Source organism: Mytilus californianus, unplaced genomic scaffold (genome assembly GCF_021869535.1).
Source record: "Mytilus californianus isolate M0D057914Y unplaced genomic scaffold, xbMytCali1.0.p SCAF_7, whole genome shotgun sequence".
NCBI classification, from domain to species: Eukaryota; Metazoa; Mollusca; class Bivalvia; order Mytilida; family Mytilidae; genus Mytilus; species Mytilus californianus.
The window spans coordinates 4103747-4240156 of NW_026262723.1; the positions used below are offsets into that span (position 1 = coordinate 4103747).

At 32.0% G+C, this 136410-nt stretch overlaps 1 long non-coding RNA gene across 2 annotated transcripts; it reads right to left on the reverse strand.

Moving 5' to 3' along the window:
• Positions 1-27688: 27688 nt before the first annotated feature.
• Positions 27689-111888, reverse strand: LOC127708254 (uncharacterized). Of its 2 annotated transcripts, none has more exons than XR_007985217.1 (4): positions 111869-111888; positions 66486-66722; positions 30477-30713; positions 27689-27892 (listed from the first exon to the last, which is right to left on the reverse strand). It is a non-coding gene; the product is annotated as an uncharacterized LOC127708254 (long non-coding RNA). The 2 variants fall into 2 exon arrangements; XR_007985216.1 differs by lacking the exon at positions 111869-111888 and adding an exon at positions 72950-73033.
• Between the last annotated feature and the right edge of the window lie 24522 nt (positions 111889-136410).

The window sequence follows — 136410 nt, forward strand, 5'->3', positions numbered from 1 at the left end:
TAAAGATAATCTTAAACATTTGTTAAACAATGTTGAATGGAGATTAGTATTTCTAAGTCTAAACAATTTTGATTTTAGAAAATTAATTTGAGAAACACCTTTTCATTAGAAAAAGGCAGGCATTGTGGAAGTTTGCATTATATTAGAAGATGAGATTCATTTATTCTTCACTTGCCAAAAAATACATGTAAAAATAACTTAAATTGAGAAAAATATTTAAAAGGTATAACAGCAAAACAAACAGTCACGGCAGTATAAGCTATATATAAAAACTGAAGTCATGAGACAATTTAAAAAAAAAAAAAAAAAATTTAAAGTTATATGTTCAACTAGTTTTATTATTTTATTTTATTTTTGAATTTTCTTCTCATAATCACAGTAATTAAATTTGACAAACACATATATTTTACCTGAGACACTTGACCTGTAAGTTATATAATTTTATCACTTAAATGCAATCATTTCCCTTTATCCTTGACTAGTTTTTGATTAATACCTTGTGTATTTATTAAGCAACAGGGGGTATAATGATGGACATATAGGGCCATCATGGTGGACATAGTTTTTATGGTCACCATAAATAAGAGAATGTCACAGGTAGTGCTGTACATTAGATCAAACCATTGTTTCAGATTATTGAAATAAATAAATACATGTACATGCGCAACGAATGTAACGAGTTCTGTAAACAATCAATATTCTATTAAATGCTTTCAACTATCTATTGGACTGTTAAATGCTTTGTGTCAAGTTTCCATTAAAAAAAAATAAAAAGTTTTACTTCAACGTCAATTTTGTGAAGAAATAGACAAAGTTCATTTATTGACATTTATAAATGCACTCAGTCATACTATTTTGACAAAACTTTTGTCATATAATGATGCCCAAAATACTATATGTTCACTAATATAGCGTTTTGATGACGACGGATATATTCCAATTGTCGTAACTATAATCTCTTCCCTTTTCCTTGAATGTGACGTGTTACATCCAAAATTAAATTATTTTTATTTAAAGCAGACGACAATATTTAAGTTTTTATATCGGATTGCACTGCGTTTAATATTTTCTTCAAGCACTTTGAGAATGCAGACTCTTTTTCCAAGACTGAAACACAAAATCAGTACGCCCCCAAACTGATCGATATATATTTCCATGGCCTGTACAGTTTTAATGGTTATAATTTAAATCATTAGACTAGATCATTTTTTTTTTATAACTATTATGATGGTAACTAATTATGAAATCAATATAACAAGTTTTCAGCAAACTGAATTATTTACGAGTAACTAAATATTATAATTCAAAAAATAGAAATCGGATATTTGTCTTCGATTTAGCAGTTAATAGATTCATCAATTGCGAACAATTAAAATGTCGAATAGCGAGTAATGTGATATATGGTTTAAGTCACCATTATGTAAATACTTTTTTTATTTCGAAGTTGTTTGAAGGTAAACTTCAGATTTTCACGCAGAATCGAGACCTTTTACAGATCTCGCCCCTTTATGGCATTTATTGACCCGCATTGGAATATATCCAGGGGGTGTTCCGGGGGTTGAAATTATCCCCCCTATTTTTTCGATTTTATTTTATGATGTGTTTGTTTTGTTATAATTATATGAACGTGTCTTGGTGGAATTCCCCTTTTTCAAAATAGCTGGATTCGCGCCTGTCCCGTATATATTGTATAAGTTCACTATTACACTGTAACTAACAATATCTAAAATGTTCGACACCACTAAAATATGATAATTCAGATACACTTATAGACATCTTTCAAACATACGTTTTAACCGGTCGATTGAGAACGTGTTTGTAATATAAATAAAGGTTACCAACTCCCCTTCCCTTCGTTCTCGCTTTTCTTTCCATGCAAAGTATTTGAATATAAAAAAAAATGAAGAACTTACTAACTTTTGAGAAAGACCTTTATGAATGGTTGAACCTCTTTGAATAATAAAATGGAAATCCGACAATACATCCAATATCTTTCTTCCTTTGAAATGAACCCTTTTCCAACCCAAATGCAGAATATATACAAACAAAATTTTGTTTTAACTAGCAATAAAAAAATCCCGCCATTCAATATGGTTTACCCGCTTTGTCAATCTACAAAATGATTTACTTGTTTAATTTATTCCCATCCTGAATGTTTATGACATACATTTTGTACTTGGTACCAACTTCCAAGCAAGGACCAAAGCTCATAAACTCGGCAATTAAACGCACGACTTCGATCGGAAAAGTTCGGAGAGCCGACAACCTTGTTTCGGAAGTTGACTTGGTACTAGATATAGAACATAAATCACTGAATCGCACAATTTGGAACGAGAATTTTCATTGGACGTTGACAAATATGTTGAAGGGTTAGAGTCCACATTCTTCCAGTCAGTAACTAATGATATCCACCATTTTGAAATCCGATTATTTTTTTTTGGTATGTAATTTCTCAAAAAATAAACCAAAAAATCACATTTTGTGCCTCAAGATCTTCTTTTTGTCAATATGTAAACCATTGAGAAGCGTACCAAAAATGATGTTTGACATCGGGAGTATACCTAAGATGATAAAGACGATGTAACAGTTTCGCGGACTTTTATTCATTTACGGCATTTTAAAGCCAAAGTATTTACTAAAATGGAATTTATTTTAATATGTTGCAATAGAATGGAGATAACTGTATTGCGCGTCGCTAGGTAAACTCAATTTTGGTAGTAAAATCTACGTTTTACAAAGGCCAAGCTTCAAATACCACACAGGTATCTCCTTATTCAGTCTACAATTATTCTCTAGAAACACACTCAAAACCACGACATTAGAACTTACCAATTACTGGTCCATTTTGTATAGCGTTTCATGTAAAAATTTCTAAATAAAGGTATTTTTTATTGGACACTAGCTGTCAAATTCATGTTCACCGATTTGACTCAAATTCTCATATTTGATTTATAACAATGTAAAACATTTGTCCAAACTATTAAAAGTCTAAAATAAACAATTTACAGGGCATGGGCTCGATAATATGTAGCTTCGTTTCGTGTATATTTTAGTCTAGACGCCATCTAATTAACTATCGAGTTGACCTCCGAAGTCGTCCGATAACCATATAAGCGATGTAAACATAAAAATAGATATAAATAGATTAAGCGAACTCGTGATATGGGATTTTTCTATGTCTTTTTATTTTCGTATTATAGATTAAAAATATATGTTTATCATCGTTTTTACCTTTATAAGAATGATTTTCGTGGATTGAATCAGTCAATCAAATGATTTACTTTTGTTTCACTTTCAATGTTGACATTCTTTTCCTTTAAATAACTTTACACGAACAATTCATGCGTTATCCATCTCTAGCTAAGGGGTTAAATTGAAGTTCTCCTGAATACGGTGTCAATGAGGTCGAATTATTCACTTGCAAGTGAATAATTCGTCATCAATGTTTCTTAGCTTATTTTGACAAAATTGAACCATACTGGCTGCTAAAAGCGAATATTTATTTCACTATTTCACTTTCATTAATGATTGAACAAAAAAAAAAAATCCTATTTTAGATTTTTTATATATCTCGTAGCTAGTGCCCCTTTAAATTTGAAGTTAATTTGGTTACTAGTATTTTAAGTGCTTTTGGAATGAATGTTTTTATAATTTGTGTTGTTGTCCCTGAAGTAAAATTGGTTTTTTTTTATTATTGATGCAAATCATTTATTTCATTTCATGTTATTTGTAGTTAATGAGAAATAAAATCCATTCATTTGCATAAAAACGAGAATTATACATTGTAATCTTGTTAGAATCTATATTAACCCAACCATAACGTTATTTTATGTATTTTCCTTTTAAAAGCTTTTAAAATGGCAATTGCTAGCATAGATTCATACATGTGATACATTTTGTCTAGAGAGTCAAAAACTATATTAATAATAAAATGTTAATGTTCTATTTTGTAATACACAGAGCAATAGGGTATTAATTATGTATTACTGTGTAGGCAAGCCAATCAAGTCTTTGAAATATCATAATCATAAAAAGTACTAGATGAAATTCAAACCTCGATAAGCGATTCAATTTCAGATAACTGTTGGCTTTCATCGCAATTATAATTCAATGAAGCAGCTGTCTAAAAATATATAATTCCTTATATTCTTTTCATGAATGATTAAAAGATTGTCGGTGTTTAACGCCACTTTCAGCACTGTTGGTTATTTAATGGCAACCAGATTACACGGAGAGAACCGTCGACCTTCGGCAGGAAACCCGCAATCCTATATTGAATAATAGGACTGTAAATTCAAAAATAAGAAGATGTGGTATGATTGCTGATGAGACAACACTCCACCAGAGACCAAAATGACAGAGAGGTTAACAACTATAGGTCACCGTACGTCCTTCAACAGTAAGCAAAACCAAACCGCATTGTAAGCTGTACTGTTTTATACCCGTATGTTAAGGAAGAGAAGTAGTCTATGTATTTGAAATGATTTATAGTTTATGACCAAACTCAGTAAAGAACCGTCAAAATTCCATTTAATTGATAAATTCAACAACACTCACCGTACTCTTGCGGTTATTTTCTCGTTAATTAATCAAGAATTAATCTAATATACTGCCGAAATTTACCCAAAGGAACTTATTTTACATAAATCAAAAAAATATATTAACAGCAATAGCTGTCCCTTCCTAGATTTAGATATTTCAGTTTTGCACGAGAAACTCTACAGTAAAATTTACAACAAAAAGGACGATTTTCTTTCCCTATATATTGTAAATTTTCCTTGTTTGGGCGGTGATGTTCCTTTAGCACCGTCTAACGGTGTTTTTTTTTATTCCCAACTCGTTCGCTATGTCCGTGTCTGTAGTGACGTTTTGCATTTCATTGAACGTAATATATGTATTAATCATGGTGAATTATTAAGTCAGGGATTTCGTTACCACAAATTACTTAAAACCTTTACTAAATTCTTCGATAGATACAAAGATTTGGTTTTCAAGTTTGACTGTACCTCTTGAAAAATTTATTTCAAACGGAATAGCACATCCTAATTTTTGCGGTTATATTGTTAACCGAGCCCGGAAATTTAGATAGGATCCGGGTAAACTTATCAATCCTTTAAATAAACTTATTCTAAAAGGTTACCAATTTAACACTGTAATTAGATCTTTGAAGTTTTTTATTGGTACAAATATGCAGTTTGTTATCAGTAAATTAAAACCATACTAAATATGATTGATATACACATATCCACATTCACGGTACTACAATATGTCGATACATCAGACTCAAGCTGGCAGCCACTTTTAGTAGTCAATCAAGATAGCAGCCACTTTTTTCCAGCAGCCAATTTTCTTGGTATGTCTAAAAACCAAATAACTGTATAAGACACAAAAGTTCCAAAAATCTCAAGATCTTAGTTTAATATAATTTGACTGTGGAATTCGACATTTTCACGGCTTGTCGTGATTCTCAAAAGATGACAGTCCGTTTTAACTACCAATGATGATAGCAGCCATTTTTTTCGGAGGACACTGTTTGTTTAATAAAAACATGTAAAATTCAAAATTGTGTTTTCCGTTCCTTTTTTCGTTTTTTGATTCCTTTTGATAAGAAGGTACAGAAACAATGTAGGAATAGAAAATAAAAAAAAAAATAAAAGCAAAACTACCATTGTTACTTATTGTTTTTACTCAGTTCTTATTATTATTATTATTATTATTCCCACTTCCCACTTCCCTCTTACCTCTTGCTAGTCAAATTTACCTAAAGTTTCACAATATGTTAGACTAACATGTCTTGTGGTGCAATCAGGGTTTCGTTTGTGCATTGGGGTCTAAAAAGGGGTACTTTGAGGAGCCAACAGAAGGGAGGGGTTTACTGTAGAACCCTATGGGGTTTTAGTTTTTTTAATTTTCAAATGATTATAACTTGAAAACTGTTAGTGATAAACACAATCTTTATAATTGAAAATGATCTACGTGATAAAGCACATCAAATGAAAAAAAGGGTTAGTCCTAAGGGGTCACCCCCACCCCCTCCCATTAGACAAAGTTCTAATATCTTGTAAGTGGTCAAGATCCCCACCCCTATACCATATATATTCTGGTTAGTCATGAGACAGCACATTAAATGAAGTAAATTATTATTACCCAGGGGTCACCCCACCCCTCGCCATTTGAGAAAGTTCTAATATCTTGTAAATTGTCGAGATCCCCGACCCTAAACCGTATATATTCTTGTTTGTCATGATACAGGCCTTCAAATGAAATAAAGGATTAATCCCAAGGGGTCACCCCCTCCCCCTGCCGTTTGGTAAAGTTCTAATATCTTGTAAATGTTCGAGATCCCCACCCCTAAACCATATATATTCTGGTTAGTCATGATACAGCACATCAAATGAAATAAAGTATTAGTCCCCAGGGGTCATCCCCACCCCCTGCCATTTGAGAAAGTTATAATATCTTGTAAATGTTCAAGATCCCCTCCGCTAAACCATATATATTCTGGTTAGTCATGATACAGCACATTAAATGAAGTAAAGTATTAGTCCACAGGGGTCACCCCACCCCCTGCCATTTGAGAAAGTTCTAATATCTTTTAAATGGTCGAGATCCCTTACCCTAAACCCTATATATTCCTGTTCGTCATGTCACAAAGATTCGAATGATATATAAGGTCAGTCCCCAGGGGTCCCCCACCCCCAATGATCTAATATATTGTAAATGGTCGAGATCCCCACCCCTAAACCATATATATTCCTATTCGTCATGTCAAAAAGATTTGATCGATATATAGGGTCAGTCCCCAGGGATCACCCCCGTCTCCTGCCATTTGAGAAAGTTCTAATATCTTGTAAATGGTTGAGATCCTCACCCCTAAACCATATATATTACTGTTCATCATGTCACAAAGATTTGAAAGATATATAGAGTCAGTCCCCCAGGGGTCCCCCACCCCAATGATATAATATCTTGTAAATGGTCGAGATCCCCACCCCTAAACCATATATCTTCCTATTCGTCATGTCAAGAAGATTTGAATGATATATAGGGTCAGTCCCCAAGGGTCCCCCTCCCCAAATGATCTAATATCTTGTAAATAGTCAAGATCCCCACCCCGAAACCATATATAGTCCTATTCGGCATGTCAAGAAGATTTGAATGATATACAGGGTCAGTCCCCAGGCATCACTAATGCATATAACTTTACTGGACCAAACAAATTTTCACTGGACTTTGTGATGTCAGGCGACCATGGGAATGACAAATTATGGGAGCTTCGTTTGGGAGACTTCGTTACAGCATCCTGTTACAATCATTTCTTGTTAATAATGGATTTATGTAAGTTGTGAGGAATCGTGTTAAATATATAATTCCAATTTGAACTGAATAAAAAAGATGCAATGTACGATAGAAAAATTACATACATGCTTTCCATACACTCGGCATCCTCAAATATCAAGTATTTCGGTTGAAACCATTTTCAATATCTATTTCTATATATATGATATGAAAACATTTCGATATTTTTGTAATGTTTATCTCTTTTTTTAATTTGAACAAGTATTTTCTATAAAAATCCTACGTGAACTATTTTGTACGGCATGCAACATTACCAATTCATTAATTTAAAACTGAAAATTTCCTTGTCAAATAAGCCAGTACAAATAATTGACATATAACTAAAACTGTGGTGGCCAGACGGGCCTTGATACCAGAAAATATTTAAGTGGCGAATAGCCTCGGTCAACACCTTTGAAATGAGCTAGGTCTGGTTCGAAGCTTTGCCGTAGGGACTTGCCGAGGAGTACCGAAAGAATGTGTGGTTAATATGAAAAGTACGTTAAGGGACAACTTCGAACCCCTGTGGTGGCCAGACGGGCCCGGATCACAGAAAAATATTTAAGCGGGGAATTGCCGGGGTCAATACCTTTGAAAAAAAGCTAGGTCCGGTTCGGAACTTTGCTGTAGGGATAAGCCGAGGAGTACCAAATGTGTAGTTGGTATGGAAAATACGCTAAGGGGCAACTTTGAACCTCTGTGGTGGCCAGACGCGCCCGGATCCCAGACAAATATTTAAGTGGCGAATAGCCTCGGTTAACGGTTCAAAGTTGCCCTTTAGCGTATTTTCCATACCAACCACACTTTCGGTACTCCTCAGCATATCTCTACGGCAAAGTTCCGAACCAGACCTAGCTTATTTCAAAGGTATTGACCCAGACCATTCGCCACTTAAATATTTTTTTCTGGGATCCGGGCCCGTCTGACCACCACAGGGGTTCAAAGTTGTCACTTTACGTACTTTTCATATTAACCACACATTCTTTCGGTACTCCTCGGTAAGTCCCTATGGTAAAGTTCCGAACCGGACCTAGCTCATTTCAAAGGTGTTGACCGAGGCTATTTTTTTGTCGTACATTGCATCTTTTATATTCAAATCATGGAAGTATATAATATATATCACGATTTCTCACAACTTACATAAATCCATTATTAACAATGATAGTTATTCTTTGATTATTTTTATTTTCTGTGTCTACATTGTTTCTGTGCCTCCTAATCATAAGGAATCAAAAAACGAGAAAAAGAACGGAAACAAAACGATTTTAAATTGTACATCTTTTTATTAAACAAACAGTGTCCTTCGAAAAAAGTGTCTGCTATCATCATTGGTATTTAAAACGGACTGTCATCTTTTGAAAATCACAACAAGCCGTGAAAATGTCGAATTCAGCTGTCAAGTTATACTTAATTAAGATTTTGAGATATTTGGAACGTTTGAGTCTGATACAGTTTTTTGGTTTTTAGACAGATCATCAAAATTGGCTGCTGGAAAAAAGTGGCTGCTATCTTGATTGGCTACTAAAGTGGCTGCTAGCTTGAGTCTGGTTGTCGATACCTATATTTTGGCATTACACATGTCATGTTTTTTTCTCTGACTGTTAATGACGTCCTAATACTAAATCCATTGAATGTTGGATGTGTACTGATTGATATTTTAGTCTTAGACGCATGATTTTTTTATTAGTTCTTATTGGCTTTGAACTAGCTGTCAGATCTCTACTCTATGTCTTCTTCGTCATTAGGGATGTATAAATACCCTGCCACGTCCAGTCTGTGTTTTTGTTAGATGTTTTTCTATTTTGTATCGATCGAATAATTTAAGCCCTTTTCAACCAAGTTTTATAGTTTTTTTTTATGTTGTACTGTTACACTACTGTCCCAGGTTAGGTGGAGGGTTGGCGCCTTCAAACATGTTTACCCCCCCCCCCCCCCCCCCCCCCCCCCCACACACACACACATTCTAAATGTAAATGTCCCAAGTCAGGAGCCTGTAGTTCAGTGGTTGTCGTTGGTTCATGTCTGTCATAATTGTTTTTCGGTAATTGTTTTGTTAGAATTAGGCCATTAGTTTTCTCAATTGAATTGTTTTATATTTTTATATGTCGGGGCCTTTTATAGCCGACTATACGGTATGGGTTGTTCTCCTTATTGAAAGCCGAACAGTTGCCTATAATTGCTTATATCCACTTCATTTAAACTTTGGTGGATAGTTGTCTCATTGGCAATCATACCACATCTCCTTATTTTTCTATGGAACAATACAGTTTTACGACAAATCCTTTCAAAAATTAACATAATTAATATTAGATGGCAATAACAAATCACTTGGTAATCTTCTACTGTCTTACAGTTACCAGACAGAAGATCACAAGACATGTTGACCAGTGAAATGACCACAACAATCATTGACAAGTGAGATTATCGCAAGACTTATTGACTAGTTAAATGACCCTAAGACAAATGACCAGAGAGATGACCGCAAGATATATTGACCAGTGAAATAACGATAAGATATATTGCCAAGTAAGATGACCGCAAGATATATTGACCAGTGAAATAACGATAAGATATATTGACAAGTAAGATGACCGCAAGATATATTGACCAGTTAGATGATCGCAAGATAATTTGTACGACTTTGCCCCCAGCAGAGCTATAGAAAAACAGTACATTAACAGGTGTTACACGGACACTTTTTAGTTGATACACGGATACTTTTTGGTTGTTACACGGACACTTTTTATGAATAGAATCACTCGTGCATGATCAGTGAGTTCATGGGCACTTTATTTCAATTATATTTGAACCTTTTTTGTTTCACCGTCATTTTTCCTGTCTTTTTGAATTGACTACAAGTGCAGAAAAACTATACGGCAGGTTGTTTCCGGCCTGTTTTTTTGTTACTTTTGTTTTGTATCTGACTTGTACGACGTTTCAAGAAAGTAATAAAACATTTTGCAAGACTAAACATTTGAGAAACTTAGATAGCCATAAAGCGGAAATGTAAGTTATAGTATAAACACATTTTTTTTTCATTTCCCTTCAACCAAGAGTTTTTTCAAGAAAAAAATCAGGAATCTAATAATTTGATAAAAAAGAACCATTTCAAGTAAAAGATGAATGTTGTACACATTTAAGACTTTTTTAAAATGCAACTTCGTAAAAAAGTAATATATTAAAGAAATATTTTATTGGTAAGTAAGCTAACGTTTGATTTTTATGGATAAAACGGAAAGCGGAGGAGGGGCCTAATTTAATTTAAAATAAACAGGCTGTGATCTTTATTTTGATGAAAAAATGCAGAATGTGCCATTCCATCCCCCCATTCCCCCTTTAAACAAATCGTAAAAATCGCACGTTTGTTGCCAAATACATTAATTCAATATTCAGTGGTGGGCGTCCCGGGGGTTGGAACACCCCTTTTTTGGACGATCAATACATTTAAATGGGAACATATAGTTGGAACCCCCCTGTTTTGTCCTGGATTGGGAACCACCTTTTTTAAAATGGCTGGATCCGCAACTGATATATATGCATATATAAATTCAATAACAATATAAATGTATCAAAAGAATGAATTTCCTACTTCATTAGTGAATGAAATGTTATGAAAAAATGGATTTTGTCTTATTATATATATTCAGGCATATACTTTGATATTTTTTTAAACTCATACTCGTCTCTAGATCTGCAAGTGTTGATCGGGATTAAACACGTGTTACTATATGATCCAATCGCAGCTTACCGTCCAAAATTGATGACATAAGTTGAATGATTTTTTTCTAGATTTGCTGCTTATTTGGATGTGTATTACACGAACACTTTTTATTTATAGGATCAATCGTGCATTGGTGAGTTGATAGGGATTTTATCTTTTGATAAGATTTGATTTTTAATTACTTATTTTCTGTCTTTTTTATTGAAATATAAACGTCGGTATCATCATTTCTTTACTTTCAGCATTGTCCAAAATACTATTCATGTCCATATATTGAAGAAAACATTTATTGACCGATTATTTTGCTTCATAAATGGGGCGGTATGTTCTTTTCTGAGTATATTAACTATTTACTTTTCAACGCCATCACCCAAATATTTTTGTTTAAATTAGCACTATACGGTATTCGGAAAATCAGGAATCATGCAGAACATTAATTTGTCATCTGCTTGACCATAGTAAATTTTTTCTCAAAAAATTTGGGATCAAAATATCTTTTTTTAGGAGAAAACCATTACCCCCCCCCCCCCCCCCCCACCTTTTTTTTAAGTTAAATGTCTAATCCCTTAGTGTACTGATATGAGTAGTGTTTTACTGAAAATGTTTGAGACGTTGCGCACGATGTTGGTACTACTTAGCGTTTCACGACGTTCCTCAAAATAAGGCGATTTCGACGATTTCAAAGAAAGTTTCAGGCGTTCAAGCATATTATTGATGATGTCAATTTACTGTTGTGAATTTGGTAACCGATTTCGGTTTGTCTGAAAAAATGCATAAATTTACAAATAAAACTCAAAGTGGTCGTATAGATATTTTTTTAATGAAATTCATTTACAGGAGTTGTCAGTTGGACATTACGTTTTTGCGTAAAAATGGGATAATTAAGTGTTATAATTCCTGGTATTTTAAATTTCGGTTCCTTTTTTTCTTTAATTTCAAGTCTAATGGAATGAATTCAATCAGAAATTACTATATTTTTATCGAACTGACCAGTCTACGTATTTATTTTTATGCTAATCTATAGCAAAATGGAATTGGTACCAACATCGTGCGCAACGTCTTGAAAAAAGATATTGATGCCTACAAAAATATTTTGTTTAATAAAAAGATAGGAAATATGTCGGTGAACCAAAAAGTTCAAATCTAATTGAAAGTTAAAGTGCCCATGAACTCACTGATCATGCACGAGTGAATCTATTCATAAAAAGTGTCCGTGTAACAACTGAAAAGAGTCCGTGTATCATCTAAAAAGAGTCCGTGTAACACCCGTTCTCCTGGCATAAACCACCCATCAATGTAGACATAAAACCAATACATGTACCAAATATCCAAGTATATATAAATACTCTGAATATACACGCCATAAAAAGGCTATAATAAATACCAAAGACTTAGTAAAGTGGATAGTCGCACGACAACGCCGATGCTCTATATTTAATATGAAATAAACATTATTCATACATATATCTACACATATAATATATAATTCAAACATCAGTATCAAGTAAAAAACTTTTTAAAATATAAAGCTGAATAAACTTTAACCAGAAGTAAAATTAACCAAGAAAATTCGACTGTTCAGATTGACGGTGTCGTGCTGAATGATTACATAGGCAATAAAATACCGCGAAAATAATTTTGAAGCGGGAAAACCTAACGCCCTCTATGCTACATATGGTGAAAACACCCAGGAGAAATTAATTTCATTCTAATGCACTGCCCGTTTAAACGAATGAAATTACAATTCTCCTGGTATAAACCACCCATCAATGTAGACATAAAACCAATACTTGTACCAAATATCCAAGTATATATAAATACTCTGAATATACACGCCATAAAAGGCTATAATAAATACCAAAGACTTAAATTAGTAAAGTGGATAGTCGCACGACAACGCCGATGCTGAACCCAAAGAACGGGAAGCTATTTATTACTATTTATTGAAAATTTAATAGTCCAAATGTAAATAAAACAAAAACGATATTTATTAAATTCCCAAATTCTGAGAAACGATCATACGTTCTGATAAATCGTCTTTCACATAGCCATCCTTTGAAGTGTCCGACTTCCAACGTCCATGACGTTTAAAAAGTCTGTCTGAAACACCAAACCTCGCTGCGGCTGTAGCACCACCAGATCGTAAACTATGTAATCCGTATGATTTTATATCGGGAACAAATGGAGAAAAAGCATCAATGAAAATTTCTTTGTATAGCTTAAAGGCTTATTAGTTGAACGAAAAACAAAATTTCCTTTCACTTGCGATAAATTCCTGAATAAATACAAATTTGAATCAGATTGAATGCCACTCCATTGCATATATAATTCCAAATTTCGAACTGGACACAACGTTGCCCCGGTCTTCGCAATAATCAACCAGTTTCCATCTCTGTAAATATCCGTCTTGCTTTTTTCGATGAAAATTAAAATGTGTGATGATTTGAAATTAATCATAATAACGCAAATTTAACAATTCTGATACACGCATAAAACCTGCATATCCCAATATACACGCACAAATGGTACGTTGTGAAAAAAGATTATCTACACAAAATAACTTATTATACATAGCCTGTAATAACCCAGGAGTTATCGGCTCTTTCTTCCTGACTTGTGAGCCTAATTTCCTTTTAGCACCTTCAAAAACACATTTCACTAATTGAGACTCTGTTGGAGAATCTGCACCAATAATCGAGTGCGCTTATTTTATACTATAATATGCATCACATACGGGACCAGACGTAGCAGAAAATTGCACTAAAGAAGCTAAATATAAAGCTATAAATAACGGTTTTGTCGGTAAAATATCGACATCAGAAATGTGGTTGATTTCCGCCCACTTTTTCCATCGCAAAAAACCATAGTAGTATTTCTTCACTGTGTTTTCCGATTTACTTTGCGCTAACAAATCAGGAATAATAGCTAAATAACTGTCAAGATCATTTGGTAACTCTGCAATATCGTTTCTGAACACCTGGAAAAACATATTTAATAACATAATTTTAAATAAATATGTAGTTCCTTCCAAGTTTTGACATAGTTCATCAATACAATACATAATACACCAATAAAATGAAAAATACAATATAGAATCTGCAATAAAAATGTCAACCAATACATGAAAAACTACCACCAAGTTAATACTAATTGTTAATTTAATGTCGCCCTAAAGTCCATTCTAAGAGCCAACACCTTAAATGGTAAATCAATATTACCAAAAACCGATTTATAACCTCTACCAGGTAAAAAGTTAGCTTTGTTAGTAGGTAGGTAATGGAAACCCAACACCTGATCAATAAATCTATCACCTTTGGGACACAAAAACGGCCAGTAATTCGCCGATCTCCACAAAGGTAAAATAACAGTACCATATGCGTTGCACTGCTGCATGTACATAAGGACTTTCAATAATAGGCAAACTGGGGGAACAAACCACCCATTGATACCTTGCCAATTGACAGTGAACGCATCAATACCCATTGAATGTACATTCCAATACCTGGAGTAAAATACAGGTAATCGATGGCTATGGTCCCTAGCAAACCAGTCAATTTCATGAGGACCCCACAGGGAATCCAAATATTCAAAAACATGTACTGCAATACCCCAGTCATCAGTGTCTATGATACGACTAATATAGTCTGCAATTTCATTCTGAGCCCTTGGTATCCATTCAACCTCTAGGGACACGTTGCACTTTAAACAAGTCACAAAAATGTCATATGCAATATCTTGCAAATAAGGCTTCATACTGCCTTTATCAACAATAGAAACAACGTTTTGGTTATCCGTAAACCATTTAATGCGTTTATCTCTCATAAAATCTATCAAAGAATGCAATACACATTTAACAGCCGTAAGTTCTTTCCAAGTAGAACTGTGGTGTAAATCGTTTTCATGCCACATACCATGAGCAATATTCTTAGGATTTTCTACGGTATATCCACCATATCCAGTGCCACTAGCATCACTATAAACAATAGTGTGACACGAAAAATTAGTTACAAAATGTTTGAAATTAACACATTTAAGATTTTTCCGCCAGAATATAAGCTGCTCTTTACTTTGAACCGAAAGTTCATTATAAGATTTCCAAGAACAAGCTGACATAACATCAATACTTAGATATTTAGTCATAATATAAGCCACATTTCCTATGACATACGACATGGATATAATCTGACCAATAACGGAAGCTACAGTTCTCACATAAACTTTACCTAAATTTTCTAAAGATAGTTCAACTTGTACTATGGTATCAAATAGTTTTGACAGTCTCTCAACTGGTATGCTCAGGATTGCTTTGTCTGTATCAATAAAATAACCTAAATATTTCAATGATTTACTGGGAGACCACATGGATTTTTCAACCTTAGGTACAAAACCACTATCAACAAGATCTTGTTTGACTTGTGCGGCAATATCTTTACACGTGTTAATATCAGAATGGGTGCCAAATCCATCGTCTAAATACATAAGAATTTGTTTACCCTCACCTCTTTATTTTTTAATTAGTGGCCTGGTAACTTTAGTAAATATATAACAGGCAGAACTTAATCCAAAAGGGAGAACGAGAAATTTAAAATATTTTGTACTTTCACCATATGTCCAGGAAAAACCAAGGTAATCAGTATGCGGCTCGTATATGTCTATATGGTGATAAGCTGAATGTATGTCAGACTTAAAACAATAAAAATCTTGTTTGATAAATTGCATAGCTACACGGATATCTTCAAATTTCACAGATGTCTTCCACAGATGTAAATTGACATGACGTAGATCTAAAATTAAACGTTTTTTACCATTGTTTTGAACAGAGACAGTAAGTGGATTTACAACCAATGGTTTATTATTAGTACATTCAATAATAAGTCCTCTAATCAAAAGATCTTCAATAGCTTCTAAAACAAAATCAGTGTGTGTAATAGCAGAACGATTGTTTTGTAAACAAACGGAAGGCGGTGTAGTATAAAAATATATTTTATATCCGTGTAAAATAGTATCAATAATGAAATCATAACAACCAATGCTATACCAAAAATCAATATGTCTCTTTAATCTACCTTTGACGATAATTTTAGCCTGACCTTGTTCATATTCAAAATAGTTGTGTGTAAGATAGTGTGCACTCGATTGACTATCAATAGAAATATTTAAATACTCATCTTTTATGAAATCATTACGTTTTTGGCTTGCCGACTGCTTTTGGATTGAATGGGCATCTATTCCTCCAGTGTTGGTTAGATCCACAGCCATAGCAGGCTCCTTGCTGAAATTTAGGCTGACTTCCGCTCGTGCTGGGCATGTTTGAATATAACGGGAAACCGGCATACCAACCGGGATGAGGTTCCCGAAAGGGCTGCTGTTGGAATTTTGCTGGAATATTAGGTACATTCTGAGCAGAATTATTTACATAATTAGTAGAAGTTTTAACCTTTTTTGACGCCTTGAATTAAAGCTTTTTAATAGCTCTATTTTCTGCTTTGGTGATTTTGTTTTCATCCTCGGTATCACTTGCAACCGGGTTTATCTCATACTGCCTAACAGTATCCCAACCATCCTCACTGCTATCAGCAATCTTGATTAATTTGTTGCGTTTTTTAAGCTTGTCAATAACCGCAACAACAGTTTCACGTGCGTAGTCTGATTTACAATGTTCAATTGCCCAAATTACTTGATTAAGGTCTTCTACAAATTCAGAATTAAGTGTATGCTGCACTTTATTACCCTCATATTTCCAATGGTATTCATTATCAACTTTGAGTTTTTTAACCTGCGAAGCTACAGCTAAAGTAGACCCCTGAACCTCATTTTTTAAATCAATGAACTCCTGACGGAGTTTAGAGTTAATGTCACCTTGTTGTTTAACAGCTCTGAAAATGTCCTGTAATGAAACATCAGGAGAATCTTCAAATGGTGTTGGATTCTCTGGATCCATGGCCAAATTCAAGATGAAAATTAACCAAGAAAATTCGACTGTTCAGATTGACGGTGTCGTGCTGAATGATTACATAGGCAATAAAATACCGCGAAAATAATTTTGAAGCGGGAAAACCTAACGCCCTCTATGCTACATATGATGAAAACACCCAGGAGAAATAAATTTCATTCTAATGCACTGCCCGTTTAAACGAATGAAATTACAATTAATGTACTGTTTTTCTATAGCTCTGCGGGGGGCAAAGTCGTACAAATATTGTGGTCAAGCAGATGAAAAAATAATGTTCTGATTACTGATTTTCCGAATACCGTATATAATAGTGCTAATTTTGAAAAAAATATTTGGTGATAGCGTTGAAAAACTAAATAATTTTCTTACTCAGAAAAAACCATACCCCCCTTTTGAAGCTAAATGGTCGGTCCGTAAATGTTTTTTTTTTCTTCAATATATGGACATGAATAGTATTCTGGACAATGATGAAAGTAAAGAAATGCTGGTACCGACGTTTATATTTCAATAAAAAAGACAGGAAATATATATAAAAAAATCAAATCTAATCAAAACATAAAATCCCTATCAACTCACCAATGCGCGATTGATCCTATATATAAAAAGTGTCCGTGTAATACATGTGCAAATAGACAGCAAATCTTGAAGAAATTCATTCAACTTATGTCACCAATTTTGGACGATAAGCTGTGATTCGATTATAATGTGACACGTGTTTAATCCTGATCAACAATTTTAGAGATATATAAAAACCTATAAGCATGAAAATTTTTTAAAAATCCAAAAAATATGCCTACATAAATCTAATAACAAGACAGAATCCATTTTTTCATAACATTTCATTCATTAATGAAATAGGAAATTCATTCTTTTTATGCATTTGTAGTGTTATTGAATTTATATATATTGAATTCATAAATTTGGGAGTAAACGTACGATTTGTATTATTTTTTTAATGGGGGAATTGGGGAATGGAATGGCACATCCTGCATATTTTCAAAAAAAAAGGATCAAGCCTGTTTATTTTAAATTTATTTTAACCACCCTCCTCTCTTTTCGTTTTCCCCCAAATAAAAATCAAATGTTAGCTTGCTTACCTCTGAAATCTTTTTCGTACATTATTAATAATTACTTGCGAAGTTGCATTTTAAAAAGTCTTTAATGTGTACGATATTCATCTTTTACTTGACATGGTTCTTTTTTTATAAAATTATTAGATTCTTGAATTATTTGAAGAAGAAAAACTCTCGGCTGAAAGGAAGTGAAAAAAAAAGTTTGTTTAAACTGTAACTTACATTAACTGGTATATGGCCATTTAAGTTTCTAATCTGTTTAATTATGCTACCTCTTCTAAATGCAAAATGTATATGACTTCTTTCTTGAAACGTCGTACAAGTCAGATACAAAACAAAGGTAACAAAAAAACAGGCCGGAAACAACCTGCCATATAGTTCTTCTGCACTTGTAGTCAGGTCAAGGTCCTCAGCTATCGCCTCGAACCTTGACCTGACTACTCGTGTAGAAAAACTATCCGGCACCGGTTGTAACCGGCCTGTTTCTTTGTTACTTTTGTATTGTATCTAATACATATTGACCAGTGATCGACGTGACCGCAATATATATATATATTGATCGGTGAGATGACGGCAAGGCATTTTATTTTTGGAAAGGCAAATAAGATGTTTTTATTAATAACCAATCAGCTGCTTCAAATCAATAAGTAAACTGATTGTGTCGTTTGCAGTGTTAAGGGGGTACCCAACACTTTGACTAAAATAGAATTTGGCGCGTTTAATTTTCTCAAGTTTTGACAAAATATTTAATTTGACCTGGGAACAAAAATATAAAAATTGAAAAAAAATTAACCACACAATTTACAGGAATATTTTCATTAGATATATAGCAATTTGACAAACACTAATATTGTTCATTGTGAAGCTTAATTTCTTTTTACTAATAGACTGTGATTAAAACGTTCAGCTGATTTTTAAAGAGTTAACTCCATTATGTGTTCTGTTAATCCTTAATTAGGGACCGTGCAAAATTTATCAGGCAAGTGGGACCGGTGCAAATCATAGTAGATTGAACACATTTTTCATCCACTTCATACATAGGGTCTGAACTTATTTCACCTTTGGTGACCATAGGACATGAAGATTTATTCAAACTATTGCTATCAAACAAACAAAAATTATTAACTAAATATCCAAACAAAACATTTTCACAATCAATATAATAGTTTATATTATAACAAAAAACAAGGTAAACGTATGTGTATTTGTTATATTTAAAAGTATAGTTTGTTTGTTAAAATATATTAAATTAAAAATATAAACTGCTAAACTTTTTTTCTCAGTATACATGTGCTTTATAATAGGAAACACACTTAAATGATATTTACTAAAGTAATTGTTTGATTGGCAAATTTTATTAATGTTCATTTTTATACATGTATATAGCTTCATAATTAACAAATGAAATCAAATATTCATGACAATAAATTACAACAAAAAGAGGCTAATAAATTGGAGCACATACAAAATTCAAACTCTTCTATTCTTCATATTTAACATGTGTGAAAGTGTATATTTCTTTAAAGGGAGTTAATACATGTTTTCTTCAATTTGCATTTTTGCAAGTTTAACATCACATCTGAAGTAGGGAAATAATTCAAACCACAACGTAGAATTTCAGTGCCAGATAGATATAGAGACTATTTAGCTTTTTAAGGATGAACTTAGGTCAGGTTTTGGAAATTTTCCTATGATACAGGGTAAAATGTTTTGCCACCATATCACCCACTTTTCTTTCATAGAAGACTTCAATAAGTCATAAAAGTCATTTGACAAAGTTAAAGCAGATTCTAGATTTCTTTTCTTATGATTTGAATCCCCAAATAATGCCAATGCCAAGTATAAAGTAAAAGTCCAAGAAAGCTTTTCTACCCATTTTTTAAACATCAAATATCTCCATATCCTATCAACATTTTAAGCTTACCGTATCTGTTCCTTATAAACTTATGCTGTTCTGATTTATAGTATCAATTTTAAATTCAAGATTTTTTTATAGATTTCACTTAAGTACAACAATCTTAAATGTCTTTGTTATTGTATTATTGATCATGTGCATACATGTACTTGAACTACGATATTCAAAAACAGTTTTCACTTATTACTACAGGAAAAAACAACCATCACTAAGGACATCCTATCACTTAGTGCCAGATAAATTCAGATAAAGTTTATAGGACACACACGCCCAAATCAGTATAGGACCTTCACTTTGTTTTGGACATAACCAAAATTTGCTCAGGTACCACCTGCCTGTTAAATATTGCACGGTCCCTAATGTAAATATATCATGGTGATAAGGGCGATAATCATACCAAGTTGCTGTATTAAAAAATCAATCGTGAACGGCCTAGAACGTCATAAATTTGAATGACTAAATTATTGTCCACGTAACAGTTCTAATACTTTTTATCAGGTCCAGTTTACATATACAGATATTGTTTTTTTTTTATCCTGTAATTTAAATCTTTTGTTAAAATCCTAAATAGTTGTCCCTGATTTTTCAAACAAATCGACATAGTCTAAACGCGGACCGCGGAGAGGACCCCAAAACACTGATTTGGTCAATATGGAAGCGAAGAAACAGGAGTATTTCTAGCTTCATGATATATATGATAAGGTCCAGAAATTAAGATGGAACATACAACAAGGTTTCTGGTTAAATCGTTAGTAACTGAAACTAATCAGATGTCACTTTTGGGATTTATTGCGATTTATCTTCGAAATCAGCACTGTGACATATACTTTTTAGGCACTGGCTACGGTTACATTGAAATATAACAATAATAAAAAAGTTATTGTTACATTGAAGACTAATTGCCAAAATGCAGGGTTGGGTAAGGAACCGATTAATTACCAATGTAACAATAGCATTTGTGTCTACGGTTTCGTTGTGTTATTGTTACATTAATGCACCTCAATGTATGCTGGGACTAGTAATATGTATTAAAATAAAACTTAAAAATTTTTATTTATATTTTACAATATTCCATACAATTTTAAAAATTTTTATTTACAATGGCAGTTTCTACACATCCAGTATGTTGATTTGGAAGCATGTTGCATTCCGACGCGTTTTTGGTGAAACCGCTCTAGGCAGCCATCACAAACGAGTGATGCAGCAATGTGCACGTCGGCTTTGCAGACAATACAATTCCACTCTGCAATATCCCTTTTTGGAGTTATAGAAACTTTCAATGTCTGCCATGCTTCAGGTTAGAAATATTTTTTTACTCTTGCGATGTTTATATTTTCGACCTATATTTTTGTTCGAACCTTGTGAGGTTGTTTTATGTTGTCTTTTAACATAATTTCATTGCCGTCCAACTTTGCTTTTGATGGATCAATGTTTCTAGAACTGCGTTTGTATAACTGTATATTAAAATTTTGAGTCTTGATATTGTTTTAGTTTCGATTCAAACGCATCCCAAGTTTTAAATTTTTCACCCAAATCAAATTTGGTAATACATTGGCGTAGCTTACGTTGAGGCAACCGAGGCAGTTGCCTCGGTAGCCTCGTTAAAAAAAATAAAAAAAAATAATAAAAACTTTTCTTTTAAACAATTTTCACAGCAGCAGACTCGCTACTAAACGTTTAAGTACCGACTTGTATCGTCTTGTTACCGTTATTGAGTCATACCCTTTGCAAGTTCAAGACTTATGGAAACATTTTCCTCCTCTTATTGAAAATCCCGATCCCCAGTAATCTAAATATGTCGAAGTCAAAGAAATTGACACAATTGAAGCTGGTATATCTGTATAATCTTACCTAAGCAAAATCAGTAGAATAGATGATTACTCAACTTACTAGCCTGGAAGTTCCCCGATCGAATCACTTGACCATTCAGGTATAAATTATTAATTTTTTGCAAGAATAATTTCTAGTATATGAGGGTCTGGGTGAGGTTTACAGAATACAGACAAATATCCCGAAATTGATTTAAACTTAAAAGAATAGAGATTTGAATGGTGATAAATATAAAAGAAAGGAAAATCACATTATGGACAAAAAGAATTAAAAATAAATATTTGAGGACACCAATACCAATCCTCATATATAATTAGTAACGCTTGTGATTTTTACAATGGGAAAAAGTTCAAAACCGTATAAGAATTTGAAGACCTTAAAAAAAATATTAGGACAAAACACAACCAATAAAAGTGCCGTGGTGCATTTTACATGTAGGATGTGTTAATTTCCTAGTTTATTAAGAAATGCTGCAAGCTTGATGTCTGGTAATGTTTCTGGCATTAAAACCCACTTACAGCAAATCCAATCAAGAGCATATATCTGCATTGCAAAGCGCACTTTTTGAATCTTATTCTTGTGTCATATACATATACGTACTTGTGTCCACTTGTAAAGCGCTAGCTGAGATCCGGATTTTTTTTTATTCTGTAAGTCAGTTGATATGGTTTCTTTGAGGATTCTCAGCTGTATTGTTGACTTGCTGTGTCATTTAAATAAACCCCATACCAATATCCTTTTATTCGATTTTAAAATCTGAGACGTTCACTGGAAGGATTCAATTTGAAAAAAGTGGTAAATGTTATTGAGAACATTTATGTATTCATCCGAACATTGAAAATGATGTAGGTACCAGTAATCAACTCAAATATCTGTAGTATAACTTAGTGTAAGGCATATTAACATTATTATGATGAAGTAAAATAAAACAACTGCTATTATTTTTAATAGATCCTTTTTTTTTCAAATTGCGCCCCCAGACCCCCTGCCTCGGTTATAACAGAAAGCAAGCTACGCCACTGTAATAGAAATCACTTCATCGATTGTTCAAAGTATAATGACAGTAATAAGGGTAGGTGTGCAGTTAAATACATGGAAGTGAACACTTTTCTTCTTAACATCGAACCATTGAACTATATTTTTCGCCTTTGGCACTATTAAACTGTAGAACATTGAAGAACTTTAAAACAATTAATATTTAAAACTATTTAAACACTATTTGTTGAATAATAATAATAATAATAATAATAATAATAATAATAATAATAATAATACTAATAATAATTATTATTATTATAATGATAGTATCAAGTACATATCGAAGAATTAAGAAACAAAACTATAGAAGGTTAAAGTTTAATAAATCTAACGTAACAATAACACAACGTAACCGTAGGCACGAACATTCGTAATTTATCAGTTCCTTACCCAACCCTGCATTCCAGCAATTAGTTTCCAATGTAACAATAACTTTTTTATTATTGTTACATTTCAATGTAACCGTAGCCAATGTCTACTTTTTATTTGCTAGTTTGAGAAAGCATGACAAAAGGCAGTTAATGTAGAAAAAATGACATTGTAAGAACCGCACGATATCCGCATTTCAATGTTTAAAAAAATTGTACTTTGAGCATCTTATTTTTGATTTCAAACTTGGCTTGAATAATAAACTTAGTATTCTTATGTGTATTTATTTTTCTTTTATTGTCACATATCACGGCACGGCTTGAAATATAATCCAATCTAACTAATTTATGACAAATAATACCTACTCTAAAATTTGCTTAACTTTTTTTTACAAAAGTGCAAAAATCCATAGTTTGCAGCCTTAATTTACTCGAAAACTAGCAGGGTGACCTATATGCCATTTGATGATTGTTTAACAACTTTCCTAACTTGCCTACAACATATTTAAAAAAAAATAAATAGACAATAACTGTTTAGTGTCTTTAAATATCAGCTGTATTTGTACGAGGCTAAGAAATAGGTGTAATGCGAGCTTCAGCACAGTAGAAAGGTCGATTGCAGGATAAAAATAATAATGCAAAGTGAAAATGTATCGGAAGCCATTAACAAATTGTAAATTAAACATTACAAATAAACTAAAATGAAAACTTTTGCATAACTTTTAAAGAAACCACTTATTAAAGGAAAACGCTTTCTTTTCCTATACAAAAGGAATATAAACAATTCGTGGTCCGATCGAAAAGATATGTTTAGATTACAAAGCCACAGGTAAAAAAGTACTTGACCAATAAAGTAAACAAATACATATTTGGATCAATGTTTCAGTAATACAACTGATAGCCAAACAATTTGTTGTATGCAAACTACCAAACAATGCTTAACGCCTCTGAAGGGTGTTTTGTATGATGTTAAGGTCAATTAGGGAAGTACAGAGATTTATGTGTCTTATCAGGTATGTAGATCTGTAGAAATCTCATGTGAACTCTAATTTACTCTACAACTTTTACAGAGCCTAATATTAAATAATGTAATGTTTCGCGTTTGAACATGAATTTCTTAGAAGTCAGACCAAACTGCATGTATACCGCATTTGAATATAAATAACATTTAGGATATGTCATAAATACATGACCTATATATCCTGTTCCCTCGGAGAGCATAGACTATAAGAATATATTTTTGTGTTGTATAATTTTGTTTCTTGCGTACGTACAGGGAAAAAAAGGCTTTATTTGTATTTTTTTTAATTTTGATACGTACAACTTCGATAAGTTAACTTATTAGTTGCTTCTACTACTTGGACTGTATCGCATGCCCTTAGATACAAATAACCAGTTATGAACTATGGCACCCTACGGATTTTAACACTTAGAAAGGACAATAAGATGTTAAATTTAGCAGAGTTTTAAAAAGACAACTACATGATACAATGTTACGAATAATGAAAACTAAAAAAAGACAAGAAAAACAACAGCCTGATTTATATAGAACAATACAAGAAAAAAAAATGATAGACAACAATCAACAAGTATAGTAAAATAACAGACTCTTGATTAGACACATCTGTAGTCTTAATTTTTTGTATGTGTTTTTTTTTTTATAACAAAATAAAGTTCAGCTTTAATGAAAGGCAATACAGCCCTTTTAATATCGATAAATGAAAATGCTTTTATCTGTACTGTATATTTGATCCTGTTAAATGCTATATATATATATATATATATATTGTTTAAAGGATCCCTCTAACAAGAAATTTGTTTTGCATGCACACGTATAAAAATTGCGGTTTTTATTCAACGCAATCATAGGTTTGAACGTTGTTTTCAATTTAGACTTGTCTATACTTTTTAGTTTGGGCTTGTATTATATTTGCCTTCGGGTTTATATGATGCTGGACCGTATTTACTTAGTTCATATGTTCTGTACTTTTCATATCATTGAATTAATTAATATTTCTGGCTTGGTGACTTTCATTATGATCTTGGTGGTAAGTGTTCAGGTGGTTTTCTTTTCTGGCCATATGGTTTTGATGTATTCGATCCCTTCTTTGTCTTGGGAAAGCGGGTCTACTATTTATGTTGTTTAAAAGACCTATTCTAGTAGAGTTATAGTCCCTTTATGAGAATTATGTTTTTCATCCCATCTGTTGAGTTTGATGTACATGCTCATTTGCATGTCCTAGAAAAGGTGGTTGACCATTTTTGTTGCCTTATTGGCATGCTCTGTTGAATATATTCTGTATTTGGAATCTGATGATATTGATTGATATTTCCAGCTAAATGACTTCCATTTTGATCATGATTGTAGCTGTTTAGACCGTTTTCTTGTCTGTATAGGTGGTTTAGATGTTTTTGATCATTTCTTTGTTTTAGAAAAGGTGGTAGATCATTCATGTTGTCTTGAAAAAACTATTTTACTGGATTTATAGTCTATTTCTGGAATAAAAATTTGTGATCCTGTCTGTTGTGTATTCCATATCTGATGTAACTGATTCATTTGGTTGTCTTCCTTTGTACTATGGTTGTTACCATCAATATTATTCTTTCGGCCTTTCTGGGATCGTAGCATCATTTGTGATGTGATTGCATTATTTAGGCACATGAACTTGATAATTTGTCGTTCCAGCTGTTTCACTCTCATTTCAAACAGTTGGTATTGCATATCTCGTCATAACTGTGACTCAATTTCTCTTTTGAATTTTTACATCTACATGGGTTAGTGTCTATTGCAATTGCTGTGTTTTTTCTACATTTAGGTGGTCCTTTGTTTTCCAGCAGTTCTATGTTTCACAAAAGAAGATCAATGGTCTGGTCTTGTTGCTTTCGGTGAGGTTATTTGAACTGGGTTTTTTTTCATCGCTTTTCTGATTTAAATTTTTTGAATACTTTCTTTGGGTAGACTTTGTATTTTTTTTTTATTATTACTAATACTTGATTTTATTATTTTATTATTTCTTATGAGCGCATGTTGTTCACCTCTATTTGTTTTTGTATTGTCTCTTCAATTGGTTTCATTGCGACTTATTACCGCAACCTTTATTTGCAAAATGAACACTATTGATGCCAATTCGTTTGCATGACCAATTCACCGAAACAGGAGTTCACATCTATATAAACTTATATCTTCGGTCATGTTTGGGAATTGACATACATTTATGAAAAAATGGCAATGTCTTAAAGTTATTAAGGAGACATAAGTTAACGTCTATATAGTGTCGCCATATCTACCGAGGGGTTAACGTTGCCCAATATTTGTCCTTCTTATTGTTTGTGTACTGTTGTCTGTTCATTTTTCCTATGTTTATGTCTGTCTCTTGTCGGCATACTGTTGTGATACCACCTTTTTATCATCCCTTAATTTTTCCGATGGTTTTCATATTGTATTAGTTCGTAATAGCAGTAAATATTTTGATTTAATGCAAATTGTGTAAATTTCAATCGACAGGAAAATAAGTCATTGAACACGCTTTTTAGGAACAACTACTTCCATTGACCATACAAACTACCACACCATTTGCATTTATTGCTAAATATCAATACAATTTACATTTAATTCATAATGATAATAATAGTACTGGCATGATTTAGAACTTTAAGGAAGATATTAAAACAAGAGTTCCAAGTGGTTTAGATACAATCATCCCTTCGAAAATTTTACGGACGCCATCACGAGTGTGACCTACCAAATTAGCCTTATCATCGTGTTTGGACGTACATGAGAAACACGACGGATGCCTTCGGAATCCTGAGCACCTGCGACCACCCCCGATTTTTGTGAAGTTCGTGTTGCTCAATCTTTATTTTTCTATGTTGTGTTTTGTATAAAGTTAAATCACAAAAATACTGAACTCCGAGGAAAATTCAAAACGGAAAGTCCCTAATCAAATTGCAAAATCAAAAGCACAAACACATCAAACGAATGGACAACAACTGTCATAATCCTGACTTGGTACAGGCATTTTCTTATGTAGAAAATGGTGGTATATTATTGTCTTTTTGGTCTTTTTTCATTTTTTTTTATTTGCCAGGGCGTTGTCAGTTTATTTTGACATGAGTTTTGAATGTTTCTTGGTATCGTTTGCCCCTTTTTTACACGACGGTGTCTTTTGGTTTAGAATAGACAACACCCAAAAAAAAACTGCATTCATATTATACATAGGTAGGTAATTAGAAATAAGAAAAGTTTTGTAAAAGGTTGACATTTGTCAACTACTTCTATATGAATTGGAAGCATTGAATTTGTTCATCTTATTAAATATATGTGCTATCGTATTACCTCAATAACATTTGATATCTGTTTCAATTAAAAAACAAAATATAACACATAGCACAACATTAAAATTTATTTATGAAATATATATAGTCAATTGACAAGAAAGACATTGTGGTCAGGATCAGACACGACATTAGACCCATTTTTTCTCTCCATTAAAGAACAGGTTTTGTTCTTTTTTACGAAGTCTGCAGCATGACATCCGTTCATATAAGCACACATGTATGTACATTGAATATCGCTATTTACGTGTGCTGTTTCAATGATTCCGTCTTGTCCATCATAACTGTGACCTTCAAATCCACATGTATAAGGCAAGGTCACTGAAAATATGTAATAATATTAAAATTATTAATTTTCTCGAAATTAATGCAATCATTAAATAATTGTGCCATGGTTCAAATGTTTCCGTTTCGCTAGCCTGTCATTTTGTAAATAATTAGAATCAACTGCCTGTTTTTGCATAATTCCTAATGTATTAAAATCTAAAGGTTCCTACTAATTATTGTATTAATGCCCTGGGGATATCAAATCAACGATCGCTATGAAATCACTTAATATGCAGATCAACACACCTAACAGGAGAAAACATTGATCAAGTTCAGACTATAACTGGAGTTTTTAACTCCTTTTCAGCAAATGCTAATAACAATTAAGATTAAGACATAATATATAAATTCAATATCGGAGAAGACAGTTTAAAAAATCGAAAACTTGCTCTTACAAAATCCGCATCCCCCTTTTTAAAGGTAGGCAACATTGGACTCGTAATCGTAAATCAAAACATACGCCCATGCAATTAACCACAAAACATCAACTATCGTTCAAACTCAATCACTTTACAAGTGTAAAAATAAATACACAAATGCCGAAGGAGAGGCGGAAGATACCAAAGGAATATTCAAAGTCGAAAACGGACTGATAATGGCATGGCAAAACAAAACAACAACGACCAAAACACAAATAACAGTCTACAAAACTCAGCATAGGAAACTGAAGACTGAGTAACACGAATCCCACCAAAATTCGGGGTGAAATCAGATTCTCCAGAAGGGTAATCAGATTCTGCTCCACATATGGCACCCGTCGTGCTGATCATATTAGCACAAAACCGTTGATAAGTCTAATCGAGCCTTTGTATAACACATTTCGCAGAGAAATGTTATCGACAATTTTCAGTTCACAAGTAATAACGTGGCCAGCTAGATTATATATGAATGATGAACTATCACATGTACAGGTGCAACCTGTAGGTTAGACTTGAAGTCGTCAATATTGAGATCATGTTAAACTTGTATGCAATGAAGATTTAAAGTTGCAATTTTAGTAACTATTACTTGATAGTCTGTAAACATTTCGTATCATAGTTCCGAATTCATTTCGTAGTTTTAAAAGGTTAAATACATCCACATTGTATTTAGAATCGAAAGATGGATGGTCTATTTCTATGGCATTTGCAATTTAAGGTCATTGAAATCAATTTACTTTGGAATAATAATTCTTCAACCTTATGGTTGTATGATGGTATAACAAATATGATGAGCATGTTTTTAAATAGAATATAAATAGACAGTGTCAATAATCAGAAGAATTTCTATTTTTTTTTACTGCGGCTATCCACCAAATCAGTCCAATATAAACGTTATATACTGACATAACCGATGTTCAGAAAAAGTCCCAAATATTCTGGTTTAAGAAATATAACGACTTGAGTGAAAATATATGACATCGAATGAAACAAGTACAGGTGTTGCATCAATAGGATAAAATATTTTGATATTATGCATTTAACGTCTAGTAATGCCTCTGTAGATCCAGTAATGTCTTCGAATGTAATTGCAAAAAACATGGCACACTCATAAAAAATGTCAGATTGACAAAGAGCACATGTCTGTTCTATGAGTTACACCCAGTAAAACCCGTTTTTTCCTGTATTTCGCACTTGGTTACGCAGTACTCTTGTTTCCATCGTTTTTTTGCCAACATCTATTTGAATGAAGTAGATAATATAACAATGAAAAATGTTTGATGTGGATCCGTGAGAAAAGTTTAAACAGAATTGGTTAAATTTAACTATTTCAAAGAAATAATTTTCGGCACAGAAAAACACAGTGCAAGTAGAAAAGATGAATAAACTAAGTATCCTATTGATACTGTTTACTTATATTTCGGTATTGCAAAAGGTCATGCGTTTCCCATACTGTTTATGACGGGTTTTTTTTGCACTAAATTCGTTGGATGTGTACTGATTGATACTTTAGTCTGTGAAAACAGCATTTATTTATAAGTTGTAATTGGCTTTGAACTAGCTTTCAGTAACTGCGAGTACTCTTATATCGATGCTTTGTGTTATTGTGTTTACGTTTGTTGTTCTTGTGCTTTGTATCGATTTTTTGAGTTAAGCACTTTGTAACTGATTTTTACAGTTTATTCTTATGATTTGCTGTAACACCACTGGCCAACGTTAGGGGAGTGTTGAGCGCTCACAAACAGGTTTAACCCCGCAACAGTCTTTTTATACCTGTTCTAAGTCATGGATCCGTAATTAAGTGGTAGTCCTTGGTTCATATCTGTCATATTTGTTTTTCGTAAATCTTATTGTATAATTTAGGCAGTTTTTCCCGTTTGAATTAATTCACATTTTTCATATTTGGACCTTTTATAGCAGGCTGCATGGTACATGTACGAGATTTTTTTAATGTTACTAAAAATTGCTTTTATTTTCTTCATTGGAACTCTGGTGAATAATTGTCCTATTGGTAATCTTACCACATCTCCGTATTTTTATATAATGTAACCAGCGAGTAGATTGAAAAGGAATGTGATCTCATGGGTTTTTTTTTATCGCCCACCTTGTATACACAGTCAATTTTGTGGAACACTTTTTGAAACATAAGAAAACCTAACCTGAATTTAAATCCTGCACAAATACTCCATGAACCTCAACTTCACATAAGGCTAAAGCATTCGGGTCTTTCAGCTGTATGCGAACATACCTTCCGATTGTCTCATGAGAACAGGTTGCATTTAGATAGATAGTAGCCTCCTGTCTGTGATGACATACTGAAGTTATTCCTTCAAACCAATGAGTTGAGTTTTTGCATGGCCTTATGACGTCAATGTTGAAATTTGAGAGTCTCTCAGCTACAATACATAACAAAGATGACTACAATAATATACAACTTGTCGGAGTCACAATCTCGTCAACAAAACATCTGTACTCGTCCGTAATACAAATATCGGACGCACCAAAATCATAAAGTTTTATTTTCAAATCTTAGACAATAAAATGATGATAGAGTTTGCAGATATCAATCTCTGCAAATTAACCAATAATAACTCTTGGTGTAATAGCTCCATAGTAGGCAGCAATCCTCGATCTAGGAATTCATATCAGAAAGTTAGGCCCGAACCTTCGTATTAATTGGGAATAACATACCGTAAAAGCAGGTGATAGTGGATTATAATTGCAAGTCCTGTATAAGAAAAGATTTAAAGTTATGATCCCAACCATGAATACATGTACATAAGTCTTACAAGTTTGCATTTTCCGTTTATATATATATCCCCTGGCCACACTAAGGCAGATCTAAATCGACTGACTATAACAATCATTGACCACAACACTGCTTTGTCTAGGGAGGATAGACTCACTCGGGAAAGATTTTGGACAAGAAAATTAAAAACTTTGGTACCAAATGGGATAAATGAAAAGATGTAGTTCGAATTCGCGCAGTGTTTTACATTTGGGTTATATTACTTTTTACTACCGTCTCTGTTTCTATTTATTTACCTTACTCAACTCTAAAAATATTTGGTGAGTATACCAGTTTAAATTGCTTGGTTCTATTCATTTTTGAGGGATGTAAAAGTACCAAGTCACGTTCAACTATTTAACCTTAGTCAAAATTTATTATTATATTTTAATTGCTATCTATTTGGGATGTTTAAATACGCAGCCTCTGTTGTAATTACTCTACCGTTGTCAAATTTGAAATATTTACAAACTTAGATCGGTCAGTGCTGTTTATTTGGAATGTTTATTGACGCAATCGTTCTTGTAACATCGTAACTGTCGTCACCGTTTACATTTTAGAATTGTGCTAGTTCATATCACACATTACTATTTTTATTTGAAGCATATCTTTGCAGTCTCTGCTGTAAATAACCATATAACCTATGTCATGTTTAAAAATAGAATTGTACAAGCGTATAAACTATGATATTCGGTCTGACTGTTTTATTGTATAAATTTCAAGATTGTTATAGTTTAATCAAAGTAGATTGACATGATTCATTTAACGTCATAATCATACTGATGAAGGATATCTGTTATCCGAAATATTTATAAATAATTACATTTATAGTTTCCTTTTTTTTTGTTATTGGTGTTGTTTTTTTACATTTTTTTAGGCGTGTATATAATTTATTTATTGTCTACATGTATCGTTACTCGTACTCCAGCGCCCTCGTGGGAAAAATCGTTGACTATTATTCAGACGTTTTATATATATATATATATATATATATATATATATATATATATATATAAACCTTTGCACCTTTTGTTTGCGGTATATCATCTTTTCCGCAAGTTTATTGTTTTCTGTTTAGTATTAAATTTAAAATTAAGATAAATTACATGAACCGTTTATTTTGCAATCGCCAATGGCAGTCAGCAGGGTTTAAGAACATTTGTTGTTCGACCTGTTAGTCAAATGCGTTTTGTTAAAATATACTTTTTTACTTTTTTGGTCTTTTGGAAATTGTTGTTTGTGCTGTATTTAGACCCCTCTAACAAGAAATTTGTTTTGCATGCACACGTATAAAAATTGCTAAAAACCGCAATTTTTATACGTGTGTATGCAAAACAAATTTCTTGGTAGAGGGGTCTAAATTCAGCACAAACAACATATATATATAAATCGAGATTCAAGTTATATGAATACAAATATTAAAAAGTTTTATTCTTAAAAAACGTTGTAATATACATTTTAACTAACATAAGTATAGTAAAACTAAAGATTAGTGTTGTCAACAATCATGTGCTGTGAACATTTCGCTTCATTCACTTATGATTAATGAAATTAACATGTTGATATTTATGACACATGACAGTTGTTTGCCATTCGTTCAGTTAGTTGATATAGTCTAGCTTTTGATTTTGTCAGTTTTAATGGACTTCCCCTTTTTTGAATTTACCTTGAAGTTTGGTATTTTTGTTAATACTTTTTTACCTTAACACGCCTTTCATTCGGAATATCGAGACAATTGATAGTAAAAGATTAACGGTAACGGTGAAAAATAAAGTATTGCGATTGGGAAAATAAAGTCTGTTAAAATTCACCAAAGATACCAGACATATAGTTATGTTCACTAGCGCTAACTGTCGTCTTTATACAGTCGAGGCAAATAGGAAATACCATAATATTATGAAAAAGCATAATTCTACTTACATCTTGTGGCAAATTTGAGTTATCTTTCTTAGACTCACCCTGACAATTAAGACAAGGGAGATAACAACTTTTGTCTTAAAGGAAGTTGTAAGGAAGATAACTTAATATTATCATAAGTATAATTAGGATACAACATAAATTTGTAATACTTATCAAGTTTGATAATCCATATATCCATTCCATATCTGTTTTACAATGATTTATTTTTGTACCAATTTATGAATTGATAAGACTTTATCGACTTATCATGATTTTTATAACTTAAATCTTTGCATAGGTTATAGTTTACAATGTTTAATCTCGCGTTCCAATCATATTATGTTCCCATTTTTATTCACAATTGCATGTTTTTGTTGTGTAATTCTTTGACGCTATCGGTAAATCTTATCAGTGGTAAAAGGGCAAAACCCTCGTGTTTTTATTATTATTATTATCATTATATGCATAAACAAATTTCTGTCTGTGTTTTTCTCGTACAATAACATTTGTTGGAATTGATTGTAATTCAGAAAATATTGCATAGTGCAAGGAGATTTGGTGCCACGATATCTCAGTAGCATGAAGTCTAATCCCGACCAGGGAAGAACAAAAATTTACAGATCCAGCATTGTTGGCCTCACTATATATATATATACATTATCATCCATGATTATTATAAAGATGTGAAACCGGTTGGTGAAAAAATGTAGAAGATTAAAGGACTTTAAGAGCATTTTGAAATTTAATTTTATTTCTTTTTCTACTAGTGTGGACGGAGAATTCAATTTTAAGTATTTATATATATATAACTCGTCTAAACATCAGCCCAACAATGTTAGATCTGTAAATTTGCTTTCGCAAATTTTTTGTTCTTCCCTCGCCGGGATTCGAACTCATGCTACTATACAAATCTAAATTGAAAACAACGTTCAAAATTATAATTGCGTTGGATAGATAAAGTATATATATAGGTAAAAAAAATATAGGAAAAATAAGGGTGAAAATGCACGATATATTCATATTCAATACGAATATTCACATTTTGTCTATTCAAACATCAAATTGTTGAAAAAAGTTCCAATAGAATTCGACTTGTTTCACTGCTTAACAAATACTCATGGATGAATTGAATATAAATACTTGGTGCATTTTCAGCCTTAATTTTTCCCCTTTTTTATGCACAGCGTGGACAAAACTTAAAACTTCAATATATATATATTCAATAATGTAAGATAAAGAACATTAAGACTTAAACCAAATGTCGGAGTTGAATTTTGTAAATCAACTAACAACACAAATTATCTTTATAACCAATGTTAGTGATAATTTGATATAAGGTCCCAAAACAGATAAGAAAGTGAAGTTTATTAACTATGCGGTTTGGGTTCATTGTTGAAGGCCGTACGGTGTCACCTTTAGCAGTTATTTTTTGTGTTATTTTGTCTCTTGTGGAGAGTTATCTCTTTTGAAATCATACCACATCTTCTTTTTTATATTGTATAGTGTATTACGAACTAAAAAAAATGAGTAAGAGATATTAACAAGAAATAATATGTAGGCCTAAGTTTAAATAGATACCTAGAATTAAATATACTTTTCTCTGTATGTGTGATATGTAGTTTTATGTAAAAAAATTGGAAAATGTAGAAACCGTACGTGTTCAACAGACGGAATTGTGTTATAAACTTTATGATGAAATGACTATTAAGTTAAGTGGAGTTTTGTTACACTCTGGATTCTTTAGTTTTGACACAACATAATGCAGCTTCAATTCTTCCTGCGGAAGCACAAATAATTACAGTCTTTCGCAAAGTTTACCTTTATCAAGGTTGCGGTTTTATCTTGAAGGTCAATATCAAGTAATAATTTTTGTAAACTCATTCAAACATTGGAAACCGATGCATAGAATAGCATGCGTAATTACATGGTTGATAACGCCACAAAGATAATACCACAGTATTAGCTATTGATAAAACACACACAATTATATATATGTTACTTAAATGCGTTTAAAAAGGTAGATCTGAAGATCTCAGGGCCACTTACTATGTAATGAGTGGTAGTGATGAGCTAAAATAGGTCACTATTTCATGAAAAGGGTGAGAAAATCAGATTGAATACATCGCGATCGATAGGTTGATATAATCACTTGCTTGATTATATCATAAGTATCTGATACTAATTATATGTCCGTATTTATTTTTGATACGGCTGCCGTAAATACATCAGCTATTTGTCAAACCAATTAAACTCTATTTACTGAAATCTGGTATTTCCACTGATGCTATTTATAGATGCAATAAATCCGATCATTTTGATATGTGCACCTAATTCACATTAAAGGTTTGTTTACATGAAATATGATAACAATTATTTAAAGAAATTCCTTTGTGACAGCTAGCGTCCTATAGGTTACAATAAACCATTAGATTTTAAATTATTGACTGGGGTCACCTCTGATAAAAAATTGTGAAAATTCAGAGAGAAATGCCAGAACGTTTTGAAGATGATTTTTGTGTGGCATATATATTTGTGCATATAACGAACTATGAATTGCCTGATTCTAGAAAGTATTAAATACCGTATAGGTTACAATAAACCATTAGATTTTAGGGGCGCAACCATTTTATGAGCATAACTTGGTATTCAGAATTAAGAGTATAGCTAATCATGATTGGTTGATATGTGCGCCCGTTATTTTTTTACTAGTGTCAAGCAATCCAGCAATTCTCATCCTGCAATTCTCTTGCGATAAAGCTATCCTGCAATTCGTCATCCTGCAATTACGTTTGAAAAACAACATGGCTTTTGACTTGTTTTGTTTGAAAAAAAAGATAAATATAAAGTTTTTTATATCCCATTCACAAATTTCTAGCTTTAGTTTACAAATTTCTAACTCATCTTTACGGTCTATAACTAGAATTTACAATTAGAAAAATCATGACGATTCACAAAAAGATATATATCTGTGAAGTCCCGGATATGGTTTCGTTTTTATGCATATTTAAGAATTTCTTGGGTAAGCTTTCTTAAAGGCCCAAAATTTCGTTCGAAACACGGAAATAAAGCCAAATTCGATAAAATACGCTCTAGGGTCACCCACTTTCCAACCAATTGTCTGGGTAGTTCCTCATGGCTAGGGATTAAAGACTCTGCTTCAATGAACAGGTATTATATAGTACTACAACGGGAAGGTAACGAATTTTTGGGGTAAGCTTTCTTAAAGGCTGAAAATTTCGTCCGAAATATGCAAATAAAGCCGAATACGATATAATACGCATTTCGGTACCCACTTTCCGACCCATTGTTTTGGTAGTTTTTTATGGCTAGGGATTAGAGACTCTGCTTCGATGAATAGCTATTATATAGTACTACATCGGGAGGGTAAAGAATTTTTTGGGTAAGCATTCTTTAAGGCCGAAAATTTCGTCCGAAATATGGAAATAAAGCCAAATTCGATAAAATACGCTCTAGGATCACACACTTTCCAACCAATCATCTGGCTATTTCTTAATGGCTAGGGATTATAGAATCTGCTTCAATGAATAGCTACCGGTATTATATAGTACTACATTGGGATAGTAGAGAATTTCTGGGGTAAGCATTCTTAAAGGCCGAAAATTTCGTTCGAAACACGGAAAAAAAGCCAAATTCGATGAAATACGCATTGAGGTACCCACTTTCCGACCAATTAATTTGGTAGTTCTTTATGGCTAGGGATTATAGACTCTGCTCTTATAAATAGCTATTGGATAGTACTACAACGGGAGGGTAAAGAATTTATGGGGTACGCTTTCTTAAAGGCCCAACATTTCGTTCGAAACACGGAAATAAAGCCATATTCGATAAAATACGCTCTAGGGTCACTCACTTTCCAACCAATTGTCTGGGTAGTTCTTTATGGCTAGGGATTAAAAACTCTGCTTCAATGAACAGCTATTATATAGTACTACATTGGGATAGTAGAGAATCTCTGGGGTAAGCATTCTTAAAAGCCCAAAATTTCGTTCGAAACATGGAAAAAAGCCAAATTCTATAAAATACGCATTGGGGTACGCACTTTCCGACCCATTAATTCTGTAGTTCTTTATGGCTAGGGATTAGTTGAATCCAGTGCATATTTTATCAAATATGACTTTTTTTCCGTGTTACGGACGAAATTTTCGGCCTTTAAGAATGCTTACCCCAGAAATTCTTTACCCTCACGTTGTAGTACTACCCAATAGCTATTCCTTAGGGCAACGTCTATAATGCTTAGCCATAAAGAACTACCTAGACAATGGGTCGGAAAGTGGGTGCCCCCAATGCGTATTTTATCGAATTGGGCTTTATTTCCATGTTTCGGACGCAATTTTCGTCCTCTAGGAATGCTTACCCCAGAAATTCTTTGGCCCCTCGTTGTAGTACTACCCAAAAGCTATTTATTAGAGCAGAATCTATAACCCCTAGCCATACAGAACTGCCGGGGCTATGGTTTTGAACAAGTGGGTGACCCAGTTTTAAATAGAAGTTGTGTTGTAGGTATACCATGAAAAAAATCATTTTACATCAAAATTCTGTATTTTTAGTCGTTAATATGAGTTTCGAAAATCGCAAATTTGGGTTTAACATGGGTTTATACGAATCACATCCTGGACTTATTAACGGATAATACTTTGTTTGAATCGTCATCATGATAGTATTGTAAATGCTAATTACAAAACCGTAAATATGAGTTAGAAATTTGCAAACTAAATTTAGAATTTTGGTAATGGGATATAAAAGTCTTTGATTTTCTATATAAATCTTGTTTTCGAACGAAAAAGTCAAAAACTATGGTTTTAAAGAAAAATAAAATTGTCGCTCAAGTAGTTTTCCAAACGCAATTGCAGGATGACGAATTGCAGGATAGATGTTTATAAAGAGAATTGCAGGATGAGAATTGCTGGATAGCTTGACACTAGTTATTTTTTGTTATTAGAGACTTCGTGCATTCTGCATTATACCAAAGGCCAAATAAATTATTTTCCTTAGCCATAACGGAACTGAGATGTCTTTTAAACGCTAGGATGAGACACGTATTTTTAAGTGCAAAATTGATAGGCACGGGAGATATGTACAAATTACGCTAAGAAAAGCAACGCAAACCTATATTTTTTGGACCAAAAAATACTGTCCTAATAACTTTTCTTTAATTCTAGCAAGGTTTCGTTAAAAAAATCAACTTTCTAAAGCCTGTATCTCGAAAAAGGCTATCATTGTCGCCTATGGGGAAGTTAATTGTTTATTTCAATCTTTAAGAGGGAACGGCAAAGTAACTTTTTATCCGTTTTTTCATTAATATTAAACTCAATGAAAGTGTTAGCTACTGTCTGGGCTGTTAATTCATTTATCTGATCAAACATCTTTAATTGTCTTTTGAAATTAAAATTTCTTCATAATAAAAGATATAAAAAGGGGCAATAGAGAAAAGTGTTAAAGAAATGACGAATTTATTTGAAAAGCAAGGTGTTATATTTGGAATAAATACTCAATAGTAATTATTTCGTGAAGAATATAATTATAATCTACAACATAATTATTCTTCCTATTTTGTATTTTGGGACACTGACAGGAGGAGAGGGTATTGCAGAAAGGATTTAAAATTCGAGAAAAAAGGAGTATTAATGGATGGGAGAAAAAAAATCCTCGCTAATCCATAAAAAATAAAGCAACTTGCTATTTCTTTTTTTTCGAACTCAATAGTGACGAACATTTCATTAAAGGTGTGTTTACCCGTGTTCAGAACTTTTGGACGGGTTGTACTGAATGCAAAACTGACTGATACAATATTACGAAATTTAGCTGGCGGGCGGGCTGACATGCAGTCGAGCAGGAGAAGAGGGAACCCGTTTTGAGCAATAAACTCCTAATCTCTAGTGCCTCATTAGCCCTTATTGGACATTGGAAATGATTTTATATATACTAATCTGTTAATACCTACACAGGAATTAATTTCCTTTATCTTAAATTCATGTAAAATGTGACTGGTTCGATCCGTTGTGGACACTAGAAATCATATCATGTTCACACGGAGTAGTTTCTTATATCAACAGGATGATTTTCAACAGTTTAATATACTGCCTTTTATTTGCCACGTATGAAATAAGATTTCCCTGGAATTTAGTCATATTAGGTAAAATAGAAATACCGCATGTCGTTCTCCGTTCGTTATCCTCTATTGGCGCCATCAACTTAGAGCTACGTGTAGAACAAGAGCAGAAAAAATATAATGTAAAAAATAAACTTGCAATTATCGTTCGGGTGTAAGGTATACTTGAAACACGCTATTAGACGCTGAAAAATTCAGTGGAAGCCTATGAAGAAATCTGCAAAAAAAATCAACTAGACTGTATAATTTTGTACAGGTTTTGCAGAGATTGATTGAAAGTTGTTTGTTTTTTTCGTCCAGTGACAAATATTTCATGCTTTTTCAACTTCCAAAATCGGTGGAATCCTATGGAGACATCCGAAAACAATTCAATCAGACTGTAGAGCTTTATGCGGGTTTTGCCTAGATTTATTATATTATATTGAATGTTGTTTGGATGTTTTGGTCCAGTTACAAATATTTCATGCTTTTCGGAACGAGGTACAGTAGTGGAGTGACAGATTGATATCGTAATGAATAAAGTAAAAAAAATCCCCCCCCCCCCCCACACACACACAAATACTCACACCTTCCCCATCCTATGATCTATCCAAAGCAATGATATCAGAAACTGATTATACTCAATTTGTATAACTTTTAATGAATCAAGACTTGTGTGTAGGATACCCGGTTAACATAACTCAAATTGAATTTTACCTGTTTTAATCGATAATCAATGTTTTGACACAGTCTCCTCATTTTAAGTCTTATTTGCCAACCTCAGCGTCGAGTATATACCTTTTCGTAACACGTCTCTAGTATTACGACTGCGTTGCTTCTAAACAAGAACCTGACGATGAGCGGAACCCCAAAAAATCTACATAGTTATGTACCAGAAGATGAAATGTATCCAAATATATCTATAGATATAAGAAGATGTGGTATATGAGTGCCAATGAGACAACTCTCCATCTAAGTCACAATTTGTAAAAGTAAACCATTATAGGCCAAAAAATAGACTTGCTACAATTCCCTTTCTTTTATTTCTTTCTTTCTAATCTATATATTTACTGAAAACTGTCAGTATACTGATTGTTCTTAGAAACAGACCTTTCTCTGCAAATGCCAGTATGATGGTAATCTCTTAGTTGTAGTAGTAAAATTGTTAAAGGAGAAAATTGAAAATAAAAATAATAAGGAAGGGACATGTAGCAAGTCTAGTCAACGTACGGTCTTTAACACGGTGCCTTGGCTCACACCAAACAGTAAGCTGTATAGGTCTGTTTTTTTTTGTTAATTGTGTTTGATAAGGTATATATTTTTTTAAACAAAATATATGAAAAGGGCTGGGTACTTGGCGTCTCAGCTGCTCATTCCTACTAACAAAAAGTTTGAAATTTCTAACAAATATTTCAAACACTGACTTATTATTATTTACTATTTACATACATAATTTTAATGAGTTTTTGATTGAAGTTTTGGTAAAATGATCTAACTCATGAAAAACCATTAGATTTTATTTCATTCAATTAGACATGGACCATTTGACTTTCTTTCTTATATCAAGCCAGATTTTTTTTATCATGCAAACCGAGCAAGAATATTTTTTTCAGTCAATCCAAAGCAAGAATATTTTTTTTCAACATTTGAATGAACCAATCCTATATATACTAATACACACTCTTAGCATTTGATTTTTAAATTCTTTTTCTATTTTGTCCTTTCGATATTTTATCATAAATGTCTTCTATGTAAATATTTGTTTAGGTGTTCGGTTGAGGTTTAACAAGTGTGGCCTGTCCTCTATGTCGGTTTGTCCATAGATCTTGAAAGTGAGGTACTAGCTATAGTACACTACAATCTGACAATGTGTGGATAATCTTTTTAGCGAGCGAAGAAAAAATAACATCATTCATGTCATACTTGCTGTAGATGAAGTCATAATATTGTTTAGCAACTGAATAGGCCAGATTATTTTTGTTTCATAAAAAAGAATAGCATATATGTGCTTCTTTTAATGAATTTGTAGGTAATCATATCGTGTTTACGTTCTTTATTACCCATGGGTCGGCATCGCTTGACATTATATAAATAACACATAGCTGAGAGGGTGATAGAGCAGATTGTTACCCCGAGAAAACATTGTCAACTGAGGCGAAGCCAAGGTTGACAATGTCTTTTCGAGGGGTAACAATCTGCTCTATCACCCTCTCAGATATGTGTTATTTAATTTATTATACTGAATATTCTGTTATTACTGTCGATCAAATTTCAAATTCAAAGTAATAAACTATGGCGTCTTGTACATAACAACCATCCGTATTTAATAAAGCGCACACTTGATCAAGCGTCTCCGTGAAGGGTAATAGAGTATTTGCCATAGGATAGAGTCGTATTTAATAAAGCGCACAGTTGATCAAGCGTCTCCGTGAAGGTAATAGAGTATTTGCCTTAGGATAGAGTCGTATTTAATAAAGCGCACACTTGATCAAGCGTCTCCATGAAGGGTCGCTTTCTCGTCAGTGATTGTTATATAAGTTATTTAATGCATTATATTTGTAGGTGTAAATCCAATCCGTAAAATGAGGCAATTTTTTTAAGACAAGGTTGAAATTTCCCAATCATGAGACAATTTGTAAACACTCTAAAACGGAACTCTTCAATTGTAAGAACATTTTCCCGCTATAACAGAGTAGTTCATTAAAAAAATATGGACACTAATAAATCGATTGGAAGACAGTAAACATTACATGTGTAACACGTTACTCTGACTCCGATCCGACTAGTGTTTGCTCCTACTCCTAAAGGACACGTACTCAATTAAGACGCATCAAATAGCAATGTTCAAATCTTTGGTTGGACTCGGCTGTACTGTCAATTTGAGATTGTGAGTTCAAACCCCCATGAAACATTTGCGTTTGACTCTCATCTTAATTGAATAGAATTGCATGCCAGTTTTCTTGCCGAAGGTCGGTTGTTCTCTCCTGGAATGCCGGCTCCTTCATCAATATAAAGAGCCAATAGTGATGAATGTGGCGTTAATTACCAACAATTTATCAATCAATCATAGAGTTGCAAAAGTGCTCTTTGGTGTCTAAAATCTGTAGATTTCAGAGTATGACTTAAATAAGATTTGAGGAAGATGAATTATATGTAATAAGAAAACAATATAATACCCAAAAGGCAAAAAAAATACAACAACTAACAAGCCAAAAACCATCTATAGCAAATGGTTTTCAATACATAGATATAAGAAGATGTGGTATGAGTGCCAATGAGACAACTCTCCATCCAAGTCACCATTTATAAAAGTAAACCATTTGGGGTCAAAGTACGGTCTTCAAAACGGAGCCTTGGCTCACACCGAACAAGTAAGCTATAAAGGGCCCCAAAAATTACTAGTGTAAAACCATTCAAACGGGAAAACCAACGGTCTAATCTATATAAAAAACGAGAAACGAGAAACACTTATTAACCACATCAACAAACGACAACTACTGAACATCAGATTCCTGACTTAGGACAGGTACAAACAAATGCAGCGGGTTTAAACGTTTTAATGGTACTAATCCTTCACCCTTTTTCTGAAACAATAGTGTAACATCACAACATAGAAAGACACACTATAAAATATCAACTGAAATAGCTTAACTCAATCAAAGGACATATTAACACCAGTGAACATACACTGAACAATAGTCGATACCATATGTCATGCTCTATACAATTGGGCAATAGTTATTACTAGTCATTCATTTCTACAAACCAATAGGCGTTTACATGGAACTGTAATTAAATTGTAGCATATTTCTAATTTTGATATTCATGGAAGCTCTTCAAAATCTTTCATATCATTCATTTTGGTTTTTTTTTAAATCCAGTTTCGTTATAAAATGTAGTTGAGGTACTATTTTCGGTGTTTCATAATAACAACGACCAAACAAATTGAAAAGTGCATTTTTCTTCATTACATTTTTTCAAGTCTAAAATTAAGATAAAATGTAGGAAATATATTTGTATGTGACAAAAAAGAAAAGAGGCTTGATGGGGTTAACAAAATACAGAATTATGGGCAGAAATAGAGAGTATAGGGTGCACAAAAAGTGGATAAAAGGCAAAAACATAAAGGGTAGAGGTAAATATGTCAAAAGAAAAGAGAATACTGGTGTGCTTATCTTTATTTAACCACATACCGCATGTTCTGTGCTGTATCCTCCTGAACATGCGATAGAGACTAAAAGCATTAAAAGACACACACAAAAATGTTTGAGTGGACTAAAATGTTGGTTTTTTTCAGATCTTTTCTATGAGTTATGCTTATTCAGTGACCAACGGTAAAGGTTATTATCCCGCTTCCTCTAGATTAACTATTTTTCTAATTATTACAATGTCATGCTATTCTTTTGCCCTTAGTAAGATTGTTTTTTACATTATTTTCCTATTGGTAGAAAAGATAATTTTGTAATCTTGGCTTCATACTGTTTAAAGAAAAAAAAATCTCTTTTGAAGTTAAATTGTCGTTCCCTAACTAATTTTTGCATGTTTATATTTACAGAACAATATCCAGTCAATAGTTTGTAATCAATTTGTGTGTAACTTACTTCGTAGATTAGGGAGGGGGGTACTAAAATACTTAATTCAGTGACAGGGGATGCCGCTGAGGTTCTTTTCGTATAATTTAATTCTATAATAAGGTATACTTTTTATTACATAATTGAATTGTAAAATAACTTGTATGCAAATTTTGGTAAAATGTATTCATTGTGGGATCGAAACTGTATTCTATGCCCTTAAATATCAATCAGAACACATTCACCTTGGTTTTAGTACAAAGACTTCGTTGACAGTCAGAGAAAAGCTTAACCTTCTGTTCACTATTGTTTCCTGCATTTTGTGTTGCAAAATATTCTAATCCCACCTTGTGTCAGATTATTTATCAACAGTTCTTACCAGGCCAGCAGTATATTTATTTTCACTCCCCCTCATTAAATCAGTCGGTTGACTTGAATAAAAAGGGGGGATACGTTCTACATACAAGGTGATAGGACGTGCCGCTGGAATAGGTTATACATTTTCCGGCTTCAAAATATAAGTATAGGTGGGGAACACTATAAGAAATATACATGATACATTACTTGTAATTATATGAAAAGCCCTCACGGTAACTTTCTTGGTGTTATGACTGTTTTGTTATCCATAAAATTACCATTTATTGACAAAGGTGAACATTTTTTAAAATAAATTATATGAAAAGAACCTCAGCGGCACCTCTATCAATTAAGTATTGAAGTCCCCCTTCAAATCTCCAAGTAAACGCAAATTGATTAAAAACTATTGATCGACCGGATATTGTTATGTAAATATAAACATGCAAACATTAGTTAAGTCATCTGATATTCTCATCTTCCTATAGATCATCTAATTAAATTGTAATATCACTGAATGGCATTGCATCTGTCTTTTGTAAAAACTATTTATAATTACACGGTATTTATTCTAAAATCTTAATGTTTGAAATAAAAGGTATATATTATAGCTATAGGCAACCGTTATATCATTTTCATCACCCCCTCCCCCCCCCCCCCCCCCCCCTCATCTAAAAAAAAAATGTTATCTACTCATTACCTCTTCACGCGAACCCCAATTCCAATTAATATTAAAAGTAATTAAATAAACGAATAATTTTAAAACGATAGTTTCAACCATTTTATTTAAAAAGTTAATTATATAGGTATCCGTTTCGAAACTTTTGTCTGCCATAAATTCATCTTTTTAAATGCAATCTATCTTTTTTTAAATTCAAGAGAGAGAAAGAGAGAAAGAAAGCGAAGTGGATGTATCATTCAAACTATTTTGCATCAATTATCAAGCCAAGACTTTTGTAAGATAGGATTCGTTGTATAAATCAAGTGCGACTGCAAAATATATCATTTGTGTGTTTTCAATACTATACCGATTATAACTGTTACACATGTACTTATAGTCTGGGAATATAGAAGTCAGCAGTTTATCTTGATTACATCAAATTAAAGAATCCATTCATCTATATGTTAAAATGTTTTAATTTGTGTGTGTATGTGTCTGGTGGGCTATACATATACTTCTTTATATTTTTGTTGTTTTTTCATATTCTTTCTTCTGAATACAAATATATATATAAGCACACCATCAAATTAATCATGTCAAAACTGTTGTAACTGCATGAATGGGGTTTTCTAACCACAAAGATATCAAATGCCAAGCCTATCCTTGATCTAAAAATTCTGGCGGGATCTTTATTTTTATTCAGTACAACAAACTATATAATATAACATATATATATATATATATATATAAAACAAGTCTTAAAGGGTACAACATCACAAAAAAATTAATAAATCATGATCAAATTTCAGATATTTCGGATATAATTATATATGTATATATAAAGTGCCTAGAAAATCAACCTAACGATGTAAGAGTAGATCTCGTTATATATATATATATATAATGATTTGTTTATATTATGTCTAAAAAGTAGATATTTTTGTTATGCTTTCGTACAAATTCATTCATGTAATTTATTATTATCATAGCTGCTGTGAACATATTATATTTAAAATTATTCTTGTGTTTTCCTCTTATTGTTAAATCATACTTTTTAATTTGGACACTTACAGAGAGGGGACGACCATTTGAAATCATTTTCATAATCCTCCTATATCCCCAGAGAAAATCAAATGGTCGTCCTTTTATATTAAGCAAATATTATGAAAACAAAGTGTCATCAAGGACAGACTTTAAATATGAATAAAAAGAAAAATGTCGTATGCATCAACAAGACAGTAACTCAATGACAAAAAAATTGGCAAATGACCAGATTGCAGATTAATTATACAGTTAATATATGTAGAAAACAACAATGGTTTGTTTTCTTTTTTACTTGCTTATAAAAGCAATAGTACTATCAATGTTGTTCTTAGTAAAAAAGGACAAGAAATCGTCCTAAATATGCATGCAATATTTGCCACTGGACGTTGTGCAACCAACAATCATTCATATATTGCGGAACATAAATTTGTGTATCCTTTGTGAACTAGACGTACGTTGTCTCCTTTCCTTTTTTTTTAGGGGGAGGGGAAGGGGGTGCAGTTATGTCTGCAAAACAGGTCATTATTTTTTTATACAAAAAGGAGAACAAATATTTCTAAATTCCAATTGACTGAATAAATACAAGAAACCTTAAAAGGAAATACATTACATTGAACTAAAGTCATTTTTTTTTACCGATATACGTATTTTGCTAAGGTATGTTGGTAAACAATTTCAGACATTTGTCTAGCTACACAATTTTAACTATCGCAAGATGGGGTCATCTAAAACAGGCAAATTGACATCTAAAAATATTGAACGCTTATGCATCTCTTTAAGATATAAGTTGGACGCAAAATAAATGTCAATTAATGTTCTTAAAAAATCAGTTTTTTTGTCCGCAAGTGAAAAAAAAAGTAGGACGAATTGGCAATTTATAGCCTGTTGACCAAATGAAAACGTCATCGGAATGCAATGTGAGTGATTTGATTGGTTAACCTCATTTATTAAACATTACATGTATTCAAGAAAACTTCTAACGAGCTTGAAACAAAGAACATGCATGCAATTATATATTTATATATACATAAGTACGTCTGAACAAGTGACAACTCTACAACAGATTTATTCATCGGATCACCAGCAGTGATGGTGATACATGGCTGTGTTACTGCATATTCTGTATATACAACTCGTCTTAACATCAGCCCATCTAGGTCAGATCTGTAAATTTGCTTTCGCAATTTTTTTGTTCTTCCCTCGCCGGGATTCGAACTCATGCTACTGAAATATTGTGACACCAAATCGCCTGCACTGTATCCGACGCGCTAGACCACTCGACCACCTTGGCTTCACATACATTGTTGGGCTGATGTTTAGACGAGTTGTATATATATATATATATACACTAAAGAGACATTAATTGTCGAAATCCGGATATGGTGTACAAATTTTTGCACCTCATGTTTGCGGTATACCATCTTTTCCGCAAGTTTATTGTTTTCTGTTTGGTAATAAATTAATAATAAGATCTATGTTGTTACATTTTTTGATCCGTTTATTTGGCAATCGCCAATGGCAGTCAGCAGGGTTTAAGAACATCAGTTGTTCGACCTGCTAGTCAGATGCGTTTTGTTAAAATATACTTTTTCACTCATTTGGTCTTTCGGAAAATGTTGTTTGTGCTGTATTTAGACCCTTCTACCAAGAAATTTGTTTTGCATGCACACGTATAAAAATTGCGTTTTTATCCAACGCAATCATAGGTTTGAACGTTGTTTTCAATTAAGACTTGTTTATATTTTTTCGTTTGGGCTTGAATTATATTTGCCTTCGGGTTTATATGATCCGTTCATCCTATTTTGACTCTTTCAAAATTCAAGAGTCTATCCTAAATTGAGGTAAATTATATGGCCTTCCAAATACCGTTTCGATTCCTAACATCACTGAAGAGACATTAATTGTCGAAATCCGGATATGGTGTACAAAAACCTTTGCACCTTTTGTTTGTGGTATATTATCTTTTCCGCAAGTTTATTGTTTTCTGTTTAGTATTAAATTTTTGATTAAGATCCATTTATTACATCGGTGATCCGTTTATTTGGCAATCGCCAATGGCAGTCAGCAGGGTTTAAGAACATTTGTTGTTCGACCTGTTATCCAAATGCGTTTTGTAAAAATATATATATAATATTTGTTAAGCCGAAATATTTGTCAACACGATTTAATAACAACATCTTCGTATAATACCATCTTATATTAGTATCGTTGTGCAAATCTCTAGACTCTTATAATTTTTTCCTTATCTGCACAGTATCGTCTATTCTAGACGATCCGGTACATAGTAAAGTTGCTGGTTGGTCCTTTTTATAGACTGCTATATATATATATATATATATATATATATAGTCAACAACACGGCCTTTAACATTGAGGAAAACCCATACTGTATAGCGGTTTATAGAATATGATTTATTTTAAACTTAAAGCATGACAAGAGTACTGCCACAACACGCCTGTCACTAGATGAGGGAGGATTAAGCGTTCAAAATATGATTAAACCTGTTATAATATTTATTATGTCTGTCCGAAACTAGCAGTGGTCGTTAATTACTTTTTTTTTTTTTTTTTATAGTTTTTAACATATATTTGATCGTTGGTTTGCTCTTTTGAAAAGCATATTTCACATAATGTTGTACCAGTGTCTTTTTAAAGTAAACTACACTCTACTGGTATTGCTCATAGTTCAAGACCGTACGATTGAATATATACAAATGTATGTTTGCCGCTATCAAACAGTATGCTACAATGTACATTTATAAAAATAAGAAAATAGATTTTATGAGTTGATTAACTAGCAGGACATAATTGTTCAATGAAAGGGTATTGGTGTTTTTAAATTGAGAATGTGTCAATGTGTGCACGTATATGTACATATACATTTTGAGATGCATTTAAATTTTCAATCGGACTTAATTAAGTCCGTGTTTGAAATTGCCTAGTGTCTTAAATTTCCAATTCGTATTAATATTTCCTGAATAGCAATCGATTTTGTTTACACTTTAGTCTATTTTCTGAATAAAACTGCTGAACGTCTTATATTCTGGTATCGTAACCTTTGCTTGAGATGGACGTCCGTTTAACTGTGCGGGATGAATAAATACGCAGCCACGTTCGATCGGAACTTGGATGGATGCTTTATGTCTATATGTTCCTGAGGGTTGACATGCTGGTGAAATATTGCTAGATAAATATCTGTCCTTATCAATACCCTAGCAGTGGCTGTCTCCAATTCCTAACCTTCAAACGGAACAGCCCTTTCTTTTAAAATCAACATATCGCATCCTGTACATGCATGACATATTTGACACTGGACGTAAACCATCAACTATCAGTCCTAGTATTACTGCTGCGTACAGATCAAGTAAAAAAATAATGAAGGTTGGTACCTAACGATATCATTAGCACACCAAATATTGTTTATTAATTTCATAGCCCTCTGTTCTCACATCTTTCTATATTCATAGCGGTATCTCTGGTAAAAAGCCTTGAATTCCCGTATTCTTTTGAAGGGTTTCTATTGAATTATGACAGATATAGATGACTTTATTAAAAATGATTAAATTTCCTAAAGACGTAAAGTTTGAAAGTAAAAAATACAACCACAAATTTACATTGTTAGGCAACAAATTTAAAGAAAGTCATTATCGAACTGAAAAAAAATCTACATTTCTTATTTATAGAAAGTCGAGTTGCGAGTTACGAAAGTAAAGTGCGATTTGAAAGAGTCAAGCTGCAAGTAAAAATAGAAGATTTGATAGTTAAGCATGTTTATAGAATATTTCAAAATAAAAATGATGTATAGTGGAAGTCTTTGAAATAACCGACATTCGTATGAAAACATGATTTGATTCAAACTAATATTGCTACATCATTCCAGAATAAATGAAAAATCTAAAAGTCACTGCAAAAAAAAAAGAGTATTTGGCACAGCAATTTATCAAAAAACTAAAAAGACCTTCGAATAAAATAAATAAAAACGTGAGGACCTGACAGACTTAACAATGTGTACAAACGATAAAAAAAAATTAAAAGAGAAAAAGCCTGTTAAAGTTGTAGTTATACGTAATGAATCTAAGCGTTATGATTGTAAGTTATTTAATTCCAATAAAAAGGCCAATGGCTGAAACATATGGAATCTTCAGGCTTATACTTTCATTAATTGCAATTTTTTTTAGATATAACATTATATTTTAACATAGTTTCATTTTTACATAATGTGAAATTAAGGCGTTATTACAGAGTAAATTGTTTTAGTCTGAACTAAATTGTATTAAACATTCGTGAAAGTATTGTATAAAATTATGCATGGAAATGGGGAATGTGTCAAAGAGACAAGAACCCGCCTATAGATTTAGTCTTAGATGCATGATTTTTTTTATTAGTTGCTAGTGGCTTTGGACTAGCTGTCAGTTACTGCGAGTACTCTCAGATCTGTACTTATATTGTCTTTTTGTTGTTGGGATGTACAAGTACCCTGCCACGTCCACTCTGTGTACAGTTGTATTTGTATTTATATCCATCTGACGAGTTAAGATTTTTTCAACTGATTTTTATAGTTTGTTCTAATGTTGTACTGTTACACTACTGTTCAAGGTTTGGAGGATGGTTGGGATCCCGCTAACATGTTTAACCCCGCCACATTATGCATGTTTGTGCCTGTCCCAAGTCAGGTGGTTGTCGTTTGTTTATGTGTTACTTATTTGTTTTCCGTTTTTTTTTTTGTACATAAATAAGGCCGTTAGCTTTCTCGTTTGAATTGTTTTACATTGTCATTTCGGGGCCTCTAATAGCTGACTATGCGATATGGGCTTTGTTCATTGTTGAAGGCAGTACGGTGATCTATAGTAGTTAATTTCAGTGTCATTTGTCTGTTGTAGAGAGTTGTCTAATTGGCAATCATACCAATCACGCTATCTACAGTATTTATTGTTAACATAATGTCGTTGAAATAATGCATGAAATATTTGGCACTGGACGTTATGGCTCTTGTTTGTGTGTCGTTAATGATGCTCGAAACCTAAAATTTATTAAAAACCTGATAACAGTTTTTGATTTGAACGGTTTTTAAAATACCAGAACTGTTGATAACAGGTAGTAAAGTCTGCTGAAGGCCCGCCGTGGGATTAATATAAAAGGCCTCATCAGAGTTTATTAGTAACACTTAATTTACATAGTAAACGATTAATTCAACTACACTAGAACTGTTTGTATGTTCGCTCTAAATGAGCATGAAATAATTGCAACTGAACAATAAGCAATTTCAGTCAAAATTTAAGGACATACATGTATTAGTGCTAAAAGACGTGAGACGTTCTGGCGTTTAACAGTGGACACGTTTTGGCGATAACAATTATCGGACACGTTTGGGCAATATTGAATATTACGAACACGTTTGGGGAGAATAGACACGTTTTGGGGAATCGGACACTTAATTAATCTTAGAATGTATTACTACAGGTGAAATTCGATGCATTCTAAAAACAAATTTTGTTTAAGTCCCAGTTTTCTTATCTGTAACACTTAGAAAAGTGGTGAGGCCACATCCTAGCTAAGATAGCTTCGATATACAGTAAGTCGGTACTCAAAATAAACTTAATTTATTTCAAAGATAGATCTTAGGACAGATCCTAAGACAGCTTCGATAAACAACGCCCCTGATCACACTTAGTTAATTTATAATATTCACCTAGACATTTCAATATTTTAATATATTAAAAGTTTAAACGAAAGTGAATAGACCGGTGTGCTTGAAAAACAGAGTAGTCAAAAAATGAAAGACTTTGTGAAAATAAGATTCCAATTACGTCATATAACAAGTTGAAAATAAATTTATTTAAAGAGTTTAACATTTGTTTTTTTTTTCTAGATCAATTTTCACAATATGTATAAAACGTCTAGATATTTGCCAACGACCTTTCTAACGAGGGCACTGTATCATTAACGATACATGTACACAATAAATAAATTATAACAATGATATATCAAATACTTTATATCGATGATATACTGTGTTTTTTACCAATTATTGCTCAATATCCCTTCTAATCTTTAATTAAGTAAATAGTTTTGAATAGCAAAGTTTTAATACTTTCATAACGATAAGAATAGTAACTAATGTCCCTTTAATAATCATCGCAAACATCTGTTTCTAATAATGTAGCTAAGTATTATGCTATAATTGCAAGCTTATCATACAGAACGTTTTTCTACAGGAGTGTGTCCCCCAAATCTGATTAGATTATAATATAGATTGTGAAGAATGTCGTATATTCAGAAGATTATCATTCGTTAACAAATACGCTGCTTTTTTGTTATGCTTCTTTTTTCTTGCATAATTTAGATTGTAGACAGGTTCCCAGTTTGTATTAAAAAACATAATGCACAATCTTGTATTTTTCGATAAATCAAAGCTATATGGTATGTTTTCAGATGTCCTGTTTACTCATAATGTAGAATATAAACACATGACATATGGATTTTATCGTTTTTGAATTAAGAGAAAATATTGTTTGTATCAATATTTTATTATTGTTTATATTCATCATAGTTATATTTTTATTTTTCTGACTATTGTGACTGTTCAACTTATCATTTGATATCTGTCTTTTTTTTCGCAATTTTAATTTCAACTTCATCGAATATTAAGCTATTATGGATCAATTGTACATAATTCCTGACATCTTCTAACCATGTGTTACATATAAAAATGAGAATGAAAATGGGGAATATGTCAAAGAGACAACAACCCGACCAAAGTGCAGACAACAGCCGAAGGCCACCAATAGGTCTTCAATGCAGAAAATCCCGCACCCGGATGTGGTCCTCAGCTGGCTCCTAACTAAAATTGTGTGCTTGTTCAGTGAAAATTGACGTCACACTAAACTCCAAAACATATAAGTGAACTAAAATAAAAAAACATACTAGACTAACAAAGGCAAGATGCTCCTGACTTGGGACAGGCGCAAAAATGCGGCCGGGTTGAATATGTTTTGTGTGATCTCAACCCTTCCCCTATACCTCTAGCCAATGTAGAATAAAGAAACAAAAAGCAATACGCACAGTTACATGTACATGTATTATTTCCATTTCTGTAGACATTAATTTATACTTGTTTGTTTTATATACACTTTGAGGGCGTTAGTCCAAATGGGTGTATCTAATGTACACCAATATATTATTGTCAATGCAGATTTGTAGTTGTCAATACTTTAAAGGAGGGATCTTTCTGCGATTCGACCATATATAATTGAAAAGCATGATAAATGCAGGATATCTAATTTCATTTAACAGTATCTTTGTGTACAATGTATATGCAACTACACATTCAAAGATCCAACTTCTATAGACATTTTAATATATCATTGTACATCCTGTATACGTTATTCAAATGGGTTTCATCAACTGTTTTTCTTTCTACCATTTTACATTCGAAAGAAATAGAAATAACATTAAACTAAAAAGGTAAAACAATGTTTATACCGATCTAGTGGTGTATGGTAAGTAATTATAATAAATTATAAACCTACATTCGGCACAATATGTACGAAACTCCTCGATTCATAACAAGGTATAAATACTCAATAGAAGAATGTCATAATAAATAAGTATGATACGGACGACACTTGCAATCTCGTATTTCTAATGAAAACAAACAGGAAGCAGTATTATATACTTGGTAGATATCTATTATATATTAATACGGTTTTGTCGAAAGATATTCATATAATAACTATAAAACGAAAATGCTGTAAGACTGCCAATGAGACAACAGTCCACTATAGACCAAAATACGTAGAGGATAAGAACTAACAGTCACCGTATGGCCTTATAACGATGAGTCTTAAAAAAAATGTTTTGATCTACCCATGAATAAAAATAGATAAACAGGCAATGTCATTTAAAATTTAACTTCGTTTTTGTCGTTATTTTACGGAAGCGTAAAAGTCCCATACATTTGTTTTCTTATATGTCTCCTAATGTTTGCGTTATAATGCAAACCTTTGCGAAATAACACAAACAACTGCGTATAATGCGAACCTTTGCGAACTAACGCAAACATTTGCGAAATAAGGCAAACCTGTGCGATATAACGCAAACATTATTTTTTCTTTCTATTTCTTATGTTAGATTTAAGGGAATAAGCTGTTGTAAATAAAGAAAGGTACATGTATTAAAATTAACCACCCTGTGTACTTACTGCAAAGTAAAATGCCGAGTGTTATGCACATATCATTGCATAACAATGAGGAGAAGAATAAACCTTTATATATATATATAAACTGGTAATTATTGATTGATTGATTTTTCGTTGCTTAACGTCCAGTGAAAAATATTTAATGCATGTTTAGGACGAGAACAAGTTAACAATAAATACAATAGGCAGGTCTTGTATAAGTGGCCATCCAGGATGAAGGTCGGGGAAATTTGGATTGGCAATGTAAAATGAGAGTATTTTGGATAGGGACAGAAATTTTGCCTTGCAACAGGCCACCTACGGACCCCTCAAAGAGTTGTTTTAAGGGTTCTTAACTTACTGATAGCGTTACACTCTCTTTACATGAGGCATCAGACTTAACGTCCCCGTTCTGACTGGATGTGACTGCAAATACGTACATCCCGCACAGCCAAAAGGACTTTGTCAAGCGTTTTACTGCCGGTCGAAAGAAGACTACGTGACCATACTTCTATCTCCCAGTCACCCTTTGGGGTCCCTGTTAATGTAGCCGAGAAAAAACACTTCCAAAGTAAGCGCTTGTTTGAGCATTGTGAAAGATTGGTTAGATCTTTATAAACTACCATATTGAAATAAATGTATAATATGACGATTTCTTATTATCATAATTATGTAGTCTATAATAATTTTCTACGCAAGCATCTTAAATAATCACCTTACAAGATTGAAGTTCAAAATCTCCATATTTTTGTCAATTAAAGAAACTTTATCATATACTGAAATTCGATAAACGATTTCGTAAAACAGCACTATTTTTTTTTCTTCTTCAAAGTAAATCATTTTGAAGCCGAAAAATCGTTTTGTCTACTTGACTCGAGAGTTTCGCAATTGTATGAACTTTTTTGTTGCTCTTCCCTACTTTGCCACTTCCCTGTAAATTAAAATTATCGAAAGCGTAGTCTTTCAATTAAAATTGTTCTATTCCATATCAATTTTCACGTTATATTTATATAATTTTCTGATACAAAAATATTTCTTAATTTGTGTATAATTGTGATACAAGTATTCCTTTATTCGTATGTATATTTATTTTATGAGTTTGTCTGATTTTTATGCTCTCTTTCTTAACTAAATCACAAACAGGCAGACGGACATGCAAATGCAGATATTTACAAAACACCACTTTCAAATTAAATAAAAAAACATAAAATTTACATTCAATAAAAAAGTTTTTAATTATAAAATATTCAAAACTTAATGAATCATTTAAATCAAAACGTGTGCGTAATATAGCAATTGTTTCGTTAAAAATATGTACAAATGTGTGTTATTTAAACAAATACTCCTTTTTACAACATAAATGTTCTACTATCGTTTCTTTTGTGAACAGTAACTTTTGTGGTTGAATCATACCAAGATGAGTTGTTATTACATGTTGTACACGCTACATATCTTGACAGCAGTGATGAAAATAAACCATGATACATCGTTATGCACTTAAATGCCGTATCTTACGATTTAATCTTATCATAATTATCCGATCATGGAAGTAGTTTATTGACAATATAATACTTCCATGATCCAATTAATAGTACCTAAATCAACAAAAGAACACTGTAAAATATTTAAAAAATAATTCTAAAATTAAAAGAAATATAAAGTTTCTACACGCGGTAAAGAAAATATCGCTATTTACAAAATTAAGATCAGACATATGATTTTAGTTGTTAAATAATTTTGTTATTTGGCATTATTTTAGTTAACAAATACATCGTTATGCATTAAATAAACTTTGAAAGATAATATTTTATTTGGTGTTTTGATATTTTATTGTTTCAACATGCATATGACAACAGACAATTGTTTAGATAAACCTTTAAAATTTATTTCAAGTATATTCATTTCAAACGTCTTAAACTAGATAATTCAAGATTTCAACAATGAAAATGAAATATGCAGCTGTAAATCACATGCAAATTAGATTAGAAATATAACAAAAACACATCTTCAACCTTAGATTAGCAATAAAAAGATCGATTTATCAAAGAACTATAACCGCAAGTTGTATTTTAAACCGATACTAGTTGTCTCCCTTTGTTAAATTATTTACAACAAACAAAGAGGGTGGTGTCGGGAGAATTTAAGGCGTGTCGATGAAAATCTGACAGTTGTTCATTATGACCTGGTATAAACGCCACTCAAAAATAACTTTTTTTTTCTAGAAATTTCCCAAAATTAGTCACGGGGCCCAAAAAACGACCGAAAAAAATATTTAAAATTATAAAATTTTTCTTATCTTATGTATTTCCATAATTTTATGAATTACGAAATCCCATAATATAGTTACAAAATTAGCCGATTACCTAATATTATGAAGTTTCATAATAATGTGTTAAATTAGGATATTTCATAATATTATGCAATTTCCTATTTGCCTCGACTGTTATATGACTTGTCAGTAGCAATCGAGTCAAAACTGTTTGAAGACCAAATTAAATAAGAAGTTCACGATCATTCAAATTGACAATTCCAAAAACCTTAGTAATTCGAACAATTCAAAATGTATACACAGGAAAGATACAGAAAACTAATCTAAAAATGATATGTCATTTCAAAAGCATCCAGCATTATGATCCTTTTCTGAATACACCAAAGTTAAATCATCCACCGTTTCACAAAACCACAAAAGGCGATCTGCTCATAAGCATTTAAATATCATACAAAATGTTCACAAACATATTTATTTGTTTTCAATATAAATGACCAAATTACTTTTCAGTGAACAATGACGTTCGAAATTACTATTTCAAATGGCTCTTAAGATTGTTTTGCAGAGATTTATGCAAAATGATTTAAAAAATCAGAATATTTATATAGATTTAATTTCTGACCATGAACACAAAAAAATAGTTTTTAAGACCACCGTTAAAAAGATCATGAAATATGTCTTTTTTGCAGCGTTCGTATCATTCTGTAATTATATGATAATTTATCATTTGAGTTGATTTAATTGAAAACTGGACTAACACGACCTTTTGATGTTCATTTTTGATTTTGGTTCATTCACGATTTAATCTACTAATCAAACACGTTAACAAAATATAAGTATATAGTATAACAATATGTAAACGGAACCTTTAGTCTTGTCATTCATTGACTATCACATCCCAAATAAGTCTTTTGTTTTAATAAACTGAACATTTTCCATTTACACTTAAACTCACTCATCATAGATACCAGGATTGAATTTTGTATTTGCGCCAGAGGCGCGTTTCGTCTACAAAAGACTCCTCAGTGACGCTCGAATCAAACAAAGTTAAAAAGGCAAACTAAAGTACGAAGTTGAAGAGCATTGAGGACCAAAAATTCTTAAAAATTTTGCCAAATACAGTTAAGGTAATCTATTTCTGAGGTTGAATGTACTTTCAGATACACTGAAGATTTAGTTTTAAATATAGCATGATATATTGGAATGTGAACATACTAAATTCTATACGGTTTTCGTAATATACTTTGCGTAAGGATATGAATCGTATTTACTTGAGAAGTGACGCATTATTTTTTTTAACTAAATGCGCAGTTTCATCGCATGAATGACACTTTTTTGTAACGTATCCAACCTTTTGCTAATTCTAAGAATTTTTTTCACATATTATGATGTTGAATTGTATTCATTATCCGATCGGAAACTTCTTCTTTCACGATCATTGTTCGTGATATACTGAATAAAAGGCGTCCTAAAAATAAGGATCAATTTTACATTCGATTTCACAACAATAATCTAAATTAGAATGTTTCGTTTTGTAATCAACGTCGTCAGACAATGTGACTGTTTGATGTATATATCATTGAATGATGCTATTAGAATTATTTTGCAAAGCCAAACATAATAGATAGAACGATCTCGCACAATTCATTATACAACTTTTTTATTTTTGTTTTTCAAAAATGATTTAAAACCTTTTACATTACTGATAATGATTTTACCACATTAAAAATATCAATGTATATTTAAAACAAACATGCCGAGAATAATATCGTTTTGTCATCGTTAGTAAGCAACCTTCAGATTGATCGACAAAAAGTGTTTAAAGTTGATTAAAGAAATTAAAAGAAAACTTGCTATAAAATAAACAAGCAATTTTTCAATTTGAAACAATCTTTTTCAACAAGTGCAGTGTCGAACAGATATCATTGCGATCACTTGCGCTAATCCCAAATTGATACCTGTGTATAAACTCCGTTGAAACGTACGTTTAAATTCTAGGGACAGTAGTTTATTGGTGTTCAAATCTCGTAAATCGATTACGAAGAGACATAGTAAGGTCACAGACAAAATTTGAGGGAATAAAAAAAGAGGCAGGGCATGACAACCATCTGCTGCTATGCATGAATCACTCGCCATTCTAACAGTTATCCGCCAAAATTTACACATTATAATGTTTAACACATTTTACACATGCAACACCTCGTCCTCGAAGCGTTGTCTCTTTCAACACTTGCCATTTAACCTTATAAATAATAATATTTCAAACCATGCTGGGGGTTTTTAGTTTAAAGCGATTCTGCATAAAAATTCAGCAACCATATTTTTGTTGTTGTTATGTTTTTTTGGGGGGAGGGGTGCTTTTGTATTTATTCAAACAAAAGCACTTCAAAATAACTGAAATACATACTGTATACATAGAATTGATAAAAACTGTCTATGTTTCTGACTTTGTACTTTTCGAAGTACATCCCAGCAAACACACAACATTTTAAAAACATTTTTTAAATGTCATATGGACGTCTCTCACAAAATATTTCAATAAGATATCATTTAAACATAAAAAAAAATGTTTATTTTATTGTTTTTGAAATGTTTTATTTCTAACATTTAAGTAAAATGTTTTTACAACATTAACAAAATATAATTTGCTAATATCTTTTATTCATGTTCTCAAACATTGTTCTAAAATATCCCGTAGATATTTTATAATATAAAAAAATAATATTTTCTTCAATTGGTATTTTATATTTTAACAACATTTAAAATAAATATTTTCCAAATATCCAAAAAACATTCTGCAAAAAAATGTTTTACAGAAAATATAGTTTTGCTATTTGCATAAAATGTTTTATAACGTAAAATTAACATGTTTTACATAAAACATCTGAAAAATATCAGCTAAATGTTTTCTATAAAATATTCTGACATACACATTACTTAATAGTCTTACTGATATTTTATTCAACATTTTACGGATATAAAAATAACATTTTATTTAAACTTTATTCAAAACCCCACAAACAACGTTTTGTAGAATTAGCTCGTATTTTTCAGGATAAGATATAGTACTACACTACATTTCATCAATGTCACGACAAGCAAGATACTATGGTTGAAATCCTTAATTGATATCTTGAAGATCCTTGAAGTCAGATTTTATTCCTTCTTATATTAAAATTCAAAAGAGTCAACATTAAATTAAGCAATTATGTATAAATAAACAATCACCTTTCTTTAATGTTTATTCATTTCGTTCGTGTATATTTTAGAAACTAAGAAATGAAAACTGTAACTGTACTAAGTTCAATTTTCGTATCGTTTATATGCCTTACGGAAAACCGACCTTTTCCGGAATCGACTTTTGTTTTATCACCGGAATTATTTTGAAATTTGAATTTCGAAACGAAGACAGGATATCAACAAAGAGAGCCAAGAAAATTGTTTGTTACGCGATATATACTCACTTGGTAAGAATGATTAATCTGTTAAGATGAAACTTGTGCATTCATTGTGTGTGCTCAATCATAATCGGAACCAAATTACATCTGTTTCTGGAGGTGTGGATCAATGTTTTGAAAAAAGGGGGGCCCCTGCCCAAGGCAAGCAAACGTTTGGAGTGATACTTGTAAATAGTCTATACATTTTTCTTATAAGTAGCTCCATTAGGGGGTCGGGGCCCCTAAATCCGCCACTGTTCAAGCATCTACGTACACCAATTATGAATTTGTTCATTGATATAAAAAAATTATAAGGATATGTGGCTTGTGTGTTTGATTGCCAATACACCTTATCACTATTTGTCCACCATTACTGGTCAAGGACATCACAAAAGTTCCCGTTAAATGTTGACGTCATATTAGAAAATATTTGACACCACAATTGACAGTAATAGACCTTATCGCTATTTGTCCACCATTACTGGACATCACACAACTGTCACAAGTTCCCTTAAAATTTTGACATCATCATAAAAAATATCTGATGCCACAATGGAAAAGTGATTGTTGTTTGACGTCAAAAGTTCAAGCAGGATAGATTATCGGGTCAAGCGGGAATAGTGATAAGGTGTATTATTGTATGACGTATGCTGACGTAAAAAGTTCAAGCGGGACAGATTTCCAAATACTGAAATAGCGATAAGGTGTATGAGACAGCTATCCACCAGAATTTAAATGACTTGGATAAAAGAAATTATAGGTCACTGTACGGCTTTCAAAACTGAGAAAACCAATGCCATATAGTCCACTTTGAAGCCTTGACAAACAAATGTTAAATTTTTCTCAACACAATTGAAACAAAACAACTAACTGCCTACATTAAATACACATTATGAAAAAGAAATTTGACAGACTTAAACCAACAACAACTATTGCAACAAGCATGACTCAATACCTTGTTTCCGAGGCACACAAACAAGTTACAATAACACTAATATAAGCACCATTTGAATAATCAGAATATGGAGATTTTTTTTTCTAGTAAAATCAGTGTATGTATGTATTTGCAAAACAGTAAATTAAATTTCCCTTAACAGCTTAATGAACATTACAAAGACAAGCAAGATAATATAAACTGTTGCTTAAAATTATATTTATTGCTTCATACACACAATGTACATACAATGTATCTTTTATTTTTAACAGGAGCTAAAAGAAATCCACAAAGGACAAGTTCAATATGCAGGTTTACAATTTGGAAGTGGCGCAGGTTCTTTGGAATGTCTACAACCTTTCAGGAGAATTTTTTTTTTATGTAAGATTTTCATACAGAATTACTGTTATTCCATATTTAATTCAAATATTTAGCATAAAAAATGCATTACATTGAAGATTAAGGGCATACAATACAGAAAAGATATCTGGATATTTGAATAAATTATTTTTTTGGTGACAAAATAGAAACAAGTTGTTTATTTAAATCAATCTTTTAGTCCAACAGTGTGCTTTCATGAACAACATATTTGCTTTTCTTTGAAGTATTTCAAATACATATAAACAACTCATTTAATGACATCTGGTCCGAGTACACAGTTATTTCGTAGTGCATTTCTTTTAGACAATAAATGAAAATTTAAAAAATCCCACCTGCGCTTTCTCAATAATATTTTTACAGTGTGTTGTACTACTTTTGGGACAAATTATATCAAAATTATAGAAAACTTCATCAGCTCTAACTCAAAATATGGACAATTTTATGTTAAGGGGGTCTTGAAATCTTTTGACAGCTTCCGAAGTGCTTATTTTTAACCTTTTTCAGCTGGACCAAATCACTACTTTACTTTAAAATCCATGACCCAAATTTTTTTACAGTGTAATTTCATCCCCCTACTTGCTATTTGAGGCATAAAACATGGAGAAATAAATTTGGAAGGGAATAAAAAAAATTGGCAAGTAACACACTGTCCACACTAGGGACTATATGTGTGGACAACGAAAATCAAAGGACGATAACTGTGTACTCGGACCTAATAGGATAGAAAAAGTTGACCAATCTTAATAAAACTTGGTATGACCAAAGTTTAATAAATTATGAGACTGCCTACAAAGTTTCATGGCAATAAGATATATATTATAGACAATATGATAAATTCTATATTCAACTTTGCGTGTTAAATTTTGACGTTAAAATTGAAAAATTTCAACTATCAACATTTGAGGCTTTTAAAATTAAAATATTGCAAAAAAATACTTTTAAAATGCCTTAATATATAATATATCATGTATTAAAAGCAATAGAGTACTCATTTGATATATCAGACTTAGCATAATTTTTCAAAAGTCAAATTTATATGAGCCTGTGCCTAAAAATGGAGGTTTTCCAATGAAGGGGGGCCTTACATGAATATGTAATATTTTCCAGCAATTTAAAATTTTTGAAGCTTTTTGGTTATAAATAATCCTTACATATGTATCTAATGTACTTTAAATGGAAATAAAACTTACAAATAACATGTCATATTAGTTTAAAAGGGTCTTAGGCCAAGTAAGACTGAAAATAATTTAGGGTCAATTTAGCCCGTAGCACATATTCACATATAAAAATGCATATTGAAGCTATAGGAAATAAAAATGTGTGTCTTTTCTATCATTTCTATACTCAGGTGACATGATACAATAAATCTGAGCACAAAAAGACTCTTGCATTCAACTTTTTTTGCAGACAGTATGGTCTGATATAAAGATTTTTCACTTTTTAGTGAAAAACTTGCAGGTAATTTTAGTCTCAACAGGCTTATATTTGAACCACTTGCTATCCTACAGAAGAAAAGAAAGATACTATGTGAAATGAAACAGGTACAAAAGACATTGTTAAGTGCTTTTTATACAAATTTAGTGAGGTCTTTATTATGGACTTCAACTTTTATGTACCAAGCTCCTCACATTTAACTTGATCCAAACAGGGCGTTAGACGAGGGTCATTTATACAACACATTTTGCACATATTGTCTGAGATAATCTTCTTTTCTGTAGATTCAGAGTTCACAAATGAGTAATACAACTGGATTAAAGCATAGAAACACAAATATTGACACATGAAAACCTGTCAGATAGAAAGTCAGAATGCCACTTATGCATCAAAATTGAAAAAGCTATGAAATGCTTATTTTGACCATATAATGCCAAAATTGGTCATTTTTGCAGAAATTCTATCAAATAAAAGTTTAAATCCTTTAGTTTCATGCTATTTGACAAATTGACACCATCAAATCATTCAGGGAAGTTTCCAAAGTACAGATTCTATATTTCCTGATTTCACCTCTTAGGTCCCAGTACACAGTTATTTCGTAGTGCATTTCTTTTAGACAATAAATGAAAATTAAAAAAATCCCACCTGCGCTTTCTCAATAATATTTTTACAGTGTGTTGTACTACTTTTGGGACAAATTATATCAAAATTATAGAAAACTACATCGGCTCTAACTCAAAATATGGACAATTTTATGTTAAGGGGGTCTTGAAATCTTTTGACAGCTTCCAAAGTGCTTATTTTTAACCTTTTTCAGCTGGACCAAATCACTACTTTACTTTAAAATTCTTGACCCAAATTTTTTTACAGTGTAATTTCATCCCCCTACTTGCTAAAGTATAAAACATGGAGAAATAAATTTGGAAGGGGTATAAAAAAAATTGGCAAGTAACACACTGTCCACACTAGGGACTATATGTGTGGACAACGAAAATCAAAGGACGATAACTGTGTACTCGGACCATCTGTGTGTTTCTCGGAAGTTAAGTTATATTATTATCATCATTGCGAAAACAATGCGTAACACTTCGATAAGTTATTATGTGCCTATAGTATACTTCTAGGACTGTATCAAATGCCCTTAGATACAAATGACAAGTTATAAACAATGTCTTTCTACAGAGTTTAACACTTAAAAAGGACAATAAGATGTTTAATGACATTATGAGGGCTTTTAAAGGCCCCTACATGATACAATGCATTTAATGAAAACTAAAAAAAAAAACAAGAAAAACAACAGCCTGGTTTATACAAAACAATAAAAGAAAAAAAAATATGATAGTCAACATCCAACGAGTATAATGAAATAAGACTCTTGATTGGACACATATCTAGTCTAAAGTTTTTTATGTGGTTTTTTTTTTTAATAACTAAATGAAGTTCAGCGTGGCATATTGCTCTCTCTTAACACGGTCAGCCATTTATCGTCCCCTTCCTACAGACTATCATCGTTATTTGTTTCAAAACTTTAAAGGGGAGGGGATGTATATCCTTCAGGCAACGTGAATCGTTCTATAATAAAGGAATGTGCAAGAAGTTTATATATGAATGTAAGATTAATTTTTTTTTCAGAAGCATGGCACAGCAAGAAAAAGATACAAGACACTACAAGACATTCCAAGTGATTTTGAATAAGACAATTGATTGACTTTTTCAATGTATTCTTAAATAAATCAAATAGTTGATGTAAAATGGTGTTTTGTTCTCATCTCTTCAGCCAATTATCAATGATTATTGACTTAAGATGTAATCCTATTAGAAGTGTAGCGTTTTAGTTTAGAAAGAGAAGTTGAATTGAAAAATCTGAATTTGGGACACAAGTTTTAGTCAATGTAACTTGAACTTAAAAATGTGTATAATGTTTGCATAATGTCCAATGGCATATATGTCATGCATGTTCAGGTTGACATATGCATGATGTGTATAAGATAGGTAATAAAAGTTGAGAATGAAAAACTAAACATTATACCATTGTGGTTGGAATGTGGGCTTTCTTGCACTGTCTGTCGTCTGTCCACCTATATTTGTCGGATTTTGTCCAACAAATATTTTCATAGATATAAGAAGATGTGGTATGAGTGCCAATGAGACAACTCTCCATCCAAGTCAAAATTTATCATCACTGTTTTTCCCAAAACTGCTGATAAAGATGAGTTCATATTTAATGAGCTGCTTGATAGTGATGAACTGTGATGTGTGAACATTTTTGTATCTGGCACCTGTTTCCTGTTTGCTTATACATTGTATTTCAAAATGTTGAATGTTTTCAAATTTTCATTACTTTAATTAGTAATGCTGATGAACAGAATGACTTCATATTTGGTAAGTGGCTTGACCATGATGAGTTGTGTCTGCCATTTTGGATGTGTCAAAATTTGTAGATACTTCTTGTTTTTAGAGACTTTGAATTGTGAATTTCATATGCTTAGCAAAACAACTGATTTATTCTTGTTTGTACATGTATATAGAATTAATCACTGTTTATAAATTAATTTAACTAATGATTTGTTATTTAAAACAGCAGGAAACTCAATCAAAAGTACAGAAAATTTTATATTGATATGATCTAGATATCAACCAAAAACATCTTCTTAAAACATTTTGAAAACATTTTTTAAGCACAGTCTTACTTGCAAGAAAACATCCAAAAAACATTTTCATAACATTATTTGATGTTCATGATGTTTTTCAAACGTTCAGAAAATATTTCTAGAAAATATTTTTTAAAAGGTTATCAAAATGTTTTATGCGCCATTGTTTTTCACATTATCATGATATTTCTTTACAACATTTTAATTATATTTTGCAAATATTTTAGAAAATATATTAGAAAACGTTTTAGCGATATATATTCTACCATACATTTAATGTTTTTCTCACGTTTTTTTGTGATATTTTCATGACATTAGACACAACATTTTAAAAACATTTTTAAGATGTTTTTGTGTTTGCTGGGATGATAGGTTATACCTGGTTTGACAGCTAGCTAAACCGCCCACTTGTAGGACAATTGACTTTAGTTTAATGTTATATATTAAAAATATATAACATAAATATCAAACTCTAACTTAAATTCAAAAAGGGGAAAGTCCATCAAACCTGACAAAATCAAACGTTAGACTTTATCAACCAACGGAACGAATGGAAATCATCTGCCATATTCCTGCCCGAAGACATTGGTCGGTTGAACTTGGTGATTTAAATGCCTTATTGTGCATTCAAAATACAAAATTTAATGTGCAAACTTATAGACAAAGTCCAATTTGCTGACTTTTTGATTCGTCATTAATCTATAAACGAAATATAAATAGTATTACATGGATAATAAGAAAACTTAATTATTTTGAAATGATAACGTAGAGAAGAACGAATGTTATGAACTATTTTACAATTTGTTAAACACTCCCATAAATTACATGTTCACATTATTTTTTTCTGGTATTTTTTTCTCTGTTTACATTGATGACATAGCAAAACAATATAACTGTCGACCCGCACTCAAGATTAAATACTTAATATTCTTTTAATTTCGTGTTTTTTGTGGATTGAGGAATAACTAGATTTTTTCTAACAGTTAACACATAAGTCTATAAGAAATTGGTATTCCGTTGAACACTCAAATTCTTAGTTCACCTTTATCAATGACATCAATATATTGAGGAATAACTGCGTTTTCGTGGATCTTACTGAAGTGGTATTGTTACATTCTTCACGCAACCCTATAAGAAATTTATATTTCGTTGAACACTTAAATTATTGGTTCAACAGGTTCAACTATATAAATGAAATCATAAAATACATGTTCAGATGTGTTTGGCCACAAGTAAATATATGGAGTATTATAAGCATATCATGTCAGGTCAACAGCAATAGTTGTGATGTAATTAAAGCATTCGTACAATTATGTGAGACCTTATTCAAAATATTAATATAAGGGATAAAAAGTGACCATATCGTACCTTCTTCTTTTAAGTAAAGTATTAATTAGAATTTACCAGTACAGTTTATGTTACCAAAAAAGAAATCAAGAAATATGTGGGTGTGAACTTACAACAACAGTCTGTTCTACCAAAAATAACAACATTACTAATAGCATAAATTGCTCCAAGATCCACCGCCCACCAATGACGTTGATCATGAGGTGGAGCAGTGTGTGTACACCCTGATGACAGCCACATATTTTGTTCGTATTCTCCATCTACTGCATTTGCAGACTTTCTATAGCCGATATCATCATCAAAGAATGTTGACTGGGCGGTTTGTTTGTACTTCGCAATGTTCAATGCAACTGTAATATAAAATGACGTAAATAAATGAAAACAATTGTTCTCTTATTAAAAACAAATAGTTATGCGTTTAGGAATGATTGATTCTTTCATAATTGGGTGTGTAAATACCAAAGTCTCCCAATCTTCTATAATTGCAAGTAATGTGAAGTAAAGATAGTAAAATCATATATTGAAATTTGTACTCGACAGCAGATTGTCACGTATAGATCGAGGCAATGAAGTGCTTTTATTGACGTGCATTCGATTTTACTGCTCGAAACCCGTTCTTAACAATCCAAACATTGTTTGGCAACCTGTACCCATTAGAATTAGCCCTGGTTTGAATTATTTAAAGACAATTATATTACAAAAAGGTATAAAGGGCTTACTCAAGTCACAGTGTAACACATTGCTTAACTTTATTGCAAAAACACAGCTTATCACTTTACTACGTGATTATTTTTCTATTTGAAGTCTTATTCATGAAATGTAAGATTTTGTCACAGTGCGAACATTGCTGAAATGTAGATGTTCAACCTTTCAAGGACTATCCTTTGTTCCATGGTTAGTAATTTCAAGAGAGATTTAATATTCTTAACTTATTGATATTTTTTTTTTTTTTGTTATTTCTTCATTTTGTACTTGTTAATGTCTTAGGGATATGTTGTTTGATTTATTTTTGCTTGCTTACCAGTGGCAATTAGTGTGTGCTTATTCGTGACGATTAAAGGGTATGAAAAGACAAAAGACATATATCACTCTACTTTTTTAAGAAGTTTAATCAGCGACATTCTATTTAAAAATATATGGGTTTTTTTTGTGGTCAACGTAATGAGAACTAGGTTCGCATTTTAGAAAATAAAGTCTCTGATATGCCTGCAAAGACTGACCTTTTATTTTTTCTGTTACTTAAACTGTGATTTTCTTTGTTAAAGTGTTTTGTGAATACATTTTTTTGCTGTTACTTTTTGTCATGTAGGATTTGATTGCCGCTTAAACTTGGTACATCTAGTCGATCGGAAAAAGCATCAATTTCAAACGTTTTCAGAGAGCAAACTTCAAAAACTCTTTGAAAAAATATTCTGTTCAATTGTACATATTATAGGTGAGAACATTTTTTTTTTTTATCGATTTGAACTTTATCTGCGGATATGTTGTGAAGTATGGATTTACAATCTATTGGATTAATAATAATGTAAATGGTTGTCAAATTTCGCATCGCAACATTATTTGTTATATGGGAAAAGGTTGTGCTGATGGCATATCCTTGATAGCTTCTATTCTATTCTTATAATCAATTTAAAACTTTAAAGACGATTCAGACCTTAAAGATTTGAATAGACTCCTTGCATATTTTATAAAGACATTGCATTTATTTAGTTATTTCGTTTTGCTGTCTCACTACCATATACACCATCATCTCTTTCTCCTTGAACGCTTAAAAACTCACCAGAGATACCAGGCTTATAATTTAGTACGACAGATGAGCGTTTCGTCTGACTAAGACTCATTCATGGCGCTCATATCAAAACAGTTGGAAGGCCATATCAATTACGAAATTAAAGATCATTAAAATTGTATTCTAAAGTTGTGCAAAATACGGCTAAGGCAATCTATGCCTGAGGATAGAAAAACCTATGCCACTTTTACTATGAAGTTTAAAATTAAATCATATGCTGGAATTGAAAAAAGTTCACATGCATCACTTATGTTTGGCTAATTTCAAAACAAAGGGTAGTGTGGCATATTGTTAACATATATATGTACTTCCTCCCTTTGATTAAAGTCTTCATGAACACTCAAATTGATAGCGTTGTGTCTTAATGAGATTTAAAAGGAAATGATATGAGATTAAACAAGGAGATCATATCTGGGAAAAAGTCGGTAAACAAATGAAAATATCTCGGAATATTAAGTATCTCCCAAAAAGAGGCGGAGTTAGTGAATCAGCCATTTTTGAATCATAGCCTAAAATAAATAACTACATACACTCTTATCTTTACCTTTACAGTAAATGTAATATGTTTAATACTCCCACCTCTGTTACAATTTTTGAAAAAATTAAAAACATGACATAAATATTTTTTAGCCTGAGGTATGTGCATTTTTCATGATATGAAATTCCTAAAACCTGTATGACACTACTTTGAAAAATTTTCTGAACACTATAAATACAAATTTTAATAATAATTCATTCTAACTTTCAAGATTATATAAGATATCAAATCCTGCCACTTTCACCGTATACAATTCAAATTTTCAAAGTTAACAATTTCTTCCTATATTGGCCATTTTAAGAAATCGCGTCAAAATCTTTCCACATCTAACCGTACATCTAACATAATGGGGCTAATATATGAGCTTTAAGTGTTAAAATAAAGCCATGTTTGCAACAGTTGTATTTATGAAGTAACTAGTTTGATATACAAATTCATTAAAAATTTTATACAACTGACTGTTAAAATCAGTGGTTTTCGAAATAAAACTTTATATATTTTTAAACACAAGTGAATCAACGCCTGGTAAATCTTCTGTCAGTAGATTCCATAAAGTGGATACCTCGGGTATGCAGGGTCGTTACGATTAAAAAAACATGAAATGTAGAAGGTCCAGTTACAACAACACTTTAAGGAATGCTCCAGTAATTTATTGAGATCGACATGTTTCGGTGGCTAGGCCACCGTGCCGTCATTCCTGAAAGTGTTGTTGTTACTGGACCTTCTACATTTTATATATTTTTGTATACAAATGACCTTTATTATTATGAAATCACTGCCTCAACATGAAAAATAATTTGTTTTATGAACCAGGAATTATTGACTTTTTCCTATTTCTTCCCCTATGGCCTCAAATTTGCTAAATCATTTTGCTATTTAATTTTACCTATAACTTGAATAAATTTAAAGCCAAGGCCAACATAAAGCACAGTCAGGGGATACAGATACCTTATTAATTTTCAATAGAACGAAACACTCTAACACAAATGTTTTATCAAATATCAATTATTTTCATAGACTGCAAAAGTAAATCAGCATTTCCAAACAGTTCAAACTACATATGCGTATTTCATGAAATTACTAAGCATTAAAGGTAAACTATGCATACTGTAAACTGTGATTCTGTGTGGAGTCATCATATTTTTAGCCGAGGATTCCTCAATCATAATTGAATATTTATAAATTTATAAGTGAAATTAACACTTTATAATTGTATTAAACACTTCATAAATATTTGTGCGTCTGAAGCACGTTAAATTTTTGAATCTATATTCATTACAAAACTTTGTAAATGGGTTAATTTTATTGAAATTTAGGCAACAGTAGTATACCGCTGTTCGAAAACTCATAAATCGATAGAGATAAAAACAAATCCGGGTTACAAACTAAAACTGAGGGAAACGCATCAAATATAAGAGGAGAACAACGACACAACAAAAACACAACATTAAAATGTAACACACACAGAAACGAACTATAATATAACAATGGCCATTTTTCTGACTTGGTACAGGACATTTTAAGAAAAAAATGGTGGGTTGAACCTGGTTTTGTGGCATGCCAAACCTCCAGCTTTTATGGCAACGTCAAAAACAACACCAAAACGACAACATCACATGACAGGACAACAATACAAATAAATGGGAGAACATATAGGACAAAGAAACACACGAATAATAGCTAACAAAAGGTACTAGGCTTAAAATTCAATACGCCAGACGTGCGTCTCGTCCACAAAAGACCAACCAGTGACCCTCAGATGAAAAAAGTTTGAAAGCCAAAACAAGTACAAAGCTGAAGAGCACCGAGGACCAAAACTTCCAAAAAGTTGCGCCTAACTGGGCCAGGGTTTTCTGCCCGGGACAAGAACATCCCTATTATCTAGAATAATTTATAATTTTGCACACAGCAAATTTTATAAAATGACTATATAATAGATATACATGATAAAACCAAAGTGGGGACTAACTACAGAATAAAAACGGATACATTACATAAAACAACTTAATCCAACACATAAAAAAATATACAGCCGATGTAGCCAAAGCCAAAGCCTCAACGCACAAAGTGACGTCACATTTGAAATTCTAAAAAACACACAAAGTGACGTCACATATGAATTTGTAAAAATATTTCCCAAAAATAAGATAGGATTAGGATTGATTAAAGATGAGATTTGTGATACTGACATTACATTTATTAATAACAATGAAAATTACAATACTTATTAATATCAAATGATAGTAATTAGATAATTAATTGTATTAAGATTATTACTCAGTCTGCACGCCAATACTGTTGTGTTTAGCTTTTTGTAGCATATTGCACAGGGCATACATCATGTTACTAAAAATACATTCTAGAAATCCCCAATTTTACATTGTTCATGCAATAGTTGTTGATTAATAATATAACATAAACAATTGTAGCCTTTGGTTGAGGTCAATACGATGTTATCTCGACTTCGTCCTCAGTCCTCAGTCAATATGCTTCTCTTAGGTCGATATAACCTCGTATCGACCTCATACAAAGGCTATAATTGTTTAATATTAGAAATTCTTCAATATACACCAATAATGTGTTGTGTTTTAGTCACTTTATAAATTAAACATATTTTTAAAAAGTGTACAGTATTAAATAAATATAAAGATGTCGTATGGCAGCACTTATGTGTTGAAATGAATTGTCATTGGTATGTTCATATCTACAAACTAACTGTTTACCAAACTTTGAATTGTTTGTGATACTAAGGATTTTCTACCCCTGGAATATATTACCTGGCTGTATTTTACATATACTTTTTTTCGGACTTTTGGTCCTAAATGCTCTTCAACTTCGTACTTTGTTTGACTTTTTAACATTTATAATTCGAGCATCACTGAAGAGTAATAACATAAGAGGTACCAGATGCACATTTATACGTTTATTGTCAAAATGTGCATCTGGTACCTCTAATGTTATTACTACCACTGGGTCGATACCTCTGCCGGTGGACTGTTAGTCCCCGAGGTTATCACCAGCCCAGTAAACAGAACTTTGGTATTGGCATGAAAATACGGTTATTGTGTTATTAAAATTTTCTGTTAAAAAATTTGGGAAATTATTTTATATTAAGGAATATATCTCTCCCATGCAAATCTCTGATTTCTTGTCTGGTTTTTGCTATAATTTGTGTCCTTCTTGTTTTATGAGCTCTTCATGTGCGTAATAAGTTTTGGATATGTAAATATTTTGCCTCGCGCAACACTAAAGGGACATTTATTGTCGAAATGCGCATCTGGTGCAAAAATATTGGTACCGTTAATGTTATCACTTTTGTTTTTGAAACGCGCGCATACTGCAGATAATTACACGCCTATTATCTTAGAGAATTTTCATGGATATTTGTGTCTTTGATTTTCTATCTAATTGACATTCTCTCGGCCATATTATTTTCGCAGGGTACTTTTTCACTGTCAGCCCGTTCTAACATTGAAGTTTGTTACAATCGCTACTTTTTATATGTACGTTATTTTTTTACAATTGTTAATCTTTGTATGTGCTTATATGACAGCTCTTGTGGACTTGTCTAAGCAGTGAAAAAGTGATATATTCTTCAACTAAATTATTATGTGAAAAATGGAAAATTTCATACTAGGCTTAAAATTTTGTACGCCAAACACGCGTTTTCGTCAACAAAAGACTCATCAGTAACGTTCGAATCAAACAAGTTAAACAGACCAAATAAAGTGCAAGGTTGAAGAGCATTGAGGACCAAATTATCGTAAGTTTTTGCCAATCACAGCTTATGTAACCTATTTCTAACTGACAATTCGATGTAAAACAAACGAAAGACGACAAAAAAAAAAAACAAACATATTCACAAAACATTACACAGAAAATTAAGGACTCATGAGCATCATGAACCAAAAAAAAACTGAGGGTGATCTCAGGTGCCCCGAATGGGTAGAAAATAATACAGATATTAAGTGTTCAATTTGACGTAGGAAATCATTCAAAATCAGAATATATAGGTGAGATTATATAAATATTGCAGGCAATTTATGGTAACTGATCCGCTTTGTCATTAATAGATTGACAAGAAAGCATATATTTTATTATAACTTTGTTTTACATTTAAAGCAAATCTAAAACAATTGTTTGTTATTTTCTTATAAAATTTGCGAACGTATAGAAATGACAGTGTTTCATTTTTGTCTAAAGCAAAACATTTACTCGATGGCGTATTAAATGGCTGCAAGTAAACTTACCATAATAATTTGCGAAAAAATTACAAGTTGTCCACAAGATCAAAATTGATTTCATAACGGTTTTCAATTGCACGTTTTCATCACCGGCGGTTTGATGATTATGATATAAACCAGTCAATAACTTTTCAAGCTGGGAAAAATCTAATTTGAAATTATCGAATCCAAACCTTGTTTCGATTCACCTGAGATATGCATGTTTAAGTGTACATAATATTATGAAAATGAGGAAATGTGGTTTGAATACCAATAAAACAACTATCCACCAGAGACCAATTGATGATGTTATAAGTAACTATGAATTAAAAAGGAAAAAATTCGCTTTATTTAAAATAGCATAAAACTCTAAATCCAATAATGTATCGCAAAAGTGTAAAACAAAAATACCGAACTCCAATGCAAATTCATATATGAAGTCTATAAAACTGACAAATTCAAACGCTATCAATCAACAGATCAAGTGAAAAACAATTGCCATATTCTTGACTTGGTACAGTCATTTTCTAAAACAAATGGTGAGTTACACATGGTTTTATAGCTAGCTTAACCTCTCACGTGTATGACAGTTGTTGATAGTTAGACTTATATATACCTATTCAAGCTCATATCGTTGTAAAAAACAAAAATGGCATTAGAGATTAGTATCTTTTCAAATTCTAGTTCTAGAAAAGAAAAATACTGTGGATTCATTTATTTTCGTGGGTATCAATTTTCGTGGATTGCTGAAAACTTGCATATTCGTGGATATTTGATTTCGTGGTTTTGTCAATCTCTGTATACAATGCCTATTGAAAATATGTTGTTCGTTGAACATTTTAATTCGTGGTTCACCTGTACCCACGAAACCCACGAAAATTGGTATCCAACGAATAATAATGAATCCACAGTATACAGATCTTCGGAAATAAAAACTACATTATTAGATTAGATATAAAGAGTTTTAAACCAATGACAAGTCATTAAAAAAGATCACTGTGATAGTAAACAAACAAATACAAGTAAACCAATTAAAATGAAGTATGCTATGTGTTTGTCCTTCTCGTAGTTTTTTTATGATGATAAGTTCTTATTCTGCCAACAAATCACAGAATAAGTACGAACATCGCACTTGTTTTAAATGAAATTTAATTATAATCCATACACACGTTCCTTTAAACATATGTTTCCGAAGAACTTAAAAAAAACATTGTCAATAATTTATTTTCAAATATCCATATTGCAGTTATTCATGAATAAATAGAAAAATATACCATCCTCATACATGTCATACATCCAATTGGAGCGCATACAGGTTGATTTCCCTCGCCTCAGTAAGGGACATAGGAGGGCAGTCATAACCAGGGAAATGAAATATATGAACTACTATTTCACCTTAACTCATTTTTAACATTCATTTAGTCGTTCTTGAAATGCTTTTAACACTCCCGTCATTTTTCTCAGAAAAAAAACCTAATAGATAAATATTAAGTGTATACTTTACAAATAGTACAGGATGCTCTTGAGTTATGGAAGTTAGGTGTTGACGTTCTGTATCATTTTTTAAAATATATACAGTTTTCCCTTCATTTGTCATTGTCCTATTATGTCGCATGAGGTTTTTATAGTGTTGTTTTTATTGTGTATGTCCTTGTATTTATATCTATTTATTTTGTACTTTATCAGGAAAGTATATATTTTTATAAGGTTTTACTATACTGTATGTACAATCAATTACAAAACTTAAGTCAGTCGTGATGTATATTTACACAGATTTGGCTTCTAGATCCCGGTTACGTTAATCAGTTATGTTTGTTTGGGTTGCTCACCCAATTCTGTTTATATAACGGGATTATAAACAACTGTCATATACAATTGGAAGGTTAAGCGAACTATAAAACCCACCATTTTCTTCGGAAAATGTCAATATCAAGTCAGGAATATGACATTTATTTTCCATTCGTTCTGTTGATTTATATTGTCGAGCGTTTTCTTTTTTCAAGTTTTATGGACTTCAACCTTATTGAATTTATTTTGATATTTTTGCTTAATACTGTTTTTTTAAGACGGATTTTTTTCGACAAAACTGCTTTAAAGTTTACATTAATAACATTCACAATATTGTCATCCGCAACAAACGAAAATCAAAAGTCTCAATTAATACGAAGTGTTGATCACTTTTATTAGTCCACATACTTTTAAAATTATCATGATCTAGTTATGTATATTAGGTGGTTATCATACTAGTCTATTTCTCATGTCCATAGGTGATTTTTTTTAATCGAGTTAAACATTTTAGCAATGAAACACTAGTCCTTCTGTTAATAATTCACGGATAATAAAATTATTAACATATTGTTTGTTGAATAAACATCCTAAAATATAAAAAAAATACTATATAATAAAACTTTTATTTATACAATCAATTTAGAAATGTCAAAAAATCAATACAATGCATTTAAACAAGTACAAATCCATTATCATCATTGAATCTGAGGGGTTTTTTTCAAATTCTTTTTTTCCCTAGACTTAAACTATTGTCTCACCTCCACGATATTTTTTATTCACCAAATAATAGATAACTAACACCTGTGTGCTTTTTCAACCAAGACAAGAAGAAACTTTCGAAAAAACTTACACAAAGCAGAGAAAAACATAGCTTTGACGGTACCATTCAAGAAGAACATGGACAGCATGTACAATCTAAACCACACACAAACGAGAAATTGATAGTTGCCCAATTTAGAATATTTTAAATCTATGAAGATATAGTTCTTTGCTAAATAGATTTCAGATGGGACCAAACATTCATAAAATCCCAGGAATAATAAGTCCACGTCTTTAAAGACAAAGGAATATGAACGGCAATAATGTTAGATAAACAATAGTGGACTTGAGAATCAGTAACATTGTCTACATGTCTAAAGTTTGATGATACACTTCGAAATTGTTTTTGTCATGCGAAAAAAAAAATATATACAACACTTATAAATTTCATGCGTCCGAGGCGCTTTTCTGGATTTATCATCATCAAAAACGCCCAACGCCGAATATTTGAAAGCCAAGGATGTATAAAAACGGAAACCGTTGAAGACATCTATGACCAAAAAGGACCTAAAATAATAGCTGAATCAACTAAGGTCAACTTTACCTGATGGAGTTGATACCATAGTTTCTTAATTATTTCTAGATTTATAAACGGACAATGTAAGAAAGGTTTGTTATAAATCATGTCAGCACTGAAGTACTGACTACTGAGCTGATGAGCTGATGATAACGTGGGTAACGGATAGTCCATCAGCAGCGGTATCGACCAGGTTTTATTCTTTATACTTATTTTATTGTCAAGTAATTAACTGATAAACACAAAAAAAAAACATCATTTACGTCTCAATTATCAAAAATAGAATTATTATATTCACTTACTTCAGTCATATTTAGAAGTTAAACTAACGAATAACGATGTGTGATTCCTATATCCATTTGTATTAGAATACCTCTATCATATTAGCTTCAAATATGTTCTAAGCATTAACTGTCAACGATACTGTTGGATTTGTAGTTACGATCGTATCATTTAAATCAGACCTGTATCTATTTATTTGCAGAACGAATATTCTGCGACCATTTTGAGAGGCGATGGAGATAAAGATACAACGACTGTATAACATGTTGTACCGATCTTCCACGAGCGTATCGAAATTGATACCAGAGATAAAAGATCGCACACAATGTTCTTTAAATTTGATAATTGTCTTAGATAATTTTGAACAAACGCATCAATACATATTTATTGTTTTTTAAATATTATTTTGCTTTAGAAAGAAAATTTAGTTTCCATAAGCAGGAATAATATGTGCTAAACAAAAGTAAATTTCGGTTTCATTTCTGACATTCAACTGAATTGTTTTCCCATTATTGTACTGTGTCAGGATATATTTGAAAATTTCTAACGGTGCGTAAAAACGAATATGGAAGATCCCACTGTTGCAAACTTGGCTGGTTAAGTCTATGTATTGGATACCACAATTGTTTTTATAAATGAATTGTGAATCAAATAGGAAATTCCTATATAGCTTCAGAACACCCCATCAGTTTATATAGTATTGAACGAATTGGATTTTTTCAAATCTTCTTTTTTATTTGTGCCTTGTTTCATTTTGTTGAAAGGCTTTCAATTTTGTTACTAAAATTTTCATGATAAGAGTCGTAATTTTATTACTGGTAGTCATCAACTGATCAAGGTTTTCCTGTGTTGTGATGATCACATTTCGTGCATCAGTATCTGTTGTTTACAACTTTTATTCTAGTAGATCAATGTCATGATGATAATATAATATTTCGGTATGAAATGCGCATCAACTTCTGTTGTTTTGAAATTTGTAAGTATGATAAGTGACATAAGGTCTCGTCTTAATAGGTCAAACACACAGATAAGGATTTACACAAATATTTACCATCAGAACAAACCCTTTATTTGTTTTCAACCACGAAACATTTTAAAACTTATATAACACATTTTATCTTATTATTTTATTTTTGAAAAAAATTTAGAATGAAATAATCAGTTTTCTAACACCCGCGGTAAAATATGAATATATTGTTTGGGCTGTTCCGATCGTACTCCCGCGTCATATGCTTTTTTATGAATGATCTACCCGACGTCATAGAACGATTACGTAAGAATAAAAGCATTTTACGGGAAAATACACGCTTGTGAAACCGAAAATCATTACAACAAGGAAACGTAAACAAACGATGCTAAAATGTGTTATATAAGCCATTTTGTGTATACATATAAGACATTTAAGTAAAATTATCATTTAGATTAATCCAAACTTATCAAAATATGTTCTTGTAAATAGTTTAAGCATGTCATTTATTCAGTTCGCTCCGGTTTTTTACGTCAATTTAATAGTGCGTTTATTTATGGAAACGGCAAATTATGCCTTCATCTAGAGAGTTTCGATCCAAAACAATTGCCGTATTTGTCCTATTAGAATCGAAATAATTCATGGGGGCTTGAATATATCGCAATTTTACCACGGGTTGTCCCTTTATGCCGATATTTTACGCCTCGCTATCGCTCAGGATAAAATATTTGTCATGAAGGGCCAACCCGTGGTAAAATCACGATATATTCAAGCCCCCATGAATTATTTCTTAATTTTTCGCTGAATCAATAAGAGTAATTTACTAATGAAAAGATGCCAGGCCCAGGCCGTAAACTTTTGCGTATTCATGTTGTACTTCCCGTAAATAATGAGGTTTACACCTCTTAAATATTAGGCGTAGTAGTTAACGCCATTATGAAGAAATTGGGTGAGATTTACAGCAGATTTAAAGTAGACATGGAAATTACGTCAAGGAGACAGCAACCCAGCACCAACAACCATAGATCTCCAGAGAAAAATGTATACTGTCTGAAGAGAAAGTAATACCAGGTTTAATCCACCACTGTCTTTAGCTTGCTGTATATGATGTATATAGATAAATCCTTTTATTCATATACCTGCGTAGTAATTTTGTGAATACCTAGTATATCCTACACTAGGTGATCAGATCTTCTTTTACGACGCAAACTCTTCAAAACCTGATTCTTGTTTAAGCCATATATTTTTTTCTCTTAAGCATATCTGATGATAAATCATTTGTGTTGATCTCTGGTTTCCTTTGTTTTTTAGCTGATGAGTGTCCTTGAGGCACATGCAAAAGGGAGGTTTTTGCCATTGAACCAGGTTCAACCCACCATTTTTTCTTCAAATGTCCTGTACCAAGTTAGGAATATGGCAGTTGTTTTCAAATAGTTCGTTATTATGTATGTTGGTGTTTGTTTTTGTTGCATTTCAGTGGTCCTATTGTTCCTTTGTTTTCCTCTTATAGTTGATGTGTTTCCTCGGTTTTAGTTTGTAACCCGGATTTGTTTTCCCTCAATCGATTTACGACTTTTGAACACCGGTATACTACTGTTGCCTTTATTTGCATTATATGATCTCACCTCACTGTGGTTTTACCAAGTCAGGGGATCTGGACAATATGTTTTGTTCGTTGTATATTGTTTAAACTGAAAAAAATCCAATATTGTTTTGTAATTCCTGTTTTTCTTTGTAGGCTTAATAGTGTTTTATAATGTATATTACATTTCATGTTAACTTTTCAAGATATTGAAATTGAAGAACACAATCTCCTTTTTTTCCTGTATGAATTGCATAAGAACTGTCCATGTCTCGTAAATGTTAGCATCATTCTCCGCTGCATTATTTGTTTAATTTATTTCAAACAGTACTTTCGGTCTGATCATAATATATATATTAGACTCATAAAGATATGAACCTCCTTGAGATTTGAGACACAAATATGATAAAATCTGTCCTAAATATTTTGAGAAAATGAACATTTGCTTGAACGATTTGTTTTGTCAGTCAGTCACACATATTGACGCGTAAATTGTCTAAAAGAGATAAGATTATCTTGTTTATTTAAATACATTGTAGCTTGTTTACATTTGGTCAGACCAAGTGGATGTCCCATTGCAGGTAAGGTCATTTATTTTAAAAACTACTAAAACATTATTCGCATGCAATGAAAAAGATGTTTTATATGTAGGCTATGCAATGTAATATGCATGGGTTCTAGACTCATGCAGGATCTTTATTACGCCCTTGATTAAATATGTCATCTTTATTTTACAGTTTTCTTTAAATTATGATTAAACCTTAACTTAATTCATTACTCAAATAATTCCATGTGTAAAAAAAGTAAGGAGGAAGAAGATACCTTAGGGAAAATAATAAAAAAACAATAGATCAAAGACGGATAGATACCCTATGACCATAAGCAAACAGACAATCAAGAGATCACCAAACACTACCTAGAAAACTAAAAAGATCTCAACCAAAAACATGTTTAATGTATTGAGTTATTGCAGAATTTGCGTAGCCGAATATTTTCATGCAGTTTAAATAAGCGTACCATTTTCATTTTAGTTGTTACTTAATGCTGTTTTCCTGCTCAGGATTCAAACGGTTCCTCTTTACCAGACGCATTTAGTATGATTTGTGTTCCTTTATTTATGTTACTGATTCAGACTATTTTTTTTCAATAATCAGATTAATTAATTTGTTTTTCATTTTCCGGATGTTTGTCAAAAAAACAAGACGTGGAAGATACCACGGGGGCATTCAAAACTCATAAGACAAAAACAAACTGCCAACGCCAAGGCAATAAAAATCCGATAACAACAAATCGACAAAACACTCCATAGAAAACTAAAGATTGAGCAACACGAATCGCACCATCAATCGGGGTAAACACAGATGCTCCGGATGGGTGCACAGTTCCTGCTCCACATAATAAGGCAGGTTTATATGTTAATTCTATTTAAAGGCGTTTATTGACGGGCCTTTATCACATTTTTCCATTTAATATTATTTGTCTCTATCATGTGCCCTCTAATAATTCTATATGACAATGTTGGTAATTTTAGATTGATTCTTTAGATTCTTTAGATTTCTTTAGTCTTTCAGGATACTTCATTGGAACCTGGTATATTTCTTTTTTCTATTTTCTGTACATTGTCAATTTTGTCGCTATACTTTTTATGGAGGTTTCCATACTGAACTAGCATACATGTCATGTAAATGTGTTCTCATTGATGTTTTGAATAAGGGAAAGACGATTTTAGCATTTAGATTTTTTTTTAATAATCTTCTTTGTGCAGAACAAATTTCGATAGCTTTATTTCCTCTTTCGCAAATATGTTTGGCAAATGTTAGATCTTCATTTATGACCACGTCTTTGTCCTTCTCTTCTTTACTTCTGCTTATGTCTTGGCCTAGTAGAGTGTAATTTGTACATTCGACTCTGGAATATTTGCTTATATTCATGTGTTGACATCATGAGCGAAGTATCACTGTAATTTTTTTAGTATTTCTTGTTATTTTGCAATATATCATGGTCGTTCTTGTCACCTATGATTCTGAATATTTAAGTTTTATCAGTATGATTTAACACATTCTGGTAGTTCATTGATACATGTGATATAGAGTACAAATAATAGGGGGCCTAATACTGAATCTTTATATAATCTTGAAGTAACCACCTTCCAGTCTAATGTTTCACCATGTATACTGGTACTATGTGTTGCCTACATGCATGTATATGTTACTACATATCTTATCAAATCAAGTATTGGATAAACTTTGCCATAGATTTTACTGTTCGTTACGAGTCTTTTTTCTGGTACTTCATTTATGGATTTAATGAAGTCTGTATATATTATTGTATACGAAACCAGCTTTTATTCCATTTCTGCAATATTCTTCTCAATAAGTACTCATTGCTGAATTTTTAGAAGCATCATAATTGATTCAAGACGTTTTACATTAAAAGTTGTGTTTTGTGTATGGATTTGAAAATAAATTAGTTTGTCTCTATCTTAAAAGTTGTCGTCTTCTTATCTGCTAGGTAAACCACTACAAAATTATATCATTATGATAGTGCATATCACCCACAATGTCTATTTTAGATTATTTCCAATTCTATGAAATAACTTTATAACTTAGCGTTGTGCTTGTTCTGAACAAACATGCAATATGAGCCACTGGACTTTAAGCAAACTACAATCATCAATTAACCATTCAAAGGTACTGAGAACGAGGCTTCATCACTTAACTCTATTCACTGTTAACGTTTTGTTGATACACAAAACTCCATATAAAGAACGATACATAGCTGGGTCATCAAAATGTTCGACTAAACATCTTTTTAAAGTACTGACTACTATTCTTTCTACAGTTAAAGATGGGCTTCAAAAATATTCTACTGCTTAATCTTCGATCACAATCTTTGCAATTTTGCAACAACATAAAGACTTTTTATTTTTCTCCGCTTTACACTACTATTTCCCATGCTCAGTTGAAAGATCGACTTCGCCATCTCATTAAACAGAGCTTTTTCTATAAAAATGGGAATCGTAGATACAAATTTCTTGTTTTGGGTTACAATAATTCATATTTTGTGAAAAACCACACTGAATCTACCAGAAAATATACTGAAGATGATATTATCAAAATGCTGGACTAAGAAAAATAAACCAACGTTATTTTCATTTCTTTTTTTAAACAGATGGCTTGTTTTTCAACGGTCGGTGCCTGGCAGCATTTTATAAAATATATCACCATTTTTGCCAGTAAGAAAGCTACATAAAACATGTGAACCCCCCTCCCCTTTTTGTTTTTACAAAAAATCAATACCTCTAAAATATAATTTTGAAGCATCACCAAAAATTTCACAGATCTTTAGATTAATATAACTAAAAAGCGTGTAAAGTTTTAAGCAATAATCATAAATCTTTTTTGAGATACGGCGCGACATGTAAAAAAAACACCCCCTGTTTTAGTTAAAAAGTTCCGTAACTCACAAAGTTTTAATCTTATTTTCACCAAAAAGTATACAGATCGTTTGACCATCATAAGAAACAATTATTTTAAGTTTCATGAAATTCGGATAAGTCGTTCTCAAGTTACGGTGCGACATGTGGACGCCGGACAGACGGACAGACAGACAGACGGACGCCGGACATTTGTATACCATAATACGTCCCGTCAAAATTATGATGCGCGTATAAATAGACATTTATGGAAATGGGGAATATGTCAAAGAGACAACAACCCGACCAAAGAGCAGATAACAGTCGAAGGCAACCAATGGGTCTTCAACGCAGCGAGAAAATCCCGCACCCGGGGGTGGTCCTCAGATGGCCCCTAAATAAAATTGTGTACTGGTTCAGTGAAAATGGACGTCACACTAAACTCCAAAACATATAAAGGAACTAAAATTAAAAACACATACAAGACTAACAAAGGCCAGAGACTCCTGACTTGGGACAGGCGCAAAAATGCGGCGGGGTTAAACATGTTTTGTGAGATCTCAAGAATTACGCAATTAATCATAATAATTAAGATAACTTATTTGCTTTAATTAACAATCGAGATGTTTCCAACCCAATCTTTCCAATCTAATATAGTCCAAAGGGTGACTAGGGGATAGAAATATGGTCACTACAGGTCTTCTTCCGGCTGGCAGTACAAAACACCTTGCCAAAGTGGGGCATCCGTTTGGATGTTTGGGATATACAAGTACGCAACCAACTATCAATCAATCCAATTTAACAATTTTTTTTTTTTATCCCGCATTTTTTATATTTAATTATTTTAACTCAAAATAGTAATTGAAATAACTTTCTGAAATAAAACCCTTATTTATATCATACGCTTAAGAAAACGATATACCATACGATAGATGAAACGCTAAACGTTAAACGATATCATATACCATACGATAAACGAAACGCTAAACGCTAAACCAGACCATGTACCATACGACAAATAAAACATATAACGATACCATGAACCATACGATATACAAAACCTTAAACGATGAAATTTACCATACGATGAACGAACGATGAACGAACGATGAACGAACTCAATACGAACGATTCCCGAACGCTGTATGTACGATTCCCGAAAGTGTTAACTTTTACGTTACAGGGACTGTACGACTGAAGCCACATTTTATACAAAATAACCCGATTTTTCTGAGATAATGTGTGGGGTCATCCAGCATCTTGTGCAAATTGGTCCTTGAAAAGCTGCAGAATATCTAACATATGTTTTCTGGAGTTTGCGGGTTGCAAGATCAACAAAAAAATGTTTGTGTTTATTATACATGTTTGGCTACCGTAATTTTCTCAACAACTCAATAAATGTTAGAAAAAAAGTAAATTATAAATTTATAAAGCTTTTTGTTATACAGATTTAGATCGAAGAATGCATTTAATATCAAAGATAAGTTATATTGTAACATAAATTTCCGGCTCAAAACCGTACTTGGTATAAAAAAAAGTGCTGTTAAGATAGTCCACTACAATAACTACATGTATGCCCGATACAATTTTCAAAATAGCCTTTGCAACCTTTGAGCTGTCGACTTCTCATCAAAAACTACTAAATGTCGGTTCAAAATTAGAGTTCAAAAATGTTTCTGGGATTATCCTCCATCAAAACTGGTTCCGATTATTCCGACAAATTTTAAAATGTGGTAACCATGGCCTCTGATGGTTGACTGATTTATTCAAACCAAACTTGATAGAAATTTACCTGGATTGCCATATTCCAAAATTGTTTTCGATGGCCCATGAAGGTTGTCTGAATGGCCTCTACAGACACTAATTGAATGGCACATTTTTTAAGTAATTTTTGTTAGCTCGAATAATCTGCCGCCGGCTTCTTCCACTTCCCCCGATTAACTAACTTTCCCTCTATTTTAGTATCTGTGGAACAGGAATTTTTTTCTATCAGAAAACGTGATTTTTTCATTTGTACAATACTATGGCATTGTACATGTTGTAGTTGTAGGGAAACAAAATCATTCAAAAGTACTTATCTGGCATCATATACATTTGTATAAGCTTGACGCCGTATCTGATTGAAAAGTTCTGTACGGAATATCTGGACCTAACTTTTGCTGCTTATTGTCGGCGGAGTGATAGTATTCTCCGTCTATGGGTTTTATTTGCACAAAAAATACCTTGAAAATCAAGTACGCCGTAAAATTCACATTTAAGACGACCCCTTTAATTTTATCTGTCAAAGTCGGTGTCAACAGTCGGTACCGAGACTTTCCGTAAATCTCAACTTTATAACCCAAAATAAACCATACATGCAAAGTTTTGGCAAATTAGGTAACTAATCTGGGTATGATCTTTTTTAATTATTTGACTTCGTGTTGTTTGTGTACATGTGAGTTTACTGCTTTTTATATTATATGTTTAATCTTTATATTAATTAATGCAACTCACTCATTAAAATAAAGTAACATAAACAACAAGTAAATAAAGTTTATAAACTGATTTTCTTTAATTCAATCTCAAATAAATCAAAGCATCTAGTATTGTTACTATGAACTTCAAGATAGATAAATAATAATAAAATTGATGCATTGTCATTATATGGCCATTTGAAGTTCTTATATATGATTATTTAAAACTGAATTAGTTTTTTTTAATTTATTTTCTAGACACGGACAGTTCAAATCCTTTCTATGTTTATTTTTTCCCTTTAATTTGTGCCCAATGCAGTGACGGGTGCTATTTTCCAACCAATACATTATACGGGATAAAGGTTCAACTTTTTGAATAGAAGGGCCTTCACTCATGATAAACAGCTGATTTTGCAGAGATTCCTGTATTAATATAGTTATAAGTTTACTTAATTCTACTAACTGGTTATTACCAAATTCAGGAAGTTATAACCTCCTGCCAAGAGGCCACTGATGAAAATTAAATATCTGAAGAAGTGAGTAGGGTTTTTCAATCAAAGACTTGAATCTTAATTCAATATATTTGATGGTACCATCAATTAATGCATTGAGATCTATATCAGATTTCATGTCAACAGACTAGACATTTCTTGTACTTATTTTTATTTCCCCAAATGTTTGCTTTGTAACATCAATTTTTCTTTGAATTGTGTACAACATTTACCAGTACGATGTTTTAATTGAGTAAGATGGATAACTGCTGCCTCAATGGGATCATTAAGATCAATAAATAAAAAATCTTCAAGCTGGAATGCACGGGATAGCTTGGCCACAATGGGAAGTAGTTCGTCAGGAAATGGAGAAACCTCAGAAATTTGACAGATGTAATTACAGTGTGGTACCATTTTGCTCAATTTGCATCATCAGCATGGGATTCAGCAACAAAATCATGCTCTAGATGACTCACAACAACCTTATATTTTAAAAGCAATGTTTATACTGCCCTCTTCTTGTTTGACAACCAGCGTACTTGTTTACATCACCAAAGTGCAAAATAATTTGATAAAGAATCTCACTTTTATATCTGTTAGTTCACGTCTGCGCTTACGATAATAATAGTAGAACTTGAAAAATCCTTTCAATGTGGTTTCAAATGTTGACATGGAATATATATAGTTTATTCGCATGAAGTATTGCAATTTCAAGTTTGTGAGCAAAACAGTTAATACATATCGTCGCTTGGCTTCCAAAATGTCGTATATGACTTTATTGGCTAAAACTACTTTTTTGCACAAATCGTCTTGGCAGAAGGAATTCTTTGATATTCCAAAATAGCATACAGTTAGACCAATCGAAAAAACATTTTTAATAAGACATGTGACAAAATTGTCAATCTCAATTGTTTGTAAAGTTTGCTTCCAAAATGATGTATGTAAACTTGAACATTTTTTAAAGGGCTTTGGGACTCAAATACTGGTACATTTCTTTATTTCTGTAAAAATAAGTTAAGTTTTAGAGTAATCCTGAAATATCAACGTTTTTATTTCACTGCATCTACAAAAATGCTCAAGTTCACATACAACATTTTGAAAGCATGCTATTCAACTAAATTTTCAAAGCCTGTTTGTGAGACATTTGTTTGTTAACAAATTAGTAATTTTCTACATTTTGGAAGCCCAGCGACGATATTGCTTTGGATGCCTCATCTTTCAATCTATTGATGCCCGTAACATATTTTAATTAATCATTTTAAAAAATTAAATGAACTGGCAATTTGGGTACTGTGACGTTACATTCTTAGACTAGACAATCGTATGTCATATCGCTAATGTTTATTTATTGGATTTGGATTAAATGACAGTTCTCTAATTTTTTTCTTTTTAGTTCATTGACAATTCATTCACAAATTTTATAGACTCTAGACGATTTAAAAATATAAATCCTTTTGCACTAAACTTTGGGTAGGTGACTGTCAGTTTATTGTAAAGGAATCATCCATATTTTTTTTTAATTACGTATAATTGTTTAAAGAAATATGCTTTTAAAGTGACATTTTTGTTTTTGTAGAAACATATAACAAATTTAAGTGTCATTTGGAGCCCAATCTTGTTTGTTCCTGAAATATTAGCGATGAAAATTTGAAAACAGTGGCAATAAAACATAATTGCTGTATTGTATATGCAAATTAAGAGGACGTGTTTTTCAAAAAAACAATCGGTATTACCATGGGAAACAACTGTGCTCCTCTTCTTGCTAATTTTTTCCTTTATTCATATGAGGCTGACTTCATATAGGAGCTTTTTAGGAAGAAAGAAAAGAAAGCAGTATCCTTTAACTTCACTTTCCGCTATATGATGTTCTCTCACTAAATAATTTACAATGTTGAAAGCATCTATCCCATCGAACTTGAGATAAATGATACAACAAATACAGTTAAGTCTGCCTCATATCTTGACCTGCATCTAGAAATTGACAATGATGGTCGGTTGAAAACTAAACTTTACGACAAAAGAGATGATTTCAGCTTCCTAATTGTAAACTTTCCATTTCTATATAGCAACATTCCAGCAGAGCCTGCATACGGAGTATATATTTCCAAGTTAAAACGATATTCCAGGGCTTGTATTTCCTATCATGATTTCCTTTATAGAAGGTTGCTGCTCACAAGGAAGCAATTAAACCAAGAAATCCAAGTGGTGAAGTTGAAATCGTTCCTTCGTCAATTTTACGGACGTCATCACGAGTTGGTTGACCGTTATGAGATATCCGTTTCAAAGATGACAACGGATATGTTCCAAGTGTCGTAACCACAATCCCGTCCCTTTTTTCCCGAATGTGACCTACCGAATAAGACTTATCACCGGGTTTGTACTATATACATGAGAAACACGATGGGTGCCACATGTGGAGTAGGATCTGCTTACCCTTCCGGAGCTCCAGAGATCACCCTCAGTTTTTGGTGGGGTTCTTGTTGCTCAGTCTTTGTTTTTTCCATGTTGTGTTTTGTGTACTGTTGTTTGTCTGTTTGTCGTTTTCTTTTTTAGCCATGGCGTTGTCAGTTTATTTTCGACTTATGAGTTTGAATGTCCCTTTGGTATCCTTCGCCTCTATTTCAATTATAAAAAGTAAATTCATATTAAGGTTTGAATATAACAATGGGAAAGGATATTTTTTTAATTTCACTCGAAGGTGTGAATTTGTTTTAAATTGGTCAGACATGATGAAGTAATGTCGAACCTATACTTGACAAATAAGTAAATTATATATATTATTTGTAATAGAATCAATTTTTTCACAACTTCACTGAAGAAACAGAAGAGCAGCCTTCAGTTTTAAAAAATACTGTCCTTAAAGGGAAACTCCGCAAAAAAATGAAAAATTGATATTATGTCCATTATGTATAAAAAAAGCACATTCATAAATATTAATGTTTTACTCTCATAGATAAAAGATCAACATCGATTTTAAATTGAGAATATCAATTCTTTACATGTGGCCATCTTGACGGCTTCCCGATTTAAAAAACGACGTGGTAACTATAAACCACAAAGTACCAAAACAAACGAGGACTAACGTAGTCGTAATTCAGTGTCAAAAAAAAAGTTAAATCACAAAAATACTGAACTCCGAGGAAAATTCAAAACGGAAAGTCCCTAATCAAATGGCAAAATCAAAAGCACAAACACATCAAACGAATGGACAACAACTGTCATATTCCTGACTTGGTACATGCACTTTCTTATGTAGAAAATGGTGGATTATAGCGCTAAACCTCTCACTTGTATGAAAGTCGCATCAAATTCTATTATACTGACAACGATGCGTGAATAAAACAAACAGACATAATAGGTAATAATGTCAAAATAGGGGTACAGCAGTCAACACCGTGTCACAATCTTAATCACAACAAAAACAAACAAATATTTAAAAGAGAAGCACAAAAAAGCATATATCACATTTAACAACCTCGTTCATTGCTTACAAATCACTTGTCAAGCGTACGGTTGTTTTACCCGAAAAGGTAATGACAAAAGCATACACTATTTTTCATGATCATAAAAAAAGAATTATACCAGACATTCTTGTACTACCTATCGACAAATTTTTTAGAATAATTTGATACGGAACAATGTTTAAAAAAAAAGAGTCGGAAAAGTCGGCTGTTTGGTTATCTATTTTTTTTTACACAACTATGGTCTGTCGTTTTTAAACGGTTTATTTTTATTAAGTTTATGAAACAGGTAAATATATAGAGGAATTAGTGTAGAGCGATTACTTTTATGAATTGTCTCAAATTTTAAAGTCATAATTAATATGATTAACAAGCGGTGTTCCGTGTAAAATTGTTTTCAAATAAATAATTTGTTCATAACTTTTTTATGTTAAACATTTATTTGATTCGGTCTTCCCTTAATGCGAAATAAACAATGCCACACAGACTTTTCGTTGCATGGTTGTCGAAATTATTAAGGTAAATAAAAGCTAAAAATATTTTCAGTTCAATATCAGGAAATAATTTGTGTTCAATAAATATTTCCTGAAAAAAACCCTCAACTATTAATTTATTAAATTAAATCGAAAATATACATTGTACATGATATATACCATAAGCATAGACATTTGTATTTAATAAATGAAACGGTACACGTGTGTTCGTTATCTTTCATTCTTATTTTGTTATAAGCTGTGAGAAAGGTCATCTGTGCGCTTTTAATTAAGCAAAATTTTGATAAGCAGTTAAGACTTTGACTGATTTTAATTTCACACCCAGCATTCAAAATCGGGTTAAAACGTCACAACCCGATGACGATGGTCAACCAAAAAAGTTACTTTTATTCGATTTTCTCCGTTATTAGAAGGAATATAAATCTAAATCTTTATGAATTTGTTTTTTATGTTATAATAAACATATTAAGATGAGAAGTAAAAAATCGCGGATTTCCCTACATTCAACAGGAAGATATGCTGCAAACCACCATCATATGATTTTCCTAATAGTTAATCAAATTCAAATTCAAAAGTATATTGCCATATAAACTTTAAACAATACGTTTGTGACAAATACAAATTAAGTATACAATATAACTGAAATTCGCATATTTTAAGGATTTTTTGTCATATAACACACCAAGAGGTGTCATCATTGATCAAACGAAAGACTGACCATAGGGGTGTCTTTCTTTGGGAAATCCTGACACCCCAAGGTGTGTTATACGATAAGAAAAAAACCTTAAAATATGCATTATCTGACTTATACAACGTCAAAAAATATTATGTTCTGCAAAGATTTGCAGGATTGTATCCTATTTTACCGATCACATTAAAGTGGGACATTCTTTTCTTATGCGTTTAGGTTTAAATAGGCCCTACGGCTCATTCATAATGTGAAATAAAACTCACTAATTGATATAGATATACACTATAATATACAATATAACTGTTATTACATGAAGAAAAGACCAAATGAATCGTTAAGGTGTATGAAAAATACAAGTTACTTTGTAAGTAATTTATTATTATATTACTTTTATGAAATGGGAATGCTATGTTTTCTATCTCTTGTTTCATGCCATTTTTACTGAGGATTATTTTTCAACAATTTTTAACAAACTATTCAGAATGATTGTTTCTTCTGTCTGGCAATACAACTTTTTCTATAATAATTAATTATCAGGATAAGATATTATAAACCCCACCCCCCTTTTTTTATTAAGAAGTACGTGGCTGTTACTTTATAGAAAAAAATGAGAATATTTGGTCATTTGATAGAGTAAAAGGTAAAAAAATCATCTATGTACTATTTCCAATACAGTGTGAACCAACAACATTGTATATTTTTGTATTTAAAAAATTCTACACTTCTTCTTTCTTCGTAAATTCCTCTGCATCGGAGCACCCGTGTCGTAGTAAAATATAAAAACCTTATATTTTAAAAATTAAAATATATTTAAAAAGAAAAGTGGTAAGGGGATATATATATATAGCAGGCCACTATCTATCTGTTTATTATTATAAGTTAATATGAGACATTAGTTATGGTAAGATACTTTAAACAGTGCTAAAACAATAAAAATAAGTAAAATTTGTGCTTAAAATTTACTGTGAGAATATTTACATCAGTGGTTGTAATTGCATTAATTATATAGTTTCAATTGTTATAGTTGTTTTCCATTCGAATGATACGGTTGAGCTATTGTTTTCGCAATTTTATAAGGGACTTTCCGTTTTGATTTTTCCTAGGAGTTCGGTATTTTTATTATTTTACTTTTTGTGACTGATCGATGGCAAATACTACGTGCATTCCGATATTATTCTTGGGATAAACTTAGACAGAGTTTAAGAAAATAAAAGAAAATAATATGAGATAAAAAAAAAGAAGCATTAATGCTCTTTCGGATAAAAAAGAACATTTAAAATTTAAAATTTAAAGTAACTCACAACCTGAAATTCTTATAATCAGATGTAAAATAGTAACTTCCGCGAGTTTATAGTGTCCTCATTCTGTGGCCCAGATCATAAATATGATTCTCAACCCATATCTTGTCAGTAATTTCAATATTAAGTATAGTAAAATTGAAAATAAAAAGAAAGGGAAATATAGCAAGAAGATTTTGTGCCCATTGTATTAACATCACTTTGACTTAATCTTCTTTGCCCCAATATTCTCTGAGTATGGAGTCCATAGCAGAGATCTCTACTGAGGCTTTCGATTTGAATGTGCTGTCTCAGGACTAAACTTCATTTCTTGAGCCAGTGTTGTGTAGTCTATAATCATTTGGATAATTACTGCCTGGTCCCCTTGAATATGTCATTCCATTTGTTGTATCCTGAGTTTTTTCAGCTCATGGATAATGTTTTGCCTTTTTTCGTTTAGAGCTTGGCAGCTGAGTAAAAAAGTGTTCTAAAGTTTCTATATCCAAATGACACAGAGTACAGTTTGTTCTTTCTTGTTCCCTTTTGAATTTCTGTATGTCACCTTCTAAACGGTTTGTACCGGTGAGTAATCTGGCTTTGATTTGTTCCTTTTGTACCTCGTATGTAACTGATGGTAAGAAGTTCCATACCGGTTGAATATGATGAATTTTGAGCTCTGTTGTATTGAAGAATTTAAGAGTGTTTTTTCTTTCATTTCGGCTTGTAGATAACTTGTCCATTGATCGGCTACGGCTGTGCTGATTTGTTTCTTCCATTGCAATTTTATTGGAAGGCTTTTTATCAGCTCGTGAATCGGCATTAGATTATAATGTTGTAGGATTTCTTGTACTCTTGGGAAGAAGCTTTCTGGATTTTCTGAGTTGACAATCAGCTCTCTCTCCGTTAAAATTCTTAGTGTAGTATTTTCATTTACTAGGATGGTTTATAGCAAGCTAAGTTGTCTCTTGTTAAGTTTTGCTTCAATTGGTATGACAACAATGAGCATATATACAGCAGCTGGTGAAGTTCTTACTGGTATGGATTGAAAGCATCTAATAGTTTTGATCTGGAATTGTCTTAATCTTCTATTTGAGTTAGATTCAGAGGTAATATTTCTAGTCCATATAGCAGCCTTGGAAGAACATACGCTTGATAAATCTTGTATGCTGTTTTGGGGTTAAGACCCCCTTCTCATTTAGTCCCACTGGAATTAAAGAATACAGAGTCTGTCTTGCAATACTTATATATTCTTATATATTTATTCTTGAGTCGTTTTTGAATGATCGTATGATTCCTAAATGTGTCGCTTGGTTGTCAGTTTGTATTGCTTCATTTCCTAGTCTGATATTTTCCGATTGACCTTTTGACTTGATCCTTTCAGTCTTTTTTAGAGTGCTTTTTTGGATATTACACCTGTGTTCACAAGAATATTTATATGCAATATCAAGCATTGCTTGAATCTCTGTTTCGTCAGTTGAAATCAGTACAATATCATCTGCACATTATGGACTGCTACAGAATTTTAGTCCTATTGTTAGTCCTAGGGCTCTTTTTTCTAGTTCCATTGGCTAGTCATTAATATGTGACTTGTAGAAATGAGTGGATAGGATACCTTCTTGCCTAACTCTTTGTTTTATTGGATTTTTTTTAATGATGTGATTATTCAATTTTATTTCTGTTGACAAATTAGAATACAGATTTCGAATTACTTTCGAGACGTCTTCTGGTACTTCATAACATAATTTTTCAAGTAATATCATATGGCGTACAACATCAAACGCTTTTTGGCTGTCATTGGTTGCTTGATATAAGTTTTTCTTTCGTTGTTTTGCATGTAGTATGCCTTCAGAAACTAGAAGAGCAGCCATGATTGGAGAGAGACCCTTTGTAAAACCAAATTGGAGTTATGTCTGAATTACATTAAGGTCAGGCATTTTATTCTAGTAATGCGTATTCAAAACAATTCCCTGAAACGGAGGTGACAGTTATTCCTCTGCAGTTGGTTGTTTATGTTGGATCTTTTTTTCTTTTTATGGACTGGTGTAAGAATGCCTGTTTTGAAGATGTCAAATATTGTTCCTGTCAACATGATATTATTAAGAGATTAGCAATATCTGATAAATTGCGTCTCCGGTATATCTAAAGTGCTCAGCTGTTAAGGAGTAACCATCCTCTAGTTTTCCTGTATGCAGTTTACAGATGGCTTTTTGATTTCCTCTTCCGTAAATTGTATGATGTCATTTTCATTAATGGTGGATTGCTGTACAATTGTGTTGATTAAATTGAATCTAAATTCGCATTCCTCCATATAATCTGTATCAAAATGTTCCTCTGTTACTGGGGTTGCTAATGTTTCGTAGAAGTCTGCAAATATGTCAGTTTGCTTTTCTTGTTCTACAATATCCTCTCCATTTGTATCCTTATTATCAATGTTGTTGAATTATCTGTGTGTGCTCTGTTTTTCATAATAAGCCGATGGAAAGTGTTTGAGTCAGGGCTATTCATCATGTTATTGTAAAACCATTTGCTATTCAGATGATCTTCTTTGCGGACTTGTATTCTTACTTTTCTTTTGCAGTTCTTCATTTCAGAATATACTCTGTTGTCCTGATCTTGGTCTCCCATTTTGCTTCCAGATAAACAGGCATTCTTATTTTTTGATATTAGCTCCTAAACCTTCTCCGAGGCTTTCCAATTTGGTCCTTTTAGAGGAACTATTTATTTCTTGACACTTGTATTGGTGGCTTGAGATAAAAAAAATCAATGATGTTGAATCCCTGTTCTTTTATTATTTGTTTTTAAATTACGGTTGTTTCGCTTCTCCTGTAGTGTTTCTGTAGATTTCTGATATGGGTCAGGAATTATCCCATTTGAGTATGGGTTTGTGGTTTTGACTTTGTTCCTTATCGGATGCTATCGATATATTATTTTTTTCTCTTATTGAGACATTACCTGATTCATTTAGATGGTATTGATCTTCTATTGATGTGCTCCTCAATACATCTGTATCGTTATTTGCTAGTATATAGTCTATTTGTGAGCTTGATTTACCATTATGGTGGTAAACGGTAGAGCCTTGACTGTTTTCTAATTTATGGGTCAGATGATGTTTTCTACAGAACTTTTTCAGAAGTTTATCGTGGTTGTTATATCTAGTTGATATTAACGAACCATTTAGGTCGCATGTTATAATAAATCTAGTTATCATATTTGTCTATTATTAATGAGATTTGGTCCAGATGTTCTCTATATTTAGGTTCAGATCCTATAATCATTGTTGGCACATAATTGTTGATTAGGATAACTTTATGAAGCTCTATACATATTTCAATTACCACTATCCTTTCCTCTTTTGCAAGTTTTTTTTTTATTTTGTGCGAACAAATTTTGGGCCATAGAGTTGTTACACCGCCTTTTCCTCTTCTATTGTGATTTTCTATATCAATTTTATTATTATCAAAACATGAGATATGGAATTCGTTATCGGGGACAACTTTGTGCAGTATATCAGTCTCATCTCCAAGTAACCAATGTTCTTGTAGACACAGAATATTTGAGTCGGACTGTAGTTCTTTGAGATATGGGGTGTTACCTTTGATCCCTTCAGTGTTAAAGGAGACAATCTCTAGCATTGTCTGTTGGTTCTTTCTATTTCGATTTCCTCTTGATTTATATCTGGAGGTATTTTGAAGTACGTCTCATCTCTAAAATATTAAATGATAGATGCGTACCGTTTTTCACATTGTTTTCTGTTCTGGAAGGTTTTCTTTCCGTTTTGTTTTGGTATGGCTTGCTTTCTTTCTGAAGCTGAAGTTATATTGGAGAGGGTTGGTTTGGGATTGCTCTGACTGTATGGTGGTGGTAGTAGAAATTGTCTGTTTAGTTATATTTCTGATGTCGCATGTAGCTTCTGTTCTGTGTATATTTTGATGTTCCATACTTTGTGTTGGCAATTGATTAGCTGGTTTTACTACAGGTTGTTGATAGTTTACTGGTATACAGGTATCTGTTTGGTAATTTTTCATCTGATGTAAGTAGTTTGGTGGTTGTCTGTCTTGTTTTAGTTGATGTTGGTTTTGAAATTATTTACTTGGTTCATATGTTTTGTACTTTTCATATGATTGAATTAATCAATATTTCTGGCTTGATGACTTTTATTATGATCTCGGTGGTAAGTGTTCAGGTGGTTTTCTTTTCTGGTCATATGGTTTTGATGTATTCGATCCCTTCTTTGTCGAGGGAAAGCGGGTCTACTGTTTATGTTGTTTAAAAGACCTATTCTAGTAGAGTTATAGTCCCTTTCTGAAAAGTATTTTTTTCATCCTATCTATTGAGTTTGATGTACTTGCTCAGTTGCAAAAATTAAAATTGTTTTGAATAGACATTGAATGACAAACTTTTTTCTTATGTGACGTTTACATTTTCTGACGTCAGACACGCGAAGCAATGAATGTGGGTCTTAATTTGATAGATGCTTTTGTGCTTTTTTTGTAAATAATTGTTTGTTTTGATATTGTAACACAGTGATGACTGCTGTACCCATATTTTGACTATTTTATTTATAATGTCTGTTTTGTTCAAGCATCGTTGTAAATATAACGAAATTTGATAAGACTGTCGTACAAGTGAGAGGTTTAGCGCTATAAAACCAGGTTCAATCCACCATTTTCTACATTTGAAAATGCCTGTGCCAAGTCAGGAATATGACAGTTGTTGTCCATTCGTTTGATGTGTTTTGTCATTTGATTTTGCCATGTGATTAGGGACTTTCCGATTGAATTTTCCTCGGAGTTCAGTATTTTTGTGATTTTACTTTTTGCATATCCTGGAAAAGGTGGTGGACCATTTTTGTTGCCTTACTGACATGTTCTGTTGGATATATTCTGTATTTGGAATCTGATGATATTGATTGATATTTCCAGCTTAGTGACTTCCATTATGATCATGATGGTAGCTGGTCAGGCCGTTTTCTTGTCTGTATAGGTGGTTTAGATGTTTTTGATCATTTCTTTGTCTTAGAAAAGGTGGTAGATCATTTATGTTGTCTAAAAAAAAACTATTCTACTGGATTTATAGTCTGTTTCTGGTCTTAACTGTGACTAAGTTTCTCTTTTGAGCTTTTACATCTACATGGATTAGTGTTTATTGCTATTGCTGTGTTTCTTCCACATTTAGGTTGTCCTTTGTTTTCCAGCAGTTCTATGTATCGTTAAAGAAGATCAATGGTCTGATTTTGTTGATTCCGGTGAGGTTATATGGACTGTTTTATTTTCATCGCTTTTCTGATTTTGATTTTTTGCATACTTTCTTTGGGTAGACTTTGTATTTTTTTTATTATTACTAATACTTGATATTAGTATTTCTTATGAGCGCATGCTGTTCACCTCTATTTGTTTTTGTGTTGTCTCTTCAATTTGGTTTATTGCGACTTATTACTGCAACCTTTATTTGCCTAAAGAACACGACTGATGCCAATTTGTCTGCATGACCAATTGATCGAAACAGGAGTTCACATCTATATAAACTTATATCTTCGGTCATGTTTGGGAATTGACGTACATTTATAAACAAATGGCAATGTCTTACATTGATACTGGAGACATTAATTAACGTCTATATAGTGTCGCCATATCTACCGAAGGGTTTACATTGCCCAATATTTTTATTTTATTATTGTTTGTGTACATGTACTTTTGTATGTTCATTTTTCCGATCTTTATGTCTGTCTCTTGTCGACATACTGTTGTGATAACACCTTTTTATCATCCCTTAATTTTTCCGATTGTTTTCATATTGTTTTAGTTCGTAATAGCAGTAAATATTTTGATTTAATGCAAATTGTGTAAAATTCAATCGACAGGAAAATAAGTAATTAAACACGATTTTTAGGCAACAACTACTTCCATTGACCATGCAAACTGCCACACCGTTTGCATTTATTGCTAAATATTAATGCAATTTACATTAAATTCCTAATAATAATAATAATACTGACATGATTTATAACTTTAAGGAAGATATTAAAACAAGAGTTCCAAGTGGTTTAGATACAATCATCATCCCTTCGAAAATTTTACGGACGCCATCACGAGTGTGACCTACTGAATTAGCCTTATCATCGTGTTTGGATGTACATGAGAAACACGACAGATGCCTCCGAGATCCTGAACACCTGCGACCACCCGCGGTTTTTTGGTGGAGTCCTTATTTTTCTATGTTGTGTTTTGTATATTAATGTCTTTTTTGTCTTATTTCAGTTTTTTTAATTGCCATGGCGTTGTCAGTTTATTTCGACATGAGTTTGAATGTCTCATGGTATTTTTTGCATTTCTTTTACACGACCCTGTCTTTTTTTGGTATAGGCAACATCCCAAAAAACTGCATTCATATTATACAAAGGTAGATAATTAGAAATAAGAAAAGTTTTGTAAAAGGTTGACATTTGTCAACTCCTTCTATATGAATTGGAAGCATTGAATTTTTTTATCTTATTAAATGTATGTGCTATTGTATTACCTCCATAACATTTGATATCTGTTTCAATTGAAACAAAACATAACACATCGCACAACATTAAAATTTATTTATGAAATATATATAGTCAATTGACAAGAAAGACATTGTGGCCAGGATCAGACACGACATTGGACCCATTTTTTCTCTCCATTAAGAAACAGGTTTTGTTCTTTTTCACGAAGTCTGCAGCATGACATCCGTTCATATAAGCACACATGTATGTACATTGAATATTGCTATTTACGTGTGCTGTTTCAATGTTTCCGTCTTGTACATCATAACTGTGACCTTCAAATCCACATGTATAAGGCAAGGTCACTGAAAATATGTAATAATATCAAATTTATTATTTTTCTTGAAATTAATGCAATCATTAAATAATTGTGTCATGGTTCAAATGTTTCCGTTTCGATTTCGCTAGCCATTTCGACATTTTGTTAATTAGAATCAACTGCCCGTTATTGCATAACTCCTAATGTATTAAAATCTAAAGGTTCCACCTAATTATTGTATTAATGCCCTGGGGATATCAAATCAACGATCGCTATGAAATCACTTAATATGCAGATAAATACACCTAACAGGAGAAAACATTGATCAAGTTCAGACTATAACTGGAGTAATTAATTACATTTCAGCAAATGCTAATAACAATTAAGATTAAGACATAATATATAAATTCAATATCGGAGAAGACAGTTTAAGAAATCGAAAACGTGCTCTTACAAAATATGCATCCTCCTTTTTAAGGTAGGCAACATTAGACTCGTTATTGTAAATCAAAACATAAGCCCATGCAATAAGCCACATGCATCAATTATCGTTCAAACTCAATCACTTTACAAGTGTAAATGTAAATACAAAAATATTGAAGGAGAGGCGAAAGATACCAAAGGAATAGTCGAAAACGGACTGACAATGTCATGGCAAAACAAAACAACAGTCTACAAACACAACATAGAAAACTGAAGACTGCGAAATAATAATCCCACCAAAACTCGGGGTGAAATCAGATTCTCCAGAAGGGTAATCAGATTCTGCTCCACATATGGCACCCGTCGTGCTGATCATATTGGCACAAAACCGTTGATAAGTCTTATCGATCTTTTGTATAACACATTTCGCAGACTTCTTTACTGGAACTTTGGTGAATAATTGTCTTATTGGTAATCTTGTCATATCTCCCTATTTTTATATAATGTAACCAGCGAGTAGATTGAATGAGAATGTGATCTCATGTTTTTTTTTTATCGACCACGTTATATACACAGTCAATTTTGTGGAACACTTTTTAAAACATAAAAAAAACTAACCTGAATTTAAATCCTGCATAAATACTCCATGTACCTCAACTTCACATAAGGCTAAAGCATTCGGGTCTTTCAGCTGTATGCGGACATACCTTCCGATTGTCTCATGAGAACAGGTTGCATTTAGATAGATAGTAGCCTCCTGTCTGTGATGACATAGTGATGTTACTCCTTCAAACCAATGAGTTGAGTTTTTGCATGGCCTTATGACGTCAATGTTGAAATTTGAGAGTCTCTCAGCTACAATACATATCAAAGATGACTACAATAACATACAACTTGTCGTAGTCACGTCAACAAAACATATGTACTCGTCTGTAAGACAAATATCGGACGCACCAACATCATAAAGTGTTTTTTTCAAATCTTTGACAATAAAATGATGATAGAGTTTGCAGGGATCAATCTCTGCAAATTAACCAATAATAATTCTTGGTGTAATAGCTCCTTAGTAGGCAGCAATCCTCGATCTAGGAATTCATATCAGAAAGTTAGGCCCGAACCTTCGTATTAATTGGGAATTACATACCGTAAAGGCAGGTGATGGTGGAATATAATTGCAAGTGCTGTATAAGAAAACATTTAAAGTTATGATTTCAACCATGAATACATGTTTGCATTTTCCGTTTATATATATATATATATATATATATCGCTAATGGCAGTCAGCAGGGTTTAAGAACATCAGTTGTTCGACCTGCTAGTCAAATGCGTTTTGTTAAAATATACTTTTTCACTCATTTGGTCTTATTGAAAATGTTGTTTGTGCTGTATTTAGACCCCTCTACCAGAAAATTTGTTTTGCACGCACACGTATAAAAATTGCGGTTTTTATCCAACGCAATCATAGGTTTGAACGTTGTTTTCAATTTAGATTTGTATATATCTATATATATATATCGAATTCAAGTTATATGAAAACAACTATTAAAAAGTTTTAATCATAAAAAACGTTGTAATATACATTTTAACTAACATAAGTATAGTAAAACTAAAGATTAGTGTTGTCAACAATCATGTGCTGTGAATATTTCGCTTCATTGACTTATGATTAATGAAATTAACATGTTGATCTTTATGACATATGACAGTTGTTTACCATTCGTTCAGTTAGTTGATAAAGTTTAGCTTTTGATCTTGTTAGTTTTTATGCACATCCCCTTTTTGAATTTACCTTGAAGTTTGGTATTTTTGTTAATACTTTTTTACCTTAACACGCCTTTCATTCGGAATACGAGACAATCGATAGTAAAAGATTTACAGTAACGGTGATAAATAAAGTATTGTGATTGGGAAAAAAAAGTCTGTAAAAATTCATCAAATTACCAGACATATAGTTATGTTCACTAGCGGTAACTGTCGTCTTTATTTGACTTATTAGTAGCAATCGAATCAAAACTGTTTGAAGACCAAATTAAATAAGAAGTTCACGGGCATTCAAATTGACAATTCCAAAAATCTATTTAAGTAATTCGAACAATTCAAAATTTATAAACAGGAAAGATACAGAAAACTAATCTAAAAATGATATTTCATTTCAAAAGCGTCCAGCATTATGATCCCTTTCTGAATACATCAAAGTTAAATCATCCACCATTTCACGAAACCACAAAAGGCGATCTGCCCATAAGCATTTAAATATCATACAAAATGTTCACAAACATATTTATTTGTTTTTAATATAAATGACCAAATTACTTTTCAGTGAACAATGACGTTCGAAATTATTTTTTCAAATGGCTCTTAAAATTGTTTTGCAGAGATTTATGCAAAATGTTTAAAAAATCAGAATATTCATATATAGATTTAATTTCTGATCATGAACACAAACAAATAGTTTTTAAGATCATCGTTAAAAAGATCATGAAATATGTCTATTTTGCAGCGTTCGTATCATTCTGTAATTATATGATAATTTATCATTTTAGTTGATTTGATTGAAAACTGGACTAACACGACCTATTGATGTTCATTTTTGATTTTGGTTTATTCACGATTTATTCTACTAAACAAACGCGTTAACAAACTATAAGTATATAGCATAACAATATGTAAACGGAACCTTTAGTGTGGTCATTCATTGACTATCACATCCCAAATAAGTCTTTTGTTTTAATAAAATGAACCTTTGTCCATTTAAACTTAAATAAATTCATCATAGATACCAGGATAGATATTTTGTATCTGCGTTAGACGCGCGTTTCGTCTACAAAAGACTCACCAGTGACGCTCGAATCAAACAAAGTTAAAAAGGCAAAATAAAGTACGAAGTTGAAGAGCATTGAGAACCAAAAATTCCTAAAAGTTTTGCCAAATACAGTTAAGGTAATCTATTTCTGAGGTTAAATGTACTTTCAGATACACTGAAGATTTAGTTTCAAATATAGCATGATATATTGGAATGTGAACATACTAAATTCTATATGTTTTTTTATAATACTTTGCGTAAGGATATGAATCGTATTTACTTTTTTTTTATTTAACTTAATGCGCAGTTTCATCGCATGAATGACACTTTTTTGTAACGTATCCAAACTTTTGCTAATTCTAAGAATTTTTTTCACATATTATGATGTTGAATTGTATTCATTATCCGATCGGAAACTTCTTCTATCACTATCATTGTTCGCGATATACTGAATAAAAGGCTTGCTAAAAATAAGGATCAATTTTACATTCGATTTCACAACAATAATCTAAATTAGAATGTTTCGTTTTGTAATCAACGTCGTCAGACAATGTGACTGTTTGATGTTTATATCATTGAATGTTGCCATTAGAATTATTTTGCAGAGCCAAACATAATAGATAGAACGATCTCGCACAATTCATTATACAACTTTTTTATGTTTGTTTTTCAAAAATGATTTAAAAAGACTTTTACATTACTGATAATGATTTTACCACATTAAAAATATGAATGTATATTTAAAACAAACATGCCGAGAATAATATCGTTTTGTAATCGTAAGTTAGCAACCTTCAGATTGATCGACAAAACGTGTTTAAAATTTATTAAAGAAATTAAAAGAAAAGTTGCTGTAACATAAACAAGCAACTTTTCAATTTGATACAACCTTTTTCAACATGTGCAGTGTCGAACAGATATCATTGCGATCATTTGCGCTAATCTCAAATTGATACTTGTGTATAAACTCCGTTGAAACGTACGGTTAAACTTTAGGCGACAGAAGTTTATTGGTGTTCAAATCTCGTAAATCGATTACGAAAAGACATATTAAGGTCACAGACAAAATTTGAGAGAATCAGAAAAGGCGTAGGATAACCATTTCCTGCTATCCGCCAAAATTTAAACATTATAATGTTTAACACATTTTACACATGAGACACCTCGTCCTCGAAGCCTTGTTTCTTTCAACACTTGCCATTTAACCTTATAAATAATAATGTTTCAAGCCAAGCTGGGGTTGTTAGTTTAAAGCGATTCTGCATACAAATTTTGTTGTTGTTGTGTTTTTTTTTTTTTGGGGGGGGGGAGGGGTGCAGTTGTATTTATTCGAACAAAAGGACTTCAAAATAACTGAAATACATACTGTATACATAGAATTTATAAAAACTGTCTATATTTCTGACTTTGTACTTTTTGAAGTACATAATAGGTTATACCTGGTTTGACAGCTAGCTAAACCTCCCACTTGTAGGACAATTGACTTTAGTTGAATGTTAAAAAATATATAACATAAATATCAAACTCTAAATTAAATTCAAAAAGGGGAAAGTCCATCAAACCTGACAAAATCAAACGTTAGACATTATCAACCAACGGAACGAATAGAAATCAACTGCCATATTCCTGCCCGAAGAAATTGGTCGGTTGAACTTGGTGATTTAAATGCTGCATAGTGCATTCAAAAAACAAAATTAATGTGCAAACTTATAGACAAAGTCCAATTTGCTGACTTTTTGATTCGTCTTTAATCTATAAACGAAAGATAAATATTACATGGATAATATGAAATCTCAATTATTTTGAAATGATAGCGTAGAGAAGAACGAATGTTATGAACTATTTTACAATTCTTTAAACACTCCAATAAATTAAATGTTCACATTATTTTTTTCTGGTATTTTTTTCTCTGTTCACATTTATGACATAGCAAAACAATATAGCAGTCGACCCGATTAAAGATTAAATACTAAATAATCTTTTAATTTCGTGTTTTTTGTGGATTAAGGAATAACTAGATTTTTTCTAACAACTAACACATAAGTCTATAAGAAATTGGTATTCCGTTGAACACTCAAATTCTTAGTTCACCTTTATCAATGACATCAATATATTGAGGATTAACTGCGTTTTCGTGGATCTTACTGAAGTGGTATTGTTACATTTTTCACGCAACCCTATAAGAAATTGATATTTCGTTGATTACCTAATTTCTTGGTTCAACAGGTTCAACTATGTGAATGAAATCATAAAAATACATGTACAGATGTGTATGGCCACAAGTAAATATATGAAGTAATATAAGCCTATCATGTCAGTTCAACAGCAATAGTTGGGATGTAATTAAAGCCTTCGTACAATTATGTGAGACCTTATTCAAAATATTAATATAAGGGATAACAAGTGACCATATCGTACCTTCTCCTTTTAAGTAAAGTGTTAATTAGAATTTACCAGTACAGTTTATGTTACCAAAAAAGAAATTAAGAAATATGTGAGTGAGAACTTACAACAACAGTCTGTTCTACCAAAACTAACAACATTACTAATAGCATAAATTGCTCCAAGATCCACCGCCCACCAATGACGTTGATCATCAGGTAGAGCAGTGTGTGTACACCCTGATGTTAGCCACATATTTTGTTCGTATTCTCCATCTACTGCTTTTGCAGACTTTCTACTGCCGATATCATCATCAGAGAATGTTGACTGGGCGGTTTGTTTGTACTTCGCAATGTTCAATGCAACTGTAATATAAAATGACGTAAATAAATGAAAACAATTGTTCTCTTATTAAAAACAAATAGTTATGCGTTTAGGAATGATTGATTCTTTCATAATTGGGTGTGTAAATACAAAATTCTCCCAATCTTCCATAATTGCAAGTAATGTGAAGTAAAGATAGTAAAATCATATATTGAAATTTGTACTCGACAGCAGATTGTCACGTATAGATCGAGGCAATGAAGTGCTTTTGTTGACGTTCCTTCGATTTTACGGCTCGAAACCCGTTCTTAACGATTCAAACATTGTTTGGCAACCTGTACCCATTAGAATTTTAAAAAGATATGGAACAGTAGTTTACTTACATTCAATCTCGTATCATTAATTATAAACATATAAAAACGAAGGCGTAGTAAAACAAGTTTTATTTGATAAAAAGTCAATAAACAAAAGTTGTACAAGTAGATATTAGAACAAGAAACTCCTCAGATAGAACTGATAGAAGGCTTGATCCAAAGAAGATTGAAGGAATAGACACCTTGCTCTTTTCACAGCGCTACAATTGAAAATCTATAAACACCAACCTCAACAATAGTTTCCGGTTTGGAGTATTTTTTTGTTAGTATTATTTTAATAGGGAGGAGCACTTTTGGTCGTTTATTGTGGCGAGATACGTTTATAATTTCGGATCAGCCTCAAAATTTTGCGGGGTCAAGTTTTAAACTCTTTCATGGGCATGTGTAGATAGTGCGCATAAAGTTTGGAAAGATGTGAAGATGTGTGAATATTTTCCAAAGACAGTGAAGTATGTGTAGAGTATTAATGACACCTACTTACTTTACTTTTCTTATAACGAGGATATCATCGTAAAAAGATAAATCAATCGACCCTGTGATTGCTTGAGTAAAACAAACGAAGGAATCACGTAAATATCTAAAACCTGGTGTGTCGATAAGGTAAACGTCATACAATCGAAAAGAGGATATTTTACTACGTAGGAACAGGAAGCTGACAATGAGCAATTAGAAATATATAATTACGTTTGCGTAGTTCCTTTTTTTAAAGTTTTGAGATATGAAACTTAAACACTTGGCCCTATATTTTTATGTTTTGTCTTTGGGAGTGTTTTTATATATTCTGCTCATATGAATACAAATGTAAAGGTCCAGTATATTGCGATGAAATTGTTTGCAGTGTATTTTTCACATATTTGTTATTTCTTCAAAAGTGAGAGGTTCCTTAGAATAAATTATGTTGCTTTAACAATAGAGTTAAGACAGTAATAAAAACATCGAAAAAATACATAATTATATTTTATCAAGATTTTATTAAGTACAATGTAGATAATCTTTAAAGGAGATAAATGACTCACTTTTTCTTCAACATTGTTCAACACAAAATATACTTTAATATTCAAATGAGATAAATTTTTGTATATAAAACACGAAAGATTCAGGTACTTAGAAGTAACAATAAAATGTTCAAATTATGAAAAGAATTTCTTAACTTTTAATTAACTAGTAATTGATAAAACTACGCAGCAGGAAAGAAATCAACAACTAATTAACGTTAAAGATATTGCAGTGTTTATATGCACAAATTTATCAATAAAGTGACATATTTCATAATCATCTATCTGTTTATTTTATTAACTAATAAAAAAGGACAGAATATTAATAGGAAGTCATTAACAACCAAAATTCGGTATTTAATTTTCTGCACTGGTAAATTTATGTTGCTTTTTCACTGTTTATGAGTATCTATTGCATTCTCTCAACCTGTATTATCCACTCTTACCATATACCAATTTGATATGTGCTAAATGTTGTATTCCATCTTTATGAAAAACAGAACTTTACAAATATCCAAAAATAAAGTAATGTTTTCTAATAGAAATTTTGTCCTTGTACAATAATTTACAATTCTCTTTGATTTGTAATTACGTCGTCAACTGTTTTAATAGAATTGGAGTTCATTTTTAAAATATATGTTATAAATGTGATAAAGAATGAACTACATAGTCAAAATGACATATCAAGACAGATGGTTTAATCTCCATACCGTATTATAAAACATCTAGAGAGAACTATGAAAGTTACGAAATTCAATGTAGTAATATTGATTTAGAGGTAACAGCAGTTTACTACTGTTGGAATCTCATAAATTCAGTAAGAAGGTTAATATCAAAATAAAACAGAACCTTAGTGTATGGTATAAGCTCCACAACTATAAGGAGACAGGTGCGTTGGCATGGTATGTAAGACGTCCGAGGAAATAAAATAAATGTTTGTATGATGCATATTCTGTTTCAAGTAAAATTGTAGAACATTTGTCATTATTAATGATCACTAGTGATATTTAAAAAAAATGAAATTTAAGTTTAAGGTATTGTGATGCATACAAAGAATATGAATAATGGTTCTTTGAAAGTCATATGTGAAGATGATTATGAAATGATAAAACTTGTTTCAGTGTGAGTTGGGCGTTTAGATTACCCTGGTTTGATTTATTTAAAGACAATTATATTACAAAAAGGTATAAAGTGCTTACTCAAGTCACAGTGTAACACATTGCATAACTTTATTGCACAAACACAGCTTATTACTTTACTACGTAATTTTTTTTTCTATTTGAAGTCTTATTCATGAAATGTAAGATTTTGTCGCAGTGCGAACATTGCTGAAATGTAGATGTTCAACCTTTTAAGGACTATCCTTTGTTCCATGGTTAGTAATTTCAAGAGAGATTTTATATTCTTAACTTATTGATAGTTTTTTTTTTTTTTGTTATTTCTTCATTTTGTACTTGTAAATGTCTTAGGGATATGTTGTTTGATTTATTTTTGCTTGCTTACCAGTGGCAATTAGTGTGTGCTTATTCGTGACGATTAAAGGGTATGAAAAGACAAAAGACATGTATCACTCTACTTTTTTAAGAAGCTTAATCAGCGACATTCTATTTAAAAATATATGTTTTTTTTTGTGGTCAACGTAATGAGGACTAGGTTCGCATTTTAGAAAATAAAGTCTCTTCAGAGACGCTCGAGGTCGGGGTATTTTAACAAACTGATATGCCTGCAAAGACTGACCTTTTATTCTTTCTGTTACTTAAACTGTGATTTTCTTTGTTAAAGTGTTTTGTGAATACATTTTTTTGCTGTTACTTTTTGTCATGTAGGATTTGATTGCCGCTTAAACTTGGTACATCTAGTCGATCGGAAAAAGCATCAATTTCAAACGTTTTCAGAGAGCAAACTTCAAAAACTCTTTGAACAAAAATTCTGTTCAATTGTACATATTATAGGTGAGAACATTTTTTTTTTATCGATTTGAACTTTATTTGCGGATATGTTGTGAAGTATGTATTTACAATCAATTGGATTAACAATAATGTAAATGGTTGTCAAATTTCGCATCGCAACATTATTTGTTATATGGGAAAAGGTTGTGCTGATGGCATATGCTTGATAGCTTCTATTCTATTCTGATAATCAATTCACAACTTTAAAGACGATTCATACCTTAAAGATTTGAATAGACTCCTTGCATATTTTATAAAGACATTGCGTTTATTTAGTTATTTCGTTTTACTGTCTCACTACCATATAAACCATCATCTCTTTCTCCTTGAACGCTTACAAATTCACCATAGATACCAGGCTTATAATTTGGTACGACAGATGAGCGTTTCGTCTGACTAAGACTCATCCATGGCGCTCGCATCAAAACAGTTGGAAGGCCAAATCAAATACGAAATTAAAGATCATTAAAATTGTATTCTAAAGTTGTGCAAAATACGGCTAAGGCAATCTATGCCTGAGGATAGAAAAACCTATGCCACTTTTACTATGAAGTTTAAAATTAAATCATATGCTGGAATTGAACAGTTCACATGCATCACTTATGTTTGGCTAATTTCAAAACAAAGGGTTGTGTAGCATTTTGTTAACATATATATATGTACTTCCTCCCTTTAGTTAAAGTCTTCCTGAACACTCAAATTGATAGCTTTGTGTCTTAATGAGATTTAAAAGGAAATGATATGAGATTAAACAAGGAGATCATATCTGGGAAAAAGTCGGTAAACAAATGAAAATATCTAGGAATACTAAGTATCTCCCCAAAAGAGGCGGAGTTAGTGAATCAGCCATTTTTGAATCATAGCCTAAAATAAATTACTACATACACTCTTATCTTTGCCTTTACAGTAAATGTAATATGTCTAATACTCCCACCTTAAATTCCTTAAATCTGTATGAAACTACTTTGAAAAATTTTCCGAACACTATAAATACAAATTTTAATAGTAATTCATTCCAACATTCAAGATTATATAAGATATCAAATCCTGCCATTTTCACCGTATACAATTCAAAGTTTCAAAGTTAACAATTTCTTCCTAAATTGGCCATTATAAGAAATCGCGTCAAAATCTTTTAAAATCTAACCATACATCTAACATAATGGGGCTAATATATGAGCTTTAAGTGTTAGAATAAAGCCATGTTTGCAACAGTTGTATTTATGAAGTAACTAGTTTGATATACAAATTCATTAAACATTTTACAAATTACAACTGACTGTTAAAATCAGTGGTTTTCGAAATAAAACTTTATATATTTTTAAACACAAGTGAACCAACGCCTGGTAAATATTCTGTCAGTAGATTCCATAAAGTGGTTACCTCGGGTATGCAGGGTCGTTACGATTAAAAGACATGAAATGTAGAAGGTCCAGTTACAACAACACTTTAAGGAATGCTCCAGTAATTTATTGAGATCGACATGTTTCGGTGGCTAGGCCACCGTGCCGTCATTCCCTAAAGTGTTGTTGTTACTGGACCGTCTACATTTTATATATTTTTGTATACAAATGACCTTTATAATTATGAAATCACTGCCTCAACATGAAAAATAATTTGTTTTATGAACCAGGAATTATTGACTTTTTCCTATTTCTTCCCCTATGGCCTCAAATTTGCTAAATCATTCTGCTATTTAATTTTACCTATAACTTGAATAAATTTGAAGCCAAGGCCAACATAAAGCACAGTCAGGGGATACAGATACCTTATTAATTTTCAATAGAACGAAACACCCTAACAAAAATGTTTTTTCAAATATCAATTATTTTCATAGACTGCAAAAGTAAATCAGCATTTCCAACCAGTTCAAACTACATATGCGTATTTCATGAAATTACTAAACATAAAAGGTAAACTATGCATACTGTAAACTGTGATTCTATGTGGAGTCATCATATTTTTAGCCGAGGATTTCTCAATCTTAATTGAATATCTATAAATTTATAGATGAAATTAACACTTTATAATTGTATTAAACACTTCATCAATATTTGTGCGTCTAAAGCACTTTAAATTTTTGAATCAATATATCATAACTTTGTAAATGGGTTAATTTTATTGAAATCTCTCATGAAAAACGAGATTTGGGGAAATTCTGAATTTTCACTTTTTTCAACTTATTTAACACGTTTTTTTTTTTGTCATTTGAATATATTTTACCTTTGTTTTATTATTTGTTAACAAATAAGTGAATTAAAAAGATGCCGATCAAAATTTGTCATCACAATTAATAAACATTGAGGTTATAAAGTAGGTCATGTATATTTGTATTGTCATCACAATTAGTGAACAATGAGGTAATAAAGTACGTCATGTATATTTGTCATCACAATTAGTGAACATTGAGGTTATAAAGTACGTCATGTATATTTGTATGTATTCAACAATCAAAATATATCATATACTTTATCCCATTATAAAGTAGGTCATGTATATTTGTATGTATTCAACAATCAAAATATATCATATACTTTATCCCATTTAAATCTCATAACGTATATCAAATTTACTACCTTAAGATTTTTATAATATTGTATTATATTATTAATCGAATATATTTAAGGATTTGTGATTCGTTTAAACTTGATCACATGTACATTTGTATTTACTCAGTCTGCACGCCAATACTGTTGTGTTAAGCTTTTCGTAGGTCAAAAACAGCATATTGCACGGGGCATACATCATGTTACTAAAAAAACATTCTAGAAATCCCCAATTTTACATTGTTCATGCAATAGTTGTTGATTAATAATATAACAATTGTAGCCTTTGGTTGAGGTCAATACGATGTTATATCGATCAAAAGAAGCATATCGACCTCGGACTTCGTCCTCAGTCAATATGCTTCTCTTAGGTCGATATAACCTCGTATCGACCTTATACAAAGGCTATAATTGTTTACTATTAGAAATTCTTCAATATATACCAATAATGTGTTGTGTTTTAGTCACTTTATAAATTAAACATATTTTTAAAAAGTGTACAGTATTAAATAAATATAAAGATGTCGTATGGCAGCACTTATGTGTTGAAATGAATTGTCATTGGTATGTTCATATCTACAAACTAACTGTTTACCAAACTTTGAATTGTTTGTGATACTAAGGATTTTCTACCCCTGGAATATATTACCTGGCTGTATTTTGCATATATTTTTTTCGGACTTTTGTCCTAAATGCTCTTCAACTTCGTACTTTGTTTGACTTTTTAACATTTATAATTCGAGCATCACTGAAGAGTAATAACATAAGAGGTACCAGATGCACATTTATACTTTTATTGTCAAAATGTGCATCTGGTACCTCTAATGTTATTACTACCACTGGGTCGATACCTCTGCCGGTGGACTGTTAGTCCCCGAGGTTATCACCAGCCCAGTAAACAGAACTTTGGTATTGGCATGAAAATACGGTTATTGTGTTATTAAAATTTTCTGTTAAAAAATTTGGGAAATCATTTTATATTAAGGAATATATCTCTCCCATGCAAATCTCTGATTTTTTGTCCGGTTTTTGCTATAATTTGTGTCCTTCTTGTTTTATGAGCTCTTCGTGTGCGTAATAAGTTTTGGATATGTAAATATTTTGGCCTCGCGCATCACTAAAGAGACGTTTATTGTCGAAATGCGCATCTGGTGCAAAAATATTGGTACCGTTAATGTTATCACTGTTGAGTCTTTTTGTTTTTGAAACGCGCGCATGCTGCAGATAATTACAAGCCCATTATCTTAGATGATTTTGTATGGATATTTGTGTCTATGATTTTCTATCTAATTGACGTTCTCTCGGCCATATTATTTTCCCAGGGTACTTTTTCACTGTCAGCCCGTTCTAACATTCAAGTTTGTTACAATGATCGCTACTTTTTATATGTACGTTATTTTTTTACAATTGTTAATCTTTGTATGTGCTTATATGACAGCTCTTGTGGACTTGTCTAAGCAGTGAAAAAGTGATATATTCTTCAACTAAATTATTATGTGAAAAATGGAAAATTCATACTAGGCTTAAAATTTTGTACGCCAAACACGCGTTTTCGTCAACAAAAGACTCATCAGTAACGCTCGAATCAAACAAGTTAAACAGACCAAATGAAGTGCAAGGTTGAAGAGCATTGAGGACCAAATTATCGTAAGTTTTTTGCCAATCACAGCTTATGTAACCTATTTCTAACTGACAATTCGATGTAAAACAAACGAAAGACGACAAAAAAAAAAACCAAACATATTCACAAAACATTACACAGAAAATTAAGGACTCATGAGCAACATGAACCAAAAAAAAAAAAACTAAGGGTGATCTCAGTTGCCCCGAATGGGTAGAAAATAATACAGATATTAAGTGTTCAATTTGACGTAGGAAATCATTCAAAATCAGAATATATAAATATTGCAGGCAATTTATTATTACTGATCCGCTTTGTTATTAATAGATTGACAAGAAAGCATATATTTTATTACAAATTTGTTTTACATGTAAAGCAAATCTAAAACAAGTGTTTGTTATTTTCTTATAAAATTTGTGAACGTATAGAAATGACAGTGTTTCATTTTTGTCTAAAGCAAAAAATTTACTCGATGGCGTATTAAATGGCTGCAAGTAAACTTACCATAATAATTTGCGAAAAAAATACAAGTTGTCCACAAGATCAAAATTGATTTCATAACGGTTTTCAATTGCACGTTTTCATCACCGGCGGTTTGATGGTTATGATATAAACCAGTCAATAACTTTTCAAGCTGGGAAAAATCTGATTTGAAATTATCGAATCAAAACCTTGTTTCGATTCACCTGAGATATGCATGTTTAAGTGTATATAAAATTATGAAAATGAGGAAATGTGGTTTGAATGCCAATAAGACAACTATCCACCAGAGACCAATTGATGATGTTATAAAGGAAAAAGTTCGCTTTATTTAAAATAGCATAAAACTCTAAATCCAATGATGTATCGAAAAAATGTAAAACAAAAATACCGAACTCCAATGCAAAATCATAAAAGAAGTCTATAAAAACTGACAAATTCAAACGCTATCAATCAACAGATCAAGTGAAAAACAATAGCCATATTCTTGGCTTGGTACAGTCATTTTCTTAAACAAATGGTGAGTTACACATGGTTTTATAGCTAGCTTAGCCTCCCAAGTGTATGACAGTTGTTGATAGTTAGACTTATATATAGCTAGAAATCTCGGAAGAATACATACATGACATAAAAACAATACAGTCGAAAAAGAACGAAACATTGCGCTACATTAGCCTCACGTATTAGATGATCTATTAAAAAGATTGAGAGCAATACGAGTGTACAGCTTACCTGTTCCTTTGCACAAACCTAAAATAAACGTCAAACACCCCCCAGCAATATCTGATAAGAGACAAAAGACAATTGTACATTATATCCAAGCTCATATCGTTGTAGAAAACACAAATGGCATTAGAGATTAGTATCTTATCAAATTCTAGTTCAAGAAAAGAAAAATATACAGATCTTCGGGAAAAAAAAACTACATTATTAGATTAGATATAAAGAGTTTTAAACCAATGACAAGTCATTAAAAAAGATCACTGTGATAGTAAACAAACAAATACAAGTAAACCAAATAAAATGAAGTATGCTACGTGTTTGTCCTTCTCGTAGTTTTTTATGATGATAAGTTCTTATTTTGCCAACAAATCACAGAATAAGTACGAACATCGCACTTGTTTTAAATGAAATTTAATTATAATCCATACACACGTTCCTTTAAACATATGTTTCCGAAGAACTTAAAAAAAACATTGTCAATAATTTATTTTCAAATATCCATATTGCAGTTATTCATGAAAAAATAGAAAAATATACCATCCTCATACATGTCATACATCCAATTGGAGCGCATACAGGTTGATTTCCCTCGCCTCAGTATGGGACATAGGAAAGCAGTCATAACCAGGGAAATGAAATATATGAACTACTATTTCACCTTAACTCGTTTTTAACATTCATTTAGTCGTTCTTGAAATGCTTTTAACACTCCCGTCATTTTTCTCAGAAAAAAAAACCTAATAGATAAATATTAAGTGTATACTTTACAAATAGTACAGGATGCTGTTGAGTTATGGAAGTTAGGTGTTGACGTTCTGTATCATTTTTTATAATATATACAGTTTTCCCTTCATTTGTCATTGTCCTATTATGTCGCATGAGGTTTTTATAGTGTTGTTTTTATTGTGTATGTCCTTGTATATATATCTATTTATTTTGTACTTTATCAGGAAAGTATATATTTTTATTATGTTTTACTATACTGTATGTACAATCAATTACAAAACTTAAGTCAGTCGTGACGTATATTTACACAGATTTCGCTTCTAGATCCCGGTTACGTTAATCAGTTATGTTTGTTTGGGTTGCTCACCCGATTCTGTTTATATAACGGGACTATAAACAACTGTCATATACAATTGGAAGGTTAAGCGAACTATAAAACCCACCATTTTCTTCGGAAAATGTCAATATCAAGTCAGGAATATGACATTTATTTTCCATTCGTTCTGTTGATTGATATTGTCGAGCGTTTTCTTTTGTCAAGTTTCATGGACTTCAACCTTATTGAATTTACCTTGATATTTTTGCTTAATACTTTTTTTTTAAGACGGATTTTTTTCGACAAAACTGCTTTAAAGTTTGCATTAATAACATTCACAATCTTGTCATCCGCAACAAACGAAAATCAAAAGTCTCAATCAAGACGAAGTGTTGATCACTTTTATTAGTCCACATGCTTTTAAAATTATCATGATCTAGTTATGTATATTAGGTTGTTATCATACTAGTCTATTTCTCATGTCCATAGGTGATTTTTTTTAATCGCGTTAAACATTTTAGCAATGAAACACTAGTCCTCCTGTTAATAATTCACAGATAATAAAATTATCAACATATTGTTTGTTGTATAAACATCCTAAAATATAAAAAAAAATACTATATAATAAAACTTTTATTTATACAATCAATTTAGAAATGTCAAACAATCAATACAATGCATTTAAACAAGTACAAATCCATTATCATCATTGAATCTGAGGTTTTTTTTTCAAATTCGTTTTTTCCCTATTTCCGAGACTTCAACTATTGTCTCACCTCCACGATATTTTTGTATTCACCAAATAATAGATAACTTACACCTGTGTGCTTTTTCAACCAAGACAAGAAGAAACTTTCAAAAAAACTGCAGAGAAAAACATAGCTTTGACGGTACCATTCAAGAAGAACATGGACAGCATGTACAATCTAAACCACACACAAACGAGAAATTGATAGTTGCCCAATTTAGAATATTTTAAATCTATTAAGATATAGTTCTTTGCTAAGAAGATTTCAGATGGGACCAAACATTCATAAAATCCCAGGAATAATCATAAGTCCACGTTTTTAAAGACAAAGGAATATGAACGGCAATAATGTTAGATAAACAATAGTGGACTTGAGAATCAATAACAATGTTTACATGTCTAAAGTTTGATGATACACTTAGAAATTGTTATTGTCATGCAAAAAAAATAAATATATACAACACTTATAAATTTCATGCGTCCGAGGCGCTTTTCTGGATTGATCATCATCAAAAACGCCCAAAGCCGAATATTTGAAAGCCAAGGATGTATAAAAACGGAAACCGTTGAAGAGATCTATGACCAAAAAGGACCTAAGATAATAGCTAAATCAACTAAGGTCAACTTTGCCTGATGGAGTTGAAACCATAGTTTCTTAAATATTTCTAGATTTATAAACGGACAATGTAAGAAAGGTTTGTTATAAATCATGTCAGTACCGAAGTACTGACTACTGAGCTGATGATAACGTAGGTAACGGATAGTCCATCAGCAGCGGTATCGACCAGGTTTTATTCTTTATAGTTATTATATTGTCAAGTAATTAACTGATAAACACAAAAAAAAAAACATAATTTACGTCTCAATTATCAAAAATAGAATTATTATATTCACTTACTTCAGTCATATTCAGAAGTTGAACTAACGAATAACAATGTGTGATTCCTATATCCATTTGTATTAGAATACCTCTATTATATTAGTTTCAAATATGTTCTAAGCATTAACTGTCAACGATACTGTTGGATTTGTAGTTACGATCGTATCATTTAAATCAGACCTGTATCTATTAATTTGCAGAACGAATATTCTGCGACCATTTTGAGAGGCGATGGAGATAAAGAGACAACGACTGTATAACATGTTGTACCGATCGTCCACGAGCGTATCGAAATTGATACCAGAGATAAAAGATCGCACACAATGTTCTTTAAAGGACAAGGTACGATAAGCTATTGCAACTGGCCCCCTATTATCGTTGAAATTAGAAAGAATAATATCCAAGAAACATGACTATTTCTAAAAAGTATAGTGTCTCATCTCACAAAAAATCAATATAACTTTATTTTTTCCGTGTATGAAAATTATTAAATACCCCTCTCTTTCTCTTAAAAAACGTAAAATTTATGAAAATCAGAAGTGTTTGCGTCAGTTTGAGCAATTTTTAACTATGAGCGGACGTGAGTACCACGAAGATATTTCAATGTGTTGTTTGTTGTAAGTAAATAATTTACTGTTTTAAAGATATTTGTGGTACTCGCGTCCGCTCATGTTCAAAATTCAATAATTCTACACTAAAAATTCCTTGTTTTTACGGATAAGTCGATAATATGTGAACCAAGATCCGGAACGAACTTGCATTTCCGAATCTGCTCGAGTATCTTATTTTAACTCAGGTGATTTTGATTGAGTTACAAATCTTCAATGCCGGGAAGAAAAAAAGCTTTTTCTTCTTTATCATGTTTATGTTATTTTTGAAGTCGGGGAAAGTAAATTGGGACATGTGATTTTGCAATATTTTTTAAAGTGACACTGTCAATGTTGTAAACGAACAACCAGCAATCTGAACCTTTAACAAAATTAAACGAATGTAGCCCATATCAAATATAACCCTTTTATCCGTGTACATACGTAAATGAAATGCAACTGGAAATTTAAATCGATTTCACGTGGAAACAAAATTTAGAACCGAGATTACCTCCCCTGTTAATGGATTTTAAAGGAAATTATTGGAAATACTTCTTTTTAGATAATTTTAAAGATAAAAAAAATCTGAACTCATTAAATTAATGATAAATATTTTAAATATATAACATGTCTTAAATAGAAATGCTGTAGGGTTAAGATAAAATTTTGAAACTTTAATAAAGTGTATGCAAATATTGTAAACCTTTGGATACATACAAAGTCAAATATACGACTATATATTTATCTCAACAAAGCCCGACTTTCAAGATCCGAAGATACATTGCAGATGTATGCTTTATTGAATTTTAACGAAAATGCATTTGTTTACTCGTATATAAGCTCATCAGCTGATGCTTGCAAAAAGCTGACATCACAACATGATAGAAGTTTCAGAAAGAAAAAAAATAATAATACTATCTTTTCTGCGACTTTTTTATTCTATTTTATTTCTTTTCACTTTTTCCTTTTTTTAGAATCTTTTTTCTAATAAAAAAAAAAGAAGAAGTGGCTATATGTGACTTGATAATCCATAAAAGGATAATGTAACTAGTTTTTGTAAAAGAAATAAATTGTCTTTTTGACACATTCCCTATTCAGTCCATTCCAATTTTAGACAATGAATATTAAACTTGTATTTTGTGTAACCGTTCTGAAGGGATGTAGAGAATACATTTCTTTACTTAAAAGCTGCACACAATAGACCAAACAAATAGGTTTAGTGTCTTTTTGTAGTTGGGATGTACAAGTACCAGGCCACGTCCACTTATTTGTAGTATTTGTATTTTTATCCATCTGATGAGTTAAGCCCTTTTCAACTGATTTTTATAGTTTGTTCATATTTTGTACTGTTACACCACTGTTCCAGGTTAGGGGGAGGGTTGGGATCCCGCTAACATGTTTAATCCCGCCACATTCTCTATGTATGTGCCTGTCCCAAGTCAGGAGCCTGTATTTCAGTGGTTGTCGTTTGTTTATGTGTTAAATATTTGTTTTTCGTTCATTTTTTGTGCATAGATTAGGCCGTTGGTTTTCTCGTTTGAATTGTTTTACATTGTTATATCGGGGTCTTTTATAGCTGCATGACTATGCGGTATGGGCTTTGATCATTGTTGAAGGCTGTATGGTGACCTATAGTTGTTCATTTCTGTGTCATTTTGGTCTTTTGTGGAGAGTTGTCTCATTGGCAATCATACCACATAAACTTTTTTATAATTAATGCATGAAACAAAATGACTAAAACCACTAGACTCCTATCATTTTCCGGATTGCGCAAAGATAAATATGTTATTATTCTATTTTTCCTGATATATTCATCTTTTGACATAGATAAAAAAAAAATGTAAAAGAACGCAAAGTCACCGCCCCTTTATCCTCTCGGCACCAGTTACAAATATCAATATGTAGATCAATTTAACAATCACACTGTACAGTATACACCAATTTACTCAATGTTCGAAATAATATGAATGGTACTACTTTTTACTGCATAAGATGACAAAATATTTTACAACTAAGAGGATTAAAAAAATGGACGTTTATGTAAAGTTTGAAAGTCAGCAGCCAAGTTTACACATCAATAATTTTATTCTAATAATTTTCAATTATTTTCTTTGTGCTCCACGTCAGAGGTAAAGGGCATGCGTCCGTCCATTGCTTTTTATGTCCCCGCTGTAGAGGAGCGGGCATTAAGTTGTACCCTTGTCCGTCTATACATATGTACGTATGTCCGTCCGTCTGTACGTTCCAAAATTGGTTTACGATCTCTAGCTTTAGTTTGCCTCAACCAATGTTATGAAACTAGTAAACAATGCTTATAACCACAAAACACAGGTCAAGTATGATTTTGGTGGCGTCACTTTTACCATCCTAGAGTTATGCTCCTTTACAAAAGGAAAAAATGCTGAATTTTTCGTTTCCGTTTTCTAACTTTATATTGTCTCTGCCAAATCATATGAAACTTATACACATTGGTCATTACCACACAACACAGATAGAGTTTGAATTTTTGTGACGTCACTTTTCCAGTTAAAGAGTTATGTTCCTTTACTAAAGGAAAAATTGCTGAATTTTTCGTTTCCGTTCTCTAACTTTAGTTTACTTCAACCAAATGTTATGAAACTTATACACAATGCTTATTACCACAACATACAGACTAAGTATGAATTTTGGTGATGTCTTTTTTTTTTGTTCTAGGGTTATGCTCCTTTACAAATGGAAAAATTGCTGATTTTTTTGTCTCCGATTTCTAATTAAGTTTGTTTCAACTAAATGTTATGAAATGTATATATAATGATTATTGCCACAAAACTCAGTTTAAGTTCAAATTTTGGTAGCGTCACTTTTAAAGTTCTTGAGATATATCTCTCTATAACTTTATATGTTAGCGGAGGCATCAACTGTGTCCCTATGGAAACATTCTACATTTATTTATTAATAAGTTAAATTACTCAATCTGTGGGCGAAAAAAAACTTAAGGAAATTAATTGAAACCTTATAGCCATGAATAACATTGTCTATTCATCAGATCATACACAATTGAAACAAACATTCATTTCTTTGCAAACAACAATAGAGAAAAAAATAAACATTGAGAAAACGGGTGTGGGGGGGGGGGGGGGGGGGGGGGTATTCATGTCATAAGGCTGTTGTTAGCAGCAAAGAATCTTAGAATATTATATATACAGTATGAAAAACTAAAAAATAGATATCTGCTGTCTCTCTTTTATATGAAAATACATACTTCGATATATATTAATATAAATATATCTGATTTGCGATGGTTGCTAAGCAAAATCTATATCATGGATATGTTCCTGTTTTACCATGGAAACATTGAATTAAGAATTATATTTAAATTGCACATCTGCACTAAAGCTACTGATAAATATCCTTTAGTTCCACGTTTCAAGCTTAAAGATTACACTCAGTGATACTAAAACACCTTTTGAAATGTTCTTCAACTGTCTAACTATGCGTTGCTAATGAAAACTCGGGTTGATAATGATATGACGGGTTATATAGATACAAACTCAAATTGTTCTTTAATGCAAACATGGTTACTAAATATATCAATATAGGAGTCGACTTAATATGAGTTGTATGAAAATATTTTAATTTCTCTGTTTTTTTATGGATAACATTGGATAAAAAAAGTCTTTTTGTGTTGTCACTATGCAACATTGTGGTTGCTAGGTTGCTATTTGGAACTTCTTAAAATGATAGATCCAACTATAATAAATATTTAAGTGTTTGGTAACACATTACCTTTCATTTTATTAGATTCAGAAGTCTTTTCCTAGGGCAATTGCATTAAAGATGGATATTATAGTTCAATTTATAAAATCCGTTGCTAGGCAACCAAACAATCACATAAACACAAAATGTTCAACATTTTTTTAAGTCACTATGCATAGACTAATGATGGATTGAATATGAAGTCATTTGAAGAGGGGGCCAAAAATGCCCCTTATCATACCTTGTCCTTTGCTAATTGTCTTAGATAATTTTGAACAAACGCATCAATACATATTTATTGTTTTTTAAATATTATTTTGCTTTAGAAAGAAAATTTAGTTTCTATAAGCAGGAATAATATGTGCTAAACAAAAGTAAATATCGGTTTCATTTCTGACATTCAACTGAATTGTTTTCCCATTATTGTACTGTGTCAGGATATATTTGAAAATTTCTAACGGTGCGTAAAGACTAATATGGAAGATCCCACTGTTGCAAACTTGGCTGGTTAAGTCTATGTATTGGATACCACAATTGTTTTTATAAATGAATTGTGAATCAAATAGGAAATTCCTATATATCTTCAGAACACCCCATCAGTTTATATAGCATTGAACGAATTGGATTTTTTCAAATCTTCTTTTTTACTTGTGCCTTCTTTCATTTTGTTGAAAGGCTTTCAATTTTGTCACTAAAATTTTCATGATAAGAGTCGTAATTTTATTACTGGTAGTCATCAACTGATCAAGGTTTTCCTGTGTTGTGATGATCACGTTTCGTGCATCAGTATCTGTTGTTTACAACTTTTATTCTAGTAGATCAATGTCATGATGATAATATAATATTTCGGTATGAAATGCGCACCAACTTCTGTTGTTTTGAAATTTGTAAGTATGATAAGTGACATAAGGTCAAGTCTTAATAGGTCAAAGACACAGATAAGGATTTACACAAATATTTACCATCAGAACAAACCCTTTATTTGTTTTCAACCACGAAACATTTTAAAACTTATATAACACATTTTATCTTATTATTTTATTTTTGAAAAAATTTTAGAATGAAATAATCAGTATTCTAACACCCGCGGTAAAATATGAATATATTGTTTGGGCTGTTCCGATCGTACTCCCGCGTCATATGCTTTTTTATGAATGATCTACCCGACGTCATAGAACGATTACGTAAGAATAAAAGCATTTTACGTGAAAATACACGCTTGTGAAACCGAAAATCATTACAACAAGGAAACGTAAACAAACGATGCTAAAATGTGTTATATAAGCCATTTTGTGTATACATATAAGACATTTAAGTAAAATTATCATTTAGATTAATCCAAACTTATCAAAATATGTTCTTGTAAATAGTTTAAGCATGTCATTTATTCAGTTCGCTCCGGTTTTTTACGTCAATTTAATAGTGCGTTTATTTATGGAAACGGCAAATTATGCCTTCATCTAGAGAGTTTCGATCCAAAACAATTGCCGTATTTGTCCTATTAGAATCGAAATAATTCATGGGGGCTTGAATATATCGCAATTTTACCACGGGTTGTCCCTTTATGCCGATATTTTACGCCTCGCTATCGCTCAGGGTAAAATATTTGTCATGAAGGGCCAACCCGTGGTAAAATCACGATATATTCAAGCCCCCATGAATTATTTCTTAATTTTTCGCTGAATCAATAAGAGTAATTTACTAATGAAAAGATGCCAGGCCCAGGCCGTAAACTTTTGCGTATTCATGTTGTACTTCCCGTAAATAATGAGGTTTACACCTCTTAAATATTAGGCGTAGTAGTTAACGCCATTATGAAGAAATTGGGTGAGATTTACAGCAGATTTAAAGTAGACATGGAAATTACGTCAAGGAGACAGCAACCAAGCACCAACAATCATAGATCTCCAGAGAAAAATATATACTGTTTGAAGAGAAAGTAATACCAGGTTTAATCCACCACTGTCTTTAGCTTGCTGTATATGATGTATATAGATAAATCCTTTTATTCATATACCTGCGTAGTAATTTTGTGAATACCTAGTATATCCTACACTAGGTGATCAGATCTTCTTTTACGACGCAAACTCTTCAAAACCTGATTCTTGTTTAAGCCATATATTTTTTTCTCTTAAGCATATCTGATGATAACTCATTTGTGTTGATCTCTGGTTTCCTTTGTTTTTTAGCTGATGAGTGTCCTTGAGGCACATGCAAAAGGGATGTTTTTGCCATTGAACCAGGTTCAACCCACCATTTTTTCTTCAAATGTCCTGTACCAAGTTAGGAATATGGCAGTTGTTATCAAATAGTTCGTTATTATGTATGTTGGTGTTTGTTTTTGTTGCATTTCAGTGGTCCTATTGTTCCTTTGTTTTCCTCTTATAGTTGATGTGTTTCCTCGGTTTTAGTTTGTAACCCGGATTTGTTTTCCCTCAATCGATTTACGACTTTTGAACACCGGTATACTACTGTTGCCTTTATTTGCATTATATGATCTCACCTCACTGTGGTTTTACCAAGTCAGGGGATCTGGACAATATGTTTTGTTCGTTGTATATTGTTTAAACTGAAAAAAATCCAATATTGTTTTGTAATTCCTGTTTTTCTTTGTAGGCTTAATAGTGTTTTATAATGTATATCACATTTCATGTTAACTTTTCAAGATATTGAAATTGAAGAACACAATCTCCTTTTTTTTCTGTATGAATTGCATAAGAACTGTCCATGTCTCGTAAATGTTAGCACCATTCTCCGCTGCATTATTTGTTTAATTTATTTCAAACAGTACTTTCGGTCTGATCATACTATATATATTAGACTCATAAAGATATGAACCTCCTTGAGATTTGAGACACAAATATGATAAAATCTGTCCTAAATATTTTGAGAAAATGAACATTTGCTTGAACGATTTGTTTTGTCAGTCAGTCACACATATTGACGCGTACATTGTCTAAAAGAGATATGATTATCTTGTTTATTTAAATACATTGTAGCTTGTTTACATTTGGTCAGACCAAGTGGATGTCCCATTGCAGGTAAGGTCATTTATTTTAAAAACTACTAAAACATTATTCGCATGCAATGAAAAAGATGTTTTATATGTAGGCTATGCAATGTAATATGCATGGGTTCTAGACTCATGCAGGATCTTTATTACGCCCTTGATTAAATATGTCATCTTTATTTATAGTTTTCTTTAAATTATGATTAAACCTTAACTTAATTCATTACTCAAATAATTCCATGTGTAAAAAAAGTAAGGAGGAAGAAGATACCTTAGGGAAAATAATAAAAAAACAATAGATCAAAGACGGATAGATACCCTATGACCATAAGCAAACAGACAATCAAGAGATCACCAAACACTACCTAGAAAACTAAAAAGATCTCAACCAAAAACATGTTTAATGTATTGAGTTATTGCAGAATTTGCGTTGCCGAATATTTTCATGCAGTTTAAATAAGCGTACCATTTTCATTTTAGTTGTTACTTAATGCTGTTTTCCGGCTCAGGATTCAAACGGTTCCTCTTTACCAGACGCATTTAGTATGATTTGTGTTCCTTTATTTATGTTACTGATTCAGACTATTTTTTTTCAATAATCAGATTAATTAATTTGTTTTTCGTTTTCCGAATGTTTGTCAAAAAAACAAGACGTGGAAGATACCACGGGGGCATTCAAAACTCATAAGACAAAAACAAACTGCCAACGCCAAGGCAATAAAAATCCGATAACAACAAATCGACAAAACACTCCATAGAAAACTAAAGATTGAGCAACACGAATCGCACCATCAATCGGGGTAAACACAGATGCTCCGGATGGGTGCACAGTTCCTGCTCCACATAATAAGGCAGGTTTATATGTTAATTCTATTTAAAGGCGTTTATTGGCGGGCCTTTATCACATTTTTCCATTTAATATTATTTGTCTCTATCATGTGCCCTCTAATAATTCTATATGACAATGTTGGTAATTTTAGATTGATTCTTTAGATTCTTTAGATTTCTTTAGTCTTTCAGGATACTTCATTGGAACCTGGTATATTTCTTTTTTCTATTTTCTGTACATTGTCAATTTTGTCGCTATACTTTTTATGGAGGTTTCCATACTGAACTAGCATACATGTCATGTAAATGTGTTCTCATTGATGTTTTGAATAAGGGAAAGACGATTTTAGCATTTAGATTTTTTTTTAATAATCTTCTTTGTGCAGAACAAATTTCGATAGCTTTATTTCCTCTTTCGCAAATATGTTTGGCAAATGTTAGATCTTCATTTATGACCACGTCTTTGTCCTTCTCTTCTTTACTTCTGCTTATGTCTTGGCCTAGTAGAGTGTAATTTGTACATTCGACTCTGGAATATTTGCTTATATTCATGTGTTGACATCATGAGCGAAGTATCACTCTAATTGTTTTAGTATTTCTTGTTATTTTGCAATATATCATGGTCGTTTTTGTCACCTATGATTCTGAATATTTAAGTTTTATCAGTATGATTTAACACATTCTGGTAGTTCATTGATACATGTGATATAGAGTACAAATAATAGGGGGCCTAATACTGAATCTTTATATAATCTTGAAGTAACCACCTTCCAGTCTAATGTTTCACCTTGTATACTGGTACTATGTGTTGCCTACATGCATGTATATGTTACTACATATCTTATCAAATCAAGTATTGGATAAACTTTGCCATAGATTTTACTGTTCGTTACGAGTCTTTTTTCTGGTACTTCATTTATGGATTTAATGAAGTCTGTATATATTATTGTATATGAAACCAGCTTTTATTCCATTTCTGCAATATTCTTCTCAATAAGTACTCATTGCTGAATTTTTAGAAGCATCATAATTGATTCAAGACGTTTTACATTAAAAGTTGTGTTTTGTGTATGGATTTGAAAATAAATTAGTTTGTCTCTATCTTAAAAGTTGTCGTCTTCTTATCTGCTAGGTAAACCACTACAAAATTATATCATTATGATAGTGCATATCACCCACAATGTCTATTTTAGATTATTTCCAATTCTATGAAATAACTTTATAACTTAGCGTTGTGCTTGTTCTGAACAAACATGCAATATGAGCCACTGGACTTTAAGCAAACTACAATCATCAATTAACCATTCAAAGGTACTGAGAACGAGGCTTCATCACTTAACTCTATTCACTGTTAACGTTTTGTTGATACACAAAACTCCATATAAAGAACGATACATAGCTGGGTCATCAAAATGTTCGACTAAACATCTTTTTAAAGTACTGACTACTATTCTTTCTACAGTTAAAGATGGGCTTCAAAAATATTCTACTGCTTAATCTTCGATCACAATCTTTGCAATTTTGCAACAACATAAAGACTTTTTATTTTTCTCCGCTTTACACTACTATTTCCCATGCTCAGTTGAAATATCGACTTCGCCATCTCATTAAACAGAGCTTTTTCTATAAAAATGGGAATCGTAGATACAAATTTCTTGTTTTGGGTTACAATAATTCATATTTTGTGAAAAACCACACTGAATCTACCAGAAAATATACTGAAGATGATATTATCAAAATGCTGGACTAAGAAAAATAAACCAACGTTATTTTCATTTCTTTTTTTAAACAGATGGCTTGTTTTTCAACGGTCGGTGCCTGGCAGCATTTTATAAAATCTATCACCATTTTTGCCAGTAAGAAAGCTACATAAAACATGTGAACCCCCCTCCCCTTTTTGTTTTTACAAAAAATCAATACCTCTAAAATATAATTTTGAAGCATCACCAAAAATTTCACAGATCTTTAGATTAATATAACTAAAAAGCGTGTAAAGTTTTAAGCAATAATCATAAATCTTTTTTGAGATACGGCGCGACATGTAAAAAAAACACCCCCTGTTTTAGTTAAAAAGTTCCGTAACTCACAAAGTTTTAATCTTATTTTCACCAAAAAGTATACAGATCGTTTGACCATCATAAGAAACAATTATTTTAAGTTTCATGAAATTCGGATAAGTCGTTCTCAAGTTACGGTGCGACATGTGGACGCCGGACAGACGGACAGACAGACAGACGGACGCCGGACATTTTTATACCATAATACGTCCCGTCAAAATGATGATGCGCGTATAAAAAGACATTTATGGAAATGGGGAATATGTCAAAGAGACAACAACCCGACCAAAGAGCAGATAACAGTCGAAGGCAACCAATGGGTCTTCAACGCAGCGAGAAAATCCCGCACCCGGGGGTGGTCCTCAGATGGCCCCTAAATAAAATTGTGTACTGGTTCAGTGAAAATGGACGTCACACTAAACTCCAAAACATATAAAGGAACTAAAATTAAAAACACATACAAGACTAACAAAGGCCAGAGACTCCTGACTTGGGACAGGCGCAAAAATGCGGCGGGGTTAAACATGTTTTGTGAGATCTCAAGAATTACGCAATTAATCATAATAATTAAGATAACTTATTTGCTTTAATTACCAATCGAGATGTTTCCAACCCAATCTTTCCAATCTAATATAGTCCAAAGGGTGACTAGGGGATAGAAATATGGTCACTACAGGTCTTCTTCCGGCTGGCAGTACAAAAGACCTTGCCAAAGTGGGGCATCCGTTTGGATGTTTGGGATATACAAGTACGCAACCAACTATCAATCAATCCAATTTAACAATTTTTTTTTTTTATCCCGCATTTTTTATATTTAATTATTTTAACTCAAAATAGTAATTGAAATAACTTTCTGAAATAAAACCCTTATTTATATCATACGCTTAAGAAAACGATATACCATACGATAGATGAAACGCTAAACGTTAAACGATATCATATACCATACGATAAACGAAACGCTAAACGCTAAACCAGACCATGTACCATACGACAAATAAGACATATAACGATACCATGAACCATACGATATACAAAACCTTAAACGATGAAATTTACCATACGATGAACGAACGATGAACGAACGATGAACGAACTCAATACGAACGATTCCCGAACGCTGTATGTACGATTCCCGAAAGTGTTAACTTTTACGTTACAGGGACTGTACGACTGAAGCCACATTTTATACAAAATAACCCGATTTTTCTGAGATAATGTGTGGGGTCATCCAGCATCTTGTGCAAATTGGTCCTTGAAAAGCTGCAGAATATCTAACATATGTTTTCTGGAGTTTGCCGGTTGCAAGATCAACAAAAAAATGTTTGTGTTTATTATACATGTTTGGCTACCGTAATTTTCTCAACAACTCAATAAATGTTAGAAAAAAAGTAAATTATAAATTTATAAAGCTTTTTGTTATACAGATTTAGATCGAAGAATGCATTTAATATCAAAGATAAGTTATATTGTAACATAAATTTCCGGCTCAAAAAAGTATTTGAACCGTACTTGGTATACAAAAAGTGCTGTTAAGATAGTCCACTACAATAACTACATGTATGCCCGATACAATTTTCAAAATAGCCTTTGCAACCTTTGAGCTGTCGACTTCTCATCAAAAACTACTAAATGTCGGTTCAAAATTAGAGTTCAAAAATGTTTCTGGGATTATCCTCCATCAAAACTGGTTCCGATTATTCCGACAAATTTTAAAATGTGGTAACCATGGCCTCTGATGGTTGACTGATTTTTTCAAACCAAACTTGATAGAAATTTACCTGGATTGCCATATTCCTAAATTGTTTTCGATGGCCCATGAAGGTTGTCTGAATGGCCTCTACAGACACTAATTGAATGGCACATTTTTTAAGTAATTTTTGTTAGCTGGAATAATCTGCCGCCGGCTTCTTCCACTTCCCCCGATTAACTAACTTTCCCTCTATTTTAGTATCTGTGATTTTTTCATTTGTACAATACTATGGCATTGTACATGTTGTAGTTGTAGGGAAACAAAATCATTCAAAAGTACTTATCTGGCATCATATACATTTGTATAAGCTTGACGCCGTATCTGATTGAAAAGTTCTGTACGGAATATCTGGACCTAACTTTTGCTGCTTATTGTCGGCGGAGTGATAGTATTCTCCGTCTATGGGTTTTATTTGCACAAAAAATACCTTGAAAATCAAGTACGCCGTAAAATTCACATTTAAGACGACCCCTTTAATTTTATCTGTCAAAGTCGGTGTCAACAGTCGGTACCGAGACTTTCCGTAAATCTCAACTTTATAACCCAAAATAAACCATACGAGCAAAGTTTTGGCAAATTAGGTAACTAATCTGGGTATGATCTTTTTTAATTATTTGACTTCGTGTTGTTTGTGTACATGTGAGTTTACTGCTTTTTATATTATATGTTTAATCTTTATATTAATTAATGCAACTCACTCATTAAAATAAAGTAACATAAACAACAAGTAAATAAAGTTTATAAACTGATTTTCTTTAATTCAATCTCAAATAAATCAAAGCATCTAGTATTGTTACTATGAACTTCAAGATAGATAAATAATAATAAAATTGATGCATTGTCATTATATGGCCATTTGAAGTTCTTATATATGATTATTTAAAACTGAATTAGTTTTTTTAATTTATTTTCTAGACACGGACAGTTCAAATCCTTTCTATGTTTAATTTTTTCCCTTTAATTTGTGCCCAATGCAGTGACGGGTGCTATTTTCCAACCAATACATTATACGGGATAAAGGTTCAACTTTTTGAATAGAAGGGCCTTCACTCATGATAAACAGCTGATTTTGCAGAGATTCCTGTATTAATATAGTTATAAGTTTACTTAATTCTACTAACTGGTTATTACCAAATTCAGGAAGTTAAAACCCCCTGCCAAGAGGTCACTGATGAAAATTAAATATCTGAAGAAGTGAGTAGGGTTTTTCAATCAAAGACTTGAATCTTAATTCAATATATTTGATGGTACCATCAATTAATGCATTGAGATCTATATCAGATTTCATGTCAACAGACTAGACATTTCTTGTACTTATTTTTATTTCCCCAAATGTTTGCTTTGTAACATCAATTTTTCTTTGAATTGTGTACAACATTTACCAGTACGATGTTTTAATTGAGTAAGATGGATAACTGCTGCTTCAATGGGATCATTAAGATCAATAATTAAAAAATCTTCAAGCTGGAATGCACGGGATAGCTTGGCCACAATGGGAAGTAGTTCGTCAGGAAATGGAGAAACCTCAGAAATTTGACAGATGTAATTACAGTGTGGTACCATTTTGCTCAATTTGCATCATCAGCATGGGATTCAGCAACAAAATCATGCTCTAGATGACTCACAACAACCTTATATTTTAAAAGCAATGTTTATACTGCCCTCTTCTTGTTTGACAACCAGCGTACTTGTTTACATCACCAAAGTGCAAAATAATTTGATAAAGAATATCACTTTTATATCTGTTAGTTCACGTCTGCGCTTACGATAATAATAGTAGAACTTGAAAAATCCTTTCAATGTGGTTTCAAATGTTGACATGGAATATATATAGTTTATTCGCATGAAGTATTGCAATTTCAAGTTTGTGAGCAAAACAGTTAATACATATCGTCGCTTGGCTTCCAAAATGTCGTATATGACTTTATTGGCTAAAACTACTTTTTTGCACAAATCGTCTTGGCAGAAGGAATTCTTTGATATTCCAAAATAGCATACAGTTAGACCAATCAAAAAAACATTTTTAATAAGACATGTGAGAAAATTGTCAATCTCAATTGTTTGTAAAGTTTGCTTCCAAAATGATGTATGTAAACATTTTTTAAAAGGGCTTTTGGACTCAAATACTGGTACATTTCTTTATTTCTGTAAAAATAAGTTAAGTTTTAGAGTAATCCTGAAATATCAACGTTTTTATTTCACTGCATCTACAAAAATGCTCAAGTTCACATACAACATTTTGAAAGCATGCTATTCAACTATATTTTCAAAGCCTGTTTGTGAGACATTTGTTTGTTGACAAATTAGTAATTTTCTACATTTTGGAAGCCCAGCGACGATATTGCTTTGGATGCCTCATCTTTCAATCTATTGATGCCCGTAACATATTTTAATTAATCATTTTAAAAAATTAAATGAACTGGCAATTTGGGTACTGTGACGTTACATTCTTAGACTAGACAATCGTATGTCATATCGCTAATGTTTATTTATTGGATTTGGATTAAATGACAGTTCTCTAATTTTTTTCTTTTTAGTTCATTGACAATTCATTCACAATTTTTATAGACTCTAGACGATTTAAAAATATAAATCCTTTTGCACTAAACTTTGGGTAGGTGACTGTCAGTTTATTGTAAAGGAATCATCCATATTTTTTTTTAATTACGTATAATTGTTTAAAGAAATATGCTTTTAAAGTGACATTTTTGTTTTTGTAGAAACATATAACAAATTTAAGTGTCATTTGGAGCCCAATCTTGTTTGTTCCTGAAATATTAGCGATGAAAATTTTAAAACAGTGGCAATAAAACATAATCGCTGTATTGTATATGCAAATTAAGAGGACGTGTTTTTCAAAAAACAATCGGTATTACCATGGGAAACAACTGTGCTCCTCTTCTTGCTAATTTTTTCCTTTATTCATATGAGGCTGACTTCATATAGGAGCTTTTTAGGAAGAAAGAAAAGAAAGCAGTATCCTTTAACTTCACTTTCCGCTATATGATGTTCTCTCACTAAATAATTTACAATGTTGAAAGCATCTATCCCATCGAACTTGAGATAAATGATACAACAAATACAGTTAAGTCTGCCTCATATCTTGACCTGCATCTAGAAATTGACAATGATGGTCGGTTGAAAACTAAACTTTACGACAAAAGAGATGATTTCAGCTTCCTAATTGTAAACTTTCCATTTCTATATAGCAACATTCCAGCAGAGCCTGCGTACGGAGTATATATTTCCAAGTTAAAACGATATTCCAGGGCTTGTATTTCCTATCATGATTTCCTTTATAGAAGGTTGCTGCTCACAAGGAAGCAATTAAACCAAGAAATCCAAGTGGTGAAGTTGAAATCGTTCCTTCGTTCAATTTTACGGACGTCATCACGAGTTGGTTGACCGTTATGAGATATCCGTTTCAAAGATGACAACGGATATGTTCCAAGTGTCGTAACCACAATCCCGTCCCTTTTTTCCCGAATGTGACCTACCGAATAAGACTTATCACCGGGTTTGTACTATATACATGAGAAACACGATGGGTGCCACATGTGGAGTAGGATCTGCTTACCCTTCCGGAGCTCCAGAGATCACCCTCAGTTTTTGGTGGGGTTCGTGTTGCTCAGTCTTTGGTTTTTCCATGTTGTGTTTTGTGTACTGTTGTTTGTCTGTTTGTCGTTTTCTTTTTTAGCCATGGCGTTGTCAGTTTATTTTCGACTTATGAGTTTGAATGTCCCTTTGGTATCCTTCGCCTCTATTTCAATTATAAAAAGTAAATTCATATTAAGGTTTGAATATAACAATGGGAAAGGATATTTTTTTAATTTCACTCGAAGGTGTGGATTTGTTTTAAATTGGTCAGACATGATGAAGTAATGTCGAACCTATACTTGACAAATAAGTAAATTATATATATTATTTGTAATAGAATCAATTTTTTCACAACTTCACTGAAGAAACAGAAGAGCAGCCTTCAGTTTTAAAAAATACAGTCCTTAAAGGGAAACTCCGCAAAAAAATGAAAAATTGATATTATGTCCATTATGTATAAAAAAAGCACATTCATAAATATTAATGTTTTACTCTCATAGATAAAAGATCAACATCGATTTTAAATTGAGAATATCAATTCTTTACATGTGGCCATCTTGACGGCTTCCCGATTTAAAAAACGACGTGGTAACTATAAACCACAAAGTACCAAAACAAACGAGGACTAACGTAGTCGTAATTCAGTGTCAAAAAAAACGTTAAATCACGAAAATACTGAACTCCGAGGAAAATTCAAAACGGAAAGTCCCTAATCAAATGGCAAAATCAAAAGCACAAACACATCAAACGAATGGACAACAACTGTCATATTCCTGACTTGGTACATGCACTTTCTTATGTAGAAAATGGTGGATTATAGCGCTAAACCTCTCACTTGTATGAAAGTCGCATCAAATTCTATTATATTGACAACGATGCGTGAATAAAACAAACAGACATAATAGGTAATAATGTCAAAATAGGAGTACAGCAGTCAACACCGTGTCACAATCTTAATCACAACAAAAACAAACAAATATTTAAAAGAGAAGCACAAAAAAACATATATCACATTTAACAACCTCGTTCATTGCTTACAAATCACTTGTCAAGCGTACGGTTGTTTTACCCGAAAAGGTAATGACAAAAGCATACACTGTTTTTCATGATCATAAAAAAAGAATTATACCAGACATTGTTGTACTACCTATCGACAAATTTTTTAGAATAATTTGATACGGAACAATGTTTAAAAAAAAGAGTCGGAAAAGTCGGCTGTTTGGTTATCTATTTTTTTTTACACAACTATGGTCTGTCGTTTTTAAACGGTTTATTTTTATTAAGTTTATGAAACAGGTAAATATATATAGAGGAATTAGTGTAGAGCGATTACTTTTATGAATTGTCTCAAATTTTAAAGTCATAATTAATATGATTAACAAGCGGTGTTCCGTGTAAAATTGTTTTCAAATAAATAATTTGTTCATAACTTTTTTATGTTAAACATTTATTTGATTCGGTCCTCCCTTAATGCGAAATAAACAATGCCACACAGACTTTTCGTTGCATGGTTGTCGAAATTATTAAGGTAAATAAAAGCTAAAAATATTTTCAGTTCAATATCAGGAATTAATTTGTGTTCAATAAATATTTCCTGAAAAAAACCCTCAACTATTAATTTATTAAATTAAATCGAAAATATACATTGTACATGATATATACCATAAGCATAGAAATTTGTATTTAATAAATGAAACGGTACACGTGTGTTCGTTATCTTTCATTCTTATTTTGTTATAAGCTGTGAGAAAGGTCATCTGTGCGCTTTTAATTAAGCAAAATTTTGATAAGCAGTTAAGACTTTGACTGATTTTAATTTCACACCCAGCATTCAAAATCGGGTTAAAACATCACAACCCGATGACGATGGTCAACCAAAAAAGTTACTTTTATTCGATTTTCTCCGTTATTAGAAGGAATATAAATCTAAATCTTTATGAATTTGTTTTTTATGTTATAATAAACATATTAAGATGAGAAGTAAAAAATCGCGGATTTCCCTACATTCAACAGGAAGATATGCTGCAAACCACCATCATATGATTTTCCTAATAGTTAATCAAATTCAAATTCAAAAGTATATTGCCATATAAACTTTAAACAATACGTTTGTGACAAATACAAATTAAGTATACAATATAACTGAAATTCGCATATTTTAAGGATTTTTTGTCGTATAACACACCAAGAGGTGTCATCATTGATCAAACGAAAGACTGACCATAGGGGTGTCTTTCTTTGGGAAATCCTGACACCCCAAGGTGTGTTATACGATAAGAAAAAAACCTTAAAATATGCATTATCTGACTTATACAACGTCAAAAAATATTATGTTCTGCAAAGATTTGCAGGATTGTATCCTATTTTACCGATCACATTAAAGTGGGACATTCTTTTCTTATGCGTTTAGGTTTAAATAGGCCCTACGGCTCATTCATAATGTGAAATAAAACTCACTAATTGATATAGATATACACTATAATATACAATATAACTGTTATTACATGAAGAAAAGACCAAATGAATCGTTAAGGTGTATGAAAAATACAAGTTACTTTGTAAGTAATTTATTATTATATATTACTTTTATGAAATGGGAATGCTATGTTTTCTATCTCTTGTTTCATGCCATTTTTACTGAGGATTATTTTTCAACAATTTTTAACAAACTATTCAGAATGATTGTTTCTTCTGTCTGGCAATACAACTTGTTCTATAATAATTAATTATCAGGATAAGATATTATAAACCCCGCCCCCCTTTTTTTATTAAGAAGTACGTGGCTGTTACTTTATAGAAAAAAATGAGAATATTTGGTCATTTGATAGAGTAAAAGGTAAAAAAAATCATCTATGTACTATTTCCAATACAGTGTGAACCAACAACATTGTATACTTTTGTATTTAAAAAATTCTACACTTCTTCTTTCTTCGTAAATTCCTCTGCATCGGAGCACCCGTGTCGTAGTAAAATATAAAAACCTTATATTTTAAAAATTAAAATATATTTAAAAAGAAAAGTGGTAAGGGGATATATATATATAGCAGGCCACTATCTATCTGTTTATTATTATAAGTTAATATGAGACATTAGTTATGGTAAGATACTTTAAACGGTGCTAAAACAATAAAAATAAGTAAAATTTGTGCTTAAAATTTACTGTGAGAATATTTACATCAGTGGTTGTAATTGCATTAATTATATAGTTTCAATTGTTACAGTTGTTTTCCATTCGAATGATACGGTTGAGCTATTGTTTTCGCAATTTTATAAGGGACTTTCCGTTTTGATTTTTCCTTGGAGTTCGGTATTTTTATTATTTTACTTTTTGTGACTGATCGATGGCAAATACTACGTGCATTCCGATATTATTCTTGGGATAAACTTAGACAGAGTTTAAGAAAATAAAAGAAAATAATATGAGATAAAAAAAAAGAAGCATTAATGCTCTTTCGGATAAAAAAGAACATTTAAAATTTAAAATTTAAAGTAACTCACAACCTGAAATTCTTATAATCAGATGTAAAATAGTAACTTCCGCGAGTTTATAGTGTCCTCATTCTGTGGCCCAGATCATAAATATGATTCTCAACCCATATCTTGTCAGTAATTTCAATATTAAGTATAGTAAAATTGAAAATAAAAAGAAAGGGAAATATAGCAAGAAGATTTTGTGCCCATTGTATTAACATCACTTTGACTTAATCTTCTTTGCCCCAATATTCTCTGAGTATGGAGTCCATAGCAGAGATCTCTACTGAGGCTTTCGATTTGAATTTGCTGTCTCAGGACTAAACTTCATTTCTTGAGCCAGTGTTGTGTAGTCTATAATCATTTGGATAATTACTGCCTGGTCCCCTTGAATATGTCATTCCATTTGTTGTATCCTGAGTTTTTTTCAGCTCATGGATCATTTTTTACCTTTTTTCGTTTAGAGCTTGGCAGCTGAGTAAAAAAGTGTTCTAAAGTTTCTATATCCAAATGACACAGAGTACAGTTTGTTCTTTCTTGTTCCCTTTTGAATTTCTGTATGTCACCTTCTAAACGGTTTGTACCGGTGAGTAATCTGGCTTTGATTTGTGCCTTTTGTACCTCGTATGTAACTGATGGTAAGAAGTTCCATACCGGTTGAATATGATGAATTTTGAGCTCTGTTGTATTGAAGAATTTAAGAGTGTTTTTTCTTTCATTTCGGCTTGTAGATAACTTGTCCATTGATCGGCTACGGCTGTGCTGATTTGTTTCTTCCATTGTAATTTTATTGGAAGGCTTTTTATCAGCTCGTGAATCGGCATTAGATTATAATGTTGTAGGATTTCTTGTACTCTTGGGAAGAAGCTTTCTGGATTTTCTGAGTTGACAATCAGCTCTCTCTCCGTTAAAATTCTTAGTGTAGTATTTTCATTTACTAGGATGGTTTATAGCAAGCTAATTTGTCTCTTGTTAAGTTTTGCTTCAATTGGTATGACAACAATGAGCATATATACAGCTGCTGGTGAAGTTCTTACTGGTATGGATTGAAAGCATCTAATAGTTTTGATCTGGAATTGTCTTAATCTTCTATTTGAGTTAGATTCAGAGGTAATATTTCTAGTCCATATAGCAGCCTTGGAAGAACATACGCTTGATAAATCTTGTATGCTGTTTTGGGGTTAAGACCCCCTTCTCATTTAGTCCCACTGGAATTAAAGAATACAGAGTCTTTCTTGCAATACTTATATATTCTTATATATTTATTCTTGAGTCGTTTTTGAATGATCGTATGATTCCTAAATGTGTCGCTTGGTTGTCAGTTTGTATTGCTTCATTTCCTAGTCTGATATTTTCCGATTGACCTTTTGACTTGATCCTTTCAGTCTTTTTTAGAGTGCTTTTTTGGATATTACACCTGTGTTCACAAGAATATTTATATGCAATATCAAGCATTGCTTGAATCTCTGTTTCGTCAGTTGAAATCAGTACAATATCATCTGCACATTATGGACTGCTACAGAATTTTAATCCTATTGTTAGTCCTAGGGCTCTTTTTTTCTAGTTCCATTGGCTAGTCATTAATATGTGACTTGTAGAAATGAGTGGATAGGATACCTTCTTGCCTAACTCTTTGTTTTATTGGATTTTTTTTAATGATGTGATTATTCAATTTTATTTCTGTTTACAAATTAGAATACAGATTTCGAATTACTTTCGAGACGTCTTCTGGTACTTCATAACATAATTTTTCTAGTAATATCATATGGCGTACAACATCAAACGCTTTTTGGCTGTCATGGGTTGCTTGATATAAGTTTTTCTTTCGTTGTTTTGCATGTAGTATGCCTTCAGAAACTAGAAGAGCAGCCATGATTGGAGAGAGACCCTTTTTAAAACCAAATTGGAGTTATATCTGAATTACATTAAGGTCAGGCATTTTATTCTAGTAATGCGTATTCAAAACAATTCCCTGAAACGGAGGTGACAGTTATTCCTCTGCAGTTGGTTGTTTATGTTGGATCTTTTTTTCTTTTTATGGACTGGTGTAAGAATGCCTGTTTTGAAGATGTCAAATATTGTTCCTGTCAACATGATATTATTAAGAGATTAGCAATATCTGATAAATTGCGTCT